The sequence below is a fragment of the Phalacrocorax carbo genome, chromosome Z (genome assembly GCF_963921805.1).
Source record: "Phalacrocorax carbo chromosome Z, bPhaCar2.1, whole genome shotgun sequence".
Classification (NCBI taxonomy): Eukaryota; Metazoa; Chordata; class Aves; order Suliformes; family Phalacrocoracidae; genus Phalacrocorax; species Phalacrocorax carbo.
In genome coordinates, this window is record NC_087548.1 from 35515229 (window position 1) to 35647334 (window position 132106).

The 132106-nt window shown below is 40.7% G+C and overlaps 2 protein-coding genes across 3 annotated transcripts in view; one reads left to right on the forward strand and one right to left on the reverse strand.

Annotated features, from left to right (window-relative positions):
• Positions 1–206: 206 nt before the first annotated feature.
• Positions 207–95131, reverse strand: TTC39B (tetratricopeptide repeat domain 39B). 2 transcript variants are annotated; one of them, XM_064437775.1, is made up of 21 exons: positions 94927–95131; positions 92681–92716; positions 91029–91102; positions 59408–59442; positions 28471–28575; positions 25784–25915; positions 23789–23865; positions 22690–22757; positions 20652–20716; positions 20378–20483; positions 18930–18995; positions 17159–17267; positions 16211–16278; positions 16064–16123; positions 15588–15749; positions 14413–14504; positions 13981–14101; positions 11756–11867; positions 8331–8448; positions 4878–4994; positions 207–4037 (listed from the first exon to the last, which is right to left on the reverse strand). In XM_064437775.1, the coding sequence occupies exons 5-21, from the start codon at positions 28563–28565 to the stop codon at positions 3941–3943; spliced, it is 1665 nt and encodes a 554-aa protein (XP_064293845.1). In that variant the 5' UTR covers positions 28566–28575; positions 59408–59442; positions 91029–91102; positions 92681–92716; positions 94927–95131; the 3' UTR covers positions 207–3940. The 2 variants fall into 2 exon arrangements, with proteins under 2 accessions (XP_064293845.1, XP_064293844.1); XM_064437774.1 differs by lacking the exons at positions 91029–91102; positions 92681–92716.
• Positions 95132–118765: 23634 nt separating this feature from the next.
• The window catches only part of SNAPC3 (small nuclear RNA activating complex polypeptide 3), a 23822-nt gene continuing 10481 nt past the window's right edge, over positions 118766–132106 (forward strand). Inside the window, exons 1-5 of the mRNA XM_064439520.1 lie at positions 118766–119125; positions 125886–125963; positions 127207–127291; positions 129814–129918; positions 130444–130593. Coding sequence (XP_064295590.1) covers positions 118905–119125; positions 125886–125963; positions 127207–127291; positions 129814–129918; positions 130444–130593 — 639 coding nt within the window. The 5' untranslated portion in view covers positions 118766–118904. The remainder of the gene's footprint in view (positions 119126–125885; positions 125964–127206; positions 127292–129813; positions 129919–130443; positions 130594–132106) is intronic.

A 132106-nucleotide genomic window follows, 5' to 3' on the forward strand; every position in this document is an offset into this window, starting at 1 on the left:
ACTCGGTAGCACACACATAAAATGTGATTTATTCCTCTGAAGTGAGAATCCATTCCAATGCATCACAATGAATGTTTCTACATGCTCTTAAAACCATAACGTACTTCGTCATCCCTCATCCTCCATTATTCTAACCTTGGTTTTACTCAAGTACCAGATATAAATATGTGCAAATCTCAATAGTTTAGAAGCAAATAAACTGCATGACCAGTGCAAATATAAACATTCTTTGTTAAACTATGCATTTTAAGATTATACAGGAATAAAAGATTAAATATTGATTAGTAATAAAATAATTGCAAAGTCTAAGTTGGATTTGTTACAAGAAATTACTTCTTTTATACATTAGTTGGCAAGGTGTTTTAGAAACGTAACAGGATCTGATTATTGTTCATTTTTCTGGCTGTAAGATGCTAAATACAGCTGCTACCCATGTGTATTAGAACATATAAAACAATCTTTAAACAGCTTTCTTTTAACATGTATTTTCTTTCAATTTTTGTTAAAAAGTGGTGAACTAGGACTTTAAAACTCTAATACAACAATCTTTCACCAACAGACTGAACATTTGAATGATATGCACAGACAAGAAGTTTTTCTGTAAGATTTTCTAAGTAGACAATTCTTAATCAAAGAGAAGCTTTGTCTTTTAACCAGGCCACCTTATTATTCCTCACCTTAAAAAAAATTGTACTATAATCAGAAAGATCAGAATGACCTTTTGTCATAACTATGTAAGTTTAGCCTTGCTTGCTTAAAATAAGAACTTAGCTTTGCTCTTTTATATACTATAAATCCTATTATTATCAATGGAGGTTATAGCATCACAGGTAAATGCTCAGCGTTGCTCAGTTTCAAAGTTTCAGCACGTTATTTAAAATTCCCACGGTACACAAGCAAGTGAGGTGAAGATTATAAAGAGCAGTAAGACTAAATCGGAGTTGTATTTAAGGCCCAGTACAGAATACAGTAGGTAAAGAAAAAGCCATAGGCTTTTCATCTGAACTCCTTACAACAAATCACTTAAGTTAGACATAATGTACTAAATAATACTGCATCAGTGGCGCATTCTGTTGGGGAGACATGCGCTTCTTCTGCAGTGTTTGGAAGACAAAGCATCTCTACAGCTCTACTGAGACCTACCTTAAGTGAAGGGTTACAAATCACTCTCACACATTTGTATTTCCACTGTTAACAAGTTGGGAAACAAAGCCAGAAAAAAGCTAAGCATCTTGATCAATAGGGCTTTCTAACAAGCAAGTTTGGAACAGCAGCACCGAAAAGGAGACAAGGTGTAAATAGTACTCACGCTGGGGACCTCAGGGCATCAAAACGCTACAGAGGATATCACAACTTTTGTGTTGATGTGCCTGTTCTCTAAATGGGTGCAAAAAGGCTGATCCCGAAAGAGACAAAGTGTAACATACACAGGGTGTTAATATTGATTTTAGAAGGTTGAACTGAAGAAAACAGAGTTATTTTCTACTCTTTCTGCAGTCAGTATCATTATCCATGAAAAAAAAAATAGTGCTACACTATGCTTTGCTCTAAACTTCCCAAAAATCAGCTTCTAAGGAAGCTCACTGTTTACTTTTTGTTAATTTTTATTTCTATCCCAAATCACCCATAAAATATTAACTGTAAGACACTCCCCACAAAAACAAGAGAACAGCGACTACTTCATGCTCCATCCTAAGAGTCTGTAGTCCCAGTTCTAACTCTTCTGTGGTGTGAATTACTATTTGAAACACAGATTATTAAAAGATTTACTGGCAAATGTTTTCACCACCTTTCACAAGAAAATGAAGTGGTCCCATTTTGTTGCTGCAATTCAATAATCAGATTAAACCACAACAATCCTGAACAGAACATGTAAATACCCAAAGAGGTATTAAAAGTATTGTCTGAAAATATAATATACAGCATTTTATTTTTTGCTGCCTACAGCCTATAATCAGATATGTATAAATGGGCAAGTAATTCGAGAAGTCAGCTGGTAGCATATGGTATCTCCATTGACAGAGAAAAATATCTTTTGTACTTTAGCTACAATCAATAGAATATATTTTAAAATAAGCATGCTGCATTTTATCAGTGATTCAGTGTCTCAGGTATCTAAGCTTCAAACCTACAAGTGTATGATTTTACACAGTAATTCAGTTATGCATTTACAATAGGCACAAATCCAAACCAGTGAAGACAAAAGATTTTGGATTAGGTTTCCACTTTGAAAGACCCATTATGTTTATTTACCTAGTATTTTTAAAATTCTTACTTAATTTGTAAGTATGCCACTGTATTACAGATCTATATGCAATTAAATGACTCATTCATGAAGTCATAGTAGAAAGCTGTGCTATCAGTCACCTGAGAAGACTAACTATAGCATTTACATTATATTGGCTGTTTAATTAGAAACTTCCAGTTACTCATTTACTGAAGACATTTTTTCTCCTATTTCTTTTGTTCTGGGTTTTTTTTTTTGTTTGTTTGGGGTTTTTTTTTGGGTGGGAGTTAAGGGCAGAGAATCACATATAGGAGCATAGTTATTATTAATTTACTGTGCAGAATTGAGTATACTGGCATTAATAAAATATGGAAATGGACAAGGTTTGCAATAATTAGTGAAAGAACAATTATCGGGTGTATACTTAAATAAAAATCAAGTATATTCTTATTTTTAAGACAGCAGAATATATAATTAATTGGGAAACTCAGTTTGATACTGCTGTTCACATATTAATGTGAAAATAAAAATACATGCACTTACAAATGTATCTCAATTTTGCTACATATTTTTAGTACAAAGTAGGAAGTTGTAATTCGAATATGCACATTTTCTTAACTCCCAAGTTTAAAAGTAGATTCACTTTTTGCACAATAAACTTGCATTAATATGCGCTCTTCCTGTTATTAGGAAAATAAATAAATTCTGCAAGATTTTATTTATCCTTGTTGGAATACAGTAACAGAGAATACCAACAAGGGGGGGTGTCTTCAAATATTAAAAGACTGCTTCAAAAAAGGAAAGCAACAATCCTTTCTCCAGACCCATGACAGGGAAGACAGGAAGCAATCAGTTTTACTTCTGCCAAGAATTACTTGGGGTAAACATCAGGAAAAATTTCTCAGTTTTTTTCCCCACTGGGAATGACATCCTGTGTAAGTTACAAAATCTCTCTCAGTGCAAGTTTCTTTTAAAAAAACAAAACAAAACAAAACAAAACAATACACAACAGTTTAAACAAGTCTGTCAGGAAGGACATAAGACTGTTGATTCTGCTTTGGGCAAGAATACAGTATACATGATCTCTTAATGTCCCTAGTAGCCCTGCTTTTCTATGACTGAAAAATATCCCCTGTAACCACTTATTTGAGTGAAATGGACCTGCAAAGACATTATACCTGTAGCCCTGCTTAACTTCATCTGACAGTGTAAAAATATTGCACTTCAGACAGGTTCATTTTGTTCCCAAAATGAAATTAAGTCAACGATGATGATTTTTTTTCTCCGGAACACATTTCAGAATATGGTATGCCATACATGGGTATGGTTATCTGTGGACATTGCATTTTTGTCCCAGAGGCAAAAAGGTCTCAAGCGTACTGCAGAAAATTAAATTTTAAAAAAATGCACAAAATTATCAGCAGTTCTGCTGCATAATCAGCATTTGTTTTCATATAAAAAAATAAAGTTATTGCACCATCAACTGTTTTAAAATATCCCCCATTCAAGCCAAATATTGAATTATTTTTATCAAACAAAATATAAGGTCTTCTTTAAAGTATCAAGTAGATATATTATATGTGCTGTACAGGAAAAGAACAGTCTAAAGGAATGACATACATCAAATCAGGGATGACAGAAAAGAGGGATGATTGGAAAAAGATTGTGTAGGCTACTGTATGCATTGTATGCATGAAAAGCATCTCTCCTCATTCAAGGTGTTGAAGCAGGTGACACCTTCAAGCTGTCAAGTGCTGCATGAATTCGGAAGTGCAACCTGGACTCCATAGAGTATTCTTTGTAGTTGTTTCTGCAAACAATAAAGTCATTTTAAGAAAAACATTTTTGGCCTGGATTGTTTCTACTTCGTACATGCACTGAAGTACCAAAATTAACAGCTTTCATTCCTTCAACAGAAAATGGAGGCTGATACAAATGAGTTATGAGACATGTAAAACTACATCCACAAACAGAGCAGAGACTTATACCAACAGTTACATGTCCTGACAAACCGAATCCATGCCTTACCATCTCTTTCACTTATTTTGATCCTCCCAAATATTGAAGTAACTAACATTTACAACACTATTGCATCATTGGTATACCTCTCTGTACACTCATGAGGCAAATTCTACCCCATACTACAATCTGCAGATGAAGCGAACATGCTGCTCTACAGAAAATTTAGTACTCTACTGCTCTTCTGTGGCAGGATGTGAAAGGAAAAAGGGAGGTGGTCAGAAGTGTGCTGGCTTTTAATCTGTTCCCACTAAAACCTTTACTGCAGTGGATGTAGGCCCCCCAGCTGCTCTCTGGGACAGAAGTGGTATAAATGCTTTCTCTGGACTCTCCAGCTCCATCCCATGCATGCAGTGGAGCCTCAGCATCTCTGAAGCCTAAACAAAAAGGAGACATTTTCCTTTCATACTGTGCCTCGATTGACATTGTCTACACCACAGTGTAGACAGAGTTTCTTGAAACTGTAAAATTCAACTATATTGGACAACTTTTCCAAGTCAAGAACGCAGATTTATAATTACTTTTATTTGGCAAAGGGGCTGGCAGGAAGAAAAAACACATACCTTCACTGCTAAAGTTAATAGTTATTCTTAATCTACAGGCTGATATAAAGTTTTAAAAATCCACTTACTTTGCAGTTTCTATGTATCTGATTGCTTTTTCTCTCTCATCCTGCTGTTTGTACAGAAGACCCAACTCATACAGGGTGAACGGCACCAAATAATTATCATATTTTATTTGCTTCTCACTAGAAAACCAGAAAAATACAGAAATGGTCACGTACAACCTTACCTTGAGTGACCGGTTAACTTTTAAATGCAATCACTGTCTGTAAAAGCACGTGGCCAGAGAAAACACTCTGGAAACTTCTTTACTGGTTAACTCTGAGCATGTTAATTATACCTGTAAAGAGTGGATGTAAAATACCACAAACATGACCTTCTTGGAGCAAAAATTTATTCTCTTCTACTTCCTATTTGTATTGTGGTATGTTACCCAAGCTACCATGAACACAATTCCAAGACTGTGACCCTATCATGTGACTTAGAGTTCAAAAAACCAACCATCCAAAAAGATAACTTCAGATAAAAACAATGTTCATTAGTTCAGGTATAACACAAATACTTCCTTCCCACACACAGAACTGAGATCCCCTTACCCTAGCTTGCCTGAAGAAATCAGCAGAGAAGAAAGAAAATGTAACTTTTCTTCAATACAAGAAATTCTCAGAATCACTGTGGCTTGGAAGGCAGCTCTGGAGGTCAATCATCTATTCCAATCCCCTGCTTAAACCAAGGTCAATGGCAGCAACCTGTCCAGGACTGAGTCCACCTAGGTTTCAAACACCTCCAGTGGTGGAGACTCCACAGTTTCTCTGGGCAACCTGTGACAATGTTTGACCAACTTGACAATAAAAAAAAAAATTTCCGTATGTTTAAACAGTGTTTCCTGTATTTCAGTTTGTGCCTGTTACCTCTCCTTTTGTCAGCGGGCACCACTGAGAGAGCTGGTCTCTCTCTCTCCCTGTTTTTTTTTTTAAACACACACTCTCCCTTCAGGTAACCCTTTCAGGTCTTCTCTTCTCCAGGCTGAGCACTCTCTGCTCTCTCAGCTTCTTCTTACATGACAGATGCTTCAATCTTTTTATCATCTTTGTGGCCCTTTGTCAGACTTATTCCAGTATGTCCATGTCTCTTTTGTACCAGTGAGTCCAGACTAGGCACAGTGCTCCAGATGTGGCCTTGCCAACGCTGAGAGGGGAGGAAGGATCACTACCCTTGACTTGCTGATGGCACTCTTCCTAATGCAACTCAGGACACTGTTGGTCACCTTTGCTGCAAAGGCACATTGCTGGCTTACTTGGGGTTGACTGTGATGCCCAGAATCCCCAGGGCATTTTCTGACAAGCTGCTCTCCAGCCAGTCACCCCCACCCCCGTGTTGGTGCATGAGGTAGGAACTGACACTTGCCTTTAAAGAACTTCATCAAGTTGCTGTCAGCCCTCTTCTACAGCCTGTCCAGGTTGATCTGAATGGCAGCACTCCCATCTGTCTTATCAACCACTCCTCCCACTTTGTATCACCTGCACATTTGCTGAGGTTGCATTCTGTCTCATCATCCAGGTCCTTAATGAAGATGTTAAAACTACTGGCCCATGCATCAGACTCTGCATTATTCTACTGGTGTCTGGCCTCCAGCTGGCTTCATGCTGCTGAATGGAGCAGTTCAGCCAGTTTTCATCCACCTCACTACCCACGTACCTAGTTGAGACTTCATCAGTTTGGCTGTGATGATATTGTGGGAGACAGTGTCAAAACCCTTTCTAAACTCAAGATAAAGAGCATCCATTGCTCTCCCCTCATCTACTGTGCCAGTCATCCCACTGTACCAGACTATAAGGATGGTTAAGTATGATCTTCCCTTCATAAATCCATGCTGACTACTCCTGATCACCTTCATGCTTTTGGAAATGGTTTCCAGAACTTTTTACTCCTCCTTCCCAGGGACTGATGAGAAGCTGACAGGCCTACAGTTTCCCAGATCCTCCTTCTTGCCCTTCTTGAAGATCGGGGTGACTTTTGCTTTCTTCTGGACCTGAGGAACTTCCCCTAATTGCCATGACTTTTCAAAGATAGTGGAGTGTCACAATGACATTGGCCAGCTCTCTCAGCACTCACGGATATACGCCAATGTCCTGTGTACTTAGGTATGTCCAGCTGCCATGGACATATAGATGTCAAGTCTGTTCACACTTTTCCTAATCTGACCCTCCCACATCAGGGGTAATTCCTGCTTGTTCCAGACTTTCCCCACAGGTTTCATGGATCTGGAACTCCTGAAAGCTCATTATTGTCACTACAGAACAAGGTGAAGAAGGCATTGCATATCTTGCCTTTCCTGTGCTTTTTACTATCAACTCTTTGATTCTTACCTGGATAGAATAACATCAACCAGTACTTCAGAACAAAGTTTGCAACAAGCACTGGAAAAACTCTCAACGTTTTGAGAGCAACACTTCTACAGAAGCACCTCATCTACCAAGACAAGCCTTGATGCACAGACAGTGTCTTAATGCAGTGAGTCTGCTTATGTGATAAACAGTATTAATGTACTGTAACAGCCCAGAAATGTAGAGAGTAAAGCTCACCAGAATGTAGGTATTTAATTTACCAGAAAACTTCTCCCCAGGCAAAGCATCCACTTTATGTGGAAATACTGTCTAGAGATCTTTGAGGGGTCTCAGCTCTAGAAGCCTCCACTGTATCAACTACCTTTGGAACAAAATTTTCAGAAACAGCATTACTTTATCTTGTAACCCATCAAAACCCACTGCCCTGTAACTTGCAAAGTGCCTGACTAAACTCACTTGGGATCTTAGAAATGGCAAGAGAAGGCGAGATGGCAAGAAAATTATAACAAGCAATAGAATTATATGTAACAAATTATCCTTAAATATTAATTTTTCTTAATTATTAGAATTACATTTGTAAACCCTGCTTTTACACCCTTATTACTCTAAAAATTCTAAAAAGTTTACAGCTACAATCAGTACATGACTCAATGACATATAAAGAAAAGTTATTAGAGTATTAGAGTAGATATTGATCTGACACCTTAACTATTTGATAAATCCATAACACAGGAAATCCAGGTCTCCAACTGAAACAAGTAATGACAACAATGATTTCTTATGTGCATAGCGAAACATTAACTACTGAAGTACTAAATCCTGAAAAAAAAACCAGGAAATCCGTGTGAAATATCTTTACTTATATTGATAGTCTGGCAAATACAAAAATACGAGTTCCAAATGTATTTATCTAAATGTATTACCTGACGGTTTGATTTATTTGGTCTAAAAAGTCACATTTATAAAAAACTATGTAATGTTAAATTGCTATAGAAAACACTAGCAAAGTTTTGTGGTTCTCCAACTACTTTCAGAGGTGTTTTAATTCCAGCTCCTTAACAGGATATTGAAGTTTAATTACTCAAAATTCTAACAGGACTGCTTCTACAGAAGTATCAGAAATTTCACCCAGAGCTACCAAATATAAAGGTTAAAAGTTTAAGTTGTTTTTACCTTTGAATTACTTTACTGAAACACAGTTCAGCTTGCATGAGTCTTCCCAAGTGTTTCAGGCAGAGGCCCTTCAGTAACTGCAACATGCACACATCATCCATATAGTATTCACTGTGATCTAAAAGTAAAAGTGAGGTACATCAATCAACGTCAAGACACCATGAAAAGGAAAATTAGATTTTCAGGAAAGAGTATGTGTTCAGACTCAGGTCACTGCTTCTCAGATTTTATACCTCAAAACATACATAACATTCATGCACAATTTTAAATACTGTCTACTAAAGAAGATGCGTGCATAACATCTATATCTCTCTTTAATGATCCAGGCTAAGAAGAAATAAGAAAAAATTGAAGCCTCCAGATATCCCCCAGTTTTCTGTATCTGGAATTCAGTACAAAGCAGGTATAAACCAGCATCAGTTAAAGGTTTCTGTACTTGTAACATCTGAAACAGAAAGCAAAACCTACAATGAGACTGAAACCTCCCTTGCATGACATTATCTTAATAGCTTCCCCTGTTGCAGAGCACTGGCAGATCTCCGGTAGCACCAGTAATGTAAAAAGCACAAAAACACACCAGGACTCTGTCTTGCAGAACTTTTCAGAAGCATTATTTGGCAGCACAAATTCAAGAAGCCATGTTTATTAGTATTCCCATCATTCTCTAACAATTAAGAAGCTTCACTAGTAGTGTATGACATTTGGAAAATTCAAGAAAGTTTTATGTTCAATAGGACTAAAAATATCAGATGAAAGAACTTCTGTGATGCAATTCAGAAATATAACCTTAACGAGCATGGTCCTTTTTAGCTGCATTGGTTGATAGCATTTGCTGAGTGCAGGGAAAAAAAGAAAAGAAAGAAAACACATATATATAGACAGATGGCAGCACATACATTAACAATTCAGGAAGCAAAACACTCTCCCTTCAGATCATGTTGTTTACAACTAATTTCCAGTTCTCTAAGGTCACATTAATTTTTTTCTTAATAGTCTGCCAAAAAAAGTCCTACGTAAACAGTTCTGAAACATGCAAGACTAAAGCATCTTAGGATTTGGTGAAGTGCTTTGCTGCTACATTGAGGATTATTTCTGTCTATGTTTAAACTCAGAAAGTCTTGATAGATAGTAACTGACAGACTGCACTTTTAATGACAGGTAGAAGTGCAGTATTTCGCATTCCCTATAGCCTGTATTGCTAGGCTAAGGTATTGGATTCATGTGACTGTCTCCTAAAGGACTCATTCATTGAAATCACTGGGTGCAAGCACCAATGTCAGTAAAAGCTTGCCAGACTTTAGCATCTTCCACTAGTATCTCCCTGGTATTTCCCAGAGGGGAAAAAAGCTATTATGCCAAAACACTGACAGTAAATGACAGTAAATGACAGTAAATGTGCAGGCCAATTAAATACAGACAACCTTGCAATAAATGTGGGAGAACCATCTTCCTGCAGTCCTCTACACCAGAGGAAATATAAATATCAGGATTATGAAACACAGAAAAAATCAAATTTTCTTGAAGTTACAAATTCCTTTTTTGTATCTTGGAGATAATACAACTGTGGAAAAATAAGATTTCCAGAAATCCTGAGGAAAAAACATTATTTCTACCGTCTTTCATCAGTTCCCTCTGCCATGTCTATTTTCAGGTCTATACAACATAAAACCACTTTCAGTCCTTGACAGATCCCTTGCTGTACCTGTTCACTTGAAGGAAATCGAGTATCAGCAGATCTCTCTAAGAAGTCTCAATCCCTAAATGACCTTTGTGTATAATCAACACACTGTTTTACAGCACCTTAGCAGTCCTTTAAAGCTATTTGGTACTGACAGCTGTCTCTTAAAATAATATTGTATCCTTGCCACACTTCACTAACAGCCTTAATCACTTAAGTCTCAATTCAGCAGCAATTCTGGTAAACTGAGTGTTTCTTTTGTCTGAGTCCATATCTTTAAAAGCAAATCAAGCTCACAGATGCAAAGTCCAGAACAAAACTACATTCAACTGTTGTTATTACTAAAAAAGATACAGTAAGCATAAAAACCAAATATGCTTCCTATTTGTAAAAGGCATATTTTCATAAGGAAAACACACTGGTTTTATTTCTGTTCCTTATTTTGGTGCCTTGTGCATCTCTTCTAAGGAATTTGATAGGAGATTCACTCCATAGTTACAACTGATTAACACTTACAGTGCAAGCCTCTGCATGCTACAGCATCAGATTCCCAATAGCTTCTGCCAGAATCCTCCAAGCAGAACCCATGGGAACGTTATTTGCAGATGTCTTGCATACTGCTACATTTTGGCCTCAATATGACAACAAAAAAAGGAAAAACACTTGCCATTTAAGAGGTACCCTACTGATTCTGCAGAAATGAGAATAACAACGTAAAAAAATTAAGGAACCCAGTTCAGTCTTGGCCTTGCAAGTAACTCTCATTTAGTTTATTATACCATCCAGATTTTACCATTATGCATTTCTTGTATGTCCTTGTATAACTTCTGATGCATCACCTCAGTTTATATGTAAAACATAACTAGATGTACTTTTACGTTTCATAATTAACTTTTTAATCATTTGGCAAAACTAACTTTTGCTAAATTGTTGATAAGTGTGATTAAAATCTAGGTTAAATAGAAACTATTTTTAGTGAATTACCATTAAAAAAGTTGTGTGAAAAGATAATACTTTTTCATTCTAGAAGAATTCAAAAGAGAAGTCTACTGAGAAAGTCACATGATAGATGACAGCACCAACCTGATAAAACCTGACAAAGCCAGGTACTTCTACAGTAAACCTGTTGTAATCATGGAACTTAAGTTCCACTAGGAATAAGTTATGAACTGATTCTCTAAACATTACCTTGAGCATCTATGCTTCAAATACATCAAGATCTAAAACCATGGTCAAAGTTTGTTTTTTTAAATATTTTATTTTACAACTAGTAAACATGTTTTGTTTTGCCAGAAAGTAAAAAGCCAAACAGACTGATGCACAGTACTTCATTATTTTCTTTATACTTAGTCATATTCTGCTCAGTATGTGTCCTCTGTAGTAGAAGTTAAAGTGTGGTGTAAACTGGTTCAGAAAAAGTACTTTTCAGACATTTAAGAAATTAGAAGATTATGCTCCAAGAATGCTTTCAGAGACTGGAATGTTTTAGAAATATCAGTTACGTTTTTAACTAATAACCTCACATCCTTGAGTTTTCCATATTCTTCTGCAGCATCAATCAACATGGATAAAGAACGTTTTGAAGAATCACTGCTAACTTTCATGCGGCTCCAATATTTCCATACTCAGATTTAATATCACATTGCTGGAGTCAACACTTACCTCACAGAATATTGGTAGAGAGAAGCAAAGAAAAATGTCAGCATTTTTTACCAGCTTATTAATTCCACCTTAACTGATCACTTACTAGTTTCATTTTGTAACGCGGTTTCCTCTTTTTCAACTGTTACTAGTAAGTTTTCGGTGAGGTCTGCTCTTTTGCCCACAATTGCAAAGCCATTCCAGACATACATCATTTCCTGGGGAAAAAAAAAAAAAAAAAAAAAAAAAAAGAAGAAACTTATGTAACATTTTGAGTACATAAAAATACTGCCTAGAAAAACTTGTTTTCAACAATATGAAAGGTTTCAAAGCCAAAACACTCACACTTAGAAAGCCCATGAATACAAGTATCCATATATAACCACCCACACTGGGGAAGGGACATTCTGTCAGTTACATGTAAGATTACAAAGACAACCATGTTTGCCTTAATAATGATTTAATTAAAGTTGCATAAGACTATGCATAGGGAAGACAAAATGACATTGGAAGTGTGTGGGCAAAGTTTTAAGGTTTTGAAAGTTTTGACACCTTTTTAATGGATTCTATAATATATTTTCATAGATCTTTTAAAATGAAACTGAAGAGATTTTATCATGTGACCGTTTACCATCACCCACGAAACACATGAGCAAAATTGGGTATTTAAGGTTCAATTTATGGCCTCTGTCATATAAACTAAAGAAGCAGCTGAAAGTAATTACTTGCTACAGGATTATAGATAAATCTGTGTATAGCTTTGTGTATGTGTGCATGTATATACAGTATATATATATACACATGCACCCAAACAAACACTTGTACGTGTTTATGTATAGTTGCTACAATCTATAGACTGTCACCTTCCATATGGAGCAAGACTGGAAATAGATAAAACTTTCTGCATTAACATGTAGTTCCAGTACACACATCCAACAAGTCTCCAGTATAATTCCTACAAAACCTTACAAAACAAACCAAAAACAACAAAGGCAAATCCTGGCACAAAGCTTCCCAGGTGCTTCAGTACAATAATAAGCAATATGCTTGTTTCCATGAATTAAATATTATCACATTGTAACACAAAAAGAGAATTAGATAATACACATACAGAGTTAATGCTAATCCATACAAAACTTTGCCGAGATCTTAACTCAATCATCGCATACACAAGAGTATCATTTGTTCTACTGTATTTGAATGGTAATTACACCTCTGAAATATGAAGCCTGACATCATTCTGAATCTGATATAATTGTTGAAATATTACCACTTGTATTTTTGCTCTAACTATGTGGGTTTTCAAGAGGGAGAAAAAAACTGGTTCTATAAAAGTTCTGAAATAGTGTTATTGACACTATCAACTACTTCATGCTAGATTCATTTCAATTCTGAGGTCCTGTCTAATTTACACTTACTGCAGTAACACTGTACACTATGTTTATTTTTGCTTAACCATGATGAAAAATTCTTAAATTAAAAGATACTGAATTTGACAGTAAGCCCAAAGATACGTCCTCAGAACTGAATAGCAGTGTGCTGTACAACCTCAAGACAACTTCATTACTTAGGTCTTTATATGTCATTGAGTATACAATGAATTTTAGGACTGACCTATCAGTTTTCTACAGACTCCTCTTTCTATATCAATGAGCTTTAACATAAGAAATTGCCCTTCAAATTATGTTTTTCATCTTCAGTTGTTGCTGAATTATCCATGTACAAAAATCTTAGTATACACAGATGCAAAGTATCATTGCGGCGCACACATAAGCAGATGTGGACTACTAATGCCTCTGAAGTTAAAAGCATGGAAATTAGAATAGCATTAGTAAAGTATCATTAACTTCTGCACATTTTACTCAGACTCAATATAAGAAAAAAAAAAAGCAAACCCAAAGCCCCACTTCTCTTCATTTTCACCAGAAGAACAGAAACTGATGAAATACTCCCTAGGTTCCTAATGAGTCTGGAAGGAAAGGACCAAAATCCTGCCAAACTAAAGAACAAGAACATACGTGCTAGAAACCTGTGCAGGTTTCTAGCTGAAAGGTGACTTTCAGCCTCATGTGGCAAAAATCAATCATTCTCTGTGTGTTTGAACTTTCACATAAAAAACGTAGCTCTGGCTACGCATGATACAGTCCCTGCTAGTAGCATGATACAGTCCCTAGTACGTTTCACAAAAAATCCCACTGCATGAATGCAATTGTTCTTGAAAAAAATTTTTAAATGCAGACACATACTACCTGATAATACTGTTCTTTCTCCGATAATGAATTATACTTCTTTTCTATTTGAAAAAGATTAAAAGAAAGCAAGCATAAATACCAAGGCAGGTAAAATCAGCTTCACTGGTTGAGAACTTGCATAGCGTCGAGCTTTCCTTACTGCAAACTTCTCAGTTGGGATAGATTTTCCTGCAATCCTCTGTTTTAGACCATCCACTTGTCTACAAGGAGTGAAAATGAAATACAGAAGTTGCTTTTTGTAATATTTATTTCATCTTATTTCACTTAGTAAGATTTGCTGTTCACCTCTGAAGTGTAACAAATTGTTTCACACCACTGAGGCTGCAGTTGTAGGATGTATATTTGCTGATAAAAAGAACATTTTAAATATTCTGATGTGAAAAGCAAAGAGAAAAACTGAAAAGCTGATGGTTATAAATAAGTAGGAAGTAAGTAATGTAAGACAAAGATACTCAAGTCAAAAACTGTTATATGGGGGAAAGCAACATGTAGTTGCTTAATAAATTTTTACCTGAATAAAGATACAATGTTCTCACCAGTCCTTTCCAAATCATCCTCTGGAAGCATACACAGAATTGCTGCCTTCTGGAATACATATATTGCCTATTTCAAAGAGAAACAGCAACATATTACTACATCTAATTTGCTGTGCTCAGTCAATACACTAAGGACTCAGATGTCTCACCCTACTTGCTGCAGTGAAGTGTTCCCAGTAATTCTCACACAGGTAGAACTATAGAATTTTAGCACATCCTTTGTCACATAATTTATGCTATAAATTTATTTTCAATGTATTTATTAATATGCTAAATAAGTTAGTCAGAATGCTAAAGGTGTCTCCTGTAAAAAAACGGACAATTTATTATGCAAATCACTGATAAGGAGTGTAGGTTAAATGACATAATTATTCTAAAGTCCATTACTGTTATACCATCTCTTACATGTAGAGACATGCCTGAAAAACCAGAAGAAAATATCTGAGTACTGATTCAAGGAAAGTTCAATAACTTGACTTTGCAGAGAAAAAAAAGAAACATCCATAATTCTATTCAAGATATTTGCACTTCACGTTGATATACTATTCTTTTCCTCTGTTGTCAAGAATTGGATGTATCCTCTTTTCCACTAAGCATAATGAAACAGTAACCTAGAAAGGAACAGACAAAAATGATATATCAAAAATGATTTGCACATTGTGCTTGGTTCATACTTTGAGAAATATTTTTACAAGGAAAAGGCGGATAACGCAACTTTTCTCGTGAGGCCCTGACTCTAGCAGCCTTCTCATTTCTTGTTGCAAAGCATCTGCTGAGTAGGCATACCCTCATCTGTTTATAATTAAGTAACAAACACAGTTTCTTCAGCCAAGTTTTATTAGTGAGTGTTAGAACTTGACTTGAGATGCATGTTAACAGTTTTCCTCTCCCTCTTCTTTCTCCCAACTCTGGCAAGTATCTCTGTTTTTAGAGAGACTGAAGCATTGTTAGTTATGGCTCTGGTGTTTCAGAATGTGAAAAAAAAATCCTCCTTAAGCACCCAGTTAAACCTACCATTTTGGTGCCACTGTGCCTTCGCTTACTCGTTTCAGAAGAACACAAAAATTACACTTATTGTGCTAATTGAAATGCAAATTTAACTGTTGAGAGGCTACTGGTACATCATAACAATGTCCACCTGCCCATTTACCTTAGACCACCTGCTCTCTTTGCTGAGCAGGTCTGCATACCGATATGCTTGAAGCCAATTCTGTTGGAAGGTGTAGCACCACATCAGCTCCCAGTAACAGAGATGATGAATCTGTTTCCACTCTTGCTGGGCTGCAATGCATTCTTGGAACCTCAACTGTGCCTACAATGTAGTTAAGAAAGAATGATTAATATCGGTTAAATGAGAGCTCCACATGAGAGCCATGTCTAATTACAGAGCAAATTCTTTCCTAGCACCCAAGTAGACAACACCTGACTAGTAAAATTAGATAAACGTCCTTTTCAGTCTCACTTACAGAGAGAGAGAAATTGAATCGATATTGACACTGACCATGAACAGGGATATGAGCATAATTATTTGACCAATTAAAATAAGTTACGTAGATGAATTAGATTTTTTTTTCCCCAAACTGAGCACTGAACAAATAAAAACTTAAAAAGAAAAAATTGATTTACCTTTTCAAAATTTCCTTTCAGTATATCTATTCTGGCAGCATAAAACAGAATAATGGAACCCTTGAAGGGAGATGAGAAAAATACCCAGTTACTGTTTTAAGCTTAGGGAAGTATGTTGCTATTATACAATTTACTGAGGATACACACATTTGGAAATTTCTGGAGGTAGGGTTCAAGGAGACTGTCTGCTTCCTGAAGGTTAGCTTCCCCTGTACCTACAAAACATAACAAACCAACCTCAATGTATGTAAAAAACCCCAGGTTTCATAGATTAAGATTTTGATTTCCAAATCATATTATGGTTTGCATAGATCAATGGATAACTGCAAAAGCAGAATTATTTAATCATCTTGGATTCTATAAGAATTAATTCTTGTCCTGAAGGTACTACATGCTTTTAAGATAGTAAATATCTGTAAGTAAAAACCGAAAAGAATACATCAATATTCTTTAAACTGTTCCATTATTGATCCTAGTTATATTTGTAAATCCCTTTAATTACTTCAGCAAGTTAGGAAAACATTCCTCAGCTGCCTCCTTTCCTAATTTTGAGCTCAGTAATGAAGTACAGGTGACACTGAAAGAAATGAAGTTCTCCTTAATTTCCTGATGAGCCTGAGGGACAAGGACTAAAATACTTTCAAACTAAAGAAAGTGAAAATATATGTCAAAGATGCATACAGAATTAATGGTGACTTTTAGCCCCACGTGGCAAAAGCAATTAATTCTCTACATGTTTGAACTTCCAAGTGAATTGTTTGGGAGTACAGACTTTTTTCCAGAGATAGTTTTCACAATATCTGATGTTAATTTATGGATAAGGACTTGTCTGAACTTAAAAGTGTTTTCTGCTGTCATGCTGTTGCATGTTGAGACAGCCCTGCAAATGGCACAAGATGTTAGTGTAATGGTATCTACCTTCACTGCTTCTGCAGACATAGCTTTGTCAGAGATAGTAGTTTTAGATCATAATTCAGTATACAGCAATCTCCTTTTACAAAGCTAATTGGCCACAGTTTCAAAATTCAGTTCAAAAAGATCACAATATCTATCATAATGTGTAGCATGACTGAACAGCTACACAGTTGGTCTCACCAAGGATTAAGGAGACGTAAGTATGATAAACCAACAGGGTGAAAGTACACAGAATGGCCCTCAAACTGCTGCCAGATGCGCCTTCCCGTAGTTGACAGAGGCCCAACTCCTAAGAAACATCACAAACACATGCAGAATTAACTATGAGTATACAGAGTTACTATTAATAGTTTTTGGCTCCCCCAAATCCAGTTTTCCTTTCAGATACAAATATTTTGTAATCCAGCACTTTATCTCAGATCCAAAACAAAATTCCACCAAAACAGTTCTGCCACAGGTGATAGTACTCAGAAAGGAGAAGATTAAGCTAACACTGAATAAAATTACCCATGCATTTCAGTGCTCTGGTGAAATGGGAACACCACACAGACCACGCAGACACACAGGTCTACATCCCTTCCTGACTATTTTCTGGCTATGAGACTTTCAGAATAACATCTTTAAACCTATGTTTGGTGAGAAGCTCTCTCAACTGTTCCAGTGCTACTTGTCAGCAAGAGTCTTCCTTCACAGAAGTCCCTGGTTATCTGCAGTTCTCTTCCATCAAGTCAGCCACTATTTTGTGGTTCAGATCAAAATATTAGCTCTAACACACCAACTTCTAGACACTGTTTCCAGAAGCTACAATGGAATTTGTGTGAGAAAAAGAATCCTGAGCCATGGAGACTTATTCAGCTCTTAACACACTACACTTCTTCCCATCCTTTCCAGTTTATGCCCATTACATAGCAGCTTGACTGCTTGAGGGATTGTTGAGATGACCTCAGAGCATCCCTGTTCAAGCGAAGTGGCTCTTCAGAAATGTATCAGATTTTAACAGTTTTGCCTCAAAACAAATACACTTAACACGAGTTTTACTGCATAGCAACTTGATAAGTTATAGGAGAATTCAAGCACCACAGGAAAAAATGTGCTGATTCACCAAAATTGTTTGTTCTTTTCCTTTCAGCTTTTATTGCTTTTTCAATCAGGGCAAAAATGTGTACTATGGAAGAGCTTCAGCATGAACCAGGTCTTTCACAGGAAGACACAGAATGAACAAGTCTCCACTTAAGTCTAATTTTACATAAGCAGAACCATATTTGTGGACAAACTAACAGCAATAAAACCATATGGTGACTCTTTTGTCTTATTAATAACTTGAAATTTAGTTACATATAATTCTGTGGGTGGCTTTGATTTGGTTTTGTCAGGTTTTGTTTGTTTACTTGTTTGGTTTTATTTCTTATAGGTGCCCAAAAGAGTTTTAAAGGGCTTTAAGATACTGACAGAGCAAGGCTAGGTTTACAAAAAAAGAGGCTATGATTACAAATACTTTCCTCATCCATGAGAGAAAGATATACTGAGATTCCACAGTGACACATGATATTCAGAAATTCCCTCTCCCAAAGAAATAGGCTGGGATTGTGGGTGGACAAATGTAGAACTGTGACTCTCCCCCAGTTACTGGTATGAAGAACATTAATTTCTGACTGTATAGGCTAGAAAAGAAAGCTGATTTCTCCTTAAGGATCAGCAAAGGGAAAGGAAATTGCCGTTTGAAAAGCCCCTCTGAAGCAGACCAGTCATTTCCCATGGTTGTTCAAGGTCAGAATACCACATGTGCTTTTATGCCTGCATCATCTAGCCTACTTCTCATCTTTTTAACAACACTAAAATACTGATAAGCAATATAGTTGTTATACTTTTAGTGTGAAATAGGTGACATTAAATCCATCCAGTCTTTATCTGAGAAAAGACTAATTTGAAAAAAAAAAAACAGATCCAATACCCTATTGCCAGAAAATCCAATAAATTCTAAAAGTCGGAGGATCCTTCCTGGTAAAAGCGACAGCATCTGAAATACATTTCAAACAAAAATAAGATAAATAAAAACTTATGTTAAAAAAGAAATGTAAAACCACACAAGCTTCAGCCCAAAATGCCAGCTACTATGTTTAATGCCATTGCACAATAGTGAAAAAGTAAAAACATTAAAGAACTTGAAAATAGACATACATGATCAACAATACACAATCACTCTGCAGCATCAGGGAAACTCAGACTTCGATGATCAACCAGCATAGAGACAGCAAGACAGAATCCAGCTGTGCTTGTTCAGATAATATCAGATTTCTCTGTCTTCAGCTGATCAGAATTATTTGAAAATTATGTACATGGGCAGCCCAATCTACAATGATCATCTTCCTTTACTCCCAATCAAGTTACACAGTGGTATTGCAAAAGTTCTACTTCTTCCTACTGTGGGAGCACTGAATTAACAGACCAGCAAACATACGTGTTTTAGAAATTCTAGCTATTGTTATCATCCTTTAGCCCTCTATTACATGCACTTTTTGTTATCCTTACAACTGCATTCTCCACATCCTACACCACAGAAAACTTACAAAGATCACAACCACCTTTTCAATGAGCATTACAGGAATGTCTATTTGAAGGTCTATTTGAAGAATGAAAGCACCATTCACCCTAATACATTCTGCCCAGCAGAGACTTCTTATGTAAGCTTCCTACTGAGAAGACTTCATGAAGAATATGAAAGGTCAGATCACTCATGAACACAGGCATCTATCTACCAGTTGCTTGGATTTTAAAGGCTGACAGGTACAGATAGACCTGAGTTCTTCTGACCATACAAAGAACAGGACAGCTCCAGTCTGGAATGATACAGAAATTAACATACCAGCTGAAATCAACTCTCACCATTGCCACGACAGATGTGAAAAGGCAACTCTAGTAAATTGTACAGAAAAATGCTAGTGGATGTACCCAGTTTTCTTTTGCACAAACTCAGTAGCTCATTCTTCTGAATTTTTAATTATCTATGCCAATCTACAGTATGCCACTGAAGCAAAAGAATGGTACACATGGGGCTGTTACAATAAAAGCAGTCACTCCAGGTATCCTGTAACCAACAGGATAAGCACCTTAAAAATTACAGCTCCCACAGGTAGAGGTAATCTGCTTTTCCTCCTAAGAAATATATACATAAATTAGTCCAAGAGAATTAAAAACAATTCAGAATAAATTAGTAGAAAGATCCTAGAAGGCATGCATGCAAAAAGCCACTGCTGTTTTCATATTGCATAAAACCTTCAAAGCCTGTATCTCCATTTTACAAATGTATAATTTTAAAAACAGGATTACAGTACTACATCTGCAAAGAAAGAATCCTACAGCGTTCCCCCAATGGCCTTTCTGTAGTCTGAAAAGTCATACCAAGTTGAATGCTCCAATTCCAAGTTTTACTCCTCCTTCAAACTGGTAATAGGTTTCATTCTTGCTTTTGTTCCCCTGAGTCATCTGTAGCACCTGATGACACTCTCTTTTGATGCAGAAAAAAAGAAGGAGGGAAGGGGAAAAATAACTTAGATATTATATGAAGTATAATGATTATGATGGCTAAAAAAATATTTCTTTTTCTTTTGGAGCCATTAATGCAAATGCACCTGCTTATACCAACACTGAATCTAAGTGTTTGGTAATGACTTACTTGTATATTTGGTAGCTGGTCCTAATTTTGAGGCCACCTTTGATAAAGTTGATCATATTTTCATCCTGGAAGAAAAATTTAGTTGTACAAAAATGTTCATTCAGCTATTATATATAGCACATACATAAAAATCTTGCAACTACATTTAAATTTATTTATAACTTAACAGTCATTGGAAATACTAAAAGTGTTTTTCAGCTATTAGACTCATCTCAAAGGCTGAAGTTAACACTTGCTTTAAGTTGTCAAGGAAATATTTCTCTGGTGCATGTTACAAATGTTAAAACTTAAGAGGGGGAGTTACTTTTAACTGAATTTCAAATGCATATAAATGAAACGAGAAAGTTCTCCACCAGATGGTGCTATAAGAACTTTCTAAAAAGTTTTAAAATACCAGTTCTGACATACAAGCTAGCCCCAGGATCTGGCAGAAAACAAACCAAGGAATCCCCTGAACAAATTAATTCCCACTGCTGATCAACAGTAACCATGTGTACTAACCAACATATGTGCTTCTTAACCTCTAGAAAAATCAAAGTAAAGCCACAATGTACTAGCCATCAAAAATAAATTCCTGAAAAGCAAAATGGTTAACAGTTCAACAGGACAGAATTTCTTCTCTTAAAATATACACAGAAGGGGAACATGTGCAGGCTTTTCAGAAATGCACATTTAAATACTCAGGGACATCATATACAATGTGGAAAATGAAAAAGCACCAAAAAAGCCTCAGGTGGCTTCAATAAAAGGGCCACCATTTCAAAAGACCTCGGTTATTTGTTTGCAAAACCAAACACCCAAATGTTATAAGTGTTTTAGTACAAGCATTCTTGCTACCTCTTTTGAATGCTTACATTTTCATTATCACCATCATCCCCAGATGAATCAAGGTCAGTCAAGGATGAAAAACATGGAGCATGACAGCAATCAGCAGAGCAGGGTATTAAAGTTAATAGCAATGGATCTCTGACATGATGGACTGGCAAGGTGCTGCTTTAGAGACAGTTTACCCCTAAGGTTTTTTTTTTCTTTTTATACACTCCTAAACTCACATCCTTCAACAACTGTTCAAAATTTCTCTTCACACTTAAAAAAATGCCACCCACAAAACATAAGAGGGGGTTCCTTCTATTTGGTTAGTAAAGGAGAAAGACAGTTATAGGAAAGACCGGCATTCCATTAATAATATTTCCTGACACTTCTGGCCAAAGTACTGTATTAAATAGCTTATAAAGCTTTTCCAAATGAACTTTTTAGCTCCATCTGATCTTAGTATATTTGTGCGTCACTTCTTCCTCGTAATTTATATCTGAAGGGATTCTCTGAAATACATTAATAAAATACATTCGTAAAACACATACATAAAAAAAGTATGACTAATAATTCTTGTTTTCAGGAATCAAATTTCTAATCGAATTTGAAAACACTGAAGCATGAAGTCGCTGAGCCACAAGCCAAACAAGAAGCACCAGACAGTATTAAACAGCAGATCTTTCTGTGAACTGAATTATTACCTCAGCAATGCTAAGGCATGCTCATTTCATAATCATTCGTTACTCTATTGCTCCTGACACCATATCAGAAGCATGTGGAAAGTAAAAATGAATTGCAGTCACATGTACATCAGCTGAAGTTCTGTTAGCTGGGATACATCCTATCTTTTTGTGAGAAATAAGATTTGCATTTTGAAACAAGACATTTCCTCATACCTGAACATATTTTTAAAGAAGTGCTGGACACTGTCAGGTGTGATGCATGTCATTTAAACATACTATCTGTGTAAGACTGCAATATACCTTAGGTTTTTGGTTGCTGGGTATCAATAACATCTTTGATTATTCATATAAACAAAGAGAGGATTTTGCTGGGTAGCACAGCATTTACTGTACTGTCAATCACTGCCATGGAATAACATTCCTTCACTGGGAAAATAGTTTGGTTTTTAAACACCATCTCTATTGTGTGAATGATGCTTTATAAGTACTAACATCTTTCCATTAAATTGTTACAGAGATACAAAATAAACCCTTGACTTTACCTGTACGAAAGTGAGAGCCGCTTTCTGTAGTAAGCATTCAGCATAGCAGATTTCAGCATGCATTTCCTCTATATAAGAAAGAAAAGTAATTTACTTTCAGCAAATCTATTATCAATATTCTCTTCTTGGAGTCAATGGAAAAAATAAAATGCTGCCAAGAAAAGAAAAAAAATACTGTACTGCTGCTGTTTTGGTAACTGCAGAACAATAGCTGTAACACACAAATCCCAATGGAAGTCTTCTACTTCACTTCTCAGACAAAAACTTTGATCTTGCCAGAGCTGACTCCAGCTTAGGGCAAAAGCTACTTGTCATTCTGGTGGATGATCTCATGTACTTTCCATTGTTCCTAAGTTTAAATATCAGCCTACAGCAACTAGGTCTTCCAACCCTCCTTCCATGTCATAGAAAAAACTTTTACAGATGAATGGTAACACTCACTGTGGATCAGGTTTTTCCTAAGTCCATTACAAACAGGTTTTCATCAAGTATGCTTAACAAACCGAAAGCTCTGGGCAGACTTTCTGTCTTCATGGAGCACTAAAGTAGTTTTGACTCAACACACGTGACATGAGTTACTCTGCACCCATGCTGCAAGACCAGCCACATGCGCAAGGCTGCTGCATACGTGGTGAATCACAAAAAGGAGATCAGAATTTTCAAAGCCATGAACAATGCACTGATACCATTTCCCAAAACACCTTAGGGCAAAACAGACAGCACAAAACTTGTTAATATATTCAGATTCCAATGCAGTTAATGATAAGGATATATTCCACAGCATCAATGATTCTTAAACTTTTGGGAGCTGTCTTCAGAGAAAAAAAAATCAAATCTCTCTTTAGACTTAATAATGTGCTGTGAAAGCCATTTCTTTCTTAATTTATGCATGTTCAGAGCCAAAAAAATATTAGGCTGAATACCCTATTTTGAGAAGATTTGCATTCAAATTCAAAAAAACCTGCCATACAGGTGGTTCGTTTGTTTTTTACTGTAAGACACTAGTCAAGTTATCGAGTTAAGCATATTTGTACACATTGGTAGGGTGTTTTTGAACTTTTTTCACTTTGTTATTTTAATTGTATTACAAACTACTTACCTTCACTCAGCTGATCCACTGACTGTTTAGAAATTAGATTGGACAAGGATTCAACCACTGTGCTTCTCTTCCTGAATCTAAATCAGTTGCAATATGGCAGAAAAGAAATGCACGCAGGATGAGTGACATTTCAACACAAACTTGAACTTAATTATTTATAATTCTTAACCATTTCCAGCCACAATTTATAGGCACTCTTAGTAAAGTCATGATTTGCCACCAGCTGCAATTCTTTGAGTAGTCTAATCACTGCTACTGCTATGCATCTAGGTTTCAGAAGCCTATCCAGCCTTGACTGATGTTCTAAGCATACATTTAATCTACTCTAAGTGTAAATAGTTTCCACCCACCAGCTGCAGAGGTCTCTCTGATGTAGGGCAAGTCACTTGAACCAGACAAAGTTTTTTTAAGTACTTTTTTCCGTTTCTTAAATTTGCACTCATAATTAAAATGAAAAATCAAAAGGCGCTCTGTCTTCAACAGAAATTAAAACATACACACTTTAGTATTTTATGGAGTTTTATGCCAGATATGATGCCAAAACATTCACATATTTTGCTTTCAATGGATCTCAACTGTCCATGTTATAAATTGCTAGTTTAGTTTAGTATGGCATTCAAAAATGGAATTCGTTACTAGCTATAAACAACTCAGCTTTATGAAGAAGCTAAAGAAATAGTTCTACATTCAGAAAAGCAGTGTACTTTGTAAGACAGGAAGCCATTAATTATAAATACTGAGCATTAGCTTATTGTTTGTTTACACTATTCTGCACATTGAAAAGCGTAGGATCCTGACAATGGGATTATGATACTACAGGTTCACGTAATGCATACAAAAAAACCCCGGTCAATTAAGGCACATGTAGTTCTGGCAATTATTCACCTTTGAGTGTTTGATTGCCTTTATCTTGCATTTTTATGAGTTTTGTGACAGACTAGACCAGAGCACTTATGCATAAAAGTTTGTATCCTGCAGAGTTGGAGGGCCTTATTGAAACTATCTTAAGTACAAAGAAGCACCTAATTTTCACACCTACTAAACAACATAGTTCAGATGAAACTGTGAATTGATAGAACACCTGAAAGAGGCAGAAACCGCTGAACCTTTTTTTTCTTCAGGTAGTAGCTGATAGTTTTGCTCTGTTTCCATTTCTTTTGTTTGTCATTGCTAAGGAGGTGATGCTAAATATCTAAACTAACAACACTTAAAGGTAATTTCTTTGGAGACCATTAATGATAAATTATGGCTTAATCAAAATGATGAACCTCCAGTAAAGCAGAATAAAGCACTGATCTCTGTTTTTGTCAGAAACTAGGTATGCACTTTACCTTTGACAACCCATTTTCTAAGTGTTTAAAAATAAAATAATAAAAGTCACCAATAAATTCTATTTTCTACTCTATTTCATTGCTGTTTGCTTTCATTGTTGTTGCAAGACCAGTAGCAAAATGTTCAGATCATTCTTGATGGGAATAATAGCCCTTTAATTTTAAGGTAAGCTAAACACATTTGTAACAATAATTAAAAAATTGCTTTGATTTTAGAAGAAAGCTCAGCACAAGCTTAATCCTATTAGACTATTGGGTCCACCTTTGAAACAACTTTTTTAAAAAATAATATTTTCATGATGAAAGGGAACATTCAAAATATGGAACTTTCAAGTTCACGATCCCTATGGAAAACAAGAAATCACAGGTGGAAAAGGTCAGTCAGTTCAACCATGTAGTGTCAGCTAATGTGTAGGTCTGCATAGCCAACCAACCATTTAACTAACTGTAGAGGCTATACATGCCCAGACCCAACAAGTCTGTTGTTTCTGCAACACTAGGAAACATATCCTTACCAATAATAATTGGACAGTGAGACTTACTCCATCTTTTCAAATTTAGATCACTATCATACTGACAATAGCCTGCCTTGAAAGTGTACAGACAGCTGGGGTTTCGTACAAAGAACACTTAGTGGATTAAGTACCTCATTGCTTGGGCTTACCTTTGGCAGGTTTGCAAAGCTTCTTTCATTGTAGAAATTCCCATTTGTATATCCTGCGGTTCAAAGGTCATAGCAGCTTGCATAACTAAAATAGTGCTGTACCCAAGGGCATGATACATACTATCCTTAGACCTAGGGCAAACATAAAAATCTTGTGCATTTAAGCAAAACTTCAAATTACAAGACAAATTAAATGCTAGCATACTTGCATTAATTTGTGAAAAGACAGAAGAATAAAGCAGGAAAGTAATGGAGATGAGAACATAACCTAGCAAGCATCATCTTCCACTGGGTGCTACACATCTGCTTCCACAGGATACTGTTGCAGCAAGTCCCAGAAAAGATTTAAACTATGTCAAACATTTGCACTTAATTACATCCCATTTATAGTCCACTGGTGTATCTATTTAATTTAGCTAATTAAGGCTTGACATAAATACATGTTCATCTGCTTTCACTTAACATAAGAAGTAAGGACATCCTTCTAACATTACTACTTGCTCCAAAGACATAAAAATCTGCATTTGTGTCACCAAAAAGTCAGTACACACATGCTCAGTCCTGCATAAAAGGCTACACTGAATCAACTTGGCTTTCACAACATAATTACAGAATTAAAAAAAGTTGTTGTAAAGTCACTAGGAGAGGTCATATACTCAAACCTGCCAGTTGTAGCAGCAGCACTATTGCCAACGTTATGTCAGGAGAACTCAGCTTTTGTATAACCAAGTTTCAAGAGGTTCAAGCAAATGAAGACTGCATATTCCTCTGGCAGCCTCTTCAGTACTGTACTATCAACGTACTTTTTCCTAATGTCCAGTCTCCACCTCCAAAGCCACAGCTTGTGGTGACTTCCTCTTGTTTTACCATCTGCCACTACAGAGAAGGGTGTTGCTGTCTTTCTAACTTCTCCTCAATAGCTCCAGACCACTATTAGATTAATGCCAAAGTATGTTTTCTGTCAAACTAAAACAAACCCAGCCCTCACAATCCTAATGTGTCATATGTTCTAGTCTTCTGGCCATGCTGCACTATATCCACTGTTGGATCCTCTCCAGTTTCCTCACCTTTTTCACTTTTGAATACAGAAAACTTTAGCAGAGTCAAGGAAGATAGCCCCTTGGGCTAAGTATAGAAATATGAGAAATATATTTAAGAAATATAATTTTATATAATATATAAATATATATTTAAGAAATAACAATATACTGAGAAATTTATTTCTTAAATATATCAACAATTTCCTTAAAATTTTTACATTATTTAAAGTTCTTACATTTAACTTTCATCAAAATGCTATTTTTCAGTAAAACAATTGGGCTTTTTCTTTTTTAAAGGAGGCTTTTTGTTTTCTTGCTAGGCCAGATCCTCCTTTGCAGGTTATCTATCTCCTTTGCAGATATGCTATTAAATAAGCTCAAAGTCTATTAGCTGCCAGGGACTCAAAGCATTCTAAACTCCAAGGTTTTGATATTTTTTCTTCATAGTGAATGTCATTTGAGACAAATACTTCACTGTACATAAACACACTATGGTATGAAACAAAGGGGGTTTTTGTTTCACAAAGCAAAATGAAATATATATTAAATATACAAAACCATTTGGATAATATATATATGCGTGTGTATTTTGTAAAAAATGCATCCCCAGTCCCTGCATGTAGAACAGTATTTTGCAATACTACCCAAAACCAATTTTAGCATACAGAAGTGCAGCTGGGCCTTCTTAAAGCATTGCTCTATTTCAAATAACACCACAATGCTCAGAGAAGAGACCCTGGGTGTAAGTATAGCTAATTTGAAACGGTGGTATTCCTGTCTACCTCCTCTACACTTGAGCCCTTCATACCACTGAAAGCAGACACTTGATATGCGTGTCATCCTCCCAAGGTTTCATTCAACAGTATTCTTCCACCTGTCCATACTACTGACCTAACAAACACCAACCCATCATTCTTAGTCCAGACTTTCTACAACCAAACTGCAGAGTGAGAATTTTACCTTCCTCTACTAACACAAACTAGAGATCCCTCAACATCATACACATCTTTGAGAGACAGACAGAAGAACAGTGAATAGTATTCAGATCCTAGTCCTAAAGAACAGTAACCCAGATTGCCTCTCCACAAAATCACAGGTAAGATAGGCTTATCTTATTAACCTTTTGGTATTGTTTAGCTCCCTACATCTTCACTGCCATACTTTTCTTCTCAGTGGAGCAAAGGCAATAGGGGAACAGACATAATTAGTCAGCAGATCAAAAGGTGGGCTTTAAGGGTGAACACAACTGTGACTCAAATGTAATATAAGAAGCAAAAAACCCCCCAGTATTCTGGACTTTTGTTCCAGTTCTGTTGTCTTGTCAAAAGCAGTTCCATTGTATAAATTCCCTGATCAAAGATATATTGGATAAAGTGTTGCTCCCCACTTTCCCCCTCTGCACAAGGAAAGACAGCTTCAATGATAAACTCTAACAGAATAAATCAGTGCTTCATTAACAGGTTTTGTGATGGTCTTAAGGAAAAACGAGTGCATAGCTAAAACCTAGAGATACTGAGAAATGCTTTTGGACAAAAGGGAATAAATGAAAACTACTACCTTCAGAGGCCTTACATTAATTATCAGCTACCAGATAGCATAGTTTACACTATCTGTGTTCAGTAACTTCAGCAAATAACAGGATCTCACCATGGACGAAGTACTTCCAGGGCTTCAGAGAACTTATTGTTTAGAAATAAGTTCAGTGCCATCGAACATTCTTCCAGAGCACACTTGAGATCCATCTTAGATGCCCTAAAAAGACAGTTTAGTCAAACGGTAAATACAAACACAAAATTAAAAGAATTTTTCCTTATAGATCACAGAAGTTCCTTTATAGCCATGTTATTACTCATTTTAAAAATCTAGCTTTACAAAAACAAGTCATATGCTTAACAATTTATCTATGCTACATGGGTGTGCCTTCTTTGCGTATTTAAGTGGTTTATGGCTTTGTCCTTGTTTTACCAGTCAATATGCAACGGAGTAATTTTTACGGCTAGTTAGGTAATACAAATACTCAAAACTTATCACTGTGTCCAAGCTCGCAGTTCTCTTCATCAGCACAAATGCAGTTTCAGACTCTGTATTCAGATCTGAATCTCAAGAGAGTTAACAAAATAATATTTTCGTCCAAGAAAGCAGTAAACAGACACTCACTCTGCAAACAGCTAGGCCAACAAAAAATCCTGTCAGAAGCCTGCAGCTATGCCAAAAGTTTTTGTTCTTCCTATTTCACGTTAAGTAAAATCCCTTCCACTTGCTTAAGAGGAAGCCATCTAACAAAGCCACTACCTTGGGCAGTTTTGTCTGAAAGATCCAGGAGCACTCACAAATTGCTCCACTGGCAGAACTGGTGACAAACTGGACATTCATGGTAGTAACAAATAGCTAGAAGCTACATAGCCTTCAATATGCACAGCTGGATCTGGGAAAGATAATCTGTCTACAGCTTTAAAACAACAGGTTTAGGTTCTATAATGGGCTTTATCCAAGTAAGGTTAAGCAGTGGTAAGCAACAGATCATGTCAATAATATGAATATTTAAGTGCTGACCAGAAGAGGAGAACCCTGAAGAAGGAATGTAAGAAGAGAAATTACAGAGGGGCACAGCTGCTCTAAATCTGACGGTAACACACACACAAACACAAACCAAGAAAAAGAGAACATGAAAATATGAATGCATTGTTTTTTACACAGAATCTCCAACTTCCCCTATGCTCCTCCTCTCTCCATCACCCAAAAGCTTTAAAAACATTGATTCTGTTTTTTGTACACCTTCTTGGGCAGAAAATAGGGATAAGGCTAGATGACATCCCAAAATTCTTTTTCATCTTTATTTTCTGTCATTTTGTAGCAGCAATACTTGAAAAATTCACCTTCTATAGAAAAATAAAACCTCTAACTCAATACTTGGCAGCTACTAGATATTTATTACTGAATGTACCAAGACACAAATCTTGCCCTTCATAAAGAAGTAGTGAATTGCCAAACAGTCAAAATCCAGCAGTTTTACCATCAGACTGTTACCAACAACTGTAAATACAATTTAAATACCTTTATCTTCTCCTTTAATGGGATTCAACTTGATTATGACATATGCGATTTTAAGATTTATGTAATTTTGTGTAGCAAAAACCTACAGTTCTTAAAAGAAGAAGCATTTGCATCTGTGATTCAACTGTTACCATTAGCTACTCACTAAGCTTTCACATCATTCAGCTCCACACACTCTGCAGGAAAGGTCATATTCTCAATGCAACCTACAGTCCTGATCTCCACCTGTCCAACAAAAGTACCACTGTCGCACCAGCAGAGAAGGGGCACCATGGCGGTCCAGTCAACCAGTACAAGTGATATCAGGAAAGCAGCTGCCTCTTTTCCCATGTGTGTTGGGTTACTTCCAGCCCATCACACCACAGGTTTCATCCCAATTTCTAGTCCTAGGTAAGGGCCTGGGGAACAAGCACCGCAATGCGGCCCACATTTGCCCTACTGTATAGGATGTAAGTACAGGAACCAAAGTCCTTATTAGCCTGTACTGAGTCGTACCATATGGCTACTGGAAAGCCAGTCTGCTACATCTATGTCCTTTTCATTGCTGGCCTATGTCATCAGTTACATACTATCCCATTGCCACTATCAGTTTATGTTCTCTCACTTCTATACCCTTAATCTAGATATCTAAATTGCCTTCCAATTTTCTTAAAGGAATTTCAGGGAAGTTATTGTACAGCAAGTTTACTTAGGTTTATGTATAAATACACAAGCCCCAATATCAAATAAAAATCCTTCAGATAAAGCAACAGCAGTATCTTTTCTCCTGCTGCAGGGACACAAAAAGAAAGTCAGCATTTTATTGTTTACATACCACTCTTCATACCCTTCACTGCACTGGAAAGTATAGAACATAAAGGTACAGTTTATAACTCAGGCTACACTGGCTAATATTTCTTAACCTGTTATCTAGACATTCATTTTATAAAAGGTAGTTTCATTAAATACAGGAATACATTATTATATTTTATTTTTGTTCAGAAAGCTTTAAATTCTTGTAACACTTCAGTTAAAGTACTCTAATAGCTAAGTTTACTGGCAAAGTAGATATAGAACTTCACACTAAATCTGTGCAACTGGTTAAAGGTTTCCCATTAACAATTATCAGAAATAAGTACAATTAAGATCCTGCACTTCTTACTTCGTAAAAGAGAATTAAAATGTTTATCAAAACAAATATGAAGAAAGTAATTTTATTTTAGTGCATTCAGACTCTGAATATGTAAACAAATCTGTCCAAATAAAAATATTTATACAAGCAGGAGAGAAATGTACTTGTTTCATGTCCTCCTCAAATGTCTTAAATAGTACACCCGCCAAAGAACCGCATCAAGAAATTAAAAAAAAAAAAGACTCACAATGACTGAAAGCTTTGTACAACACTCAGTTTTATCAGCTGATTTCATGAATACCATCTGTTAACAAATCAAAGAACTAATTTTTAGCTAGATTTAGAGGCTGGTTTTTTTCTGCTACAAAAGCAAGGACCCAAGTTAGTCCCTCAACAACATGCCATCATCACCATTGTGTGTTCCCATGTTTCTATATCCTCATTTCACATTTGATTTTTAGGAAACTACATTTCACTCAGTCCACGCCTGATTAGATCACACATTCCATTTTCTCCACCTTTCCTGATAGGGAAAATGGCTAGTTGCTTTCAATTAATTTCTCAAGAAGGAAAAAAAAAAGGGGGGGTATTTTCTAAATACCAAATTTGCAATGACTGTCTTAAAAAAAAATCCAGTAATCAAAGTTGAGATCTACCAGATGACAAGAAGGGGTTCCTACTCTCTTTTACTTGCACACCACAACTATTTTGTGACGACCATTGAAGCACTACCCTCTTCCATGTGTTTTCCAATACAAATCCTGGTGGCCATATTAAGTGGGGGTGGTGGGGAATTAAAAAAAAAAATCTTCAAAAATTGCAGAGGACAGATGGACCTTCTGGTCCCCTCCCCTCACAGCATGTTTGCTAATTATGAGGTGGGCCAGGAACTCTGTGAATGATTGGAACAGACAAACCCAACATGAGGTGATGATCTGCTACACACAGGAGTAACTATGAACAGTCACCTGAAGTAAGAGAGGGAGAAGACCCACAGGTGACAGATGTATAATCACATAGTTCATGAAAGAACCCGAAGGAAGGTGGATCATTCACAACTGCCAGTAATTTAACAATCAATCCCTACTTTATTCACTTAAGTCGTAAAATACTAGGGTTCAGCCTGGAAAGGGTAGGAAAGTTTCCTAGACTTCATGTGGAAAGTAACAGCAAATAAAATAAGTATTACAGTACCCCACTGCTGTACCTTTTTTCTGAATGCAAGGATCAAGATGCAAGAGCAATGTTCTATTCCCACTGCTTCACCAGGCCTCACCTTAGTGAAAAGAAACAAATTTTCTGTATTTGTATGATGTAAACATGCACACTTCCTACCCTGCAGTCAGCAACTCTTGGAATTTCATTTGGAAGGAAGATCTAATCTTTGTTTTGTATAACATAGCCATGGACATGCTGCCTTTTTAGCTGTTACTGGAGAGACCATTAGCCATCAGGCTCCCAAACACCATCATACCACCAACTCTAGCGTCACCAGGGTATTTATCAATATTTGTAAAATGATCCCATAAACAAGGTTCCTTAAAACAACAGAGCCCTGGCACCCTGTAAAAACTATCTTTTCCTATTAAATGGTTAAGCAGGAGATCTCTCCAGCACATAGCTGTCATGTTTTTTTCCTGTGTTACAGGCTAGTTCCTGCGCTGCTGCCTTCATGTAACCAAAGCCTGCAGACAATGCAAACAGTATTCCTTATGTCAATACATTTACTGTTCCTTCTATCAAGCAAAGTTATGAAATTATTCTGCCACTTCAGATATAAAACTTGGGAAGTCAGTTTTCTCAGACTCTTATTTCTGATAGGTGAATCATATCCTCTACCAAACAGACTCACTCCTGTTTAATTACTCGTCACACATATTTTCTACTGTTTTCCTACATTCTGCAGCAGAGGAACACAACCAGAAGGAATCACTCCAACTCAGATCATAACTTGACACCAGAGAAGTTGGAAGAAAGGAGCATACTGATTCAGAAGCAATTTGGCTGTCTTCGCTGGCAGACAAGGAATATTTCTATGCAGCAGCTCAGAAAGAGTATGTACCTCCTCTTCTCCTTAAACATCACAAACCAATTTCTGCAACAAGTTAGCAGACTGATGAACAGTTCAATGAGCAATGCTGACTCACACTCTGATTCATGTTGTTCTCCTCCTGACTCAGTCTTGTTTCAACAAACTCATTTTTTCCCCTACCTCCACATACAGTTTCCTAGAATTGACAGAAACTTAACACATTTTATCACCTCAGATGAGTATATGCTTTAATTTATTCTGGAGTAGATTAAATTAACACTACTTCAGTGAAATCACTATGGATTTTACACCCAGTGAATACAGTTCACTTCTAAATGAAAAGAGGAAAAAGAAAAGTGTGCTATATTGAGGGTTAACACAAAGGTAACAATGGCACATTACAAGGAGAATAAAATACCACCGTGTTACCTTCTAGGTACTTTAAAGATAACTTCAAATGCTTTGTGTTGTGAAAAGGTTTCTTCTCACTACTATTTCAAACTTCTTTTATGAAAAAAAGAATAAGTGTTTTGAGTTCCAGCAATAGGTTATGTATCTTGGGCTTGGTGTTGAGTTACTCATGAAACTGTTCCAGCACAGTGGGGGTATACTGTCATAGAATCATGGAATCATAGAATGGTTTGGGTTGGAAGGGATCTTTAGAGGTCATCTAGTCCAACCTCCCTGCAGTGAGCAGGGACATCTCCAAATAGATCAGGTTGCTCAGAGCCCCGTCCAACCTGACCTGGAATGTTTCTAGGCATGGGGCATCTATTACCTCTCCGGGCAACCTGTTCCAATGTTTCACCACCCTCATTGTTAAAAATTTCTTCCTTATATCCAGCCTAAAGAAATCTACCCTCCTTCAGTTTAAAACCATTATCCCTTGTCCTGGCACAACAGGCCTTGCTAAAAAGATTGTCCCCATTTTTCCTATAGTCCCCCTTTAAGTACTGAAAGGCTGCAATAAGGTCTTCCCAGAGCCTTCTCAAGGCTGAACACCTCAACTCTCTCAGGCTGTCCTCATAGAAGAGGTGCTCCAAAACCTCAGATCATTTCTGTGGTTCTCCTCTGGACCCACTCCAATAGGTCCATGTCCTTCTTATGCTGAAGGCTCCAGAGCTGGATGCAGCACTCCAGGTGGGGTTACACCAGAGCGAAGTAGAGGGATAGAATCATCTCTCTTGACCTGCTGGCCACGCTTCCTTTGATGCAGCCCAAGATATGGCTGGCCTTCTGAGCTGCAAGAGCACATTGTTGGCTCATGTCCAGCTTTTCTTCCACCAGTACCCGCAAGTCCTTCTCTGTAGGGCTGCTCTCAATCCCTTCATCCCTCAGCCTCTACTGATATCAGGGGTTGCCCCAACCCAGGTGGAGGACCTTGCACTTGGCCTTGTTGAATCTCATGAGATTCTCACAGGCCCACCTCTCCAGCTTGTCCAGGTCTCGTTGGATGACATCCTATCCTTCTGGTGTGCCAACTGCACCGCTCAGCTTGGCGTCACCTGCAAACTTGCTGAGGGTGCGCTTGATCCCACTAAGTCATTGATGAAAATATTAAACAGCACTGGTCCCAGTACAGACCCCTGAGGGACACCACTTGGCACCAGTCTCCATGTGGACATCAAGCTGTTGACCACTGGCCTCTGGATGTGACCATCCAACCAATTAACCACTGAACAATCCACCAATCAAATCCATATCTCTCCAATTTAGAGAGAAGGATGCTGTCGGGGAGGGGGGGTGTTGAAGGCTTTACAAAAGTCCAGACAGAATCCATTGCTTCTCCCTTGTCCACTGATATAGTCACTCCATCACAGAAAGCCACTAGATTGGTCAGGCAGGACTTGCCCTTGGTGAAGCAATGCTGGCTGTCTCAAATCACCTCCCTGTCCTCCATATGCTTTAGCATAGCTTCTAGGAGGATCTCCTCCATGATCTTCCCAGGCACAGAGGTGAGGCTGACAGGTTGGTAGTTCCCAGCTCTACTTTTTTTAAAGATGAGCACAATGTTTCCCTTTTTCCAGTCCCCAGGGACTTCACCTGACCGCCATGACTTTTCAAATATCATGGAGAGTGGCTTGACAGCTACCTCAGCCAATTCCCTCAGGACTCTGGGATGCATCTCATTACATCCCATAGAATTGTTTATGTTCAGGTTCCTCAGGTGGTCACAAACCTGATCTTCCCTTACAGCGGGAGTGGCTTTACCCCTGTGGTCCCCATCTCGTAGGCCATCAACTCAGGAGGGGTGAGGAGAGAGGTTATCAAAGAAGACTGAGGCAAAAAAGTTGAGTACCTCAGTCTTCTCCTCCTCTGTTGATACTGGGTCACCAGTCTTGTTCATTGGGGTGGGGAGTACACTTTCTTTAACCTTTCTTCTCTGGTTGACGTACCTGTAGAAGCCATTTTTGTTATTCTTTGCATCCCTTGCCAAACAAGCTCCAGCCACGCCTTGGCCCTCCTGGCCCCATCCCTACACAACCAGGCAGCGTCCATATGCTATTCCTGTCTCTGCTTCCACTGCCTGTGCAGTTCCTTCTTGCTCTTTAGTTTGACCAGCATGTCTCAAGTCAGCCATGTTGGTCTCTTCCCTTGCTTCCCTGCTTTCTTACACCAGGGAACTGAGAGCTCTTGTGCTCTATGGAAAGCATCCTTAAAGATCTGCCAGCTCTGTTCTGCTCCCTTTTCCCTGAGGACCGTTTCCCAGCATGTCCTTCTGACTAACTCCTTGAACAGCTGGAATGTTGCTTTCCTTAAATTTAGGGCCCTGACTATACCTCTTGCTTTTCCTGTACCCCTCAGGAGCATGAACTCCACCAATGCGTGATCACTGCAGCCCAGACTGCCTCCAATCTTGATGTCACCGATGAGCTCACTTGCATTGGTGACCATAAGGTCAAGCATTGCACCCCCTTGGGTAGGGTTGTCTATTACCTAGAATTAATCTTAACAAGTTATCCTCAACTCATTCTAGAATCTCCTGGATTGACTACAGCTCTCTCTGCTACTTTTCCAACAGATGTCAGGGTGGTTGAAGTCCCCCAGTAGGACAAGAGCCTGCAAGCGCAAAGCCTCCCAGAGTTGGAGGAAGACGGCTTTGTCAGTAGGCTCCCCTTGATCAGGCAGCCTGTAGTGGACACCAACCACAAGGTTCCCTTTGTTGCCTCTGTCTCCGATTCTTACCCATAAGCTTTTGACCTGCTGTGGTTATTCTTCAGGGCCATCTCTTCACACTGTATCAATTTCTTTATGTAGAGGGCAACGCCTCCATCCCTCCTTCCCCACCCATCCCTTCTGAACAGCCTCGAGCCACATTCCAGTGATGGGATTTGCCTCACCGAGTTTCAGTAATGGCAGTCAGGTCATAGCTTTCTAGCAGCACGGTAGCTTCCTACTCCTCCTGTTTGTTTCCCATACCACGTGTGTTTGTGTAGAGGCATTTCATCTGGGCTGTGGGCTGTGTCGCCTTCTTAGTGGAACACCGCTTGATTCCCTTGAGGTGTTCCATGGGAGTTTCCTTGCTGGCTCCTACCACCTCAGGAGCCCCCTGCTCATCTCCACAACACTTTGACTGTGCTACAGTGTCCCCAGCACACCTCTGGGCAACAAGTTGAGGGATCATCCTAACAACCCATCCCTCTAACCATTGTGTATCATCCTGCAGCCTGTCACAGGCAAGCCTGCTACATTCCCCCTCCCCCATTGCCTCTAGTTTAAAGCCCTGTCAATAAGCCCTACAAGATCCTGAGCAAAGACCCTCTTTCCTCTTTGAAAAAAGTGGCTCCCATTTGATGCCAGCAATCCTAGTGCTGTGTCGGCCATCCCATTATCAAAAAGCCTGAAGTTGTGCTGGTGACACCAGCCACGGAGCCATGTGTTAATAGATTGGGTCCACCTGTTCCTTCCAACGTCACTGCCCACAACTGGAAGGAGGGAGGAAAAAACCTGTGTCCCAGATTCCCTCACTAACCGTCCCAAGGCCCTGAAGTCTCTTTTAATCACCTTGGGCTACGTACTGCAACTTCATAACCACCCCCAGGGAAGAGCAGTAACGGGTAGTAGTCCGAGGGCCACACCAGGCTAGCAAGTTTCCTAGTGACATCTCTAACGCAGACTCCTGTTCCCCTCAGAAGGGAGTCTCCTTCAACTATGACCCATTATGATCCCTATGATCCGTATGTCCATAAGGAAGTTATTAGCAGCTTTAAGTTGATTCTTCTAATCAGCTACTTGGAGCTGTGACAGAAACAAAGAATAAGAATACTGACTTGAAAACCCTGAGATGTATTGGAATATTCACTATTAGGAGACAGTCCTCAGGATGTACACAAAGCAAGAGCGTTACTAATTTAAAAGGTCAAAACAGTTTACAGCTTATTGAGCCACTTTCCTTTTTCCCTACAGTTAATTTAAAAGTGAGCATAACTACTAGCCTAAAACAAATTAAAAACGTTATTGCTCTAGTGTTTAAAAAATGTATTTCAACATGTAGTGAGTTATGTAGTAACACATCTGTCCACACCAGGGCTCAGCGTAAGAGCATTCCTGGAAGGCAGTTTATATATCTAGAGTTAAGTATAAACTTGGTACATGCCACTGTCTCTGTATCTGCAGGAAATTCAGTAAACTTTTAATACAATCACCCCTGCTGCAGTGATCTACCACTGCTTCTCTTGAAAGGGTATTCAGGAGCTACAAATAGGAGAATTGCAGAAAAGTTTACACCTTTACTCTGTGTTTGACACATTTTAAATCATATATTTGGGACCGAGTTCCACATCACTTCATTAATGTTAGCTGGACTTAAATGTGCAAGCAGTACTTTGTATGCAGAGGGATTGCAGAATTTAGTTTTTGAAATTCTAAAACCATTTCTTGGCTCGTTTCAACACAGCCAAAATAATCCGCCTCATCTGGTAAACAACACCTAATTGCCCGCAACTTGGTTTTTACAGCTACTGTTCTCCCTAACAAGAGTCTCAACTGGGCTACAGTTACTAAAAATATTTGAAGTTATTAGTGGGAGCAAAGCAATACTTCAAGGGAAGGAAACCACAAAAATTTGAAACTAGCAATAGCAATTTAGTTTTAAGATACCCACATTAAGATGCACATGACACACAAAAAAAGGACTGAAAATAAGGTCTTCTAAAAATTGGGCGTATGTAGGGAGAATGCTGTTTTGATGATAAGGATCAAGAAAACAAGACGCAAAAAATCTAAAAGAAAACTTCACAGGAAATAAGTACGTTAGCAAACAAGTGACCCTTAACATTTAAAGAAGCTTCATCAAATGAAGAATCTTTTAGAGGCATTTGTTTGCTTAAACTCAAATGAAAACCATTCTGGTGTCAACCACAGTATCAACAAATAAGGCAGCAAGAAACTATCATCCATAGCACTCTTCGGAAGTAACATATATGCAGGCATCTGCTAGAGTATTTACTGCCAAGGTAATGATGGCAAAACAGCATTAAAGTATATTTTTCTCAGGCAGTTCTTGTCCTCTGCAGCAAGCTGGCAAGTCAAATAATCCTAATATACTGTCAAAATCTTGTACTCACTGTTGCTATTCAGAATATTTCTATATTTGCTGAAGTAGATCTTTTCCTTTGTAGTGATGAATACCTTCAATTAGAGAACTTGATATTTAACTGTTTATGTTTTGCCATGTCAAAAAGAGTTAACTATCTTGTCATGAGTCTTAAATAGCCAGTGCATGATATGAGGAGCTGATCATCACTAGAACCTACTCAATAGCTCCTTTTTCTTGGCTAGGAGGCTCAGGGTATTTTTGAACGCTGCTCTACTTTAAGTGTATTGATCCCTTCTAATGTCCAAGAACAGTGGTGATTCTGATGCTTTTTAGCTGATGGGATTCTTCTTCCCCTCCCTCCCTTATTGAGGGGACTACTGCGCAGGTACACCCTTCTTGCACATAAGTGGCACTGAGCTCAGTGCTGGTAAGTACTGCCATGCATACTTAGCATAAAGTAAACTGAAGCTTTCAACAGAGTCCTGCGAGGGCTCGAACCTACTGTCTCCCTGGAAGCCTTTCTTCCAGCCAAGATCAAAAGCTGTACTCAAACTACAGTATCAAAAGGTCACAGTTTACAGCTCACACAGGTACCATTAAATCATCACTTCATGTTCACATCTTGCGTGGCTTTACATGCCAAAATACACTTGATATCCTCTTGGCTGGTCTTACTATTTAGCAAAGACCCAAAACATTTAACAAGTGCCACCACCACATCACCAGTCACTTGTTAAACTCAAATGACCGACACTTTGTGTTACTGCAGCACAAAGATTTTCTGTCCCTGGCATCCTTCTTTTTGCTGGATTTTTAATTTTGAACTATGCCTCAGATATGCAGAGGCATAGAAGAAGACATTCTGTCCTGTCACTAGAACAAGGATAATTCCATTCTTAATTCTGCAGTATTGAACAGTCATACTTAAGAATGAGGAAACTGGTAATGAACAGGTTCTTTGCTCTTGATCCCATCCAGTTATTTTCTATTCAAGCATAGGAAGTCCTGTAGTAGTCTACTACTCCTCCTCTCTCTTCAGTCTCAGTGAAGGGAAAACACAGTCATCCTTTGCTGTGACAGAGACCCTTCTTCCTGCCTAGCCCTATAAAATAACAATACAAACCCCAGAATTCTTATTTCCTTCAATTATTTTATCCTTCACCAATGTATGCCAATTTTTCTTGTGATTTAACACCTTGCCTCTATATGCTGTCAGATTCTCTGGTAAGCTTTAAGCAGAAAAGGCTAACTAGCGTCTCTGTCCATGCATAACAGAGAAGAAATATGTCTCCCTTGCCTGTTTAAGGGAACATCACTGAACTTTGATCCTTAGTACCTATTTAATTTTCCTCCAAATAGATGGTGGTCTCCTATCTCTACGAAATGTTTCCAGGATTGCTTATCCCCTTATGAATATTTTTGAATGTTTATGTCCATAAAAAAATATATTATAGAACTGCATTAGGTCTTCTTTTTATATGTGCAGCTGGCAACTGCAAAGATTTGCAATTTCAAGTAGGAATTGTTTTCACATTAACAGTAAGATACATCCATGTGTATCCATTGTATCTGAGCAAGCATACAGAAAACTCAGCTATTAGTTCTGCTATCTGGAAATCTCTCTTCAAATAATCTTCTTTATCTTTTGAAAGCACAGTATTCCTCACCATTAAGTTAACCGTTTGAGAAGAAAAATCTTTTTCATCCTATCCATCTCATCCATCACTCACACCAGCCAACAGTATTACTTCACTCTTCTGCTTAGTGATACGCCAAAATCTAGTTTGGATCATTTCCTAAGGGACAATGTCGTTTGCTGTCACTTTTATCAATCATTTGCACAGGCACCAAGTTGCAACACAGGTATAAATCTTATCAGATAAACAGTGAGACACTTTGTAGGAGTACTACCCACCTACTACAGAGCAGCAGGTGGCATCACTCCGCATTACGAATACCCACCAACAAAGCAAAGGCTAGCATAAAATAAGCTTCTTGCCAAATTGTACTGAGATATTCTGTTGGGTCTACATTTTATGTTCAGGATAGTCTAGTGAAGGGTGGTTGAAGGCTTACATGGTCCTTGGTAGTACAATCCATAGATTTACATATAGTGAACATTAGGAAATGTTCGTAAAAGCAAAGACAGTAGCTTTCTAGTTAGGCTAAATCTTCTTATTACAAGGGACTACTCCTAAAACTCACCAGTGGGACTTCCATTTGGTTTGGTTTTGTTTTAAAATAAACACAAGCTGAGATGCACCACTTCCAGGAATAATTTCCGTATCAAGTTTGAATCTAAGGAACCTTCATGAAAGCAGAGCATGTATCATTCTCTCTCAGAACCCCTGACCTGAGTAAGAAATTGCACACACCCCACATCCCACAGGATGCTAGTGCTGGCACATGTCTTGCAGTATCTTGGTGGCTGAGTAGAGGATTCAGGCTCTGAAAAAGCAAGGTGCATCAGGCAAGCCTCCATGAGGCTGGATTTTCTTCTTCTATCTGTATGCATGCTATACATTCCTCCCATCTGGAGAACAATTCAGACAGGTAGAATCAAACTGATTAACCTTTCTCACATTTAGATGTTCCTTGAAGCTGACAAATTAAAGCATGTTAAAGCCTTTATATTAAAGGGATCACAGTGTTTTCAAATTGCCAATCACTTCCAGTTTATGAACAAAAAGGATGCTTAACCCAATGTGTTAGTTTAAAAATAATCACGGAAAGGTATAAGACCATGTGATTAACAATTTTTTCTATTGTAAACAGAAAACTTTCTGCAAACTTCACCATTTCCTCTAAACCCCAGACTTTAACACCACTTATAATCACACAACAGAAAAATCTTAAGCCATAATCCTAGAAGTTTGAAATTATTTCCAATTTACATAAATCACTTCCTATCCTAGGCTATTATCTTTAATGTAGAAAGTCTATAAACTACAGATACCTGATCAGTATAGTTAAACACTAACTTTTTTTACCCATACAGTAAATCCACTGGTCATAGTTTACCTCCACAGCAAATTCTGCATTCATTATGCACACATTCCTTTTTATAAGAAACATAAATAAGTAAAATTTTGTAGTTTGCATATTATGGGGAAATGTTACCAGCTTATGGGAAGCACTGAAAAAATTTCATGCTGATGCAAGACAGACTTTATTCCTCTGAAGGCGTAGTAACTTCACTGTTTCAGAACTTCACCAACGCATGCTGTAGTCTGTGTGCTAAACATTCATTTAAGGAAACCCAACTGGCAGCAAAACTATCCAGTGCTGTGCTAGCCAGATTTGAAAACAGGCAGAAGTTACTCTAAAAGCCTACTATATTACAATCCATTCAACAACAGGCAGTTTTTTAAAAAACAAACAAGAAGAATCATAAAACCCCACCCAAAACCATGCAACAGACACACCCCCCCCAACAACAGCCATTTAGTTTAAATGATATTAGTCTACATAGCCTGGTATTTTGGCAAAACTGTTAGGGTAACATACTTATTTTCACTTTTCCCTCTCTTGGGACTTTCTTGTACACTATATTTAAAAATGACGTTCTATAGCAGACAAACAGCGTTGTACTTACCCAAGTCCTTCCTGAGTACTACATTTCACTAGAATTTTGGAGACACCTATCCACCCACAGAACTGGTAACAGCAGAGGATAGAAATGCCATGCTACAAGTTCAGTTCAGTGAGGTTGAACCTCCCTTCTCAATGCTACCCGACTACGAGATAGCAACATTTAGTCAGTTATTTGTATCAGTGAATTGCTGGATTGCTGTCTCAATACCAAGGGATCTGCCTGTACCATCCTTTGCATGATCAAGCAATCTCATCACTAGGGCATTTTCCTTTTCTTTATAGCATTGGGTTTGGGGGGATTTTGTTTATTGTTGGGTTTGGGGTTTTTGTTTTATTTTGTTCTTAAATTCTTTATTCTCCCTCGTCTAACAGCTGTGGCAAACGCTGATGCAGGCAAAAAGATGAAACAGTAGCTAGCTGATATTACACATCTGTACACATAATAAAAAGAAAGCATCAAAAACTTTATTTTTCAAAAGGAACAGCTATAGAAAAGGAGTCAGAGCTGTCAGAAAGAGAGTAAGAAGAGGTAACTGTTGGGGGGAAGAGGCAGTTGCCCCTGCTGAAAATCAACAATTATCAAAATGAAATGCATGAAAATGAGGCGAGAACGACTTTAAAGTTTTTATCTCTACCTTAGCATTGTTGAAAAAAGTTCAAACTGACAGCTTTTCATAGACTACTGGAATATCACTACGAGACTATTTTAACTGACCAATTATTATACCTTACTAGGCACATGTAATCTAAGGACGAGGCAGCCAGAAGGCAGATAAAGCTCTGTTCCTCACAGATCAGAAGTTGGGGGAGGGGAGCTGGTGGCATTTTAGGAAGGTTGTTTGCTCTCTCTTCCGTTTTAGAAAAGCAAGTTCTAATTTTAGCTCTTCTAAACTTCAGATACATATTTAGCTACAGGAGACAACTGTTTTATTTTAGGAATTATTACTGCTCAGAGCAGTAGAAATATTTGTAATACTGACTTATGAATGGAGTGTATTTAAAAACCCTCAAATGCACCAAAAACTTTATATACAAGCAAAAAATCCTTCTTAAAAGCCTCATCGGACCTTAAATTTTAAAAGTTGGGCCACCACCTGTCAGGAGACAGATAATAGTTCTTTCCTTTACATTTTGTATGTGAGTCTTACTTGTGATCTCAAACTTTGGGGTCATGGACAGGACTGTTTTTGTTCTAGTTAGAAAGCATCCCAGCACCTACGGTGCTGCTGCATGATAATCTGGTAATGGAATACAAGAAAGTGATCAAAAGGTTTTGCTTCCAAACATTTACTTTATGTCCATGACTGGGGAGGGCAGGGAGGGGTGATGAGATAAAGAAAGCTTCCTGATTTATTTTTTTACTGAAAACATGGATTTGCTTATCTATGTATTTATTTCCAATGCAGTATCTGAACACCACAAGAAAATACTGATTGTTGTATCCTCACATACTATTACTGCTCTACAGATGCAACAAAGTGATTGAATAAGCACAAAAGAAGAAAACCAAGGCAAAGTTGGTCATCTGCTTGAGTCTCAGGTGCCACAGGAAATACTGCCAAAACTAAACTCATAGTACTGGCTGACCAGCACCTGCCATTGCCAACATTGCTGTCCCCTCCTCTGAAAAACACAAAAAGACATGCTACATTTCCAGCCACTTTTTTTCTTAACAAAAAAACCAAACCCAACCAAACCCCTCCCCCGTCCCCACCTTTACCCCCCGCAAAAAAAAAAACAAAACCAAAACCAAAACCACCACACACAAAAAAAAAACCCACACAAAAAAAACCTACACATGGGCATTCACAAATGTTTCAGGTTTGGACTGACTATTAATCAGATTCAGTATGCCAACAATCACTTTATTGCAAGTCAGGTGTTTTTACAGCCTAAGGGGAGAAAAGAAATACCAGCATCTGACACCAAGTTCTTTAAGTTCAACAGGGAATTGCATTGCACATGCACAATAAGACACAAATTTTCCGTAATGAATCAGCCATATTGTGGGATCAACACACATGACAACTACCTGGGCTACTATTTACCCACATGAATATGCACATACAGTTTATCTGATCACTGAAATGATTGTGAAATAATCCTTCTCAAGCCTATCAAGTTACTCCTGCATCACTTTGACACAGCACTGCAAAATACATGTAATCCTAAGAACAGTCAGCAAAACTATCAGATCACAGGTATTTAGAACTGACCATAGTTTGACAGAAGGGAAAGAAAACACAAAGCAGTGTCAGTGTTGGTTTGCAGGTATAAGAAAAAAATCTGCTTTACACCGTTCTGCTGGACACTAATGGAAATGCACAGCACTACAAAAGGTTATTATCAGATTTATTAATAGAACTCAGTGGTTCAATGGCATTTTTAGATGTATGTTTTAACATGAGATCTTTGCATGTAAACTAACAATTTACTATGTTTCAATACCCCTTATCAGACTAATAGTTTATAACAAATAATCCAGCTGAGGTCAATACAGGCAATACTGTGTACAAAAAAGAACACCTGAATATGCCAGAGAGCAATACTGCCAAAACTTAATATACATCATGAAGATATAGATAGAGGTTCACCAACAACAACACCATCCCCACCCACCCACAAAAAATTAATCTGTTCAACGCTTCCCTTGGAAAGTAGGTCTAAATAATACTTGCTGACAAGAAAATAGGTTGAAAAAGATCCTCCTAAAAGAGCTATCGTATATACATAATAATGACAGTTTTACACAAAACAAATACAAATGCCACTTATCGTGCTATGGAAAAAACAAGAAATAAATAATGCAGCAAGCAGGACATCAGATAAAGCCAGATGTTTATGGGACTAACACTGCGTCACATAAATGCTGGCTCAGTTCCAAAGAGAAAATTAGGACAGTGTGATCCTAGTAAGACACTTCCTAAACTTCAAAGCAATTTACAGGAATTTATTACACAGTGACCTTACAGCTAATGTTGGAGACCTTAAATTACTAATGTCTCTGAAAACACACTGTATCATACTTAACATTTAGTACTTAGAAAGCACAGAACTGCATCCCATGAAATAAATAAGTCAAAAATTATATAACCTCAAATAGTTAAATCAGCACAGCTACCAAGAGTAGAAGACATAAACTGATAAAATAACTACAAGGCTGACACAGTCCTTAAATTACCACATTTTAAAGAACAGCATCCCAAAATACACACCGTGCAGTGTTCTACAACCTACAGCATCTGAGCTGATTAAGCACTGACATCAGCAGAGAAGCTTCTGCTCTCCAAAATCATTGCTCACCACTGCAAAGTGCAGAGGAAAAACAATTATTTCATAAACCCCTTGTGAATATATCATTTTACCCTCTTCTTCAAGGAAATGCATCTAAAAAAATTTTTTTTTGTAGTTTAAGTGTTCAACATACCTGACAAAGTAAATTTTTACTGATAAAACCCTATAAATCTGACTACCATATTCATGATTTCAGGAGCTAGTAGGCAGGAATAATATACTTACAGGATTAATTCAGTTAACTTCAGGCACGTAAATATAGTCCTTATGCAAAAACGAGCGCTGCTTCTTTCACTCTGCTCTTTTTCCACTGCACACACACACACACAAAAAAAAAAAACCAAACAAACCACAGAAGAAAAGCGTAAAAAGAAAATGGATTCTGTTTTATTTCTCAATATCCATGAGGTTTCATTAATGAGTTATCAAGCAAAAAGAATAAAAGGATAAAAGTTCACAAGCCAGCAGCTGACATCACAGGCACTCTCCATAGCCAAATTCAAAAGAAACGTCAGTTGGAGTGGCAGCAGCTACAGTCAACGCTGGAAGCTGATGCCTCTGCAGGAAGAGGATGCTGGGAGATTTTCCCAATCTGTGCTGCAGCCTAATTCTAATCCATCACTCCTAACTGCAAGGAGAAAATGGAGACATGAGAAATGCAAAGTGATTTATATTTCAAGGCAAAAAGGGAGTTACCTCAGTATTTCCTGAATAAAAGAGATGCTACAATTAAAGTCAGACAGAAAAGTATACTAATGCAACTGCAGTAAAAAAAAAAGATCAAACGTACAAGAGTTGGTAGAAAGCAGCACTGAAGAAAACGAACTAGCTCACATTTGATTTTCTTTATTTGACAGTACTCAAACAAATCAACATTTTTTTTTCTTAACCCTTTGACATTTTTTCCCCAGAAATCCAAATTTTTAGCTAGAGTTCCATGACCAAAATAATAGCACAGAGACGCAGCTAATGAACAGTTGTCTTCATGACTATCAGCAGCAGTAGGAGAAAGCAGCAGTCCGAAGCAAAACAGCTGCGACAGAGACAGTTTCATCCCTTTGGTCTAATCTCTCCAGATTAGATACACAAAAACTCAGCACATAGGAGCTAAGCAGCAGAAAATTAAACTATGTCCTCCACTGTTACCTCCAGAAAGTAATCTTTAAAGCTCTACCTCCTGAGCTAAAAGCACCTATTCCTAGCTATATTTACTGTCATGAATGGAGATTTAATCACAAAAATGCCTCAAAGAAAGCCTCTACAACACAATGCAGGAAACTATAGATTTGCATTCCCTCATTTCAAATGGGTGCTAAGTAATAAAATCAGTAATACTTCAAACCAAACTATTTAAAGAATTTCCTTTTGAAAACACAAGTAAGAATGCAGCATACTAGGAATGAGTTGCTTCCTAGAACACCTGAGTTGTTTCCTAAACACCTGAGGAAACCGTGAGCTATGATAAGACAGGCTTTACACGACAGAGATACGATGGACAGCTTTAATTTATGGACAACACCACCTTTAAAATCAGGATGTTTCTACCTCTTCCCTGAAATTGTGCCTGACAGCGTTAGAGACCAAGGAGTTCACCTCACAACTTGGAAGCACTGCTGATGTGTAACTACCCCTTAATATATTAATGTTATTTGGGGCAGGGGAAGTCGAAGTGCCAGGATTTCTCTCACATGGAATCAAGGTTGAGCAGCCACATGAAAATCGACTCAGTTCACACAAAAAACATACAGTGTTCTGTCTTTAACTCAGCAGAAGTTGCAGACAGTCCACACTTGACGCCTCAGAAAGTATTTCCCAAAAAAAGCTGAGAAAGCGTCAGGAGCACGCTTCCGCAAAACGCACAAAAGCAAGCTTTCTGTCTGCAAACATCAACACACCCTCAAAAGACTTTCCCTGGAAAATAACTATAGGAAAACCCACTAACACACACTCAAGCCACCTTACACTCAAAATGGTTCCTGAGACAGTTTTCAATTATTGGAGAGAGCGGGGGGAGAAACCCACCAACAAAACATGCAAAAACAACATTAAAGACCAGAGAGGTTTTTTTGGTTGTTTAATAATTTAAAGCAAGGAATGTGGCAAATCTGGTTTTCAAGCCTTTTTCCCTAAAAACAAAAAAGATCCTCCTTCTCAATATCTGAGCAAGTCATAGCCTACAAGTTTTCTTTTTTTAATCTACAAGTCATTTTCTTACCTAAAGTACTAATGACTTAAAGATTGTACTACCAATTGTACATTACGAGCCTACATCCCTTTCAAAGTTGCTGAATTTATTTGGAGAAGGCAAATCTTTAGCTGCATGACTGCAAATAGCATTCTTTCGGGTTTTTTCCCAGTCTTTCAAAAGCACAGGATAAACAATACCCTGAAAGAAATTTAAAGCAAGAAAACACAGATGTGATTAGTAGATCATGCATTCCACCACAAGACTGAGATTCCAATATGATAATTAATATATTCCAGAAGTCTCCAGGAATACCCACCCCAAATATATTATGTGAGTTTACTGCCATGGTATTAATTTATTTTTCATGGAAGAGCAAGGCACAAGCAGCGATTCAAACATTTAGGCTCAATTAAGACAACTTTTGGTGAACACTGAATCACAGAATAACAGGCTGTAGTATCTTTCTGTGCACCAGCCTTTCAGTGGAAGCTTGCAGGAGAGTAGTATGGTGTGAAAGAGCAGTACTGTGTAGCACATCTCTGAGATGTTCTGTTTGGGTTTTTCTCCTCCCCACCCACCTTGTTTTTTCCCCTCCTTGCTTTCTAAGAAACTATGGATAGCCGTGGAATTGCACATTTCAAGGTCCACAGGAGATACCAATAGTTCTTAGTTTTTAGCTCCCTGAAATCTACTTAGAATTTAGGGCCATTTCCTCAGCTGTTCAATTTCATTCACTGATAAAACACACACATGTGCAGGTATAACTGAAATCTTAACTACACTTCTGAGATTACAAGGATAACCTGTTCTAACTTCCTTAAACACTTCTGGCCCTTAATCTGTCACCCCAGTAATACCACACAGAGCTGCTTTGGTAGGATCAAGGATTAACAGTATCCAGCTTTCGGTAGGAAAAGAAAATGCAAAAGAGGAATGATAATATAGCAATGAAATATGCCTGTTTCTGCTCAAATTGACAAAGACAGAAAATCCTAAGATTTCCATTATTCATCAAAAATCATCTGTCTGCTTTTCTACAAAATTCTGGCTTCCACTGCTTCACTTTTTCGTTTTTTAAACATGTTTAAATGAGCTCTCGCTATCTTTCCACTGATACCATAACTCAGGGTCTGGAATCAGAAATTTCTGTACACAGAGTGGACCATGAAGACTTCCTCTGCATATGAACTGTTTGCAGCAGTCAGGCAGACTACTGCGTTTTTTAGCAAAGGCAACTACAAAGCGTCCTCTATAAATATATGCAGGCAGCTACAGTAATACAGTTAGTCTAAATGTTGTTATTCACTTGCGTAAGCCTCTGATAATGGCATGGTAACTGAAAACACCATCTTGCCTTTACCTCAGAGAAAAAGTTTGCACAGTACTATGGAGAAGCATAACAACTTGATGGTACCTTATTCCTGTCACATACAGATGATATTTTAAGGAACAGTAAGTAAAATGAGATGGGAGGAATTCCCAATACAATTAAAATTTCATACAAGTTCCTAACAAATTGAGAACTTCAGAGGATAAAATACATACAGAAATCAAAATAGCAGTGACAAGGTTGGTACATGCTAGGCATAACACAGCGATGGTTAAAAATTGTTGTGAACTCAAACCTCTTTTAGAGATACTTTACTAAATCATACTCTGGCAACAGAAAACATGGATCTACACATTGAAAAGAAAAAAAAATAACCACCAACCAACCACCACCTCTGAATAATTTGGGGAAAATTCAAAGTAGCAGAAATATACAGAATAAAAACAAGTCACAGAAGTTGATAATTATCTGGTTCAGTAAGATTGAAATTAAAGATCATAGTTTTCCCACAATAAAATTCAGGTACTTATGAAGCATTTTTAGCAAGAATTAAATAAAATAACAAAACACACATAAATCATGTTTTTGAGCCTGTAGCTGCTTGGCAGGTAACAGCATTAGTTTACCTTGTGAAACAGATTTGCCCAAAACTTAAAGGAAGCAGACACTCCAGTGGAAACATGGGGAAATATTTGTTAAAAAGTAGTTTACCACCACAAAACTTCATGACAGAGGCTTGAATTTCCAAATGGAAAGAACCGTTTGCCTCCAGTTACTCGGTTCCATCTACAACAGAATATGCCGATCTGAAATCAGTTCTGAGTTAACACAACCATGTAATGGCAAATTTACTTTCATATATATCCCACCTATCCCCTTTGTAAGGTTGAAGATGCTATATCAAAAGTTATCACCAAGCCAGTACTTTGAAAACTTAGAAAGACTCTAGCAGAGATGATATTAGGTGAAATACTACTTCTTGCTTTAAGCAAAATGGCAGACTAAAGCCTTTCTTTGGCTTTAGCACCAGTAAGAAAAGAGCTCCATTTACAGGTGGAACTCCACTTAATACTCCCTCCACATTTCTACAAAACAAGTATTTTGGGCTCATTACAAAAACTGTTTTGGAGTTGCTGTGTATACCTACAGTAGCCACCACGAGTAGAAGACGACGGAAGAGTCTAGATAAAGAGTCTAATCCATTTAGAAAATCAGAGCAAAAACTGATTTCCTCCTGGACTTGTCCTCAGATATGACAGCCAGCACTAGAGATTTAGTGAAGGATTTTACCCTACTAAAATATTTCATTGACCTTTCAACATCTAACTTGCACAACCTGGTATCTACAGTTAAGCAATAATATTTAAGGAATAAAGCCAGTCAAAGCCAAGTTACATTAGCAAACCCATTTGCTAGCATTTACTGGAGCAATATACAGAGCTGTGTTACTCTAAACATATTTTACATTAAGAGTTACAGAGTGGTGCATGAAATACTATGAAGACATGGTTCCCACAGGTTCTTTCCCAATTCTCTAGACCAACAAGATGATCTGATCTGAACCAGCTCTGATCTCATAAGTAATCATCAACACTCCTTGCAGACACAACTCTCTATAAAAAAGAATCATTTTAGTTAAATTCAGTTGGGTATAACTAAACTACAACAAGCCACTCAAACCAATGCCAGGCATATCATCATAAACCTGTAACAATGCCACTTTCTTATCCAAAATAAAAGGGATTGAAACATTGATACATAGGAGAATTTTAAGATGAACTACAACCAAAGAATTTCAAGGAAGGTGAGACCGAAAACTTCCAGAAAAAGTCCCACAGGTTTTTTCAGTTTCTTAGGCACTTCTTAAAAATAGCTGTATCTTCTGAAGAACTTGAGAGAGAGTTTAAGTGAAGAATCCTGCCCGGATACAAAAGAATATACACATTTCTATATGATTTCCATAACTGCAGAATAGCTAATTCTCTACACACAGAGCAAGTCAGCGGCAGCTCAGCATCTCCAGCTGAGATTATCCTGCTCTTATTGCTCAAATTCTCATGAACTGACCTATGAACCTCATTTTCAAAGGAAACAACATACACAATTATGCTGACTGTCCACTCATGTGTCCCCATGCTCCCAATATTTTAACCTGTTGGCCATTTTCAATCAGCCAAATTTGACAGAGAAGCAGTGGACTCAAGATACAATTAAAATAGACCTCTAGGTAGTGCAGAAATACCTTAAGGGTACCTACTGAGGGAAAGGCTACCATGTAATACTTAATTTTCTGTTTTGTTGGCCTGTTAAAAAATCAAGCTACCTGATGACCACCCAGGAATAAGGAGGACGCAGGTTCAGCTGGGTGAAAGGAGAAGCAGGTCACGGCGACAAGTGCAGGGATGAGTGAGCGCTCAGAGAACGCAGTTACACTGCACTTTCTCCTAGGCTTGTGCAGGACCACCCAAACAAGAACTGTGGGTGGTCCCCCATTACTGAAACAGGCTGAACTGAATAAAGGCTGTAAAACCTGAAAAAACGGAAAGGTAGTTTTGTAATACATACATATCAGAATCAGTCAACCATGTAACAGCACAGGTGTAGTATTTTTAGCCAGTGGATGAGGACAGCAACCAGTGACAACTGTTCAACTAAAGATGTTAAGTAACAACAAGATTTCTGTCCCACTAATACTCTCTCCATCATCTCACATTTACTATTCTACATAACGGTTATTACAGATAGAAGCAATACCAGCCAGAATAAACTAACATTAGTCTAACTTCTACACCTCTGTAAAAAGTGTCTCTGTATGACAACTATGAGCACAGAAGGGAGACTCAGGAAGAACAAATCAAAGCTCTGTGTGCCAATAATAAACATCCATGCCCAGGTCCCGTATCAACAGAAATACAACCACCTTCTCATAGAAGGAATGAGTGATGGATAAACTGTCTTATGAAATAAACATTACAGATTCACTTTCTTCCCTCTCTTGAGGGAAGCAGGGACCAGAGGAAGTTACCTGATCATACAGCAACTGCTACGGAGTCAAAGGAAGAAAAATTAATTGTTAAAATGAAAAGTTCTCAAAACAAATATATCAGATTCTTTCTTCCTTCCTTCCGAGTCTCAGGAATTGGTATGTTTAATTTTTCAACTACAGTTCTGTAGGGAAAGCAGACCTTACTAATCTAGGTGTCGTGGTTTAGCGGCAGCTCAGCCCCACACAGCCGCTCGCTCACTGCCCACCGGTAGATGGGGGAGAGAATCAGAAGGGTAACGCTCGTGGGTTGGGATAAGAACAGTTTAATAATTAAAATTAAAAGAAAACAACAATAGAAATGCAATGTAGAGAACAACGAGAGGCGCAAAGCCCCGGGGGAGGGCGGGGGAAGGGAGGGGAGGGGAGAGGGGGAACGAACCGCCGGAACAAACTGCCCGCGCCGCAGCCGCTCACCGCCCACCGACCCGATGCCGCGCCGCCGCCTCCGCGCTGGCGCTGCAACTGCCCCCCCCTCAATATATTGGTCATGGTGTCACATGGTATGGAATGAACATGCCATTGGCCAGTCAGGGTCAGCCATCCCCACCATGGCCCTGCCCCTCCCAGCCACCCCACCACCACGCGGCAGAGCGCAGGAAGCTGGAAAGGTAGCCGACCCCCACAGTGAGGAGAATTAACCCCTTCTCAGCCAAAACCAGCACATTCTCCACCCCTTATTCCATACCATTTACACCATGCTCAGGTCCCATATGATGCAATACAACCATACCAACCACCACCCCTCCCCTTCCCATCCTTTAACATAATACACAGACATCATTCCCTTAGTTCATGGACCTTCCCTGTACAATGTCCATTAAAAATGTCCATTGAGTACATCCAGTCCATCACTCTGGGCTCCATCTGTTGTATCAGTCTTTCCGGGTGGGAGAGATGGTGTGTGGCATTGGGTTGCTGCATACCGAGTCAGTCATCGTTCCATCACTGCTGCACAGCTTGTTTCATAGTTGATCTTCCATGGGTTGGGAGGCTCGTACTCTGATATCATTGGTACAACACAGAGGTGACACACAGTATTATATACCAGTTCACATTGTGCCGTGCAGTTCATTGACTGTTTTCACCCAAAATCAAATCCCCTTGAGGCACACATCGGCTTTCTCCATCCTCCCGCATCACCCACCAAGTGCACCCAGGTCCTCAAGCAAAAGCAATCCCACGAATGGGTTTGCCTTTGCCGGAGGCAGGAAGAACCCAGGCTGTTTTGCCCAGCATACTTTTTGTGTGCACTACAGGGACTCTATCCCCTTCCACAGTATGTAGGATTTCTGACTGGGCAGGGACAGCCCGGTTGGCAGATCCCCTCGTGTTGACTAACCACGTGGCTTTTGCTAAATGAGTATCCCAGTGCTTGAATGTTCCACCCCCCATTGCTCTCAGTGTAGTTTTTGACAGTCCATTGTACCGTTCAATTTTCCCAGAGGCTGGTGCGTGATAGGGGATGTGATACACCCACTCAATGCCGTGCTCTTTGGCCCAGCTGTCTATGAGGCTATTTCGGAAATGAGTCCCGTTGTCTGACTCAATTCTCTCTGGGGTGCCATGTCGCCACAGGACTTGTTCCTCAAGACTCAGGATAGTGTTCCGGGCAGTGGCGTGGGGGACAGGATACGTTTCCAGCCAGCCAGTCGTTGTTTCTACCATTGTAAGCACATGGCGCTTGCCTTGGCGGGTCTGTGGGAGTGTGATATAGTCAATTTGCCAGGCCTCCCCATATTTATATTTCAGCCATCGTCCCCCATACCACAGAGGCTTTACCCGCTTCGCTTGCTTGATTGCAGCGCATGTGTCACATTCACGGAAAACCTGCGCAATAACGTCCATGGTCAAGTCCATCCCTTGATCACGAGCCCACCTGTATGTTGCATCTCTCCCTTGATGGCCTGAGGTGTCATGGGCCCACCGAGCTAGAAATAGTTCACCCTTATGCTGCCAGTCCAGATCCACCTCAGCCACTTCAATCTTGGCAGCCTGATCTACCTTCTGGTTGTTTTGATGTTCTTCAGTGGCCTGACTCTTGGGGACATGAGCATCCACATGACGTACCTTTACAACCAGGTTCTCTACCCGGGCAGCAATATCTTGCCACAATGTGGCAGCCCAGATGGGTTTGCCTCTGCGCTGCCAGTTGCTTTGCTTCCATTGCTGCAGCCAGCCCCACAAGGCATTTGCCACCATCCAGGAGTCAGTATAGAGATAGAGCACTGGCCACTTTTCCCGTTCAGCGATGTCTAAGGCCAGCTGGATGGCCTTTACCTCTGCAAACTGGCTCGATTCTCCTTCTCCTTCAGCAGTTTCTGCTACTTGTCGTGTAGGACTCCATACAGCAGCCTTCCATCTCCGGTGCTTTCCCACAAGGCGACAGGACCCATCAGTGAACAGGGCGTATTGCTTCTCATTTTCTGGCAGTTGGTTATACAGTGGGGCTTCTTCAGCACGTGTCACCTCCTCCTCTGGTGATATTCCAAAATCTTTGCCTTCTGGCCAGTCCATAATCACTTCCAAGATTCCTGGGCGACTGGGGTTTCCTACTCGAGCCCGCTGGGTGATCAGTGCAACCCATTTACTCCACGTAGCATCAGTTGCATGGTGTGTAGAGGGGATGTTTCCTTTGAACATCCAGCCCAGCACCAGCAGTCGGGGTGCCAGGAGCAACTGTGCTTCAGTACCAACCACTTCTGAAGCAGCTCGAACCCCTTCATATGCTGCCAATACCTCTTTTTCAGTTGGAGTATAGCAGGCTTCGGACCCTCTGTATCCCTGACTCCAAAACCCTAGGGGTCGACCCCGGGTCTCCCCTGGTGCTTTCTGCCAGAGGCTCCAGGTAGGGCCATTCTCCCCGGCTGCAGTGTAGAGCACATTTTTTACATCTTGTCCTGCCTGGACTGGCCCAAGAGCTACTGCATGAACTATTTCTCGTTTAACCTGTTCAAAGGCTTGTCGTTGCTCAGGGCCCCATTTGAAATCATTCTTTTTCCGGGTCACTTGATAGAGAGGGCTTACAATCAGACTGTAATTTGGAATATGCATTCTCCAAAAACCCACAACGCCCAAGAAAGCTTGTGTTTCCTTTTTGCTAGTTGGTGGAGACATGGCTGCTATTTTGTTGATCACATCCATTGGAATCTGACGACGACCATCTTGCCATTTGATTCCTAAGAACTGGATTTCTCGTGCAGGTCCCTTAACTTTACTTTGTTTTATGGCAAAACCAGCTTTCAGAAGGATTTGGACTATTTTCTCTCCTTTCTCAAAAACTTCTTCCGCTGTGCTGCCCCACACAATGATGTCATCAATGTATTGAAGGTGTTCTGGAGCTTCTCCCTGTTCCAGTACAGTCTGAATCAGTCCATGGCAAATGGTAGGACTGTGTTTCCACCCCTGGGGCAGTCGATTCCAGGTATACTGGACGCCCCTCCATGTGAAAGCAAACTGTGGCCTGCACTCTGCTGCCAGAGGGATTGAGAAGAATGCATTAGCAATATCAATTGTGGCATACCACTTGGCCGCCTTTGACTCCAGTTCGTATTGAAGTTCTAGCATGTCTGGCACAGCAGCACTCAACGGTGGAGTGACTTCATTCAGGCCACGATAGTCTACTGTTAGTCTCCACTCTCCATTAGACTTCCGCACTGGCCATACGGGACTGTTAAAGGGTGAGTGGGTCTTACTGATGACTCCTTGGCTCCTCAGTTGGTGAATGAGCTCATGGATGGGGATCAGAGAGTCTCGGTTGGTGCGATATTGATGCCGGTGCACTGTTGTGGTGGCGATTGGCACCTGTTGTTCTTTGACCTTCAGCAACCCCACCACAGAAGGGTCCTTTGAGAGACCGGGCAAGGTAGACAGCTGTTCAGTTTCCTCCGTCTCCAAGGCAGCTACACCAAAAGCCCACTTGTAACCTTTTGGGTCCTTGAAATACCCTTTCCTGAGGTAGTCTATGCCAAGGATGCACAGAGCCTCTGGGCCAGTCACAATGGGGTGCTTCTGCCACTCATTGCCAGTTAGGCTCACTTCGGCCTCCAATACAGTTAGCTCTTGGGATCCCCCTGTCACTCCAGCAATGCTGATGGGTTCTGCCCCTATATAGTTTGATGGCATTAAGGTGCACTGTGCGCCCGTGTCCACTAAAGCTTTATACTCCTGTGGGTCGGACGTGCCAGGCCATCGGATCCACACAGTCCAGTAAGCCCGGTTATCCCTTTCCTCCACCCGGCTGGAGGCAGGGCCCCTCTAGTCCTGATCATGGCAGTCACAACTCACTTCCTGCAAATGTGAATCAGGAGTCCCTCTGTTACACTTAGAAATAAAATCTGCGCTTCTACTCCTCTGTCTGGGGACTTGTTCACTGGAAATTGGAGCAGCAGCTTTCCTGGAAGAGCCTCCCTGAGTGACTGTTCTTCCTTGCAGTTCATGCACTCGTGCCTGTAGGGTCGAGGTAGGCTTGCCATCCCACCTCATCATGTCCTCTCCGTGGTCACACAGGTAGAACCATAGGGTGGCCCATGGTGTGTATCCCCTTCTTTGAGCCAAAGGACGCTTATTCCTAACAGCTGAGACACTGCTCTGTCGAGGTGGGAAGTAGGACAGATCTTCTTTGAGTTGCTGGACCTCTTGGGATAGTTTCTCCACAGCAGAGACAAGCGAGGAAGAGATATTTGTGTCGTAATCTCGGAGTCTATCTATCACCTCTGCCACCGTTGGTGTCTCGTCATCTTTCCAGGACATCACTGCCAATGAGTTTGCATGCGAAGATGGTGCGCTCCGTACAAACTTCCGCCACATGGGTCATGTGCACTCGGCTTCATCTGGATCTTTGGATGACCGTTGATCGTCCAGGTCACCATAAATCACCTCAAACACAGCTAATTCCCTTAGATATTGGATACCTTTCTCCATAGTTGTCCATTTTCCTGGGCGATATGTAACATCTTCTTTAAAGGGATACCTTTCCTTCACTCCAGACAGGAGTCGCCTCCAGAGGCTGAGGGCTTGTGGTTTTTTTCCTATTGCTTTGTCAACGCCCCCTTCCCCAGAAAGGGATCCCAATTGTTTGGCTTCTTTTCCCTCTAGTTCCAGGCTACTGGCCCCATTATCCCAGCATTGGAGCAGCCAGGTGACAATGTGCTCACCTGAACGACGGCTATAATCTTTTCGCATATCTCGCAACTCGCTTAAGGACAGGGATCGGGTGGTCTCTATTTCATTTACTACTTCTCCCTCCTCTCCCCGCGATGGCCCTGGTTCTTCATCATCCCGTTCTAAACGAGTTGATGCCCGCTTCCAATATTTTGTCTTGTGTATGGGGGCAACTGGTACTGGTACGGGTTTATTTTCTGAGCTAGCTCCGGTACTTGTTGTGGGGGTTTGAGTGGCTGCAGTGCCTGTCGTCAGGGCTGGATTGTCTACAGTGCCAGTCACTTTGCATTTCAATCCAGAGACATTCTCTTCCCCCTGGGGGCATTGAATGCTGTTGAGCAGGGCTCGGTATGCATGGGCCAGGCCCCAGCATGTTGCAGTTATCTGTGTCTCTCTGGAGTTCCCAGCGTAACAACATACTTTCTCCAAATATTCTACTAGTTTTTTAGGATTCTGCACTTGTTCGGGGGTGAAACTCCAAAACACTGGGGGTGCCCACTGCCCTAGGTATTTGCCCATGCCCTGCCACTCGTAACTATCAAGCCTCGGGGCAGATTTCTGGGTGATATTCTTAAGTTGCTTAGTCAAAACCAAAACAACCTGCCCAAAAACTAACAATAAGTGCACCTTAACCACCCAAGGATGTTCAAGATACAAAGACGTTGTTGTAACAAAAGCACAGACATCATAGAACAAAGTTGCAAAGGTATTATTCTGTATTTCCTCCATATAAAATCTCTCAGAGGAGGAGGTATAATTGCTAATTGCCTCAACAAGGTGGTATCCGAAGTACAGTAACGGTTTCAGCAAAAACCCCAAATACCAGATAAAGCTGAAAACGAGTGTTTGTATAACAAATCTTGTAGGCAAAACATTACTAATCACAGCAGAACACAGCAGACTCAACAAACCAACACCAATCTGTAACACCAACTGCAAAAAGGACAACATGGTGCTGGGACCAGCAGCTGTTGTTATCTCCAACCCTCGAGTCCCACGTTGGGCGCCAAAAAGACTGTCGTGGTTTAGCGGCAGCTCAGCCCCACACAGTCGCTCGCTCACTGCCCACCGGTAGATGGGGGAGAGAATCAGAAGGGTAACGCTCGTGGGTTGGGATAAGAACAGTTTAATAATTAAAATTAAAAGAAAACAACAATAGAAATGCAATGTAAAGGAGAACAACGAGAGGCGCAAAGCCCCGGGGGAGGGCGGGGGAAGGGAGGGGAGAGGAGAGGGGGAACGAACCGCCGGAACAAACTGCCCGCGCCGCAGCCGCGCGCCGCCCGCCGACCCGACGCCGCGCCGCCGCCTCCGCGCTGGCGCTGCAACTGCCCCCCCCTCAATATATTGGTCATGGTGTCACATGGTATGGAATGAACACGCCATTGGCCAGTCGGGGTCAGCCGCCCCCACTATGGCCCTGCCCCTCCCAGCCCCCCCCGCCACGCGGCAGAGCGCGGGAAGCTGGAAAGGTAGCCGACCCCCACAGTGAGGAGAATTAACCCCTTCTCAGCCAAAACCAGCACACTAGGTAATATACAAAAAAAGGGTCTGGCAAATCTGTAGAGCGTGATTTGCAATGGAATTTTAGCAATTGAATTCAGCCCAAAGCTACAGCTCCTAGGTCTAGAACTGTTTCAGCAATCTGAGGATATCACTAGAAGTCTGCTCCTCGTGTGCTTCATAGCACAAAAATGCAACGAAATCCTACAGAAAAACTAAAACCACTTATGAACAGCATTATCTGTTTCCATCACAGTTTAAGTAAGGTGTTGCTTTGGCATGAAATCTAATGCCAGAGAAGTGACTATATCTCACTTCATTAGGGGAAAACATCTACACAGTAGTACCTTATGAGGTATAGCAATTTCCATTTTAAAATCTTCCTTAGATGGTCTTGTGTAATGTGTGATCCAAAGTTTTTCCACTAATGCTGAGATATCACTTTTTCACCATGCAGAAATGTCTAGAGCTGTCAGGATGTAACCAGAATTTACTACATTTCCTATTTTTAATTCTTTACAACTTTCACATGTGTTGACAAATGCTTCATCACATATATCAACCTAATTACACTTCCATTTCCCAACTCTTGAGGACCTTACTATTCTGGAAAATGTGAATGTAGTCAGTGTATACAAAATGATGCTTCCGGGCAGTGGTATGCCTGCCATATTTCATTTCAGTATAAATAGTTTCAATAAAAACATACACATTTTAATAAAATTCTACTTACACAGGGATGTTTTCAAAGGCATCTTCAAAGTTTTCCTACAGAAGAAAAAAAAACACTGTTTCAATCAAATGTGCATGGGTTTTAGAACTCTTTCTGTAACACCACAGAAAGTTACCAGTACCACATAGCACTTAAATCTGCAACACAGAGTAATAAACAGAATATTCACAGACTACTGCCTTTTTGTTATGCTGTTGTGATTTAACCCAGCAGGCAGCTAAACACCAGTCACTCACTCCTCCTCCCCTCCCACTGCAATGGGGGAAAGAATCAGGGCAAGGAGGAATTAAAATTTGTGGGTTGAGATAAAGACAGTTTAATAGGACAGAAAAGGAAGGAATAATAATAATAATAATAATAATAATAATAATAATAATGATAATAAACAGAATAAGTGATGCACAATGCCACTGCTCACTACCCGCCAAACAATGCCCAGCCAGTTCCTGAGCAGCTAGCCAGCTCCCCCCAGTTTATATACTAAGCATGACATCACATGGTATGTAATATCCCTTTCGACAGTTTGGGTCCGCTGTCCTGGATGTGCCCCTTCTGAGCTTCTTGCTGGCAGGGCACAATAAGCTGAGAAGTCCTTGACTAGCGTAAGCACTACTTAGCAACAACGAAGTTGCTAACTGTGTTACACTCAGTGTGTTACAACATTATTCTCATCCTAAATGCAAAACACAGTGCTGTACCAGCTACTAGGAAGAAAATTAACTCTATCCCAGCCAAAACCAGGAGAATATCCACCCCGTATTGTATACCATCTGCATCATGCCCAGGTCCCACGCTTTCCAATATATTCCAATTAATCACCACCACTTTCCCTGTCTTTTGATATATGCACACAGATAACATACCCTTAGTCTATGGGCCATCCCTCTAAAATGTCCATTGAGCTCATTTAGTTCATGAGCTCCATCTGTCATAACAGTCCTTCAGGGAAGGAGAGATGGTGTGTGGTGTTGGACTGTTGCAGGCTGAAGCCAAATTTGGTTCCATTATCACTGTGCTTTCCAGTTCTATCATTGCTGCACTTTGATAAGTTTCATCAAAGTTCATTCTTCATTAATAAATGATTCTTACTGTAATACTGTTGATCTGGCAAATAGTAACCTCAGAAGAGATGACATACAGTATTATATAGCAATTAACATCATACAATTTAATTCATTAGCTATTGTCACCCAAAATCAGATCCCTTTGACTTACACATTGGAATTCCTCATCCTCTTATATCACCCACCAAGTGCGTCCAGGTCCTTGAGCAAAAGCAATCCCACAAATGGGTTTGCCTTTGCCTGAAGCAGTAGTAACCCAAACTATCTTCCTCAGCACATTTTTTACATGCACTACAGGCACTTTATTCCCCTCTACAGTACATAAAAGATTTGACTGGGCACGGCCAGCTTGACTGGCAGATCCCCTACAGTTGACTAACCAGGCAGCCTTTGCTAAATGTCTACCCAACATTCGAATGTTCCACCCCCCATTGCTCTCAGTGTAGTATTTAACAGTCCACTGTACCGTTTCTTTTTCCCGGAGGCTGGTGCATGACAGGGGATGTGATACACCCACTCAGTGTTATGCTTTTTGGCCCGGGTGTCCATGAGGTCGCTTTGGACATGAGCCCTGTTGTTTGACTCAATTCTCTCTGGGGTGCCATGTTGCCATCAGACTTGTTTTTCAAAGCCCAGGATAGTGTTCTGGGCAGTGGCATGGGATATGTTTCCAGTCATCCGGTTCTTGCTTCCACTATGATGAACACATAGTGATTGCCTTGGTGGATTTTTGGGAGCATGACATAATCAATCTGCCAGGCCTCCTCATATTTACACTTCAGCCATGGTCCTCCACACCCCCGCTTCGCTTGCTTGATTGCAGCGCATGTGTCACATTCGTGGATAGCCTGTGCAATAACATCCATGGTCAAGTCCACCCCTCGATCACGAGCCCACCTGCATGTTGCAGCTCTTCTTTGATGGCCTGAGGTGTCATGGGCCCACCGAGCTAGAAATAGTTCACCCTTATGCTGCCAGTCCAGATCCACCTCAGCCACTTCAATCTTGGCAGCCTGATCTACCTTCTGGTTGTTTTGATGTTCTTCAGTGGCCTGACTCTTGGGGACGTGAGCATCCACATGATGGACTTTTACTACCAGGCTTTCTACCCAGGCAGAAATATCTTGCCACAATGTGGCGGCCCAGATGGGTTTGCCTCTGCACTGCTAGTTGTTCTCCTTCCATCGCTGTAACCACCCCCAGAGGGCATTTGCATCCACAAGTCAGTATAGAGATAGAGCACCGGCTGCTCTTCTCATTCAGCAATATCCAAAGCCAGCTGGATGGCCTTTACCTCTGCAAACTGACTCGATTCACCTCCCTCAGTAGTTTCTGCAACTTGTCTTATAGGACTACATACAGCAGCCTTCCATCTCCGGTGCTTTCCCACAAGGCGACAGGACCCATCAGTGAACAGGGCATACTGCTTCTCATTATCTGGCAGTTTATTATACAGTGGGGCACGGACAGATGGAAGGATGGATGGGCCGGCTGACCGCACAGACAGACTGACCCCACGGACCACTGCAGATCCACGGTGGTAGCTATTGCAACATTCTCGTGCGCGCTCTCTCTCTCTCTCTCTCTTTCTCTTTCCCTTTCTCATTTTTTTCTTTCTCTCTCTCTGCTTTTGTCTCGCAGATTTATTGTTGGCCAAATAAAGTGGCTTGGCACTTGACTCGATTTTGAATCTTAATTCTGTTCCCGAGAATGTAAAAGGAACCTAGTCACAATAAAATATTGGAGTCAATCAGAGGTTAAGTCCAGCCACCCCCAACCTCCCAGAATTATCTGAGGACAGTTGGAAAGCAAGGGGGTTTAGCCTCTGCCAAATTGTTCAACCCAACAGCGGATCGTGACATTTTAAATTGGCGTAGTCAGCAGGATTCTCAGGAGAACAGAAAGTGCAATATTAACGTGTAACCTCCTGGGGGTGAATAGGGGCAATTTGGAATATTAAGGTGTGGCCCCCTCAGGACAATATCGCCCCTTTGTGTGTTAAAATATAATTAAGGTGTGGCATCCTGAGGGTGAAGAGGGGAAAAGTGGAATATTAAGGTGTGGCCCCTCAGGACAATATAGCCCCTTTGTGTGTTAAAATATAATTAAGGTGTAGCCTCCTGAGGGCGAATAGGGGAATTTGGAATATTAAGGTGTGGCCCCCTCAGGATGATATGGCCCCTTTGTGTTAAATAAGATGGCCACTCCGAAGGCAGTGGATGCCCACAATTATGCCTCTTCACCAGTGGAAGGAATAAATAAACTATATGATCTTTTGGAGGCACACCGATCTCGTCCTTCACCCCAGGGACAAGATTGGGCAAAAAACCATTGGTTTCAACCACAGAGTGTAGTAGACAGGATAAGGGTGCTGCAGAAAGAAGCAAACATTATATCGGGGAAAGAAAAAGCTATAATTTGTGCAGTATTGCGAGCAAGTCTGGCAGCAGCAACTGAAGATAAGAAACAGAGGCTTTGTCAAGCCAACGCTGTAATAGACTCACTGCAGATGGCCATAAGGTCACTGCAGGAACAACCGAAGGAAAATAAGCAATTGTTGGAGGAGGAGAGAAATCAAAATTCCAGATTAAAGGAACAATTGAGGAGTCAACTCCTGAGGGAAGCGGATATACTGGTGGAGGTAGAGGTGAAACTTTCAGAGAGCCCCATGGTCATTAACCCAGAGGGCTGCATATTGGGCTGGGGGGCTGAACCCTTTTGGGAGGGGGGATCCCCTTGCCATAACAGGCACGGTGGATCAGTTAGTGGAAAGTGCAGAAGGTGGCCTGTCTCCAAATGATGTATGATCAGGAGCTCAAGCCTAACCAGAGTTCCCTAATGATGATGCCTGTGGACCCAGAGAAGATGACTCCCCTGATCTGGGGACTCCCTGATTCCCTGAATCCCATTGGGATCCAATTACAGGGGAAAATTCAGAACAACTCTGAAGGAGAAGGAACTATGGCCACTCTAAAAAGGATAACAACCCCTGACCATTGGTGGTTGGGAAGGAAATTGTGGACGTGTGGGGAGGTAGCACAGGGATTAATTTTGGGATAAAATATGGGCCTGTTGGTAAAGTGTTCCAAAAAAACAAAATTAGGGTCATACAGTCTGCTGAGCAAGCACACAGTCTGTAGCTGACAACAGGGAAGGACTAAGACTTGAAGCCACTCTGGGGCAATTATTTGGGGAGAGAGAAACTCCTACACCAACAGGGGTTATGGCCCTTAGGGATTCAGAAGGGTATTCCACGAGACCTGATGGATGGACTCCCAACCCAAAAATTGGAAAAGCTTGTACAGAAATGGTCAGGGAGGAAAGCTGCTTTCAAACTAGTTCCCGATGCTCCACCCCTTTTTGACATTGAGGGGGAGCCAACTAGGGAAAAGCTGGGAAACTAGAACCTCCATTACCTGAAGGTGGGTCAGGGGGAACAGAGGATGGATGTTTTTAAGACAACTCACCTTGAATGTAAGGAGGGATTTATTAATCACAGTAGCTGTAGGACCAAGGAAAAGACCAGTAATTTTTCTAATTGATACTGGGGCACAAATCACTGTATTGATGCAACCGATGCAGAACAGTGTGGGATCTCAATCCCATCTAGAAATATAAATATCTTAAATGCTCTGGGAAAAACACAGTCAACACCTATGACATTAGTGACACTATGGTTACCAGAAGAGCAGCCCCCATCAATGCCATGGTGGCTGTTGGACCTTTCCAGACGAACCTTTTAGGCATAGATGTATTAAAGGGAAGGCAGTGGCATGACACCCAGGGGAACTCATGGTCTTTTGGTATCCCCCAGATCAGGCAACTAGCTGAGACACCTTGGGTGGAGGTACACCTATTGCAAAGAACACCTGCCCTTCTGCCCTCCAAGATTACCAACGTGAGACCTTATCCATTGCTATTAGGGGCCAGAGAAGGGATAATCCCAGTAACCGAGGATCTCAAACAACGGGCAATTTTACTGTCTACCCATTCCCCGTACAATTCACCAGTGTGGCCAGCGTGCAAACCTAATGGAAAATGGTGACTGACCATTGACTATCGGCATTTGAATGCAAACACTGGTCCCCTGACTGCAGCAGTACCCAACATAGCCGAATTAATTGCAACCATTCAAGAACAGGCCCACCCTATCTTGGCAACCCTTGATGTGAAGGACATGTTTTTTATGGTTCCACTCCAGGAGTGTGATCGAGATCAATTTGCTTTTACTTGGGAAGGACAATATACCTTCACCCGCCTGCCTCAGGGATATAAACACTCGCCTACCCTAGCCCAGGAATGGACAATAATCCCGTCAGAAAGAGAAGTTACAGTCTACCAGTATATTGAAGACATACTAATAGGGGGCATACCATAGCTTCAGTACAAACTATGCAGTACCGAATTATTAATCATCTGGAAGGAACAGGCCTCCAAATACCAAAACAAAAAATACTTCCTGCCAGTGAAGTTAAGTTCTTGGGCATCTGGTGGAAAGGAGGGTCAGTTTGTATTCCTCAGGATACCCTTTCAGCATTGGATCAGGTAAAGAGCCCAGAAAGTAAAAACAAACTGCAACATGCATTTTGGATTATTGGTCTTTTGGAGAAAACATATCCCAGACTTTGCAATAATTGCACAGCCCTTATATGATCTGTTGCAAAAGAGGGTGATTTGGGAGTGGACTCCAGCCCATGATGAGGCATTGGAACTTCTGGTGTTTGAAGTAAGCACACATCAAGTTTTGGGCCCTATCCACCCCACTGACCCGATTCAGATTGAAGGAGGATTTGCACACTCAGGATTGACAATTCATCTCTGGCAGAAGGGACCAGAAGGTCCTATTCAACCGACTGGGTTTTATTCTAGGAGTTTTAAGGATGCTGAAAAGCGATACTCCAGTTGAGGAAAGGGTTTGTTTGTAGTGAGTTTAGCCCTTAGAGAAGCAGAGCGAACCATACACCAACAACCTATAGCTTTAAGGGGACCCTTTAAGGTAATTAAGCCTGTGTTAGCAGGGACCCCTCTCACTGATGGGGTGGCCCAAAGGGATACTGGAGAAAATGGTATGCTAAAATTGAACATTACTGTAGTGTTTTTTCCATCAGTGAAGGTGCCCCAAAGGTGTTAAACATACAGGAAGATGTGACGAACCTTTTGGAGGAGGATACTCTCTCTCCTCTGTTGTTAAAATTGCCCCACCATTTTCAGAAAAGCTGCAAAATGCGTGATTCACAGATGCCTCCATCAAACTAGAGGGTACACAGTGGAAGTATTGGGCTGTGGCTATTAATGTGGATACCAAGAGGGAAAAAATAACCGAAGGCGAGGGCAGTGCCCAAGCGGGAAAGCTAGTGTCAGTATGGAGTGTGTTCAACAGCAAGGGAAGACGGGAACTCCAGTGTATATCTACACTGGCTCACTTGCGGTATTCCAAGGGTGCACAGAATGGCTCCCTTTTTGGGAACAGAACAACTGGGAGGTGAACTGGGTGCCAAGTGTGGCAAAAGGAGAGGTGGTAAGAGATCTTATATATTGCCAAGCGTGGGGATTTCACAATAGCATGGGTGCCCTCCACCAGGAAGGCAGTACTCCAACAAGTGATTGGAATAATAGGGCGGACGAGTTGACCAGAATTGCCCCTCTGTAGAAGGAGAATCAAATGGGAGAAAATTGGGATACGCTCTTAGAATGGTTACATGTTAAACGGGGCCACGCAGGGTCCAATGATTTATTCAAGGAGGCACATGCCAGAGGCTGGCCTGTCACTCAGGAAGCTTGCAGGACCTGTATCTCTGCTTGACTCCAGCTAGAGTGACACCCCGTGGAAGAATCCCCACTCCATTTGAGAGATAAAAACACCCTCTGGGAAGTTTGGCAAATCAATAATATTGGGCCTTTCTGAAAGTCTGAAGGAAAACAATATGTACTAGTAGGTGCAGAAGTAATTTCTGGCCTAGTCCAAGCTGAAGCATTTCCACAAGCAACTGGGGAAAATATGGTGTGGGCCCTGGTAATTTGGTTGAGCTCCCTCCCAAAGCCTAGTCCCATTCAGTTGGACAATGACAGTCATTTTACTGCTGCCAGAGCACAGGAGTGGGCACGGGGAGAGAAAATCAAGTGGGTAATCCACACCCCATATTACCCCCAAGCCAATGGGGTAGTGGAGCAGACTAATGGGCTCCTAAAACGATTTCTGAAGCCTCATAAGCCACACTGGGTGGAGCACCTCCGGGATGCAGTTACCTGAGTCAGCAACCACTGGGGAATAAATGGATGCCCCTGACTAAATGCCTTCTATCCTAAACCTCCAGTTTTAATTCCAAAACCTCAAGCTCCTAATGTTCCTGGAGAACCAACTTTTTTCCCTGGACAGCCAGTGTTGTTAGAAATGCCAACCATTGGGGCTGCTTCCCTTGTACTAGCTGAACCCCTTAATAGGCATGCCTGGAATGCTAAAGATGCCTGGGGAAAGAAGCGCAAAATTAACACTCGCTGGATTGTCCCCTCATTTTAACTGTGCAGACAAAGCCCAAGCAGGGCAAGTCGATGTTTTGTTTCGTTTCACAGGAGACCTCCGTGGGAACAAGACTGAATGTGGCAAGATCAACATTTGATTTATGTAACCATTTGTGTTTGTAATCTTTTTTTTTATAAAACTTGTAGGCTTAGGCTGAATTTACAGAGGAAAATGTCAATTTTGTTTTGGTGTACTGTGTGGACCATGACCCCTGGATTAATTAATTACCCCCTCAGAGACTTTGGGGATGAAGGGAATGATATAAAGAATTCCTTCATGCAATTGGCTGAACAAATAGCAAGTGTTTATAATATCACAAAATGCTGGATATATGACCAGTTGGTCTACCAAGTTGGCCCTGGGTAGCTATACCTTTGCTACCGAAATGGTTAGTGAGCAGATACAGTGAAGTGAAGGGGAATAAAACATGGGAAAGCTCACATGATTCACCATGGCACATAAAATTTCCTGAGAAAGGTAAATATTGCTTGGCTAGAACACAAAAGGATGGCCCATTTGTGGGCAACAGCACATGTGAGTGAACATATCGGAACATAAGCATAGCTGTTCAGGTGGGGGAAGAGCTGCATAAAAAGGATGAATTAATATATACCTATGCCTGAGTGAATGATGAGGGATACACAAACACATTTCCCAGATTTTGGTCACCAATCAAACAGGTGAGGCCCTTGACCTATTGGCAGATCAGGCAACCCAATTGCAAACTGCAATTTACCAGCATTGCATGGTTCTTGACTACCTACTAGCTGAAGAAGGCATAGTCTGTGGGAAATTGAATTACTCTAATTGCTGTTTAAAAATTGATGACAATGGCAAGGTCGTAAAACAAATACTGCTGGAGTACAGAAATTAGCCCGTGTTCCTGTCCAAACCTGGGAAGGCTGGAATGTTGATCTGTTCTTCTGGCTTCCAGGATGTCCTCAGATTAAACGGATCTTATTTTACCTACTCTGTGGTCTAGCAATGTTACTGATTTTGCCATGTGTCATCCCATTCTTCATTCAGTTAATCCAGCGTGTTGTTGCAAATATGCAGTTTGTACCCACTGTGTCACCTGATGGAATTAAACACATTAGAGCTGTACATCAGCCTGCGTCATCCACGGTCCAAACTGCATAAACTCTTTGTCTCCCAACCTGGTTTGTGGGTTTTTTTGTATTATTGGAACTGAATTGTTATTGACGTTAGGCATTGGCCTTGTTTAAAGTTGATATCACTACAATGTTTTGGCCTTTATAGCTAAAATCTTTGTTATTGATAAAATCTTTCTGCCTTTGCTTCTGTCCTTTCCCTTATCACTGTCTCTATATCTGCCACCAATGTTGAGCCACAGGGTGGTGTAAGGGACTAGAACCTTGTCTCAATATTGTTGACAGGACAAGTTTCACTACCAAAGCTTAATCACCACGGCAACTGAGCGGGACAGTTCGGTCCCCAGGGCAGCCCGTTGAGTCCTGCCTGGCAGGAGTGTGTGTGTCCTGTTGTCTCTGGAGTATGTGCCCTCCACGCATGCACCCAAGCCCAGGGTCGACTGATGGGGGTAAAAGGAACCTAGTCACAATAAAATATTGGAGTCAATCAGAAGTTAAGTCCAGTCACCCCCAACCTCCCAGAATTATCTGAGGTCGGTTGGAAAGCAAGGGGGTTTAACCTCTGTCAAATTGTTCAACCCAACAGTGGATTGTGACGCTGTTTAATTTGTTCAAAGGTTCGTCATTGCTCAGGACCCTATCTTCTTCCGGGTCACTGGACAGACAGGGCTTATGAGCAGACTGTAATTTGGAATATGCATTCTCCAAAAACCCACAATACCTAAGAAAGCTTGTGTTTCCTTTTTGCTAGATGCTGGAGACATGGATGTTATTTTGTTGATCATCTTCATTGGGATCTGACGACATCTGTCTTGCCATTTTATTCCTAGAACTGGATCACCTGTGTAGGTCTCTTTACCTTATTTTGTTTAATGGCAAAACTAGCCTTCAGAAGGATTTGGACTTTTTCTTCCCTTTCTCAAAAACATCTTCTGCTGTGTTGCCCCACATGATGAGGTCATCAACATATTGCAGGTTTTCCAGAGCTTCACCCTGTTCCAGTGCAGTCTGGATCAGTCCATGGCAAATGGCTGTGTTTCCAGCTCTGGGGCAGTTGATTCCAGGTGTACCAGACACCCCTCCAAGTGAAAGCAAACTGTGGCCTGCACTCTGCTCAATCCAGAGGGATTGAGAAAAACACATTAGTAGTATCAATTGTGGCATACCACTTGGCTGCCTTTGACTCCAGTTCGTTCTGAAGTTCTGGCATGTCTGGCACAGCAGCACTTAGCACTTAGAGTGACTTCTAGTGTGAGTCCCCACTCTTTGTTAGACTTCCACACTGGTCATATGGGACTGTTAAAGGGCGAGCAGGTCTTATTAATCACTTCTTGACTCCCCAGTTGATGAATCAGCTCATCGCTGGGAATCAGGGAGTCTCAGTTGGTGTGATATTGCCACTGGTGCACTGTTGTGGTGGAACCTGTTGTTCTTTGACCTTCAGCAACCCCACAACAGAAGGGTCCTCTGACAGATAGGGCAGGTTAGATGGCTGTTTAATTTCCTCCATCTCCAAGCTATACCAAAAGCCCACTGGTACCCTTGTGAGTCCTCAAAATACTCTCCTCTGAGGTAGTCTATGCCAAGGATGGTTTTGCCACTCATTCCCTATTAGGCTGACTTCAGCCTCCAATACAGCTAGTTGTTGGCATGCCTATCACTTCAGCAATACAGATGGGCTCTGCCCCTGGATAGCTTGATGGCATTAGGGTGCACTTTGCACCGATGTCCACTAAAGCCTTACACCCCTGTGGGTCTGTTGTGCCAGGCCATCTAATCCACACAGTCCAGGAAACTCAGTTGTCCCTTTCCTCTATCTCGAGTCCTGGTCACAGTATTTGTTACTCATTTCTTGTAAATATGAGCCAGAAATCCCTTCATTAAGATCAGAAGTGAGATCAGCCCTTCTACTCTGTCTGGGGAACTGCCCACTGGAAACTGGAACAACTTTCATGGAAGAACACCCAAGTGATTGTTTTTCCATGTAACTCACATACCCACGCCTCTAGGGTTGAGGTAGGTTTTCCATCCTACCTCCTCATGTCATCTCCATAGTCACACAGGTAAAACCATAGGGTGGCCCGTGGTGTGTATCCTCTCTCTTCAGCAGAGGGACACTCACTCCTAATGGCTGAGATACCAGTCCATATCGGTGGGGAGTAGGGCATATCCTCTTTGAGTTGCTGGAACTCCTGGGACAGCTTTTTCAGGCAGCTTTTTCCACAGCCGAGATGCAGGCCCATGGGGAGGAAGACAGACTTTCCTCATATTCCCAGAGCTGTCCAGCCAATTCATCCCATTTGCCACTCTCCATCCTTCCGGGTCATTATTGCCAATGAGTGCATGCAACGATGGTGCACCCCGTACAAAATTCCACCACACGGGTCATGGGCACCTGACTTCATATGGATCTGTGGATATCTGCTTGTTGACCAGGGCATCATAAATCACCTCCAGCATGACTAATTCCCTCAGGTACTGGACTGGTGGTCCAATTGCCTGGGTGACATATAACATCTTCCTTGTAAGGACAACTTTTCTTCCCACCTGACAGGAGTAGCCTCCAGTGGCTGAGGGCTTGTACCCCTTTTCCAATCGCTTTGTCAACACTCCCTTCCCTCTAAAAAGATCCCAGCTCCTTGGCTTCCCTACCTTCTAATTCCATTATCCCGGCATCAGAGCAACCAGGTGACAATACCAGATTTCGCATATCTCGCAGCTCACTCAGGGATAGGATTCAGGTGGCTACTGTCTCATTTACGGCTTGTCTCTTCCTCCTCCTGTTCTCATGATAGCCCTGGTTCATCTTCATCCCTTACTAAACAAGCTGATTTTCTTGTATATTTCATGTCACATACAGAGGCAACTGATATCAGCAAGGGCTGGTTCTCTGGTTCAGCCACAGTGCCTGTCACTAAGGTTGGAGTAGGTGCAGTGCCTGTTGCCAGGGCAGATCTCTGGGAGGTATTCTTAAACAGTTGTTTAACGCTAAACAAGACCTGAACCACATTCAGGAGACATAGCACTAGGACCATACTGGTTTGAACATCCCAAGGACATTCAAAATTCTCAGGTGCTATTGTTATCAGCCTGGAGAAAGGGAAGGTGAAGGAAGGCGTCCCCCTTATATGTTGGATCTCCAAGGAGAAGTAAAACTTGTAATTATTAATAGTTTCTGAGAGATGGCTCCTGAAGTACGAGGATGATGGCAATGCTGACGCAAATCTCACACCCAATAGTTTTACCATACCATAAGCCAGTGTTATACAGTACAGCAAAGCGGTAAATATAATCCAACTCCACGAGGTGATAAACAGCACCACAGGGAGTGCCTGTTGCAAGTGAGGTGTCACATAACATGACTGAGAACAAGCACAACATCTGAGAGCAAACAGATCAACGTTGTGACCCGTGACTATTAAACTAATACAATGAATGCTTGTCACAAATTTGTTTTAACACGCTTTGGTCAGATCTGTCATTACCTCAAACCCTTCATGCCCCTTGCTGGGCACCAAAGGAGGACTGTCGTGGTTTAATCTGGCAGGCAACTAAACACCATAAAACTGCTTGTTCATTCCTCCCAACCAGTGGGACGGGGGAGATGGGGGGTGGAAAGGAAAAGGAGGAAAAAGAAGAAAGTAAAATTTGTGGATTGAGACAAAGACAGTTTAATAGAATAGGAAGGGGAAATAAATAAATAAATAATAGAATATACAAAACAAATTGTGTGCAATGTAATTGCTCACCACCCGCCACCCAGTGCCCAGCCAGTTCCCAAGTAGCCATCCTCTCCCCCAGCCAGCTCCACCCAGCTTAAATACTGAGTAAGACATCACATAGTATGGAATATCCCTTTGGCCAATTTGGGTCAGCTATCCTGGCTGTGCCCCCTCCATTCCCAGCTTCCTGCGCACCCGGCAGAGCATGAGAAGCTGTAAAGTCCTTGACTGGTATAAGCATTACTTAGCAACAACTAAAATGTCAGTGTGTTACAACACCATTTCTCATCCTAAAATCCAAAACCCAGCCCTGTATCAGCTACTAGGGAAAAAAACAAACAAACAAAAACAACAAAACGCTATCCCAACCAAAACCAGGATACAAATCCTGGTTTCAGTACAAATCACTACCCAAACAGATATATTTCCTATGGGCCTACTACATCAGACCAAAGTTTAGTTAAACCAAAGACCTCTTCCTTTGTAGAATCCCAGACTTCCACCATATAAAGTACAGAAGGCAAAACAGACTTATGACTCAGGAGTTTGTGCAGCACATCTGATGTATCCAGGATGCACTAGCTGACCAGTATATCTATGCACTAAAAAAAGTTGTTCTAAGCATATAGCTGATATGCAGGTTGGACAGAGTATATATACACAGTCCAGGATGCATTACAGATAGTGTGCCTATACAGCCAGCTCATGCATTAGTAGCAGTTATGTGAACAGGTTGCTCCAGACATCCAGAGGATCTCTCTCTCCTGGTCTCTAGATTCCTTTCAGATTCAAGGTCCCTTGATCTCTAGATCCAAACCTCTTTCCACCTAGGTTCAAATTTCAAATTAAAATAAAGAAAGAGATGCACAAACATAAAAATGGTCAGAATGGCTCAGTTAAAGGGTCATCTACTTCTGTATCCAGTTTCCAAAGTTGGTCTGTAGAAGTGTGCAGCAGAGGCAACAGGGCAAACAGACCTCCCTTCTACATCCTTCCCTCCACCCCACTTTCCAGCCTTTGGCAACTCAGGGAATTCCAGGCCTTGATGTGGTTTGTCCATCTGGTGATTTTCAGTAGATCTCTGTTTCAAGTATCAGTCCAGTCTCCGCTTGATCCCAGGCAGACTTTTTTTCGTGAGTTTATAACCTTAGTAAGGAATTTTGCAAGTGTGCCACCCATTTTGTGCAAAACAATCATTTCTACTTGAACCTACCTACTACTACCTTTAACAGTCCCTGGCTTTTGAATTGAAAGACAGTGAAGAATCACCTCCTACTTGCTCCTTCCTTGACACCCTACTGCCAAAGAGTAACATGAATATATTTAATGTTATTAACCGACTGCCCTCTTTCAAGCTAAATTTACCAGCTGACAATACTACAGTAGGCAGAACAAGACCTACTGTGAAGAATACAGTAATTAACTTAGAAGAAGCCCATCAAATGAAGCATGATCTGAGAAGAGCTGAACTGAGTTTCTAAACATTGAACGGAAAACAACAGGAACAAACATCCTGAACAAAAGCCATGTTATCCATGTCTCACCCCAGACACTGACAGAAGTCATGTGCCTGCTAATAAAGTACTTCTCTGAAGACTCTTTGCCTCCTTGAGCCACTTCTAGAGACACAAGGAGAAATTCAGCAAAACAAACAAAACCCACTGACAGCTTTTTGAGCACACCTCCATTTTTCCTATGAGAACAAACTTGACAAGAAATGTCGAAGTACTTCAAACTGTCAGATACTCTAAAGAACAGCAACATATCAGAAGTTCACACAAAGATGTAAAAATATCTGTGACATGAACCTCTTGCCTGCTCTTTCAAACCTGACGGCAGCAGCTACGAACAAGAAGAAAGGGAGAGAGAATTCCCACTCTGTCCAGATTGGGGCTGCCTTTGCCTGGCTCCTACTGAATTTTGTTCCCTGTTATTCATATTGGTCAAATGCATATCTAAACATTTAGAAGATCAAGTACAAGCTTCGTATTTTTTCCCCACACACCAAAGCATAGAGGATAATCACAGCCTCTCAAAAGATTCCTCAAGGAAGTCAAAAACAACATTGCTAAAGGTGACGACTTCTATGCAAAAAAAAAAAAAAAAAAAGCAACGTAGTTTTCCTGAAGTTCTCCATACCTTCCCATTCCCACTGCACGGAAATGGGGCATTAAAACACATTCAATTTGACATCTTGTTCTCATTTCCTTAACTGCCTCACACAAGTTTGTAGTTGGCTCTACAAACTCACAGATCCCCTATATATAGAAGAAAGCTGAAGGCCCTAAAAGAGAGGCAGACATTTTCTACTCCATTCCATGCCTACTACAGCAAAAAATTTACATTATCCTTAAGTGTAAGGGAAAAGACTGCAATTGAAATACCCTCCCAGATCAAGTTCTGGCATTCATCATGTTCCTACCAAGATATGAAAGGTTTCAGGAGTAGTCAGAACATATTTACCCTCCTCTAGCGTCTGTTAAAATTTACTTGTAAATTAAGCCTGTTCAAGAAGAGACAAAAAAATTGAGTGAAGTGTTATAAAAAATACAGAACATCTTGAAGACTTCAAACTCTATATAATATACACATGTGTATATTTATGCATATATGTCAATTAAAAAAAATAATCCAGTGATTGCTGTAGACTGAAATGAACAGGCACCTTTGGAAATCGGTAATGGCACTACAGCTGTATCAGCTGGAAGTTGTAGTGTTACAATGAGCAGTTGAGGACAGGAACTTCATTAGGCTTTAACTGAACATGCAAGAATGTGTCCATGGTTTTGGGCTGCGTCTGTGCTCTGAGGAAGGGATAAACCCTAGCAAAGCAGATTATTTAATTCAAGCTAAATATTTTTACTTAGCACCAACGACAGGCTGCACACAAGTTCCTTCAAGCCTGAAGTTACGTGCAACTAAATCAGCCATATTTGTAATGTCTACACTTCAGCAGGGATACAACTTTTTATTGACATGGCTGGAAAGACTTGACAGAGACTGAGGTTAACACAGTCCTTCATCCATTTTCTTCACCTGACCCAGGTTCATCCTGCAGCAAGTCACAAAGGTCCTGCTCCAGCAGGTCCTTCTTGTAACAGCCACATACATTCAGCAGAAGTCTTCAGGAAATGCAAACTGCAATTCATTCACAAAATGGGCAACACTGCTTTTTTCAGACATTCTACTCAGAAAAATAAACGTATTAACATTTAAGTCAAGCAAGAGAAACCATTTAACAACCACGTCACTCAACACATAATGCTGGCTAATGCTGCAATCAAGATTTTTATTGCAGCTTTTCCAGAGGACATGTCAATCCAAGAATTTAAAACACATAAGTAAAACAGCCACTAGATGGCATGATGCAAACTGATTCAAACTTTTCCAGAAATTCAGGGGGGAAAATTTGCACAAGATATGACAAAATAAAGCTGTCTCAAAAAGATTTTTCTTGAATTACATGATCTTCATTTTTTCCTAGTTGATTATGGTACTATTTCATATCTTTTTGACACATTTTCAACATGTGAGCCAGTTTGAAAGGATTAAGTTTATACAACTTAGATACTCACGTTTTGCAAATCCAAGAAAGTCAAAGTCAGACAGAGACATAAATTGACACAGTGTATTAATGCAGAAAAATTGAGAAGAGTTCCTGCAGTCTTTAGCAATGACAGCAGAAACCATTCGCAGCAGACCACAATTTACCTATAAAGCCTCATGGAAAAAAAATGTGCAAGTGAGACCCTTAAACTACTATAGGATGTTTATCAGTGACTGCGCTTTTGTTCTAATACACTGGTAGAAAATGGGAACAACTGCTTGGCTTGATTACTAGAGAAATCATAGAATGGTTTAGGTTGGAACGGACCTTTAGAGGTCATCTAGTCCAACCTCCCTGCAGTGAGCAGGGACATCTCTAAATAGATCAGGTTGCTCAGAGCCCCGTCCAACCTGACCTGGAATGTTTCCAGGCATGGGGCATCTATTACCTCTCCAGGCAACCTGTTCCAGTGTTTCACCACGCTCATCATAAAAAATTTCTTTCTTATATCCAGTCTAAATCTACTCTCCTTCAGTTTAAAACCATTACCCGTTGTCCTGTCACAACAGGCCTTGCTAAAGAGGTTGTCCCCATCTTTCCTATAGTCCCCCTTTGTCACCAGTCGACACAGTTGCCAGTTTGGAAGTCAGTGGCTGGATTCTACATAAAGAGAAAGAAGCTTCACTGCGAGTTGTAAAATTTCTAAACCCAAAAGGAAGGATAACATGCCTTGCACTGCAGTCACATGAAAATTTTCATTCTGTATAAGGATTCATCTCACAGGGCTTTAGGGAGTTTAAGCAAAACTTAGTTGACAAGCTCAGAAGCAGCATTCTAAAATCTGGGAGATGCAACCTATTCCCTCTGACTAAAACTGTCCAGTCCCAGCTGAAAGGGCAATAGCGTACCATGTGGGAATATGGACTAAATCTACTTTTCCTTGTTAATACTGAACACAAGAAAAAAGTGAGACTATGGGAAGAGAATGGGGGAGGTATAGGAAGAATCTGATCTACAACACTCATACTTGGACTGAGACTATGGAAAAGAGGCCTTCCATATGATCTTTGTTTCTACAACAGAACCAGTTTCCAGTTTCTGTAAGTCAGCAGTCACCACACAGTTTTATTACTAAATGGGACAGAATATTAAGTATATATATACATAGAACAAAATCTCAGTACATAAACTTTTTTTTCCTTTTCTATTACACAACTTTGTAAATATTAATTTCTCCTTAGCCTTAGCCAGGATTATATTAAAAATGACTCCAAGATTCTGGTGCCTAGAAATGTTAAACTTCAGGCCTACAGGAGTGACAACGTAAAAATCACTGGGCATTTAAAACTTACCGGACATTCTAGCAATATGCAAGCTCCTAAGAATATTACCCAAGGATATGAAAGGACAATATACCATCTCTCCCCTTAGTTGACCTGACTGAACCGAGAAGTGCTAAGAGGCTGGGAAGTCTCCCAAGTAAACAACAACAAAACTAGCAAAGCTCCCAGATGTGTAGCTACATAGGAGCATGGCTGACTCCAAGTCCACTGTCAGTTCTCTACACAATCATGTTGCATCTGCATTATAAAAATTGAGATTTTTTTTAGTCCTTCAAGTAGACTCTGAAACTTTAGCCAAAGAATTGCTAGAATAGCCCAGAACTACCATCACAGCAAGCAACAAGTAACTGAAACACCTCAGTTACTGTAACATGACATCAGTCTCAAGAAGAAAAACAAAACGAAAACCACCACTAAAAAACCAAAACACCCACAAAAACTATATTTTTTAATATTGGTTTGAAAAACAAATAGTGATTTGAGAATATTAAAAACCCTTCTTGGAAGGAACTGTAAAGACAAACACTTTGGACTTGACAAACCCTTACTTTACAACCTACTCTGATCTTGTTTTCAAGAGGTATCCAATAAAACTTTTGTTAAGAATTAGCTGAGTAAACAAAAGGGAAAGGAGTTGTCAGTGGAAAACTAATTTGATTGTTTCTAACAGAATTTCTCCAAGGCTTCTCTCTATTCAATACAATTTTTAATCAATAGTCTTGAAAACAAACATAATGCCAATGAAATGGTCAGCCATAAAGAATTGGTGGGAAAAAAAAAAATCAGAAGAACAAATAATCCACTCTCTAAGTGACTGGGATCATTGGTAAGTCAGTCCTAAATGAGGAGACATGCATGTAAAAAAAGAAAAAAATCAAAGAAACCATACACACAGGTTGAGATAGCAACAATCCTAAGAGAGTGAAAGGTCATTTTGACAAGAAATTCAATATTAATTCCTGTGGCTAATGTGATCCTTAAATTAATCTGTAAACAGGAGAAAACGGAAAGTTTTAGCATCCAACAGCAAGTGGATGAAAACTGTAAAATTTTGTACTTTCCTAGAGTTCAGCCTTCTTGAATGTTGAGAATATGTAAGATAACACAAAAGATCCCATGAAAATAGTTCAAGAGGTAGAACATATGATTTATTTTAAGAGCTACTTAAAAGTTCAATCTTTTTTATTCACCAAATGTAGGACAGCAGAAGTACTTACTATCTCTGGCTCATTTAAACAAACTCACAAAAACAAAATCAGTAGTAGGCAAAACCTCTTCAGTTTCTTGTTTATTTGATGAAAACATTAGTTTTCATCATGCTCGTTTTCTACTACGTCAAATTCACATTTTTCAGGCAGAGTGCTAACTAGTAGAACACACCAGTGAGAATAACTACGGACACTGTCTTTTCTGTCTCCAATTTAAGAGCCTGAAAAGCTCACAACATTAGAGAAGCACAATTTACTAGGTTTGACACCAGCCAAGTTTCATTATTTTGATTCACAAGAAAATTATCTGTAGTTCTGACATTCCTCTGTGAAGAATTTGTTCAAATAAACTCATAGGCTATGACTTGAGCCAAAGATTCTTTTACACTATTGAATTTACTGTCAGAATCCCTTTCATAGGATCAAAACATTTATGCATTTATAGATTCCCTTTTAAGTAGTTTCTGAATACTCCTCTTTCCCAACAAAAGTATACTCATTCTCCCTATGACATAAAAATCTCTTTTTCACAGATTACTTGGATATGATTTTGTTGCTTTAACAAACATGCACACACCACACCCCATCCGACCCAAACCACTCCACTGAAGCATCAAATATCAGAAATGACTACTTCACAAAAAAAAAAATTATGGAGGTGAACAACAGTGCAAGCTCCCTGGTCTAAGGCTGTGAAAGTTCAGCTTGTAATACTGCTCAGTTAAAAAGATATACATTCAGCTAAGGAAATTGAGGTTTTTTGATTCATCTGCAGTAAAAAAGTAGGATAACATGTCTACACACATCTACAAACTTCAGATAGAGCCTGCATAAACTAAAAATAGAAAAGTAATTCTGCGAACTTGACCTATGAAACATAATCTGTTATGGACACTTTTCCTGCGTACAGGAAACAATCGTAATGATTGTGTCACGTAAGGACAGAATTCAACTGTTGCTTAAATGAGCAGTGGCATGAGGAAACATTACCTGGGACTGAACGTTTTTCCAGATGTTAAGAGAGAAAGTAAATCCCATCATGACAGCAGGGACCAGAAGCTAATGTGTCAGTTATCTTGAGCTAATTCATAAAGTATTGATATAAAGAATTAGTATTTTGATGAACCAAATAACATTTGGATTTCTTTTCATTTCGAAAATATAGACACTTTCACTTCCTAATACTTATTCAGAACTGAAAGTACGTTGCACCCTAAAATAAAAATTTTAGCCTCCACTTCATTAAACCTGACATAGTAATTTCTTATAGAAAAGCGCAGTCCACTTTGCAAACTAGCAGAAAAGTAAACTGGGAATTAAACTACATCTTAATGCTTATTGTCAAAGAAAACCCCAAACATATGACAGAAAAGGCATTTCGATACTGTCTTGGTAGAGAAAGAACTTGGACAAGCAGCAGGAGGAGAAGACATCCCTAAACCTTCTTTGTCAGCTACACACACTTTATTTGCCACTGTGACACTGGACCCTGGTATTAACAGTTTGTAGCCTAGGAACAGGAACACATGAAAAACACTCGTTTCAAAGAGGAAGGAGACGATGTAGCTGTTACAAAAGAGGACAATGATTTCCCCTTCCCAGTGACAGAAATAGCCTTGAGGCAGCAAGAACTGATTTGAAATGCACAAGTTCTGCTCTCTTCTGTACAACCAATTTTTAGATGAAAATGAAAAAATGAAATTTATTTCTTCAAAGGAAAAAAATGCACGTTTTTGTGCTTCCCTGTTATTCCAAACTTACTGGTTTGGACTAAAAATACAACCCATCTGCTTTTTAAAAATTGTTCTCAATCATATTTGCATAAAATATCAGTCTTTTTCCAGAGAGCTGAGTGGACTGATTGGTGGTTGTTTTGGAGGAACTGTGTTTTGCCAGATGTTTTCCACTGCAGATGAAAAACCTCGGCTGTCAGGAGCCAAAGATCAAGCTCAGTAGTTCAGACTTATTCAATCTCATCTATATGAAACAGTATGCCACATTCAAGGTCTTTGCTAATGTGGGTGACTCGGTTGGGGGCCATGCTTTAACAAAAAGAAAAAAGAAAACCCATGCTCCAAAAAGAAAACAGGAGTTGGTAAGGTAGAACCCAGCTTTACTAGAAATTTGGTTAACTAAGGAGTTGCTGAATAGTTAGCAATCCAAACAAACTTCAGTGTCATTTAATTCAAAAAATTAGATGTTAGTACCCACAAGAACAAAGGATTCTCCATTACAGTCTGGAAAGCAGTGGCCTTTGGATGCAGCTGGTCACCCCAAAATTACCAGAAAATGTAAGAAAACCGAGTCTTACAAAATCCACCCTCCATTTTTTACAAAGAACAGATGTTTGTAATGAAAGCACCTACCATAATTAAATGCAGCTAATCGACATGTTTTAAAGAGTGGACAATTCCTCCTTCACCTTCAGCAGCATGCAAATCAGACAATTCTTAAACAGCTTACCAGCCACACTGTATAAACTAGGGCAGGACTGAGAATGAATATCCACTGAAGGAATTACATTCAGTGATGTCAGTCATTGTGGTTTGGACCAGTTACACACCAGAGAGAGCAACAAGAGAAAGGCTTTTCTGAACCTACCTCTAAAGATGGGGCACAAGGCAGCAACGCTTCAGTAAACCAAACTGAAAAAAAAACAACTACATGAGAAAAAAAATCAGTCTCGCTTGTCTGAACACAACTGGCTGAGCTTGTGCTGTCCTACATACCTCTCCCTCATAACTGAAAAGTAGAAACAAGGAGATTCTTGCTGAGTTACACACTCAGCAAGTACAGGATCACAATATACTTTGCTTTAACTGACATGCAAATGGCTGCTGTCAACACTTATTCAAGTTCAGATTCATATCCAACGTCTTGATAAGAGTACAGTTTCAGTTACAGCTGGCTGAATACCAAGCTGGCTTCCCTTACTATTTACACTGGCACCTCCCTGCCATTTGACCTGCAGTTGTTTTTGCAGAAAGAGCACTTCTAAGAGGGAGAGGAATAGGGTAGCAGCATAGGATTTCATTGCTGCAATAAAGCTTTTTTTTCTTCATTTTTAAATTAGGTGACCATCTTTCCTGTCTGTCTCACACACACATACACACTTGCCCTCGGACACCCCGGAGTCCAAAGGAGTGTCATGTAGGTTTATATTTGTGAGTTGCACCAGGGTGTTAGAAAAACAAACAAAACCCACACAATAGAACAAACCACACATACTCAGTCACGTGTTCCCCGTCCAGTACAAATGCACCAAAGTACGCTCACAAAAAACGTCTGCAGAAATTGCTATGCCACAATTTCATTGAACAAAGCTGATTGCCAAGCAATTCTAAACTGAAAGGCAAATACAAACTGATACTGAAAGTAAGGCATTAGGGGGAGCATCAGAAACAGAGTTTACTCTCTTAACTTGCTTGTATACAGCCAAGGCATGAGCAACTTGAGAGTCACTAGCCTCCTGTGACTCAAATCAAAAAGCTTGGTCTTACCAATTCTGGCAAAGTTAATATTTCACAGCTACTGACATTTCTAGTTCAGAACTGGTAACCTCTCATCAAGTTTAACTTTCCATGACTGGCTAACCTTCAAGGAAACTTCAGCTCAGACTAGACAAAAGATCACTACAGAATTCGCCGCTAACAAATTGGTATCACTTCAAGACATACGATCCTAATGTGTAAGGAGGTAAGATGCCCACTGGCACTCATCTGAGTCAACACAACCTACAAAATACAGTAAAAGTTACCGTGAAGAGGAAAGAAAAACACAGTTGGAAGATCCATTTGACAAACACCAGGCAACACATCCATGTTCTTTTTGGAACTGGAGAACCATGGTCCTTCCCATCTCGTGAGGGTAGATTTGTCCAGCAATCTCACCTAACCTTCCCACCTTCATTCCCATATTTTAGTGTTCCTGATGTGGATGACAAGGATGAGAGTTTTCATCTGGGCTGCCCTACGCATTGTGTTACAGTGGGACACACAAAATTATAAAAAAAAAATGCCAAAACCACAACATAGTAGAATTGGAAGCCACAACAGCCAATGTAGCAAGGCTCCTAATCCACCACTAAAAGATTTTCAGTTTGCTGACTGAAAATTATTCTCTGTCAGCCGGAAAAGCAGTGAGAAGTGAACGACAAAGAAAAAGTCCTTAAATGACCTATTCCATACAAAAGGCCTCAGATGGGAAAAAAACAGTATACAGTTAACTTTACCCACTTCCTGCTTCCACATTAGATAAATTGCCACCATGACCACTGATCAAACAGATCTGGCAAAAGTAGTTATTTTATGATGAGTAAAAATATTTTGCATTGCTGTTTTTTCCATTATTTGAATGCTGCAACTTCTATTTTTGCCCTTCTAAACTTCTTCATTAGTAAGTATAAGTATTTGCTACTAAACCAACTTTTCAAAAATCTTAAATCCTTAGATGTGAAGAACAGGTTTATTACAGAACGGAATACAAATAACTTATCCCTCCCCCAATCAAATACACACTTTTTAGTGGGAGTGTTGTTAGCTGCAACTGGACTGAGCTGTTGACCCAGCTGATCAACGTCAGAGACAGGAAAAAACTACAGCTGACCTGTACTCACAAACAGGGGGCTGAAGAAATGGGAGGTAAAACAAAAAGCATTGAGAACACAAATACGTATTGCTGAAACAAATTATAAATCAAGACAATATCAGAGGTTTTAATCCACCAGTCAAAACATGTGGTAGGAGACAGAAGTAAGAATAGCTCTGTCCTTCAAGCAGTGTGGAAACATGTGTATTTCTTACCTGGCAAGGCTTAATCTCATAACAAACAGTGTGGAAAGTCAAAAAGACTCTACAAACAGCGTAAAAAAAAAAACAAACCAAAGCAAACTTTTCTCTGGTTTTGTAAAAGCCATAAATCATCTTGAGAGTTACCCTGAATTGAAGATCATCTTTCCAAAATACCTGCCTGTCACAACAAGGAAACAGTCACCGATTTTTTTCCAATTCCAGTTGTCAAAAGAGAAACAAATGCCATCACTTAGATGGCATAAGGCTTCATGCCATGGCTGTAGGCTTTGGAACTCTTGTAGTATAACTTTGTTCAGGACAACTGCTGTCTTATCTACTATGAAGAATTTAATATCTTATATAAGGAGGCTTTTTAAAGACCTCATTTAAATGTAACTTCAGCTGTCATACTTCCAGAGACTTCCTTACCTCATTCAGAGGACAATGTGATTCATGGGGTTAAAAAACCAAGCACAAACAGATTACTCCAACCAGGAAAATAAGAACTGCTCAAATCACAGCTATACTGCAATCCACTGTAAAAAAGGACTGTGTGATCTACATAAGTGAGTGCTGTTGCTAGAGAATCCATGTACTTCAGAGTCAGGTTCCATTTTTGTTGCTTGCTATTTGGTGCAATTGGAAGCAGTTTAAATTAAATAATAACAAACTTGCAGTTTTATCTTAGTGCCGTAACACACGAGTAGCACATCTGAACAGAATGTGAGGTCTCTGAAGTATAACACTGAATGTGCTCATACCATGAAGAGAAACTGTCACCTATGAAAGTGCAAACAAAGGGATTATCAGTGCTTTCCATCAGTTTGTCATTAGATAAACTTCTGAAATGTATCAGAATTACTAATAATAATTTCTCATCATTACAAGAGTTAACATCCAGTTCTGCCAGTCCTGGGCATAAGAGGTTTGTTACTGTTTGGTGGTGGGTTTTTTAAGAAAAAAACTATGCTTAAAGAAAAAAGTATTTGCAGTTAGGATTTATATGCATTTACTAAATTTCCAAGCCCTTCCTCCAGCAAAGATCTCTTGTTAGCATACAACAGCTTCCAAGCTTTGATGAGGTCTCTAGTTACACAATCAAGTTAGTGTTGAGCATGGGCAGCTTTCAGCAGGAAGCAGCAAAACTTCAGTTCCAGTCTCTCTGTCCTTACCCCACGACATACCTGACTTCTTGTCATGCAATGTTCCATGTTGAAGGAAAAAAAAATATCTTTTTTAAAAAAATGACAAAATTATATGAATCCCACACATATCAGGATGGATCAAACAGAAAGACATATTGTAAGTCAAGATGCAATTACAAACTGACAGTCAGTCTTGACTCAGCATAAGACAGAAGTAGATACAGCGGAGACCACTTCCCAGTAAGGGAAAAAGAATAAAATATAAATAGCTAAGAGGAAACGCACATTGTGTTGTCCTGAACTTTACTAGGCAATTTCAAAAAAGGCGCTCAATGCTCACTGCTTGCACAGATTTCTAAATCTACCAAGAAAAATCCTAATCATGTAACAGGTTCGCCATGCATACTACAGAATTATCTAGACAAAAGCATAACCTCTGACAAATTACAGTTCTCTTAGAGGGACATTTTGACAGCACTCCAGAATGCTTGCCAATTACAATGTAATCAACAAGCCTAAATAAATCTCATTACAGAGGCATCACATTGGACCTGCTGATATTAATACTTTTCAGACATGATCCCAAGCTGGGGAACAAAACATGTTTACCTCATATTAAAGATGATTCAGTGGCAGCTTTGCCTATAACTAATTTTTAAAAAAGGAAAAATATGAAAGGGATGTTAATATGAGCATCTTGGGTATTAACGTCCCCTTGTCTCCCTCAGGTTAAATATCCTCTTGACTATACAGCTGATTACTCATTTGTACAGAATGCAACAGCAGTTGCTGCATATTTAGCACCACAAAGTTGTAGTTTATAATGAAAAGCAACTTAAGTGATTTTTTCTTAACTGGTTCAGTTTCTTTAAAAGAAGGTCTTGCTGCAATAACAGTAACTCCAACAACCCTATTTACGATAATTACATTAATTGTTCTCATTACAGAACTCAAAAGTCTCTACGGATATCTTCTGATCCACCAGCAGCACTAACTGCAATAACAAAACAGCAGAGCTTTAGAAGGCAACATTATCTACAGTTAGAAGTGTCTGTAATACAGGATTAAAGCAATGGCTGCTGTCCAGAGCACAGCTTGTTCCCCCAGTGCAAGACAGACACAGGCTACCTTCCATCTCTCCTAGAAACAATCAGTTTTTTTTCATTAATAGAAAAGCATCCTCTTAAGGACACAGCAACTTTAACTTCACTACTAGTATAGAATTAACTAATTATTAACTGATTTATACATGTGTTCTAGAGAATTTGTCAGCTTTCCACTAGAAAGAAAGCAAGACAGGCAAACACCTAACTCAGAAATATGGTATCACATTAAATTACACTAAGCAGAATCAGATCTTGACTTAACCAGGCAGTAATCTAAAGTGTTAGTTCTTCCTAGGCTACTTACAGGCAAGCACAAACAGAACACATTCTCATCTGAAGTTATGAGGATAACCCTTACAAAAAAAAAAAAATATCACAGGGAGCACTTGCCTTCAAATTCCATTACGTAAGAGTTAACCTATTAACATCACCCTTAAGTTTTGGTATATGTCATGTGTCTACTGCTTTCCTTCTTCAGGCAAGGCTCCCCCTACTTTAATTCTTCATCCAGTCTATCCCCAAGCAGAGTGTGGTATTTCCTCAGGCACTGCAGGACAGCTGCAGGATCCAGAAGAGACTACACAGCTGCACTGAAAGCAGCATGCATTTCGCTATACAGAGGTCATAACATTCACTTATGCATCAAAGCTTGTCAGAAATGTGCGGTTCTCCCCTGGCATGCACCCTCCCTGTAGAGTTTACTGATGTCATGAGGAATTTATAGTCTTTGGAAGTTCTAGCTGCAGTGTAATAACAGGGACAGAATAAATATAAAGCTGTTACCAGATTCGTCACTTCTGCCCAAAGGGTCACTTTACCACAAGTATAAGGTTACAGGAGGTCAAAGCCTCTCGACAAGTGCTCATGCACACATACTGCCTCCTCCTCCCAAAATGGTTAGAGCCCTCTTCTGGCACCTTCCATTGTATACTGGAGGCCATCAGAGCACTGGTTCCTTCACACCAGGCCTGCACTGCAGCGTCTGGTGAACTCGCTGTTGTGACTCAACCTGTGCAACAGCAAATCCCACGTGACTGCACAGTCTAATTTAAAGCACTAAACCTCCGCACACCACTTCCTCCCATCAGCACCCAGAGACACGGAAACAGAGAAGCCAAACCCATTACGCAAGGCGTGGAGTACTTCTTTTAACTATGGAAGAAGTGTCAGCCAGGCAATTATTCCAGCCTGCCAGGGAGCTATTTATGTCACAACTGATCTCTGCCTGCCTGTTGCTGATATCCATACCCATTTTCACTATAGCTTATGGTCATTATATACTAGAAAGTTTTGATTCATTTGTAAAGGCTGTTGCAGAATTTCTTGAAATCCCACATGTGACTTTTTACTTGCTTCTTCAGACCATGCAAAAACTGCTTGCCAAAAGGCAATATTTCAAAGTAAGAAAGATAAAATTTAGGCCAATTTCTGCAACTATTAAAACATAAATTCAGTAGTTTCCAGAACTCACCTACATAATCTAAAAGACCAACTGCTACTGTGAGAGATGATCTACACAGATACAAAACACAAAACTCATACAGAGTTTACCTGCCCAGCATAAAACTGCATGCTCTATTGCCACTACAGCCCAGACCAAAGCTAAGAAATAGAGAGACAGCCAAACACAAAACTTTGCATTTGACTTCCATCAAGGGCAAGAGTAACATGCTTTAGAGACAACTGAGGAGGAAAGCCCTGTATCCTGGGTTGCCATCAAAAGATGTAACCCTCAGCTTCCCCTTCTTGCACTCCACCTGTCCTTCTAACAGCAGAGGACTTCAACAAACAAAGCAATACAGCTGTGTGGGTTTGAAAAAAAGAGAAACAAACAAACAAAACACACACAAAACCCAACCCCAAACCCAACCCAAAATGTTAACAACACTGGATGCCCATGGCACCACGGACACAGAACTGTACAGTCTCTGTAGCAACTACTTGCCTACTTTCCCTTAGAGACACAAACATCCTCCTCTTCATGCAGGCACATCACCACTTAAAAGCTGCAAGCTCACTTTTTGACTACTCCAATGTACAAACTCACAACAAGCACTAATTCAGAAAGTGATTAGGAGTCCCCCTTCATGGTAGAAGTCTGAACCACAAAAGAGGAGAATAAATGCAGAGCATGACTTCCGGGAGGATCCTCCTACTTGGGACCCGATTTGTGACATTGGTATGACTCTGTACTTCTGTTTCCAGTTCACAAAAAAAGCACAAAATCGGGACAACTTGCATTTACTTTGGACTTCCACTCTAAACACATCACTTAACTCAAATGGAAAATAAAAATCCCACCATTCAAATCAGTGAAATGGACTTCCAAACTGCCTACCATAATGTTTTTTTCAATTGGACCCCAATACTTCTTTGGCATTCCCTTACTGAGAAATATGTTCACTCTGAAACATAACTACATAATTTGTGCCACCCCTTCTACTCAGCATGACTTGAATTTACATAGTTTGCATTTAGCAGAAGTCACAGCACTTTGGCATAGTGTTAGACTAACTATTCCATCTTCTAGAAGTGACTGGCCATGAGCTACCCTGTATTTTCCATTGATAGAGGGAGCTGTAGCCATATATAGCTCTTTAATCCAAATTACATTAAAAGACACTGACACTGAGCTGCTGCTGAATCTCTCTTTCCCATGGTTTTAAAGAGACTTTGCTTAAGCTCAGTAGAATGCAGCCTAACAGAGCCAGCTACTTCAGTGGTGTCAAGTAGCAGTACACAGGCAGATATGTTTAACTGGATTTTCCAGAGTTGCACATGTTTTTCTGCTAAGATTCTCCATCTGGACAAGGCACAGATTTAGATATTCTTTAATACTACATTTAAGCCACTGAGTCTTAAAGTTCTTCTAGTCCAAGTCACTCAAATTTAGCTTAACTGCTAAGTCTCGGAAGTTTAGTTTCTATGCTTTTCACACTTGCCTTGACAAAGAACATAATAATTAACATGATTAATGTGTTACAAAGATGCAAGGATATAATGATATAATAAGTAGCTAAAAATGGCTCAGACACCCACCCACCCATCCCCCCTCACCATTCCTCCTCAATGAAGTTAATAGGATTACTTTTCAAAATATTTTTCCTGATGGGAGGGCCCTAACAAACTGTGTACCTCATATTCAGGTATGCTACAGTTTATTAGAAAAAGAAGTCAAGAAACACGCTTCACATCATGTACTATGACTCTCTTCAAAGTCATTATTTGTAACAGTTTAAGACAAATTATTGTCTCCCCAAATTGAAGCGGGAAAGCTTTGTAGAAAAAGTGGAATACTTCAGTTTTTGACATGTTTCTTCAGCACCTTCTAGCCAGGTGAGCTACAAGAGCACTAAAGATCTGCATAAGCTTGCCTCATCTAAAAAGCCTCTTTACCAAAGCCACAACTGGTAATTCCACATTTTTCAGAAGCAAGCTCAGGTCTTGCCACAAGACCTTAGAGTAGCCATGTAACAGTGAACTACAATTCATACTTCTCAAAACAAAAAAAAGATTAAATGAAAAAAGTCATTTGCTCCAGCCCTGGAAGCTTACTAAGTTTACAGGAGAGAAAAAAAAAAAAAAAAAAAAAACAAAAAAACAAGAAGACATGACATAGAGGGCAGGTTTATCTAGCTGCCCCACTGCACTAGGCATCAACAGTCCTAAGGGAGAGAACCCTGATAAAACATCATCTTTCTAGTCCATTATTTCTTGGCAAAAATAAAAGCCAGTGTGACATATTCTACCTTTATAACCACACCTTACTCAACGAAAACCAGTAGGAATATTTCTTTCTTCCGGCCACCTACTACTAGTTACAGCCAAGTATTAACTATTCACCTACAGAACACTGCACTACTTAGAACAACCAGCACTGCCAATTGGTGCCAAACACAGAAATTATGATTTTCAGCAATGGTTTTCCTCCAAACCTCCTCTCTGTTTTAATGACAGACCGTCCTTGTACATCTGCCAATAAGAGAATTTCTGGAGCACAAGTGTGCACATGATGCAGGCTCCTGGGGATGAGAAGAAACCAAAGCAGTGCTGCACACCTGAACACTGGCTTGCAAAGTTTATTTACTACTCTATTACACAGTGAACGCATAAGAGAAGTGGAATAAAACACATGATACACTCACTGCTGTCATCATAACAAAAATTATCACTGCTAAGGTCTAAGATATTAGATTATCTTGCCTTACTATGTGGTAAAAGCATTGCTTCCTTACTCCAGAATAAGATGACAGGCAAGTTTTACTTGCTTGATAAGGAAATCTCAATTTTAGCACCTAGTATTTGGGTGTAAAACCACAGGTCTGTGATTTTTACTTACTATTAACTTAGATTAAATGTTTCTTGAACCTGAGAGGGCTAAAAAAAGCAGAAGATATTTTTAGCTCTAACACACAAATTCTTACATTACTGACCATCTAAGCAGACACCTGACCCCCTATGGCACAAGGGTCTTGGACATGTCCAGGCTCTAACCAGAACCCACATCAACTCAGATCCACCTCTGAAAGCCAATTCTTAAGTCTTCAGCTGCACGATCTTGCTCTCTTTTTGAAAAGAGAGCAGTGACCCACCATTTCTGCTCCCTCAAGTATAACATTATTCCTATTAATCCAGAAGAAACAGCATGTGTGAAAATCACTGCCCACCAGATAGACATGTTCTGTCAGGCTGTATTCCTGCCAGCCTGTCACCAGCAAGTATGATCTTGTCTCCCTCTACCTTCCGTGCTGGTGCCGCACAGGAAGAAAAGCCCGATTACTTATTTGAAACTCTCCTTGCTGCTGCAAGTCCTTTTGTTTAGGCAAGCTATAGGAGACTAACTTATCAAGACAGGAGGCATAAGACCATACATGCTTACCACCAACTCAAAGGTTGAGTCATCCTGGTCCATTCTGCTACTGAAGTTCTGCCAAGAGGCAGTTAAATTCCCTTTCTGTCTTCACATGCAAGCTCTTTCCCAACAGAAGGATCCAAAAGAACATTTATCAAAACAAGGTCATTGATCTCTAGCAGTTCCAACAAGCCCCTCAGGTCTAGAAGTTTTCCCAAACATACCAGCACCAAAGTAAGAACATACATTTGCAGAACCAAACATACTTCCACAAATTTGTAAATCTGTAAGGACATGTAAGTAAGTAAGAACTACTGGAACTACAAGAAGCAACCTCTTTCCCCTTGAGGATTATGTATGAAGTAGAACAGTGATTCCATACAGTGGATGACAAGCTTTCAGCTGCAATTACCAAGACAGCTGTACCAGTAAGGACAGTAACTTCCACTGCTCAAAGTAAAGGCTTCCCTGAAAGATATTAGATGCTGCTTTCCACAACAGAAAAGCAGCACTTCAATATACAAAGAAAACCACAAACCTTAAAGAAACTGACACTTCCTTTTTGTTCTGCTTTTTTTTTCCATCTAGGTACAAAATAAATATCACCACCGCACATATGCCCCCGAAGAAAACACAGAAAAGAGAAGTAAGTGCAAATTAGACAAAAAAATAAGCTTCATAGGTACTTCACTCTCCCAGAAGTTTATGTCAGTTCTGCCTCCCTAACAGGCATCTGGTGCTTCCCACAGTAATCCCACCTTTTCCCATATCCCTTTTATCTTTTACCTCTCACTCTGAGGATGAGCAGCACACTGATTAACCAAAAATATGAAAGTTTAATTGGAACATGTTACATACACTTCCTTTTCCTCTGCAGGAAGCCAATAAAGACTTAAAGCACACTTCATCTACACGGTTTTCAAATTTGGTCACAGTCAACCAAGGGGCTCAAACGGATGAATGAAGCGAGCCTTAGGAAGCCAATTAAGAAATGGAAAAAACTGAACAACAAAAATTAGCCATCTCAGAATGATATAAGTAATATGACATTGGGGTACACATCCTTACCTTGAATAGGTGGTCACAAGGAAAAATAATACCTCTCAACAGGTATACCAACAGGTAAAACAAAATTTTATTTGAAATAAAGAACCTCGAAGGCAGAGACAGCAACCTAATTTTATGTAATAAAGAAGAAATTACCGGTCATACCTAGTTTTCTCACGGTCCTTTCCTCATCTGTGCTGCTGCAATAGTTTGCCCCTCAACTTCGATGTAGATGTGCTCTGACAGTGAGAGAGGCCAAAACAGGAACACAAAAAACAGATGAGCTACATGCTAAAGCACAAGCATTTGGAATAAGCTGGCAAAAGGAGTTCAAATTTTACATTCTTCAGTTGAGCAAGATCTACTTCTCAAAGAGACAAAACCATACATATCAGATTAGGATGTTTTAGAAACAACCATCCTTCCTGAGGGGAAGCAACCTCACTACCCCGTCCCAACTCCATATTCCACACTCCTCACTTTTTAGGGTGAAAAGGCAGCATAGTGACTTGTTTCCAGCTTCTCAAAGTCTCTAGGGGAGTGCAGCTACCACCCTTTCTCACCACTGAGACTCTTCTTCCATGCTGGAATTACCAAACAGAACTGGTGAAGAATCCTCAGCGTAAACATGAGAGAAAGGCCAGTGTTTTGCAGTTCTATAATTTATTCTAACGTACACTATTATGACTAAGCTACTGGTGGAAAGTAGCACACCACTAGTAACTTCCTTGATCACATGTACAGCTGCTGCTGCAGCAGTGGATAAAAAGCTTGAGTACTTCGAGTACTAACCAGTACTAAACAGCTTTTGAGTTAAAGACGATGCCGGTTTCATTTTGAAATTAGCTCTTAAGATAAACTGTCCAGGCTGATAAAGCCAGCCTGTACAGTGTTTGTCCCTGCTTGAGCAGTTCAAGAGAGTACAGGGGGCACCATCAGGCCTTCATTACCTAAATTTTCCTTAATAGGTTAGTTTAGAGCTGAGGCACAGATTAGCTGAATTGGCCAAGCTGTCCTTAATACAAGCCTCAGAGTTAAACACAGCAAGGGCACCAAATCACTTTCAGATCTGTGTATAATCCTTAGTCTGCCTGACTGTGGCCAAACAAGGCATCTAGATACTTCTTGATCATGATCCTTTCTGTCTGGCCACAAGCCTCACATGCACAAAGGCCAAGGATGGGTTTGTTTTTTTTTTATGGATAGGGAATCCCCAAGTAACCAATTAAGCTGGCTTTAAGACTTTAAAAATCCAGGGCAGCACAGAGTGAACTTAATGGGAAGCAGATCTGGCCCACTATTTTAAGTAATCTTTAGACGGGGGGGCGGGGGGAGAAGGCTTAAAGTTTTGCCTGAAGAGCCTGCAGTGGCTGGGAGTTCTATTTTGCTCTTAAAGTTATGCATATATGTCCTAGATTTGCAATCTGTTCCAGAAGAACACTAGTAAGAGTACTTTTAGCAGGTGAATTCAGTGTCATATAGTGGTTTAAGTGCTGATGGCATATCTTTGTCTAAGTTCACAACTGGGCACACCATAGGTGGGCACTTCCACTCTGACCATGCAGCATCCAGGAAACCGCTTCCTAGTAGAGGATGACCACACACACTCTAACACCTGGGAAGCAACACTGCACAGGAAAATCCCAAGTGCAACAACCATTTGTTTCCCCAGATGAGCATACCCGTAACACTATCTCATTAATATAACCTCTTAGGCTTAGGTCTCCAACTCCTGTTGGTGTTTTTTTAAAAACAAAACACCGGACTACTACACTTGCATTAGCTGGGGGAAAAAAACAAACCAAAGACTTATTTACACTTCACACCACTTCCTTGCCGTGCCCGCTGGAAAGCTGCAGGATGATAAGGGACAAGTCAGTGAAAAAAATTAAATATAGATAAACATGGTATCTGGCACTTCCTTGAGCTGCAAGAAGCATAAGGAAAATCACAAGATTTATTCACCAGGGACTACAGCAGCGGGCAGTTACCTGCTACCTTAAGCTTGGACTTTAGAAGCAGGGTTCTTACTGGTCAATGTCCTGCTAAGTAGGTAACAACTTCAAGGTTTAGCTTAACATACCCTTCTTCAAAGCTTCAGGGATGAAGAACTATTCACAAATCCCTGCAAAGCAAAATTCTGTGCTAAAAGCTATGTTCATATAGTATTAAGCATGAACACTTAAAACAGGAAGGAGAGTTCCCACCTGCCTTGTTCCATGTAAATAACATTATTTAGATGCATAAAGCTCTGAAGTTCCCCAACTTCAGTTTCCCAACATCATAACCATTGCAAACACTTAAAAAAAAAGAAAAAGCTGACACAATTAAAACCAACTACCTCATGCATGAAGTGCTGAAATCACATCTAGCTTACTAGTAAAGAAATTATGGTGAACTGTAGGCAAAGGGCAGTCTAGACAGCTTTGGTAAGAGAAGTAGTGACTTTCCCCAAGATCAAGCCACCATCTGCCCTCCCTTCCTAAACTCTGGGATCTCACCAAGAGAAATCCAAGCTCTCGCACTATTACCAGTTTGCGTCTGTTTCAGACTCCAGAGAGTCAAGGACAAGTCTCTGCAAAAAGTGCAAGGTCTTTCAAGCTCATCTGGAGAAAGCTTTGCACTTTTTGCAGACTAAAGCTCAAATAAAGCCTCTTCCAGGTGCTTTTATGCCTATTTTTCCATTTGTTTGCACGGCTGCTTGTTTTCCTCTAATGAAGCATTGACACTCAACAGCAAACTTGGTGAACAATATTCTCCCCTGGTGTTCACACAAGGCAGCCGGGCTACAACTAAGTTGCTAAATGCCTGTTTTAACAATTGTGAATTCCAACTACTTGCTTGCTGAGAGCAGCAGGAGTTTGTTAATCATTTATTTTCACTGGTACTACTCCTTGTATTGGAAACAAAACACAGCTTCGCAGAGATGACTACAATTTTGGAGTGATTAACTCCAGTATTCAATGCTATTTAAGCATTTCACACCACCTTCACATTATGCCTCCACACTACAATCTTAGGAAGTATCAACTCTTACAGCATGCTCTGAAATACAGAGTAGTATATATCCCCAACTTCCAACCGAGAAAAAGAACAAGCTGCTTCATATCCTCTCTTCCAAGAATGGCTTCTGCAACTGTCAAACACAAAACACGAGGATTCAGTTGAACTACACAAAATACCAAGTCCTGCGTATACATCTGTCAGTTGCCCTGCTGTGTGAAACACTGCCCCACCTCAGAAACGGGGCACTGGTTACCTGCCTTTTCTAAAATTCATCCTAACGGGGTTTTTAAAAACCAGCAAACAAAAAGAAACCAAGCGAAAAAAACATGAATCGTAAGTTTTATTCAGCAAAGTTCAGCCGGAAGCACGCCTTACAAATCTTTTTGAAGCAGCTGCTGAAGACACGCAAGGCTAACAACATTCATTTTAGACTGTGCAGTCAGAAATCGAGTCAATATTCCCACAGGTGCCTGCCTGGACTACGACCTACCGCCTCAGTTTTGCGGTACCCTTCCCCAATCCTAGCCCAGGACGCCCTTACACCACCAGCTTTCCAGGAGATGTTATATATCAACCATTCTGCTATTGCACCTTCCCGGACCGGACCCGCCCCCCCCGCCCCGCGCCGGCCCAGCGCCCCTGGGCCGGGGGGTGGGCGGGGATCGCGCCGCCGGGAGGATGGGGCGCCGCGGCAGCAAACCCGCGCGGAGCCCTGGAGATGGGTTTTAAATAAAAGAAAGGGAAAAAAAAAAAGAGAGAGGGAAAATAAAAAAACAAAGGGGGGGGATGCGGGGAGGAGCTGCCGCGGTCCCTCCGCCGGGACAACTTTTCCCAGGTGCCGGCGGCTCCTCGCCCGGGCCGGCCCCGGGAGAAGGAGGAGGAGGACGATGAGAAGGCAGCTGCCCGCCCGGCTCCGGCGCGGCGGGGCTGCCGAGCGGTGGGTCGGGATGCCTGCGGAGCCGGGCCCCCTGCCCGCGTTTCCTCCCGCCGGCAGGCTACGGACGGACAGACGGCCGCTGCCCACCCAGAGCCTTCTCGCCGCCTCCCCTCCGGTTACCTCCTCGCCGCCGCCGCTCTCCTCCGTGCCGTTTCCTACGCTCGCCATGTTCCCGCTCCGCTGCCCGCCACGCCGGGATGACTACGGCTGCCTCGCCGTGCCGTGCCGCGCCCCGTCCAGCTCCGCTCCGCTGCCCACCGCCCAGCAGTGGTGCCTGACTCCAACGCTTCCCGGCCACCCCCGCTCGGCACGGACCGGCCCCGGACCCCGGCCACGCCCCCCGCCTCCGCCTCCCCACCCCGTCGGTGGCCACGCCCCCTCATTTGCATCGGTCGGCCCCGGAGGTGCCTGCGGGCCCGGCGGCGGGGGCGGTCACGGCACCGCACCGGGCCCTCGCGGGGAGGGGGGAGGGGCTCGCCCGGCCTCCCGCGCAAGCGGTTCCTCGTCCGCAGCTCGTGTCCGGTCTCCTTCCCCCGCGAGGCGCGCGCGCTTTGTCCTGCCGCCCCCCGTCCGGCCAGCCCGCGGCCCCGTGCCACCAGCGCCGCTGGCACCCGCCCGAGGGCGGCGGGGCTTCTCGCATTCAGTGCCCCCTGCAGCCGCTCCCTCGGTGTCCCCGCAGCCCCCCGGCACCTGAGCGGCGATGCCCGGTACCCGGAGCCTGCACCACCGCGTAGGTGCTGCTGCGCTCCCTACCACCGGCCTCTGCCTCGGCTTGCGGCGGGGCCCAGCCGGCGGCCTCGGCGCTCGCTTGGAGGGGCGTCAGGCCCACAGCACTGCGTTCGCGCGGCGGCCCCATGAGCCTGTCGGTGTCACTCAGTCTGCTCGTGCATTCCTCACCGCCTGGAGGCCATGAGAAACGTGAACGTCAGTCAGCACCCTGTGGAAGAGCTGTTCCATGGCCATGCTGAGAAAAAAAGTTTGTGAAGCAGGCAGCTCTCTGAGAAGGACTGTAAGAGTCCCCCACCCCGCATTTCCTGTTGATAGATCACAGTATTGTAATGCTCTTTGCTAAAGATCTACCAATTTCCACTTTTCCCTGTTCTGCCAGGTCAAGTTCTGACTTCTGCTTAGGTTCAGGACCTCAGCTGAGGTCAAGTTCTACTAAAAAGTAGGTAGCATGATGCCTGTCTCCACTTCTCCAGGCTACTCCTCTGTCACAGCCCCTGTTAAAAAATACATGTAGTTTTGATATACTAGCTTTGATGTGAACCATAGACAGGCGAAGAGGGAAGGAGAACTGAACAGATTCAGCTAACCAGGAGGTAGATACAAAGAGCTTTTTGGAACATTTGGGATCAATGAAGCAGAGTCTGGATGGAGGCCTGTCACTAGTAGGTGTTCCCCAGGGGTCTGTGCTCGGTCCAGTCCTGTTTAACATATTCATCAATGACCTGGATGAAGAGACAGGTGTAACGTCAGCAAGTTCACTGATGACACTGAGGTGGGAGGAGTGGCTGATATGCCAGAAGGCTGTGCTGCCACCCAGCGAGACCTGGACAGGCTGGAGAGCTGGGTGAGGGGAACCTCATGAAATTCAACAAGAGCAAGTGCAAGGTCTTGAGCTTGGGGAGGAAGAACCCCATGCACCAGTACAGGCTGAGGGCTGAACTACTGGAAAGTGTCTTTGTTAAGAAGGACCTTGGAGTGCTGGTGGACGGCAAGCTGACCCTGAGCCAGCACCGTGCCCTTGTGGCCAAGAAGGCCAATGGTATCCTGGGATGCATTAAGAGGATTGTGGCCAGCAGGTCGAGAGAGGTTATCTACTCAGCCCTAGTGAGACCACATTTGGAGTACTGTGTCCAGTTCTGGGCCCCCCAGTTTAAGAAGGACAGGGAATTGCTTGAGCAAGTCCAGCGGAGAGCTACCAAGATGGTCAGGCGGCTGGAGCACTTCCCTTATGAAGATAGGCTGAAAGACCTGGATTTGTTCAGCCTGGAGAAGAGAAGACTGAGGGGGCATCTTATCAATACTTACAAATATCTGAAGGCCAGGTGTCAAGAGGATGAGGCCGGACTTTTCTCAGTGGTGCCCAACGACAGGACAAGGGGCAATGGGCACAAGTTGGAACACAGAAAGTTCCACCTGAGTATGAGGAAAAACTTCTTTACTGTGAGGGTGGCAGAGCAGTGGAACAGGCTGCCCAGGGAGATTGTGGATTCTCCTTCCCTGGAGACATTCAAAATGCGCCTGGACACAGTCCTGTGAACCCTGGTCTGGGTGTGCCTGCTCAAGCAGGGGGTTTGGACAAGATGATCTTCAGAGGTCCCTTCCAACCCCTACCATTCTGTGATTCTGTGATTTTGTGGGATTACAGTCTAGAGATGAGCAAGGTCCTTCAGTCTAAAAAGAGGCAGAAGTATGGGCTTTCAATGTAGGCTAGAAATTTAAGTGTCTTCATTAGTCTTACATAGTCTGTGGTACGCTTTGGTATTTTTACTCAGCCGAGCTAAGTAAAATGGGAAGGGGAACCTAACTGAATATCTTCACCTGTCCTGCAAGATTGCATTCTTCTCAGTTAAGGTGTCACAGGCACACTGTTCTCCCATACCCCTATTGTACCTGAGCATGTTTCTTCACTGGCAGCTTGTTAGAAGTTACTCCAGTGGTCTTAATACACTTCTCCAGGACTGATCTGAAGCACATGAAACATACCAGTAGTGCAAATGCAGTAGACAGGCCCATACATGCTTTGTATTTCACTCACAGCACACTCATATCTGTCTACCAGCTCCTACTGAAATGTACATTACCATTACATCAGAATGTTACACTGTTCACGAGAATTATACATGTTATCATCCTCTGTTGAAGACATGACTCCCTTTCTGTTTTTCAGTTCCAAAGGCAATCCCTTTGAGATGTCCCTTTTCCCAGAGTAGCGGATTACCTCTGTTTCAAAACAGTTTTTAATAGCATTATTCGAAAACAGAATACTATGGGGTACATAATGTGAGTAGGATAGCTAATACATAAGGTCTCCAAGGTCTAGAAACATGGTCCTTAAAGATTAGAGCCTGTTATAACATTCTGTAGGAGCCACACACCTAGGCAGTTATGCGTTGCCAGTTCTACCTACAGAGAATAAAAACTTAGCCTGATCCCCTACGTTCTTCTAGGAACTATTAATGGACTATAGCGCCAGCGCTTTTAGAGTTAGGCTGGGAAAATCACACCAATGTGCAGAGTTTGTAGTCACGAGTAATTACTCTATGTGTAGGAGACATAGCTGCATGAGTCAGAGGTTCAGTTAATATACTCAGCAAGTTCAAGGTCTAGCTCAACACCACTTTGTCATGATTAGCTTTTCATAGGTTTAATTTACATTGTATTATTTCCTCCCCACAAGTTCCTTAGCATATTTATTCTCTTTTGGATAGATTTAAGGTGACATCCAACAGTGATCTTTCTCTGATCAGAACAAAGATGCATGCTAAAATAATTATGGTAGTGGTAACTACATCATATCTTTCCTAACCCAGGTAGCTAAGGCATGAAAATTGCTACTGAAGTCTGAGTACAGGCCCTGTGAATGGCAGAGCCATTACTGAGTTTTGCTTGGTCTTTGACAGCCTGCCACAGGGCATGCTCCCGTTTAAGTCATTGTAATAACAGTCAAAGGGCCATCTCAAAGCCACTCCCTCCATTGGCTTTAATCAGTTTAATCATTCTTCCCCTTCTTTGAAATTTAAGCATTAAAGAAAAGCCTTGCTAATTTCTCTTCCTCTTACAGTTTTCCATTTGTAAAAAACTAAACAAAACAAAACCCACAACTTCTGCAGCACTATGAACAAGAATTAATAGTTCTTAATCCTCTGAGAAGAGAAGCCTGCTGCAATTCCCAGCCAGCTCTAGTTTCTATCCATTTGATCGTAGGTATCTTTGCAGCAAGAATTAAGAAGATTATGAGCTCATTACTAATCTTTCAGAGAGCATTCAGAGTGGATGTGTTTAAAGGATTTTGCTGAAATCTCACAGAGGAGGCAAGACCTTGAGAGACTGTTCCTGTCTGGCTGGCATAGCTATGTAGAATTCCCACCCAGGAAAATCTTGCTTACATTTTCCCTCATCTTCAGAGCCATCCCCTGCATGCTGCTGTGTTAGCACTACCTGGGTATTAGATCACTCTGCTGCTGGTGTTTCCTTCTGCAGTATAGCTATTCACTGTCAATTTGCCTCATTACAAGAATTCATGGGACAATGAAGAAAAAATAATTTTTTTTTGAGCATCTGTAATCAAATACAGATATGACGTGGATGAAAAGTCCTGTTCTGCTGTTCATGATCAGATAATATAGAAGAATAAAATCAACTTCAGTATAAATGCTTGGTACTGATCTAGTTTTCTTGAGGACTAGAAAATAGTCCTTCTGTAAAAGAAGCCTAGGAAAGAAAAGATGCACTCCTGCAGCTATTTTCCTGTAGGGTTAGTCTGTCTCAGACTCACTCAAGCAGAGCTGTAGATAACAATTAGCAGATTCCCTGGTGGAAGTAGGGCAAGTGAGCAAGTCCCACCTGTTTCCAAAAGTACTGTTTCATAAACTACTTATTAGAACAACGAATACTCTGAGCAGCACAAACTATGTGTGAATCTACCCACATAAATACGCTGTGAAAGATTTGCTGAGAGAGTAAGAATCACCACATTGAGGAATAGCTTTCAAGACCAAGAGACAGAATTTTCTTACTGCTGCACTGAATTAGAAGCCAGCAAAGAAAAAAAAAATTGAATGTCATAACTTAGCAGAGATACTAATTCACAAAAAACCTAGAACAAAAGCAAGATACAACAGCCAAGAGAGAAAAAATGGTGACGGTGTATTTCCAACCTGTAGGATTAGGGTTTTTTTCAGTCAGCACTACTTTTGCCAATTAAGATGAAGCAACCCCTCTTCCTGACAGGGACTACTTCCAGAATACTCTTTCTTCGCACAAGCTGAGCTAGTCTGTGACTTACAAACAGTACTTCAGAGATTACTATAGCAATAGGAGTAACCCCTTTAAACACATGAGAGTGCATTGGTGCATACATGTAGTTGCATGAGAAGGCTAAGGCTGACTATAAGATTATTTTATTGTCAACTGCCCCTTTCATGCACACATACACACACGGTCCTTTGCCACTATCTAGCCCTGCAACAAGTCTCAGGTTTTACCTTAGTCTATAGAAGGACTACTATCCGTCTGTCCCAGCACCTGTTTTCCCACACCCACCTATAAGCAGAGCTTAGCAAGCTGCAGAGCAGCCCACCTAGTCAAGTAAACGCAACAGTTAAAGTAACTGAAAAAGTAAAAGTCAGTGTCTTCAAAATAAGTTCTTTGGCCTTAGGCCCCAACAAAAGGGTATAAGGAACTGAACCAAGCACACCAACATATACTCTTTCTGAAAGACACAAAAGAAAGCAGCCTCTCTAAGACATCTCTTGGCATGCATGGAGGCAGTACTATGGCATAGAGTATTGGTGTATTGCAGAGACTACAGTTATTGATGCCAAATAAAGTTTAAAGTACCGGACTGTTATAGTTAGGAGTGAACGGTTTCTACCCTCAATAAGCTGCTTCATCTAAGTCCTGTTTGTTGGACCTCTCAAGAACTTTATTTGGAAGTGAAGAATCTAGGTGATATTTCTTTGACAAATACATTGATGCAGGATTTTTATTTAAAAACTTGGACATTCACCTTCTGTTAGGCATTCTTAGAGAGCCACAGGGTTTCAAACTCCCAGATTATGTTTCTGTACTTAACAGTGGTAGCCATCTTGAAGGAGAGCCACCATTTCTTTCAGTCAGACAGCCATATTTCCCTTCACTCACCATACTAGCATGTAGCAAATATTGTAGTGATGTAAAGACATACAGAACTGCTAGCTCATATGCCTGAGACTAGAACAGGGGTGATCAGGCAGTTCCCAGATGTTTCAGCATAAACAGGATCTTGAACGATATCCATAAAAAAGCTTCCTCTACTTAGGGAAGCCCTGCCTCTTTCCCAAAGCCAGGAAAGAACAATAATGAACTTTGGACAAGGTACAGTGGCTTACCTCAGTTAGCATGTGACTTGTTTCTAGGTACTTAAGGTAGGTTGTATAAGTGATCCTCAGTGAAAGTGCAATGCAATTAATGCATCCGACTTTCAGTCAGCCCCTAGTGCTTTTACCAATGTAAGTACACAGACTTTATTTGAATGCTAATTTCTAGCAACACTTCTGCAGGTGCCATGTCTAACTTATGGGCTGTATTTGGATTACTTTGTGTATCCCCTTGTCACCTTCTTAAGGGGGAACCCTAAAAGATGTCACTGAGAATGACTACCTCAGTTTTTTAGCCCTAGAAACAGGCATACCCCAGCGCCCAACACCTAACATACCACATCTTTCCTGTCTCAGGAGCAGTCAAGCTATTCTTAGGCTGACGCAATTTAAACTGGATGTATCCACAGCCAGTGTATAACTTTTCACGACAGTGTGATAAGGTAAGTCACAGAATAGTTTAGGTTTGAAGTGGCCTTAGAAGGTCACCTGATCCACCTACTGCTGAAAGTACAGCCAAGCTCCAGGTTAGGACATGTTGCTTATACTGCAGTACACACATACCTTACCTGAGAACACCTAACACACCACATAAATACAGACCTCCAAGCAACACATTATTGAGTCAGACTCAATAAGATGATATATCAGGAAATCTGTAAGCTGTGCAGAGTGAAGAATAGCAATAAACAAAACAAATCCAACAACAAAACACCACACCATTTATTACCTGATGCTTCTCTACATTTGGAAGTACAGGTAGGCATCCCGTCACCTAAACTCTTTCTCATCATGGTATCTTTACTGATCATGCATGTCCTACCCCACCCTATTCTCTGACCTGACCTGACCTGATAGTCCATTCCATTTCCACACACACACCCCTCCAAAAAAAAAAGGGAAAATTCCCCTTTTTTTTTTCTCCCTGTTTATCTCCTCCTCTGCTCATTCACCCAAGGAAGAGCATTTCCAGCAGGTGCTTAAGGGGCCTCACCCATAACTCCTTCCCTCAGGCCAGATGATTAACCCTTTCCTGTCCTACAGCAGATGGTACATTTATTTATCTTGGTATGCTACGTCTCATCTCTGCAGCTTTCTTCCCTTCTCTCCTATCCTTTACAGCTAAGCAGTTTCCTGATATTTTAGCAAGACATTCTCTGTACTTTCCCCAAGTCTTATCTCTAAGCTTCTTCCTGTTTCCCATAACTTCTTGTATTATTTTCATTGGAAGTGTTTTGACGTTCCTTCTCCCAGCCTCTTATAAGTGCATGTTTCAGAGAGTTATAGAGTAATAAAGGTCAGAAATGGCCTCTGCAACTGTTCTTATCCAACCCTCCATTTTTTTAAAGATAGAAAAAGCAACACTAAGTTATGGTATTTGTTTAGAAAATAACATGCATTAATGTGTCATCACTCCCCCTGATACTAGGATGATGCTTGATGTTTGTGTGGTATATTGTGAATGACTGATCACTTCTTCTTACAGAATGTCTTGTTAAATAAACCCTTAAGCATGTTGGTGCATTGCTGCCGTTTAATAGTATTGTCCCAAAAACCTGGGTCCGTTACCCGGTATGCATCGCCCAATTTACACACAGAGTTGAGTTATTTTCCTTTATTAAAGTACATGCACGGGTACGGGTGCAAGGTACAAACCAGCACTCTGTTGGTGGAAACATATCTATCATTATTCTGTTAAATGACTGGTTAAAATTCTTCACCTGCCATGTAAATAACTATGCATGCCCACTCTGTGTTTTTGAGACCTTTACTTCCTTGACCTTTTGGGTCAGCGGGTTTCTTGAGTGGGTGGTCTTTGAGTCAGTGGTCGTGATCAGCCTCTGCAGGCATTATCTTGCCCCTAGTTTCACTTAAATTTGGCAAGACTAAACAGTCGCTCACAGGCACTAACTAAGCAGACTATCATGCACTTTGGGGCTTTTGTTCTGAGACAAAGATATATGCCTTAGTATTGTTAGGGTAAAGTGAGTTAAGTTTATCTTCACCAATATTAGTAGGCTTAGTTTTAACTGGCTCTTTTTTTCCCTTTGAAACCTTTGGTCCTATTAACCATCTAAACTGTCTTTTGTCTGTGGTACTTTTATTAGCTTCAAGAAATGGATCAGTTTGCCTCTAAATCCTCTAGTAACTAGAGCCAATGGCACCTTTGGAAGTATTTTATGTAGCTGAGTCCTTTCCATGTGCTTTTTCTTTACATACCATACTATTTATACCAGAAGAAGCAAAGGAAAAAGGTCTAACTTCACCTTACTGAAATTTTCTTTGCGTTGCTAACAAAAGTTTTCAAAGTTATGTTTGCCAGAAAATATGTTATATCTTTTGTGTATTCATTTTGTTATTCTTTCATTGCTCTGAAAACAACATGTTCTGGATTGAACCATCTGAACAGATGGTTGTTATGTGTCCAAGTCATCAGGCAATGAACACGCCTGAATGCAACCCTTTTCTCCCCCACAGCAAAAAAAATTCCCAATGCCAAACCCAAAATGTCACATATATATAATAATGTTCTTGTTCCAACAAGGAAGCAGGAGTTGTATCTCTGAGTGAGGATCCTATGACTTAATGATAGGACAGCAATTTATAATTGCTAAATTGTACCCAGTGGCTTTCCTTTCACACTGTAGGAAAATATATATATTTATTTATTTGCTTATATTTTAACTCCTCTTAATTGATGTAATATCCACATTAAAGGTATTTTCTAAAAAAAACGAAGTCCTGCAAAACAGACGTGTGTGCTTCCTTCCTCTTGTATAGGCTGCCATATTCAGAAGCTCCTACTATAATGGCAGGTCTCGATCCCTCTGTTCAGTGAAGAGATTTTGCTGTGGGTTGGGTAGGGACCATCTCTGCACTTTGCAGCTAAATGCACACATTTAGCTGAGAAAAGGCTAAGATGTCTAGTCTGGGGACATAAGCCTTGTCCAGTACATCATAGCATTTGGCCAGTATGTTTGTAAGAGCTCTTGAAGCTTGAATATAACTCTTTTGGCTCCAAATGGAGCCAAATGGAGAGAATGGCATGTGTTAAGAATAAAGTGAGGTGTTGTACTCTCCTTCAAATATTTGTTAGAGTGAATGGTATTCTTTAACTTAAGTGCAAGTACAGTAAGTTTCAAATACTCTTTTTCTAGAGTTCACTTTGAGATTTAACTGTATTGATGATTTCATTAGTTCATTCAAGCCCACTGTTATTGAAGAAGTCCTAAAAATGCAAGGCTTAGATAACATATTTCTTTAAAATGCTTTTATTTAGTCTATCAGTTAAACTTTAATAAATAGGGTTACACTGTAATGCTATGCATTATGTGGACAGTTATAGATAAACCCAAGCTTGCCTTGTCCACACTTTATGCTGGTTGTATCTGATCTAGCTACTAATCAAAAGTCAAGTAGGCATGTTAGTGTGATGCTGTGCACAAACTAATATACTTCCCTGGCAGATTGGTGTGCAGCAGTTTCCAAATGTTCCTCCATTAGAGTTGAAAGTACGCATTCTGTGTCAAAATCTTCACATACTTTGTGGCAGCTCATTTGGCCAATGATTCAGCAGATCGTCTGAAAGAACTGAGAAACAAAATTCAAAAAAGGGACCTAAGGATAAGTGGATTTGTGGAGGATTGTGCATAAAAAGCATCTGGTGAATTTACAATCTTTTTGTAGCTAATTTTGGGCTTCCTAGAAAAATGATCTAATACATCCTGCAGAAAGCTCTCCTGCAGCTATGGTCTTTGTGAAAATATTTGTTTTAGCATTATGCTGACTGTAGGCCAGGCAGACCCTGATGGGGAAATCAGTGTATTAAGGGTGAGCATTTGCCTTGATATGATCCAGTCATAAAACCAGTAAAAATTCTCCTGGATGGATGGAATTCAGATGGATACTTCTGTTTGCAATGAAGAGAAATTATCTCAAGTAATTCTGCCTCCATTTATATCCTCAGCACTGTGTGGCTCAAGTCCAGGAGATGTCAAAACATCAAATAAGGGGTATATATTTCCTGAGTAATCATTTCCTTTACTGGCCACATGTAACCAAAATAAAACTTCTGTTTCTGCACAAGGGAAATACCAAACGTCTTGAAGAGTTAGGGATTGCTAGACTGTGTACAAGCCATGACAAAAATGTTTTCTGAATGCTCTGAGTTTGATTTACAGAAAGATACAAGGAGAAGCTTTCATCTGAGAAATAGATTGGCTGAGGCACACAGGTCTTCTGACAAAAAGACCCGATGACCTCTCCAAGTCATACCAGGATAGGAGGTCCTTTGAGGGACAAGGTGATTTGGTATTCCTATCTGTTACACAGTGAACAGCTCCTTTGTAAGAAAGTTAAGGCTCATATTGTTCAAGAGGCAGCTCAGAATTTTCATAATATGTATAGTTTCCATACGAACTAATTGAACAAGGACATTTTCTAAAAGGACAGATCACTTTTTTTCTCTGCAGTGCAGCAGAATGTAACTAGTAGATAGACAAGGTAATATTTTGCCTGTTTCTACCTTCTATATTGATGAGGTAAAAATGCTTTAAAAATATTTTTTACTGAAGAACTTAATCATTAATAAGAAGAAACAATTTCACTTGCTGCTTTGAAAAGTTTTAAGAAGGTCAAGTTTAGAATATTTTCCCATTTTGTATGAGCGGTTCCAGTCTCATTTAAAAGTCCTGATTTTACTTTTGGATTTTTAAAAATCAGTATATCTTCAGTGTGCTCACTCAGAGAAATACTTCAGCATCATGGACCTAAACCAGGCTAGGCCTTTTCAGCTCCAGCAGCTGAAGTGCTGACTCCGTTCTCAGAACATGGGTACATGAACAAGATGCCAGAAGATGTGAATGCCCAGTGAGTTGACTACTACACAGTTAGCTACTACAGTCCGAATACTCCCACTTGTGAAAACTGCAAGGCAATTTTCCTGTGAGGGTCAGCTGGATAAGCAACTTCTTGTTCTCTGTTGCACAAGTTATTGTTACATAAAATATTGTAAATCATCGTGGATTTCTTTACTGTAATTTGCTTAACTAGTGTTTGACGTGTTCTTCTATCTAACCTGCCTGTCTCTCTGTCTATCTATCCTGTGCCCTTGTATCTGCTTGAAAGCACTTCAGGTAATTTCTAAGCATTTCTGATATTTCATTACGTTCATAAATCTTTACTCTTAATACACTTAGGGAACAAGAAATAGTTAATGCTTAAGCAGTGTTGTTACATTTTATCAGCTTCAGGAAGTCAGACAGGAAGCACGGGGCAAAGGCCGCAACAGACTCCAATTGCTGTCCATAACCTTGATCTTGCGAATCACATCAGTCAATGCCTGGAGGTCATGAAAGACATCATAAAAAAGGGGAAAAGATGGGCTGACATCCATCAGTGTGGTGGTCCCTGTGCCAGTATGCATAGCATGCGTTTCCAAACACTTTGTCACAGGGCTGTGTTTCTTTCAGGCTTCCCAGGGCCAAATGCCTTGGCTTCTTCCATGACAATTCACATTCCACCATTCAGGCAGTGGGAGTGGTTGTGCAGTGATCAGGAGTGCAGCACAATCCCAAGACTGCTTCAGAAGCTGCAAGCGGCCTTCAATTCTATGATGCAAGGATATGCGGGGATTTCTTCATCTTTGCAACAACCATGGATCTTCCTTCTATGTCGAGCCAGTTTACCTTTGTTAAATGCAGGTACCATATGTTTTATGAACAGAGACTGAGCTAATAAATGCTCCCTTACTACTGACAACAACAATCTAATAATCTTTTTGACTAGCAATATACAAAGGCATCTTTGAAGCAGTAGCTCAGAGAACTCCTAGATTGCTTAGATCTCAAAAAAAAAAAATCTGTGCAGACACCTATGCTTAGATGGAGACACCCTGAGACTGCAATAGATGGAGAGGGAAAGAGAAAAAAAAGAAAAGCTTTGAGTTTTTATACTGTTTACAGACTACTGCATGTGGGCGATCTCTTACTTTAAACACAGATGGCTGTGAGCCACAATAGGTCATGCTGAGAAACCAAGCATATATTTGCAGGCTTCCTATTTCCCATTGAAGCAACTCTTCAGAAAGGCATATATTTGATGTATTTGTAGTCCTTAAAATAAAATCTTTTGGATTAGGCAGTTTTGAATTAAAATACATTGTGGATGCATCAAGTTGAAGCTTAAGAATGGTGTGTCTGATCATGTTTTCTCTACTGAGTGCAAATAAGGGCTGCAGATTTAGGCTTCAAAATTTTCTTATAAAGATGGAATAGGAAATTCAGTGTCATGGCACACGTGATTACAAGATTTTATGCCTACTTGAGCCAGTGTGGAAGGTAACCAATCATGGAAAATAAGACAGAGCGCTGGGATGCAGCCACATGTGAAGACATAGATGGATAGGAAGGACACAACAGAAGTTAGAAAACTAGTCTGGAGCTTGAGTAACTAGTTCTACTGCCCACCCTGGCACATACTGACTGGATGACTCTGTGCTGGCTACCTAGTCTTTCCGTGCCACAGTCCCATAATAAGGGATAACAAGACTGCCTTACATCAGCAGGGTGTCATTAGGATTGGTACTCTTATGGGTATTTATATAATCCTGTGAGATCATATAATTACCTTGAATATATATACACTACCCATCTATAACAGGTCTGTGTACAGGTAGCCCAACCTACAAAGGTCAATGAGGTTATCTCCAGATTAGCCTTGGCTTATAACTACATATTCCTCTCACTGGGAGCTGTGGGGTGGGAGGTAAGGAGAACCACAGTGACTGTCTTCTTCCATTCCCACTGTCTCCCTGGCTCAGTCAAACCACGGCAGTAGCATTAGTAGCTAATAGTAACCAAAAGCAGTCTGGTCTCCTAGGGAGCAGCAGTAGTACTTAAACCTGTGCCCCGATACCCTAAACCCCAAGGACAGCTGAGATGGCACCAATTCGTGTACTTTGTAGGAGTCACCCTGTGCAGTGGCAACAGAAAATAAGGAGCCATCACTTGAGGTTTCTGCAGCGCAAAGCTGTTCTGTTCTATAATGGGAAATAGAGGACAGGGAAGCAGCTGACCAGGTGGTGGTGGTGATTTAATTGTTCCTTCCCCCTGTATCACTGGATTGGTCCAACACCTCAGAGGATGTGGAAGAGTATCATCAGTTAAGTAGCACCATGTGACACAGAGCCGGGCTCAGTCAGCTGCTGTACAGAGGGCACATGGCCACGAGGAGCATGGACAGCAGGCACCCTGGGAGTCACAGAAGAGACAACACAAATTCAGCCAGGGAGAACAGCATTCTGAGGACCAAATCTGAGTCACTCTCTGAGGGCACAAACCACCTGCAACCATGTTCCTCTTCATGCACTCTTCTTAATCAGTGACCACTTATATACAGTAATTCTCAAAGAATTCAGATCAGCTGAAAATGTCCATTTAACAGAAAGCAGATTTATTAGCACATTAATAGATATTACTTAAATTGTATTAGTTGTGCAAAATGTCATGAATTTAAGTGTCACATAAGTTTGCAAAATTGTAAAAAAAAAATTTGTAAGAAATTGAAGCAACTTTTCAATCCAGCATTTAAATGTTCAAAATTTTCACTCACACCTATACCATGACTGTAGGTGTAGGTACTCACACACCTGAACCTTGAGTGAAAAGAGGGGCACAGAGGAGGCTCTCCTTGAATCCTTTGCTATGCTCTTGAGGCCTAATTGTGGTTTAAAACTGCAGTGCTCCTCCTCATGCATCCCTTAATTGACACTGGTGCTGATCCAGTCACAGAGTATGTTCAGCTCTTTGTTCCAGATGAGAAGAATGCAACAACAGCAACAAAACCCACAAGAAAAAAAAAACTCTTTTCAAATGGTTCACATGAACTGCCATTTCAGGTTCCCAGTAAATGCTTATTTCTTTCAGTATTTGAAATTCAATTTATAAGATTTAGATGCGTGCCCGAGTCCCCTAAACAGAGGACTATAGAGGTAAGGATTAAGCAGTCTTTTTCAAAAAGGTTTGAGATATCTATTTACTCACATACGTGGTATCATTCTGTAGTTAGCTGTGAGTTTGCTACAACTGTGTAATCTGTTAATGAATGCTCTGTGTGCTTGAAAGCTTGTAATCTTTTCCCAGCTGTACCATCTGGTCTCACAAAAGATCTGATTTCTTCCAACAAATCTCATACAGCATAGCTTCCAGGGTGCAAATGAATTATAACAACTTCCCTTTTTCCTTTGACCTAGTCTAAATTTCTTCTACCAGAAAGATGATTTCATCTTTCATCTGACATTCTTTATTTTAACAGGCTTTAGGCAACACTTTGTTCTTATTTTCAAATTGAAATATTACATGCCTGTAAAGTAAGTCTAAAACTGTATGAAGCTTAGGCCATACAGATTTCAGCTACTGAATACTGGCCTTTTCCTTACTGAGGGTTATTGTTAGAAGCTAAAAATTAAAAATCTAGCCTGAACATGCAGCCATGTGAAAAACTGCCAGGCTTTCCCTATTTTGGAATGTCTAAATCTAGACCACATTAGCAATTGGTGAATAATCACTAGTAATTATCATCACTGGCACTTGACAGATTTGTTTAGAGGAATAGCTTCCCGTTACTGATGGTAGCGTACCTCCCTGAATTACGCCTACACAATAAGAAATGTGTGTGATTATTGTCACTCTTGTCACTAACAGCTGGGCTTTATTTAGTAGATGGGAGGCTATTCTGTTGGTGATGGAGTGGGAAGCCTACGTTGAAGGAGGTTACCATATATTTTGTTCTGAAGACATCAAGGGTGGCTTTTATTCTATTCTGGAGAGGCAAGCTGCAAATTAATTTGCTTGGCAGCATGAACAGTCTATCTGCCTCACACAGTTGATATTTTTAATAATGAAGTGGTAAGCAGCTTTCATGCCATACCATAAGGAGATGATGTCTCTAGTAAATTGGACCATAGCGAGAGATGATGACTGGAACGCTAGATTTAACCTAGAATTCCAGAGAAAGCCATAGATGAGGATATACGCATTGGTAGCTGAATAAAATTGCAGACTTTTTCAGTATCTGTTTTTATGTTTGTGGTTTCTCAAACTCAAAGTGTAAAAAACCACTCAGTGGGATTTTTTTTACCAATTTGTGAAAAAAAAAAAATCAGCACGGAAAATCACATGCTCTTGGTTCCATGCAATGACACTGGAGCTTATAGAAAGCTATGTAGATCCATTGCAAATCATCACTCACAGTTGAGATTCTTCTGTCCATGATTGTCTGGACACTGCAAAACACTGAAAAGGCCCTCTGAGCAGTCCAGTTGTCTATACGGAGGATCAGAGGTCAGATGGTCTCAGCAGAACATGGAGTGAGGGAGATTGGTGTGCTCCCTGTCCCATCAGCATAATTTCGCTTTTTGCAGCACTCACTTCTAACCTAAAGGTCTCTGCAAAAACCTCAAAATATTAGGGTTGTTCTTTATGCCAGATGAAAAGGCAGTATATAGTAGAATATTATGTGCCTATTGCAGCATTGCAATCTCTGCCTTTTCAGAAGATGAGTGTTTTTTTCATTTATTTATTTCCAAGCCCTCTGATTTTATGCACTGTTTACTATTGACATAGAAAGTAGCTTACTTGTGGACAGCACTGCTTAAAGGTAACTTGTCTCTATGTTAAGAGTTTTGGATGCTACATAGGATGGAAGACTCTATCATACCTCTTAAGGTATAAATTGTATCAACAGAATAATTTACTAGAAGATTTGCCAAACAGATAAATTAGCCAGTGTCAGAAATAAACTTCCAAAAACTCAGACAAAATATCTTGCTGTTACCACCATACTTTAGACATGCCAGGAAACATTTCTTAAAAGGATTCGTAGGCCAATTAATCCATGCAGCCTGACCTGGGAAGCACTAATGATGATGGAATGTGTTTGGTGAAGGTGGGACTTTTCTGCACCTTTTTCTCATAAAGAGTAAAATGGCAGTGAGCTGAGTGTAATAACACAAAAATGGCTACAGTATCCGTCTAGCCTTGTATCCTGGCTCTATCACTGTCAAAACACACAGGCTTGCAAAAAACAGAAGAACAGAAGTATGTATAATCCTTTCCCCAGTTCCATTATTATGCAGCTCAAGAATTTCTTGAGCATGTGTATAAGAATCCTCAGAAGATTACTCTTCCATCAGTTTGTCTGGAGTTCTCTTTAATCAGTACAAGTCTTCAGCATCCACAACATTATGTGCAAGAAATTCCACAGTTTAACTGAAGAAGGAGATTCTTCCAAAGCAGAACATGAGATTTAGCCCTTCAGAGTCAGCTCTCACAAACTACTCATTCAGCTACCCAAGTCAAATCAGACTGGCTGGTCTGGATGTAAGGGATGAAGACCGTGAGTAGCACAGCACAGAAAACAGCCTAAGAGGCCCAAAACACCTTTCTCTTGACATCCCTTCAGGACCCAAGGCGATAGATCTATCTGACTTGCTCTCAGATTGATAGCAGGGAAGCCTGTCACTGACCTAAGTGGAGAGACTGACAACCTCAGTGGAGTTTACTAAGCAAAAGTCTAACTACCCACAAAAGGTGCTCTTACCTGAACCTGCCTGAAGCACAGTTCTTCCAATCAGTTTTGTTATCTAAACAGTGCTGTGTTACTTCATAGTTTCCTCGCTCATGAAGCATCAATGAATGACTCTCACGGAAAGAACACACAGCATTTATCCACTTCAGAAACAATTTTGCTGGAAGACACCACCAGGCACATAGCAGGAATCAAAAGTGCTCCTCTGAAAAGCAAGCTGAAAAATTCTCATACTCTGCTTTTTTGCCAGATGTCAGCGCTTGTGACTGACGCCTGTCCAGTAAGTACTCTGTTCACTGACATTGGGAGGAGAATGAATGCACATGGACAATCAGCTGAGGAATTCACCCTGGCAAAAGTGGACATACAATACTTATTTTCTCAAGATATGGCAACAGCCAGCTTTCAAGAAAGAGGAGATCTTATCACTTGGTGTAACAGAAAGCCTTTAAAGTAGCACAAAAATTGTTACTTTGGCTAATCTATGGAGATGGTTCAAAGAGTAAGATGGGGACAAGACCCTCAGATGCTGTCAAGAACAATCACTGTCAGGCTGGGATAGGGCTGGAACAGGGAGGGACTCCTTGGTAGGACATCACTGCTGGCACCCAGGGCAGAACACTGTGTCACAGCTGTCTACTCAACCAAACAACTGCTGTCACATTAGTCCCCGCCCTGTATACGTGGCAAAATGCGGTCCTTGCTCATAACTAAGGCTCTTGAGGAAAAAAAAAAAAGTTGGTTATCTGTCAGATGAAGAACACGCCCTAAAATACCAAGAAGTACCTCTATAGGTAGATTTGAGAGTCAGAAAAACAATAACCACAATATAGTCTATAGGCTATGTCCATCTCTTTGAGTGGACACCTTGACCATAAAAGAACAACAATTTATGATGTTACACCCTTCTGGAGTGGAGAGCGTATGTCCTTTAGTTCATCCTCTTCTCACTTAAAAAGGCAGCTGACAAACACTCATGCCTGTTTTCAAGCCTGTTGCTGTTCAGGACCACTTCTTCCATTCTTCTTCTTTTTTTTTTTTAATGATGCCAAAGTGTACGGATTAAGAGCTGGTGATTATAGCATAAAACGGCTGTTTATAGCAATTACCCAGTTGGCACACTGACCTTTCTGAAGTCACAATGTTTCATAGATAAAAGGGCATTATATAGTAATTAAAATTTCAAGGAAAGTTCGTTGAAATCCAGCTCCTTTGCTTTAGGTTTCACAACTAAGCTACAACTATTCAAAATGTTTTTTAGATAGATACAGTCTTGCATATTTCCAAGCCAGTGAAATTTACACTGACATCAAATGCATGTGGCTTTTCTCTGAAAGATATTCAAGAAAACACAAGACCTCTTCCCAGAGAAGTAGAGAGAGTACTCCTATGATCAGCCCTCCAAGGCTATAAAACAGAAATGAAAAATTTTAGCAATGAATTATAGTGTTCTGTGACAAGTTTTCCTTCATACTTTCTAAAGGAAAATTCTGAAATGCTGGGGACAGTTACCCATTGTGCAAATGATTCCTGAGTCTTCAGCCAAAGACAGCTGACGGATCAGATGAGACATCTTGCAGAAGGTCGGCTATAGCCCTGCTTGGCGTCTCATAAAATCTTTGCATACTGTAAGTAGAAGATACTTCTACCAGGAGGGAAAAAGTGCCTGGAAGAAATTCATAGTTTCTTAGGTCTTAGTACAATCACGCTGTCAATCTACACTGGCAAACTGCTAAGTAATTTTGCTGTAGTACTACTTACCGCTGCAAATCTGAGCCTTTTCTATACTATTTCACCTCCTTACGTAAACAGGTATGTAAACCTGTACCAGGAAACATTTTCTTAGGCTTTTGTTAGATACATGACATAGTTAGACTGGCACAAGGTTCCCATGCCACAGGAAACCTGTAGTTGGCCTTAGAAAGTGAAGTCTTGTTGACTGTCATTGAGACTCAGATCAAATTTTCTGTAAAGAAGACATAAAATCCTAAATTTCCTGTGTATCTTTGAAATTGTTTTCACAGCTATATCTAAGAAAAAAGCTGGTATGTAGTTTATACTGTTGTTAAGAACTAAACTCCTGCTTGTTAATAGTCTCAGCTGAAGTTGAAATGTGACACATTTTCATTAAATAATTTCACAGAATCCTTGCTCATATAACCGTATAAAGCATTTTGCAATGGTCCCCAGTCCACAGCTTGCTCTGGGATAAATAGCTTTTGGATCTTGATGATGGAAAAGCCCTGGCAAAAATTTCCTGAAAAAAGAATATATATGATAAAAGACTAGTGCGTACCTCAAAAAGAGATCCCATTAAGGTGGATCGGGACTTAATATATGCTACATCTTTATGTTACAATTCTTACATTGTAATGTCCCCATAGGCTGTGTTATTTCCCTGATGTAAGAAGCAATTTATTTTACAACCTCTTCTAAAATGCTGTTCTCTAAGGTACTTTTCATCCATTGCCTATGATAACATTCCTTCACAACTGAATTTGGAAACTCCATTATTTTCACAAACATTCAGTTTTCACAAAAAGAAAGTGAATAGCATATCTGAAGAGGGTTTGACTCTTAGGCACTAGGGAATAAAACCAGAAGGTTCTCTGGCGTGTAGCTAATATGCAAAAGCATCTTAAATTAATATAATTCCTTGTCTTACAAATATCACAGATGTGTCATATTTTCCAGCTGGGCATTTCACCAATGGAGTTTCAAGTCCAAATGTGATTTCATGAAGCATGCCTTTCCAACTCATAATAAACAGCAAACATGATCTAGTGCATACCCAAATCCAAGAACGATATCTGTGATGAATCTCCAAAGAAGCTACAAGTGAAAACAGCATCCATGGTTTGCACTTTTGTATTGTTGAAGTGTTTCACTGTACAAACCAGATTTGAAATGAGAATGCTGGGAAATTACCGCTGGAGTAAAAGTTTGGTACAACTGCAGCAGCTTGAGTTCCTGATGAAAATTTTATTTATGTCTGTGCTTGTTCTTGGCTGAAAATAATATGTAACATACTCTACAACTGTAGATGGTGTCCACTCTGATACTACTGCTGCTCTGTGTCTTTCTTTGTTCCTTATTCCAGTAATATATGCTTATTCAGCTGTAAACATCAGAATGACTTGGGTCAGCAACATTTAAGGCCTGGTCTGGTTTGGATTGTATGCATCCATGTCACCGTCTCTCTTAAGCTTGTCTTCCTCTTCCATTTTCAGCTGTTTTAATGGCAAGCAAGAACAAGCATTAGAAGTAGATGGAAACCCTTCAGGAAAATCACTCTGACTGCTCAACATTCATGAGATGAAAGCATCCTGCATTCGACTCTCACTGGGGTTATGTAACAGCAAGATTTGCCCATGAAGCAGTTCAGAAATTACCAACCACAGGATGTTTCTGTCCCTTTTGGTTTTTTTTTAATTGTTTCTCTGTACCTTGGGTGATAGCAAAACAACACGCTATCCTTGGGAACTCCTCTCTCTTTTGGGGAGAGACATTAAAAACCAGTTTAACTTCTGTCTTTGGACAGAATTATATTTTAGTTACACAGCTTTCAAACTGCCTGCACAGTTTTTTATGTGATCTGTTTAGACATTAAAGATCTCTGCAGAGCTTTTATGAATGTATTGGTATTTTACTTTATTGTAAAAGTAATATAAGCTACTCTTTGTCCCACCTATAGCTACCTTTTAGGCATAAATCACTCCTGTTCAGGTGTCATGGTGAAAGATGCGAGTGGCTGCCTTTGACAGTCTTTGATGCAAAGATTGTCACACCCCCAGACTACTGTTCGTTGGCATGGGAATTTCGGAAGCAGTGACAAGCAAGACATTGCTAGGCCTTCCCATTCATTCCCACTCTTGGGGAACACCAGGCTGGTTGTACTGATGCAACCCTATGTGAGATCATACTGCAAACACTATGGCTTATCTTAGGCCAGGTTAAAAAACGCTCCCCCAGAAGGACTGGGGGAGTACTTTCAACCGGGTTTGATCAATGCTTTGGGTGCTGCCATCCAGAAGACAGCTGCACCCTCAGAACAAAGGCCTGCAGTACAGGGTATGTCCACCAAAAGCTGACAGCTGTTGAAGCCCCATCTCCTAAAGTTACAGCCCTGGAACCTTTCCGTATCTCTGTAATTGCAGTGCCAAGACATTCAGTGCTTAAAAACCAGTGACAATGTTCGGTGTCTGTGAAGGTACAAAGGTACCAGCGAGCTTAAGACTGAGGTAATGAACAAGGACAAAGCCGATTCTAAAATACAAAATAAAAATAATGCCTAGCACTGATTGACCAAAGTTTTTTCAGACTACTTACAGACATTAATTTTGTTACTGTCATGACACTCCCGTTGGAACATAAGTGACGATCATGGTGATTTTTCTGGGTTGAAGCGGAAGCCCAGGATACTTTAAATGACTTTTCTAAATTTAGTGATGTGACCCAGGGCTGAGAATACCATAAAATCTGATTTATGATTAAGGCACAAAACTTCCTTTAATAAGAATTACCATGTCATTATATTAAGACTATGTCTCTTACAGCAAGTACTATTCAATACCATGATTATTTATGTGTTTCTAAGGCTGTATGAATCAAGAAAGGAATGAAAGGTGTTTCTTGTGGTAAAAGACTAGGCTGGAACTAAGGGATTTAATTAATGTCTTTGCCTTAGACTTCCTGGACCATTTAGGACCAGCTTTTCAGAATGGTTATGTATCCACAGTAGCTGGAGTTGTGCACATGTGAGCTCTGAAAATCAGTCTCCTAAGGTTGCGGGGATACCACCGTACTGCAAAATACAGGCTACCTGATTCCTTCAGTAGCACGTTAATTACAATTTCTCTTTATTCCTCTTGCATGTAGGGTGCTTTTATTAGCTAGTCTTCCAGTTGCCTTTGGCACTATCTCCACTTTTCCTCAAACTCTGATGAAATTCCAATGCTCTTTGGATTTCAGCACTTCTCATCTCAAAGAAGTCAGCATAATATCATAATACCTGCCTGGTTTACACTGTTTTAATTTTTCATACATCCTTCACTGCTTTAATATTGAAGTATTAAAGTCTCTCCAGCACAGAAAAGTAAGTACCTCTTGGAAACCTTGAAATGCCCACGTGCTTTGTGCCTAGTATATAAAGGGCAGATTAAATCCAAGCTATCAAAATAAAAAGCTCTCTTTGTTCTTAAGAGGATTTGGATTGAGCAGAGTTGCTTTGTAAGTATATGACTTCTTAGTACTGAAGTTTGGAAATGGAACAGAAAACATATTACTCAGCCATGGTTAAAAATGCTCAGCTTTGGTATTTTCAACTTAGCTGCTCCTTAAGCTTCTACTGACACAGTCTTCCTGCTTGAAGTTTACGTACTTTACATTGGGTTTTTTAACTAATGCAGAAGACCTCCAAAATAAAACCTGTCATGGGGAGAAGGAAGAGAGGCAGTGAGGGAAATTCATGTATGTAACTGAGCAGCCCAAGAAGCATGGATAATTACAACACAACAGTCTCTAGCCCCTTCCAAACCTCGCTCCCCTCTGTGATGGTGGTGTGGTCGGCAGTGACCTCCCTTGTGCTGGCGAATTCTGTGATATTGTTTTCACATGGTCTTAGAAAAAAAATCCAGTCCACTGATTTCTCCAGTTTTGGCATGTTTGGTTTTCCAAAGAAGGTTTTTGAAACGAGTATCTAACTTCCTTTGTACAAACACTAAAAATTTCTACTAGTTTTCTGGAGGAGCAGGGTTTAATCCTGCTACTCTTGACCCAGATTGCTCCTACATGTTTATTTCAACAGTGCACTTAGATCAATACAGCCCTGTCACTTCCACCCTAGATGTGGCTACATCAGATAAGAAACGGGGCGTTGTCAAATTTCAGGTGGTGTTGCAAGTACACAAAGGGGAAAGGTATGTTCATAACATAAAGAGAGCACAGGAGATAACAACAAACACATAAAAAGGCAAGCATGGTTTTGGAAATTGGAATGAGGATCCGTCGTGGAACAACTAGTAGGTTTCAGGGAGGATACAGCAGGAAGCAAGTGCAACAATCCTTCATCAAGACCTGGGGAGTGTTATGGTGTGCAAAGGTGAGGGATGAAGAAAGCAGAGGGTGTAGCTGAAGAAGGAAAGAGGCACTGTCAACAACTACAGGAAAAATAGGCCGAAGCTTAGCAAAACTTCCATAATGAGCAATAATAACTGTAATTAAGAGGCAGAGGTGAGTGAGAGGTAATAAAGGTATTCAGCACTGAAATGCAGTGCATGTGTAAATATAACTGGGGGAAGTATAATGGTGTTAGACCATGCTGCTATTGCTAAATGAAGCAAAATATGCTCTTATATCATAGGGTTGTGCTGTTACATTCCTTCCCCCCCCACCTTAACAACTTTCCTTTGTGAAAGCAGCAAGCAAATATTGTGACCACCTTCTACTCTTGGCATCCTACCCCTTCCATGCAGCTTGCACAGACCTGATCTCCTTCCATGAACTTTTTCTGGTGTTACCGTCACCCTCTACTCCAACACACCACCTGCTCACACAGCTTTGAGTATTGTTTTTGTGTTTCCAGAAGTAATAGATATTTTGGCTTGAGGCAGAAGGCTGTGGTTCAACTGGTACGTGCAACAGGTGCATCAGGTTACCTCAATGCAGAATAACTTGTCTTTCTTAACAGGCAGTGCTCACGGTGGCTTTGTCAAGCTGTTCCAGCAGGGCATTGCTGGGTGCTCTAACACAAGAGTATTCTGCAGTTGTCCACTGTGGCGTTCTTTGTATATTCCCTAAAAAATTGCCCCTGGAGCAACCAGAGTGCACCATTAATCCCACGTGGCTAGGAAGAAAGGTGGAGGCCAACGGATCTATTTTTTTAAAGCAATGGCATGAGTGGTGAGAGCAAGCTAAGTTGCTACATGCCTCAGGAAACTTGTTCATTGTAGTACTAAGCGCCACAATGCTATAAAAGAGGGGGTCGGCAAGGGGTAAGCATTCACTTTGAGACAATAAAGTGCAATTTATCAACAAGACATGATGAAAGACTTTGTACCTCCGTAAAACCCCGGGTACGGTGCGTTTTTAATGACTTCAGGTTTGTGGGTTTTGGGGTTTTTTGTTTGTTTGTTTGGGGGGTTTTCAGGATTTTTTTTTTCCAGAACGGTTCCAGGCGCTTCCCAAGCGAGGCAGGAGGAGCTCCGCAGCCGCTCTCCCGCCCCGTAACGGCGCGGCAAGGCGTGCCAGCAGTCCCTCCCGCCGCCAGCCGCGGCGCCCGTCCGGGGGCGGCAGCCTAGCCTCGCCTAGTCTTGCCTTGCCTTCCCTCCGCGCCTGAAGAGACCGTGACGTCTTTTTGTGGCGGCCGTTAACGGTCGCCGCAGCGGACTACAGGCCCCAGCGGGCCGGGCGCGGGCCCGAGCGGCCATGGCGGCGGCGGCAGCACCCGACTACGAGGCGGCGGAGCTGTACACCCGCGCCTTCCGCCTCGGCGCCCTAGGCCTCTGCTGGCGGCAACAGCTGGCGCCGCCCGACCTCTCGCTGGCGACGGAGGCGGCGGCGGCGGAGGAGGAGGAGGAGGAGGAGGCCGTAGCGGCGCAGCTGGGTTGCGCGTCGGAGACCGTGGCGGAGCTGCGGGCCGTCTGCAGGTGGTGTTGGTGGCGGGCGGGGGTGGGGGAGGCCGCTCGCCGAGCCTCGGGACTGCTGCCGGGCCCAAGGAAGGGCGGAAGCCACGGGCTTTCTCCAGGCGGCGGTTGGCGGGCCCGGTCCGAGCGGGAAGCCGCCGCCGGCCGCCCTCCGTGCCGGGCAGGGCAGGCCTCCCCGGGCCGATGGGTCCTGTCGTTCAGACGCTGCACTGGTTCCTGCAAGCGGTACCTGGGCAAAACCGCTTCTGAACAGCCTTTTCCGAATGTGTGCCGCGTGGGGGGTTTTATCTCCGGGTGAATACGAGGTGGAGAAGGAAAAGATCGAGTTTATAAAGGGTAATGCCCCACCGGCGGAAACTTACAGCCTTGAATTCACCAACAAACAGTTCAGTACTTAACAAATTGCTCATGTAAATACTTAGACACGGATCTCTCGTTAGGTAAAACGTAAGTTGTCTGAACACGTGCGTCGTTTTCAAAGGCCCCAGTTGCAAAATGAACGGCACACCTTATACGAAGGAAGGGAACCAGGCATCTATGTTAACATCGTTTAGTGAGGTCTGGTGACTGGCAACGTACCCTGACTGTTGAGCTTGTGTGGGTCCTCAGTTTCTGCTGACTGCTTCTGCTGAGGCTGGTGGTGAAGTCGAAGCTGTGCAAGTGCTTCCCTGCATGGGAGATAGTGCTGTTTGGCCAGGCATCCTCCGTGGCACAGGGGCTGAGGAACAAAAAAACGTTTTGCGCTTGTAACTTTGCTCATATTTGTGGACCGGTGAATTTCAAACTAGCATTGAAAGAAAAAGAGAACCCATTTAGGGGCTGAAGCTGCAGGATTTACGATGCTAAAGCTGGAGGGCTTTCAGGTCATGTGAATAGTGAGAATCATCTCTTATCTGTAGAAGAGGCCTGATTTCAGGTAGTAATTCCTGCAGAAAGCATCACAATTGATGGTTTGTCTGTGGCTCATCAGTAAGGAAGATGTGCCAGAGTTCTGTTGCTATCTATATACCTTTAAGCAAGTTCTGTCCTCCAGTTATTGCTTCATCTGAGGTGCAGAAGTACTTAAGAGCTATTTCAAATGCAAAATGGAGGTTGTTCACTTTCATGAACTGAGTAGAATGAACATAGTCTCAGAAGTGATGCAGAAGGCATAATTAGGTAAACGTAGCTAGAATTGCACTATATATTGTCCTTGACAGCTTTTCCTTCAGTGTCCTGCATGCAAGATGCATATAAAAAAATGCAGGTGTTCTGTCATATTTCCTTCAAAATGCTTTCAGAGTTAGACCCCAAATTATGGGGGTAATATGGCAGCAAAAACAACATTAGCAACATTATTTGTGATAAAGTCATTAACTGCACAAAGTTCATGTGATAATTACTGTTGGTTTAAATAATGATGGTACCTCAGAGGAAGGAGAAAGACAGGAATATTTGTTCCTGTAGTAAAAGGCAAGGATCAGAGAATAGGAATAGGAGCCCAGGAGCACCGAGTTCTATGTCTGAGCATGAGTGTTGTGTGTAATGATGAGAACTTAGTAAGATATTCAGAAATCAACACTTCTAGGTGCATTTTTAATCAGGAAGAAGACAACACATACCTCACTCAACACATATCTCACCTTGCCAACAGAGAAGAAATTTGGCAGGCATTCTTGATTTTTCTAATACTAGTTTATCTGAAACAATGCTTTACTTTAGCTGTCATGGTTCTGGTGACATGGGTAGTGTCTTGCCATTGCTAGGCTTAGTAAAAATAGAGGCTGATGTTAGTATTAAAAACCGTTCATGTATGCTGGTGTGGCAGCAACTGTGGGAATTACTCTGTAAGCTTTCCCAGTGCAGATGTAGTCCTTGATTGCTCATATGCCATGGCTTATTCTCTGCAGTGACCCTGTTGCTTAAGCCTGTCTCTTGCTATTTCCACTTGAATTCCAAGCAGATTTTCTATGCTTCGTGTATTTTCCCCTTCATTCATTCTGCCTTTTCTTCTGTTCTGCTTTCTTTAATCTATGACGGCTACATTTCATCTGTTGTCTGCGTTTGCTGGTAGTACAGAGCAGTGTTGTCTGCTGCCAATTGTACTGTGGAAAGTGGTGCTGTATAGTGAAGAGTTTTGGGAAAGAAAAAAAGGACAGTCTATGAGGGGGAGAGAACAGATCATCTGGCAGCTGCTTGTTGGCTTTGCAGGAGAATGAAAATAAACCTGCACATTCTGATGTGACCTTTCCCCTCTGCAGGTTGGAAATCCCAGTCTCTATTCTCCATGTGGTTTTGTTTTTAAATTAAATAGTCCTAGCCTATTGAGATTCTCCTTAATATTCGCCAACCTCAAATTTCTACCTGTGGTCACTTTCACTCGCATGCTCTGAACTGTTTGTATTCCTTCCTTGAGAAGAGATGAAAACACTGAACTACACCAAGATGTGTTCCATGGTGTCTTGTGGTCACATTTATTATTGTCATAAATACAGCTTTCTAGATGCTGAAGTGAACACAGCCTGGATATAAACACAGATTTTTCTGACTGTGAACTACTTGTAAGGGAACTTTTGGCAAGTTAAGGAGGTTTTCTTTGGGTGGAAGAGAGGTGGGAAGATGTGGGTAATCCTCCTATGTCTAATTTTAAAATAGTAATAGGTTAAGAGAGTCTTTCATAGACTCAGCATGAAGTTTTTCAATATCTGTAGTTAAATCTTTTTTAGAATATAGTGACATAGTGTATATTTAAGTATTCTTGACAATTTAGAGTCTTCTGGGAAGGAGAAAGCATATAATGTTTAAAAGCTGTTTAACGCTCTGTGCATCTCAGTGTGTTGTGGTTAATTACCCGCACCCCCCCTTCTATTTTCTTCCTGTAACACATTCCTGCAAATGGAATGCAGGAAAAAAAAATCCGTCTTCACTCACTTGATTTGACTTGGCAAGAATGCTTTGCATACTGCTCGAGTTGTATGCAGGCAGTCGTTACAGAGATTGCTTGGGTTTTCATCAGATTTTAAACGGGTAAAATGGTGTCCTTAGCTAGGAGATTCCATCAGTAGTTCTCTTAAATAACAAAGGTGTCAAGAGGGTAAAGCTTTAAGTTTTGTTTAAATGCCTTAGTGTTCTGTGACCAAAGAGGTTTACCTTGGGATTCATTATTGCTGTTTGAGCAATTGAAGTGTTTAAGTGTTGGAGAAGCTAAGTTACGTTATTGTATTTTGCCTTCTGAGTGATTTCTTTTGTATATGTAGGACAGGCTAAGACTCAAACCGGTGTGGATTTTAGGTAATCAAGGAAGGTGAGGCTTACAGGTACCTTATTCCACTTCAGCCTTACTTCACCTTCTTGTTTTATTAGAAGGGGTAGTTGTAAATATCTCTAGGGCGTGTTATAAAGCTGCATTAAGCTAGTGTTAGCGACTTAACGTATTAGCATTTAGCGTTTTGTAGTATTAGTGTCTCAGAGGTGATGAAAGTACTGCCCTTAAAATACATGCAATATAAGGAGTAATGTAAATACTGTATCTGCTTACTATGAAAATGTCAGGCAAAATACTAAAGCATCTTCCAGTTTCTAAAACTGAGAAGGCTCATTATGCAGCCAGAATATTCTGAGAAAAGTAAAGTCACTGTGATTAAAGGCTTCACTGATAGTCTATTTCTATATCCAAATTTTCACAGGTTTGCCTTTAGCCTTTTTATTTCTTTCCACCTTGAAATGTTCTTCTCAGGCACATAAATTTCATATAATATTTTGCATACTTTTTTCCAGTGAGACCTTCAACTGCTGTTCCTTGTCACTCTCCTGTACTTCACTTCAGTGTCTGTTAAACAGTATGGCTAGTGTTTTACCCTCACCCATAGCTGAGTGCATGGAGTGTATTTGTCTTGCATGCAGGGAATATTCTGTGTGGGGACATGGTGGAATCCCACACTTGTGGCTGTCAGGAGTGAGGTGTACCCGGTGCAAACTTTGTATTGCCTGTACTTTTGTCTGTTAGGTGTATGACACTGACTACTTAGCCTTAATTTCTGGAGGGATTAGCATGTACTTCTCATTTGTAAAGCCTGTTTTCCTCCTGTGTGATGTGGTGTGCCTGCAGTGGAGTTACCGGCGAGAAGCTCCAGCTTGGCCAGTATAAAAGGCCATATGGCAAAGCCTTTCAAGGCTTAGAGCATGTCATACAATGACATATGTAATGAATTATTATACTGATTCAAAATACTGAAAAAGGTGTTCTGCATGCAACATTCCTTTAGAAATTGAGAGTTTCTGACTTTCCAGGAGTGAGAAATGGCTCCTGAAGGTCAGGGATTCAGTAGCAGTTTCTCTTTGTACTAGCTACCTTTCTGTCCTAACAAAGAAAAAGAGGAAGCAGCTTACGTGCCAGCTATTTTACACTGTCTGCTTGGAGCTGCTTTCTGTGGAACATTAGGTTTTTTCCCTGCAGCAGGCAATTAATGGGCATGGTGTGGGTACCAGAGCCAGAGAACTTTGTCCTAGAGCTGTGGGAGCGGAAGGAAACCACAAGTATTGTTGATGAGTTCTGACCTCATATGTATGCATAGAAGGGAAATGAGAAACTCACCTTCAGTGCAGGTGAAACTTCACAATGGTAGGTAATAGACATTTTCAGATCCAGTAGGTAACCTATGTGGTGTTTAAAGACCAAAATACCCAGTCATTTCTTCAAAATGATAGGTCTTGGAGTGGCTTGGGGCTGTTTGGTGAATGGGGCACTAATCCATGTGCAGGAAGACTTAGATAAATAGTCTGCTCAGGCTAGTGGGATGCGGATTCCACAGAAGGGTCGGTTGTGAGTTGCTTTACCTGTCAGGGGCTATATATTACTTCAGTAGGTGGGCTACTCATAACACTTAATCCATGCTGAATGGAGAACAGCCCCATCTAAATGGGGTTTGTTCTTTGTTCTCCAAAGTGCTGTTCTCCTCATTTATGTTGAATTACTATTCCTCAGCTGTGGATCAGTCTGCACTTGATACAGGACTCACTCGGATGTCTCTGCCTCCACTTCCTCAAGTGGTAATCTAAAGATAAGGTCAATTCCATTTCCAGGAGGTTATGACTAATTGCTGCATAGTCTCTTTCAAAATGGTGCTTCTGGAGGACTTGATTTTCTATTTGTGATTAAGTCTGTAAGACAGGAAGGTTAAATCTCTGTGTTCTGCTGGATGGTAAGAAACTAACTAAACAATAGTAAATTCAAATTATCTTCAGCACAGAGTGACTTTATTGGGTCATTAGAACTAGGCCATCTACTCACAACCAAAATTTTGTCACTTGACTTCCTTATTGTAAGCTGATACCAGTTGATTCCAGACTTCTGTTTCTCACTGTATATTCCTCTTCAGTTCCACTCTAAAGGCTTATTCATTACTGTAGTGATAGTATTACCAAGCTTAGTATTGTTGACATGGGGAACATTGTAAGATTATGGGGAACACCATAATGAAAAAGCATATAATCAAATCATAAATTATATCAAGAATAAATGGTACACTCCAAAAATTTTTCCTGGACTTCATAAATGATTTGTTTGTCCCACAAAGAGATGGGTTTGCACAAGAGTTCGCTGGGATTGAAACTGTGCATGGACTTAGGCAGTGGTATAAGCCCTGCTTTTATATAGTCTGCAAACACTAGAGAGACAAAAGAGATAAGTCTGATTTGAAGTGGGTGATACTTCTCTCTTTTAAATAATATTTTCTCAGACTATTTTTAAGTTGGATAAAATTCTTTTCTGATTAATACAAAATCATTACTGTCTTTGAGTCAACATTATTCTGTATGTTTCTAAAAAGGTAATTGATATCTTACGGGATCTAATCTGATGCCTTCACATGGATCATTTGGTCTGCTTATAGAATGGCCTGGGTGAACCTTATGTTATAAAACTGGCAAAGGACTATGTATGATATCCGACAGGATTAATTTTTTGTGGCATGTTTCTGAGAAATTCCATCCTCCGTTTATGTTATGAAAACCTAACATTTGTGTGATCAATTTAAATCATTGCTGCAGCTAAAAGCAGTTCCACTTTTTCTTCCCACATACTGCAGTGATTTGCACTGCAGCAGAAACCTATGGTTGGACATACTTTCGGTACTTTTCCTGTGCAAACACAGGAAGAGTGAGGGAGAAAAGGGTCTGAGGATGGAAAGAAGGATACGAGGAAGAGTGGACCTGTCAGTTCTGGCAGAAGTGTTGTCTTATTCCCACTGGAAGAAATGTGGCATAAATTAATGTCTTAATACAGCAATGGCAGTTCATGGCAATATGGTGCCTTGCCCATGTTTGTACCTGAGGGGTGTTAGCTTTACCAACAGGCTGAGGTTGATGATTCCTTTTGGTTGAATCTATTTTGCCTTGTATCATCAGAAAATCAGAGTAGGTGGATGAGATTTGAAAAAGTCAAGTGGCATTGGCATTTTTAGTTTATAAAAAGAATTGGACACATATTTTGAACAGGCCTTGTTAAACCTCTCTAGGCAGCTGCACTCCATTAGGCAGAATGCAGAATAAATGGTAAAATTTACCCAATCTCTGTGAAAGCCAGACATAAACTCCAGGGCTCTTTGTCTTCTGGTTCTTTATCTTAATAACCATACTGCCCTTTTGCCCTGATTGAAGCTATACATACTGTGCCTTGCTTATTCACATTTTTCTGTCTTTGTTCCTTTTAAGAAGAGCTTAACTGACTTTAGTTATGAAGTAACTTTGAAAAAATGTGTAATAGGTATTTTCTTTATTGTCCTAGCATTGATATGTTAATGTCTTCTGATAAAGAAAAGGACCCAGATGTTATTCCTGAAGATAGCAGTCTGCTGACCCTTCGGTATGTTGGCATGGTACACTCGTAGTACCTGATGTGGGGTGGGGTGGAAAACAAGCACAAAATCATGGCTGGCTGCTTGTTCCCTTTCCAGGCCATGGTGTACTTCCTGAAGCAGTGTCCAGAAATAGCCTAAGGGCAGAAATACCAGCTTCTGGTAGCATAGTTGGTATGAGCCTTCTGCTTGAACGTTACTTTAGGAATTTTTTATTAAGATACACAGAATATGCAGTCTTTCTTATTGGAAGAACTTGGGTTTTCTGGGCCTAGGAACTTCTGAATTAGCGCCTAAATTTGGAGCATGCAAGGAACTTCTCACAATCATGTGCAGGAGGTTTCTCCAAAGCCTTGTGAAATAAATCTGTAGCTCTTACCTCTAGTAACCCACAGTCACATTGTAACAGCCACAGTGCAAGTACTGAGGCTGTAGCCAGGTAACTCTTTATTTCAACCCACTCTTTATAGAACTAATTCCTACAACTGGTACATTCCAGAGGTTGAGCCATTCATGTTAAGTTTCTATTAGTTAGTGAACTTTGAACTCATAGTTGGCCAGTTGAGGCATTTGCTGGACTTGAATTTCAGTTTGCATAGTACCAATGTAAATAAATGTGTTAGGGTGGTGATGAGTGTTAAGTTTGATTGTTACTGAAAACCTTCAGGGAGGTCTGGAGGATAAATGGACTGGTCCTAGAAGTTAAAAAGGATTTGTTGTTCATACAGTGGTTAAATACATGTATTTTAGTAGATAGTTTGTGTATGATACTTTCTTCTACAAATGCTACTGAAGTTTTTTTTAGAAAAGCATCTGTGTCATGGGGTTGAGAATATTTGTGGGTTTTTTCTTGTTTTTTGCTTGAACATGAATCCCTCTAAAGTGGGAGGGATAGTTGAAACAGCTTCCTCAAGGGTATTGAAGTATTCTTTGTTAGGAGAGCCTCAGCAGATAATATTCTATTGCTTTTTCTCATATGTGTAAAACTGCCACAAACAACCTTGTAATTTGCACATCAGGGGAAAGACAAAGTCAAGTTGAAATCCACAAGCTGGCCTGTGTACTACCAGGTTTTATGGGAGTCAGGAGACAAGAGTATTCTAAGTTAGTGTGTCATACTAAGACAGCCACAAATCTCTTTGAAAGCTCTTTGAAAGCTGCACTGTAGTAGCTTGTGCCATTTAAAAATATACCTAGAGATTCTGCATGGAAATTGTTGAAAGAAATTTTGTCCTGTGTTCTTCCCCTCAGAATTAGAAAGAAGGCATCAGAGAGGAGAGAAGAAACAATTATTGTGGATCGGGCTTGCAGACAAGAAACTCTTGCTTATGAGATGGTACGTTCCCTGTCATCTTGTAGGATCTCAAGACAGTTCCGTATAGCCAAAATAAAACTTCTGATTGTTTGGGTTTTTTCTGATTGCTGTGAATCTGTGTACACTGCAAATGTTTGCAGGTAATGGTGTTTGCAGGTGATGATTAAGATTAAAGACATTTTTTAGAAAGACAGGACAGGAACTCTGTTCTTACAGTCTGTCTATTAGTACTGACTGTAGTAAGGAAGAGCTGCAGCTCCTTACCACTGTATGACTGCTTTTATTTGTTGCTACTAAGGCATTGTGTAGGGCATCTCTTGTATTGAGCATCATGAGAACTTATTGTAGAGCTAGACAAAATGCATAATGTTTTTGCTTCTGGAGTCCTATGTTGGAGTCTAAGCTTTAATGTGTAAATGATTGTGAGCTAGTTTCTGTATGGCTGAAGGAGGAAGACAGTAGGAACATGGTGGCAGTAAGTTCCTAATTGTGAGCTTTGTAACCCAAATTTTTCAGCCATTCTGAGCTGTAGGAACCAGGGGTGTAGTGATCAGCCCCTCAAAAGCCATCTTGGAATTCCTTTAACTATTCTTGGTACGTCTCTTTCTAAGATTTCTTCATAACTATTAAAGTTGGTTAAAGGAAAGGAAAACATAAGTTTTTAAATTTTGCGGTGCCAGAGTCTGTGGCTTGAATAAGCAAGCCAGGAACTACTGTAAAAATTAGGGATGGAGGTGTTATCCAAAAAGTGGATTTGTCACCTGGTGTGCAGTGAGCCAATAATCACACACTCGGGAGGGACACTGCAAATTTATTTCAGGGTTGCGCAAGCCTGAGTGCTTGGTGGTTTTTCACAAATCAAGCACTCCAAAGCCACCTACCTTATCATAGTTATACAATATGTCCATACATATTCTACCTATCTAGTACATATTCATTCTAATCTACATAAGTTATGTAATTGGCACTGAGTCATTCTTCTTGGCTCCACTTAGTTTCTTCCACACATGCATTCCTTTCTTCAGGGGTCTTTGGTGATCTTGATGGATGTGGCATCCTAAGACCTGTTACACAGAAACAACTTAAAACTATTTCTCATAGCAACTCTCTCATTTTAATTCTAAACCAAAATGCTTGTCACTAATTAATGAGTGAGCTGATGGCCAAGACATCTCGGCGCTAGTCTTAGATTAACTATTAGCAATGCTTAATCAAAAAGGAGAGAGTCTGCATTCACGCTAATTTAATCATATACAGTATTCCTTAGATTCATGCTAACTGAACATATACAACGCTCCTTTAGATTCACACTAACACTCCTTGTATCCAAGGGTGGGGGTTGTCTGCTATCAGAGGTGTAGTGAGGAAGAAGCCTCACTTGTTACTATTAAACATTTTTTTCCCCTTGAGGTTTCCTGGTCTGTCATGAGTGATCTTGTTTCAACTGTTCAGAGGTCCAGGTACAAAACGTAAACATCATGCATCAGCTGAGATGCAGCAACTGTGTTGGGCTCAGCCTAGGACGTTCCTGAGAAAATATTTGTTATAGAAATCATCATAAAGGGTTTCAGTGAGTGCTGCCTTATTTCTGTTTCTGAAGAATGAGCGCGTGGACAGTAACTGCATCCTTTAAGCAAGCTGTGGTAACTGGTTTGTGTGTCAGAGCTGGTTGTGACCATGGTGTACTGGAACAGGATGACAGCAATAAGAAATGTGAGTTTGGAGTGTGTTGCATGAAGAAGGGAGATGCAAGGGATAGAGCACAAGTATCTCTGAACTGAAGTCTCACAGCAGTACACACTCCTATTGTTAAATCTTAAGAACACTGTGCTGGTAGGAAGTGTTTGTGCAGTCAGTATTTTCTCTTGATTTATTTAAAAAGGAGGAAACTGCCACAGAAAAGTGCCCCACCTCATTCTCACAGCTGGGCTATGTCTTAAACACAAAGTAGGATGGAAATGTGGAAATGCTTTATCTTCTTTTCTAAAACATAGTGTGGCAAGGGCATTGCTGGATTTTTGTCTTGGATTTTGGAGAAATTGAGACCTCCAGCTATGTCAAGCTTCCCTCATAGGAGGCAGCATTGCACTAATTTTTATTTTCATATACTTGTGGCTAGTTTCTAGGTCAGCCTTTAAGTTGAGGGTTGCAATCCCCCTTTATGTCCAAAGAGCATTTCAAAGCATTAAGTGATGGAGGTTGGTAGCAGCTGGGTTCCATGAGGACAGAGTAGCAGCAGGCTTTAATTACTTTACACAGGGCCTCTCAGTAGCCAAGGAGTAGCCACCTGTCTCCTAATTGCTGGAAACACCTCAGCTTCTCCAGAGCTGAGGAGTGAAGGAAAATGCTTGAAATCAGTAATTACAGCAGTTTCTCACCTTTCCTTCTTGGAGGGAATAGGCTGTTATCAGTTCAGAAGGCTACACAGTGAAAAATTAGTTACAGTTAGAAATCCATTTCTCAGACTTTTATCCACGGGCTATGATATATAAGTGGTTGCCAGTATAATATATATATATATATATGTATCTTTATTTTTCCAGGAGTCACATGCAATTGGAAAGAGGCCAGACAATCCAACAGATCTCGTTGGGGAGGGAGAGTTACTTTTAACTCTGAACATCTTCTATCCTGTCATATTTCAGAAGGTTGGTACTAAATCCTCTAGGTTGTATTTTGATGTCTCTTCCCTGCTCAGGTAATACCTTGCTTTCCCAAGCAGTTAAAATCAGGTGAGTCCACTGTGGGTGCGGGGTAAACCCTTCAACCATGGTAACTTCTCAAGGCTGTGTCAGAATCTGGCTTTCATTCTGTTAGTGGTTTACAGAAGGAATTTTTTACAATTACTCAGCAGTAAATTGATTTCATAGAAAGCTCAAAGCCTGAAACTAAATATGTGAAGAATGCAATACTCTCTCTGGATTTGGGGTAAGTGTTCTCAGACTTTCTATTTTTCCTGCACTTTCTGGTGGAGAAAGTGAGGTTTGAGGTTCTGGATAAAACTAACAAATGGTAGCCTTAGGAGAGGCTGAGGCAAGATGCTGTTTAACATCTTGTACAGTGAGGTGATGTGCCATATGCTGCCACTAATGACCTCAAGCTGTCAACTGAAGAGCAGTACTGATGCTGACAAGTGATTTTTATTTGAAGCTCATATGCTCTTTTCTTTGTAGCATAAAGATCACAAACCCTATCAGACGGTCCTTGTACTGGGCAGCCAGAAGCTCACTGAGCTGAGAGACTCGATTTCCTGTGTCAGTGACTTCCAGATAGGTGGTGAGTTCAGCAGCCAGCCAGATCAAGCACCAGAGCACATCAGCAAGGTAACATCTACTGGGAGCCCTCTAAATGTGTAGGAGCTTTGAAAACATACAGGAAAGAGGGAGACAGAATTTTGTTTTGTTGTTGTTTTTTTTTCTTCAGCACTAAATTAGGCTGCATTGGTCCTGCTTGTGGGTTGCATTGCAAGTAAACACATCGTGGTGGCATCACCAAGCTGGCCTGTTTTGCGTGTTCTCAAGAAAAACATCATTAGTGTTACTGCTGGGAAGCAGTAACAATGAGTTCTTGCATAGGTGTTTCCCTGTGGACTGACTTTACTTTAAGCTATATTCTAAAACACCAGAGGTAATAGAAAGCTAAATGTAGACCATCCCTCTTTGAACTTACATGCTTCAGTGTTTGGAACTGGCTGATGAGAAGAAGTAGGAATGAAGATTATTCCCCTCTCCCACAATTGCCAAGTGTTCTCTGGGGATGCGCAAAAGGGGTCAATAAAGAAAAAGTACTCTGAAAATAGTGAAATTGCATCGTTTTGATAATGGATTGTATCACATATATATCATATCACAGAATGGTTGAGGTTGGAAGGGACCTCTGGAGTTCGTCTGGTCCAATCCCCCTGCTCAAGCAAGAGCACCTGCAGCCAGTTGCCCAGGACCATTTCCAGCTGGCTTTTGGATATCTCCATGGATGGAGACTGCACAGCTTCCCTGGGCAACCTGTGCCGGTGCTTGGTCACTCTTGTGATGAAAAGTTTCCTGATTTTGGAGGGAACCTCCTGTGCTTCAGTTTGTGCCCACTGCGTCTTGTCCTGTCACAGGACACAACTGAAAACAGCCTGGTTCTGTCTTCTTTACACCCTCCCTTCAGATATTTGTACACGTTTATAAGATCTGCCCTCATAATAGTGAGAAGATGGCACATCCTTATTTATGGAGACCAAAAAGCATCCCAGATACTAGTCTTTTCATTTATGTAATGCAAATGGAAGAGTCTTTCTGCCACTGTCCAGTAAAGCACTAGCTGATTAGTTCGGAGGCTCTCCTCCTGGGCATGCAGAGGAGTCATATAAGGCTGTCATGGCCTCACCAGGGTTGAGGTTAGGCTTCCTCGCACCAATAATTTCTCCAGCATAAGTGCATGCTGCCATGCCTAGCCTCCCAGCAGGAGCTGTTAATGACTGGTGTGCATTAACTCCATTTGTTTGTTTTCCACAAGCATGATCGTGAATTTACAACTTGCATTGAGATTGCATTGAGATTGTGTTGCTCAGAGTGTGGTAAGTCTTCACAATAAGACTTGCATGCTGCTTCAGCGGACAGGTAATCAGCCATCAGTGGGGTAGAATTTTCTGCCCTGCAGTCTAGGAAGGAAGTGGCACCATGACCTGCCACAAGTATGTTAGCATTTCCAAATAGAGAAAATAACTTCTATGAATTTAAGGATCTTAGAGACTGATCTAAATCAGAGTGGTGCTCTGAGAGTCTGCAGGAAAGAGGCTGCTTAAATTAGCTCTTGATGGCAGCTTTCTCTTCTCTTGAAGTGCAGTTTGAG

What these genes read in the sequence shown, in the direction of transcription:
- TTC39B (XM_064437774.1), bottom strand. Translation starts at nt 94,974, where the DNA reads ATGGCGAGCGTAGGAAACGGCACGGAGGAGAGCGGCGGCGGCGAGGAG. An exon ending in TTACGTCTCCTTAATCCTTG is followed by an intron (nt 16,279 to 17,158) that starts GTGAGACCAACT and finishes TATGTTTTGTAG; the next exon opens with GTACAGGGGAAGCTAACCTT. An exon ending in ACCTCCAGAAATTTCCAAAT is followed by an intron (nt 16,124 to 16,210) that starts GTGTGTATCCTC and finishes TCTCCCTTCAAG; the next exon opens with GGTTCCATTATTCTGTTTTA.